The sequence below is a fragment of the Molossus molossus genome, unplaced genomic scaffold (assembly GCF_014108415.1).
Source record: "Molossus molossus isolate mMolMol1 unplaced genomic scaffold, mMolMol1.p scaffold_m16_p_10, whole genome shotgun sequence".
NCBI classification, from domain to species: Eukaryota; Metazoa; Chordata; class Mammalia; order Chiroptera; family Molossidae; genus Molossus; species Molossus molossus.
In genome coordinates, this window is record NW_023425345.1 from 15,244,310 (window position 1) to 15,366,597 (window position 122,288).

Consider the following 122,288-nt stretch of genomic DNA (forward strand, 5'->3'; position numbering starts at 1 on the left):
AAGGGAAATGTTCTATTGCTTAAAATAGACCATAGCTGGAGACTTTTTTAATTTTGCTTTTGGTTTATTAGTTGTTTTGTTCTTCATTTTGTGGTTGCTACTGTTGTTTTTAATGCTTTTACATTAAAAGTGTCAATCTATGGACTATGCCTTGGGTGATATACTAGATGAAATGTAGGGGCAATAGGGATCTTGATTAATTCACAATTAATTAAACTACTCATTCAGGAGATAATCTATTGAGAACCAACTGTATTAAAAATAATACTAAGCTCTGTCAAAGAAATGTTACAAATTTACATTAACAAATATAATATATAAGTAATTCAATGATATAAAATTGTAAAACTATTGTTATTAATACTAAATATTAATAATGTGGTGAATTGAATAGTATCCCCTGCAAAATTCATCTTTGTCTGGAACCTCAGAATGTATCAGGCTAGGATGGACCTATAAGAGTTTCTCTATAAGAAATAAGAATTCTTAGTTATATATGATAGGAAAAAGTTCTCAAATTCACTTATGAAAAAAGGGAATCATTGGCTTATGTAATTGAAACCCTTGGATAGAACTCTCTAACTTTCGGCAAAGCCCAATCTAAGATTTCAAATAATAAAACCAGAATCTCATCTCAAGTGTCTCTGCTGTTTATATTGGCTTCATACTCAGATTTCCTCTGGTTACAAGATGGCTCCCAGCAGTTCAAGTTCCACATCCTCTTAGGTTCAAGTCTAACAAAAAAAAGTGAGTAACTGTATAGTCAGGCTCAAGTCAGAATATATGAACCACTGTGGTTACTTCAAAAAGAGGAAATGTAACACCAAAACTTATTTTCAGAAGAGACAAAAGAACTGAGACAATGAACAGGAGCAGACGAGACAACCCAGAGCTGAGCAACACTAGGAAGCCACTGCACTTCTGGGGCTTGGAAGTTCAAAAGAGGCATCCAGAAGGCAGGGCCACCATCAGGAGGGTAAGGTGTGCCCGAGAGGAGATGCAGTCGCTACCAAAGAGGCCATGGGAGGCAGAGAGAGTGAGGACGCCCTGGATTTTCTCTTTCTATCCTTCAGTCTCCCACTAATACCTTCATTGATCGAACCTGGCCACAGCTAGCTGACAGGGGAGCCTATAAAATGCAGGATTCGCCCTCCTCCTACCCCAACATGAGCAGAAGCAAGGGGAGGAATGATTTGAATACAAATAGGAGATATTATTTAAGTTTTTGCTGTGATGATGCCACTCCCAACTCCCAGTGGTTTACAATAATAAACACTGATTTATCTTGCTCGTGGATCTGCAAGTGAGCTCCTAGTGGAGGGGAAGGGCACAGCTTCAAGCTGTCTGTTGGGTTTAGGTCTATTCCTTCTGACTCTCATTCTGGGCCTTGCAGTCAGTCATCAGGGGCATTCTCTTCTCAGGGAAGACGGCAGGGTGCAAGAGCAGCGAGCAGAAACGTGATGTCCTTGAGGCCTCAGTTCAGAGCTGGCACGCTGGCACTCCACCCACGTTCCATAGCCCAAAGCAAGTCACGTGGACAAGCCCCCTATCCATGGGCTGGGACACATGTTCTGCCTACTCACAGGAGAGGCATCGCAAATTCGCCAGGCACAGGGGCCCGGGGCAGGAAGAGAGTAAAGACTTTGGAACAATAAGACAAGCAAATGACCAGCACTGCCTGCCTCCTAAATACACTCCAAGCAAAATATCTCATGTTCCCTGAATGGGTCACCTGCCTAATCCTAAACCATTCACCATGATCTAAGATGTGTGATGCTCTGATTGGTTATGGCTGAGTAAGATTTCCAATTCTATGCTAGGGTAGAATCAGCTTCATCCAAAAACACAAGGACTAGGAGAAGGAAGGAGGTGGGTCCCCCGAGGAAATCAGAGTACTCTTATCATAAGCAAAGGCAATGGATTCTCAGTGTCCAAAACATAACAGATAGTCCCTACAGTAGGTAATAGTCAAATGCGATACATGATATTTGACAATTTACTGGATGTATTATTTTCCACAGTAAAGACAAACCAATAGAATAAATGGCAGTTTTCTCGCTTAGTAGAATGAAATCACTTGATCATAGCCAGTAGTTGGATTCATTAATAACATTATTGTCCATAATGTTGATAAGCCATCACCATGAGAAAATGATGGTGCAGAGAGATCAAGTCAGAAAAAAGTACAGTGTAGGGGTCATTCTTCTTCGGACAGGAGAGAATAGCAACTTCAGCACTGTTGATATTTTGGCCTAGATAATTGTTATGGGAGGACATCCTGTCCATCGTAGGATGTTTAGCAGCATCCCTGGCCCCTGCGCACATAATGCCAGTAGCATCCCTGCCCCACCAGCATGACAACCCAAACTGCCTCCAGACATTGCCAGGTGTTGTCTGGGAAACCAAAATTCCCTCCAGCTGCAACCTGTTGGGACAGAGAAAGGAAAGGGAGAGAATGAGGAGACTGCTTTGTCTTTTTCTCTGTCTTTTCTCACTCAGTTTAATGGAATACAGCCTTCTGGGAAAGGCGTTTTATCTGGACCTAGAATTTAGGCAGGGCCAGGAGACAAGGCTGGAGTAGGACCAGAGGGTGAAGAGTCTCAGTAGAGTTTTTGCTGAAGCCAAATGGAAACCACGCTGGGACATAACCAGGTCAGCAAGAGGTCGTTCTAATGACCCATAAAAGTGCACATCCAAGAGGGAGGGCGGCGCCCTTCTCTCATAGCACTTATCACAGTGCGCTTATTTCATTCGTATGTACTTCCTGCCTGTCTCCTTTATTAGATTGTAGATTCCATGGGCACAGGTCCCTTTCCTGTTTTGTTCACCACCGTCACGCACTATATCAAAGCTCGAGGTCTATTTAGAACTACAACACCAGTAATATCATCTTCTGACAGTCAGTTGCATTAATAACAATAATAATAAATAGCAGGAGCTACCATTTATTGGGTGCTTAGTACTGCCATGTGTCGCCAAGTAAATTGCTTTTGAAGCATTATCATGCTTAATGTTCACACCAGCCCTATGAGGTAGGAATCAGATATTGTCCACATTTTACACATAAGGAAACTGAGTCCAAGACGGCCTTTAAAAGTTTTCCCCAAGGTCACAAGGCTAATTAGTGGCAGTTCTGCTTCTGTGATATTCTGTATCGATGATATACATTTTCTGACCTTAAAACCAGATTCTGCCGTATTTCTTCATGCATATTACATCTGATCACAAATTCGAACTGCTCTTTTTCTCTTTATTTTTCTTTTTCATTTTTCCTTAAAATCTCAGAAAAATTTTTTTGGATAGAAAACTTCATTAGTGAACTATTTCTGCTCACAGTTTTGGCACCAAATATATGTTTTTTTCCACACTAACAGCCAGTTCTTACACCAACTGGATGTCCTACAAGTCACTTCAGTTCTGACAGTACTACCTAGACTTAGCACAGAGCCCACAGATTAAGGGCCCAGTCGCACGGGACTGCCCCAGCCCCACAAGTGTCCGGTACTTGTCCCCACCTGTACTTCTGATCAACTATCTATAATCCAGGGGTTTCCATGACACCATTCTCAGGTTCAATATTTGCTAGTATGGCTCACAGAACACAGGAAAACAGTCTACTTACTATTGCAGGTATATTATGAAGAATACAATTCAGGCCCTGGCCAGTTTGGCTCAGCGGTTAGAGCGTCGACCTGCGGTCCTGAGAGACCCGGGTTCGGTTCCCGCTAAGGGCGCGTACCTCGGTTGCAGTTTGTCCCCGGCCCTGGTTGGTCGTGCAGGTGGCAGCCACTCGATGTGTCCCTTTCACGTCGATGTCTCTCTCTCTCTCTGTCTTCCTCTCTCTCCCTCCCACTCTACCTGAACAAAAAAATGGGAAAATGTCCTCGGGTGAGGATAAAAAAAAAAAAAAAAGAATACAATTCAGGAACAGCGAAATAGGGGCATAAAGTAAGGTATGGGTTGGGGAGGTTGGGGGTAGGAGGAGAGCATGGCGCTTTCATGCTCTCCCCATAATGTCACCCCCCGCCCCAGCACCTTGATGTGTTCACCAACCCAGAAGCTCTTCAAACCCCATCAGTAAGGGGTTTTATGCAAGTTCCACTCCATGGGCATAATTGATTAAATCACTCATCATTGGTGATTGACTACCACCTGTGGGCTCCTCTCCCCTCCCCAGAGGTCAGGGATGGGGCTGAAAGTTCTAGCCCTCTAATAACAGAGGCGGTTCCTCTGCTAATCAGCCCCGTTCAAAAGCATGTAGAGGTCCACAAACAGTTACCTTATGAGCATGGACACAGGTATAGTTGAAAGGAGCTTGTTATGAATAATGAAAGATGCTCCTATCCGCTCAGGAAATTCCAAGGCTTTTAGAGGCTCTGTGTCAGAAACCGGGGACAAAGACCAAACATGTATTTCTTAGTGTATCACAATTAGCATCAGACTTTTGCTACTGCAAGGTCTTAACCATTTGAATAAACCCGGACGTATAGGATTAACTCCTAGCTCTGCAGACAGTGCCCCTCAGTTCCAGCCCCTTTCCCCCCACTTTCTCCACGGACACCTTGTGGTCTGGAGACCACACTCAGTTCCCCAAATGGGATCTACTCCTTCAGGCATTCAGAAGTTTAATTCTCTGTTTTAAATGTCCTTTCCTCGTTACCTTTCACCCCTGGTGGGCTTGCGCTGTCTCACTTACTCTTCAGCTAAATCCCTTTACACGGCAGGTGCTGATGCCTTCATTTTACAATGGTAAGACGGGGGCTCAGAAAGGGACTGTGCACCCCATCTGTGGTCTGTTAACGTCAGTAATCCCCTTCCCTCTTACTCTGACCCTGCAAGTCCTGGCTATCCTTCCAAGCCCCGGGGAAGTGCTACCTTCTCCATGAGACCTTCCCAGTTGAGTCCATACAACATTCCTCTGTGCTTCTTTGTAAGCCTCTCCAGGTAATTACTGCGTCAGTCATCTTCACATTCCCATGGAGTTTAGCAAAAGAATCTTGTACTTAGTGGGGATTCAAGTCTTTTTTGTTCCAGGGATGGAATCCAACTGATGTAGCCCCAACCCACTCCCTTTCCCACTGAATAGCTATTTTTAGGACTTCAGGGTCGCCCCAGTATTTTAATACCAAAACAAAACAAAACAAAAACAAAAAATTTTTTCTTGCTAAGCAAGCTCCATTTTGGCTGACTTCAGGAGAAAGGGAGATATAAACCCATTATTTATAGAAGGTGTTTTATTGTATTCACCAAAGGATAATGGGGAGAAGAATGCAACAGTATAACAATGAAGGGAGGAAATGACTAATTCCTGCTTTGGGGGAAGTCTAAAACAGCTGTGCACCCAGCTGAAGGAGTGTTTTCCAAAAGCAACACAAAACAAAACAAAATGATTAATTATATGCACTGAAGCCAACAGTGAGCACTTTTAATAGAGAAAAGGGAATGTCCCATCCTGGAGTTATCTGTACCCATGGAATATGTAAATGCTGCCACCAGACCCTGACTGTGGGAAGTGTCCCCCCCTAAAAGCATAACCAATGTGCCTGGGGAATATTTTACGTGACAATCATTAACTTTTCTGTATGCTCTTCTCTTTGAACTTCAAAGAAAATGAAATGATCAGAGGGCTACTACAAATGAGTGACTGTTCACCAGGGCTTCTCCAGGGATGAAGAATGTACCATTTGTGTTGTGAGAGTTTATCTCTTTGTAAATTATTCCCCTCAGAGTCCATAGAATGTCATTCATCATTCACAGAAATAAGAGTTTGTATATCTTTTCAAATTCCATTCCCAAATAAAAGCCTGTTGCCTTTGTGTTCAGTTTATTGCCGAAGGTGCACACAGCTGCTTAATGAAATCTATGCAATAAGGGAAGACGAAGAGCGAAATGAGATTCTCCCTGTTTCAACAGATAGAACTGAAGTAATGATCAATTCAATTAGGCAAACAGGGCATGCCAATTCGAACTGAAGAGTCCCTGAAGCCGTGTAAAATACAAAGTAGAGGAAGTCATTCTACCTAGCCCCGTATTTACAGTTGTGGGAGTTACATAATTACTACATAAATATTCATCGGCATTCTTGTGTGAAACCAGGTACAAATGAAGTAAAGGAAAGGTACACATCAGACTTATACTGGGGGGACGATGGCGGGCCAGCCCTGCGCCTGCGATCTCCTCACTGCACGTCCCAGATCTCGCAGAGGAGCGGGGTGAACTTGTGGTCGTTGACCCGCCAGGACATCAGCATCTCTGCGTGGTGGTGATTGAATGTCCGCAGCTCCGTCAGGCGGCCCAGCAGGCGCGCGAAGTGCTGAGGGTCCTCAGGCCGGTGGGCCCTGCACAGCTTCTGCAGCACTTCAAGCAGCGGCTCCTGCAGCTTCTCCACGGCCTCTCTGTCCTTTATGTACTGTCTGTCTGTTTCGAAGTTTAGCACAGAACAACACAATTACAAAGTGGAAGGTTTGACGTAGAGTAAGGCTAACCTGTTGGAAGTGTAACACACACGTTGTACCGTTGAAATGTACAAGTGGAGCGTTCAATTGATGAATTTTCACACACGCACATCCATGTGCTCAGAATCACAACTAGATCAAGATATAGCAAATGTACAGGCCTCCCTAAATTCCCCTTCCAATTAATGCCCCCAAGAGAACCTACATGGTGAACATAGGTACCATTTTGGTGGGTACAGCCCAAGGACTGGAATTGCTGGGTCATAGGCTTTGTACATGTGTAACGTGAGTAGGTACTGCCAAAATGTTTTTCTTCTTTTTAACTATAATAGTTTCATGATACAGCAAAGTAACAACTAGCTTCTGATTTAATATTATGCATAAAATGGGTTAAGGCCACAAATTATGAATGCGGCATCACTTACTCCCAAATAATTTAAGCAAAAAATATAGAAAAATACATGTATGGAGGTATTCATTGCAATGTTGTTCAGAACAACAAAAAAATTGGAAGAATTCTGAATATCCAAACATATGGTAAAAATCAAGTAAATCATTGGTCATCGATGCAATGGAATATGATGCACGTATTACAATAAACTTTTACCAGTATAATATTTTGATGACACGGGGAAAGACTTTTGAAGCAAAGTACACTTTAGGGCAGGGGTGTGGAGGGGTGAAGGGGGCCTAAGATATGGTGACAGAGGATGATTTGACCTTCGGTGGTAGGCACACTGTACAATACACAGATCTTGTAACAGAAATCCATACCTGAAGCCCATATGATCATATTAACCAAAGTCACCCCAATAAATTTAATTTTCAAAAAAGGAAAAGTACACTTCAAAAAAAAAAAAAGACAGTATGTTTTCTATTATGTTAAAAAGTATGTAATTTAATTTAGGTCCCTGCTTCAAGAACCCCTCAGAAAAGTCTTCCGTGGCCACTAATTAAAATAACATTCTACTGCCACTTTCTTTCTTTATATTCTCATCTTTATATTTTTTGTAGCAGTTACTCCTTCAATAATTACCCCCCATTATTTTTATTTGTTTCTTCATTTACTGTCTTTCTTCCGCTATTAGAATGTAGTGAGCTCCATGGAGCTGTATCCTGCCTGTTTCTTTATGACTATATCCCCCATGTCTAGAATCACGTTTAGTACATAGTAGGTACTAAAAGTGAACTCATTGCCCTGGCCGGTTTGGCTCAGCAGCTGGAGCATCGGACCTCGGACCAAAGAGTCTCAAGTTTGATTTGGTCAAGGGCATGCACCTCAGTTGCAGTTCAGTCCCCCCACCCTGGTTGGGGTCGTGCAGGAGGCAACCAATCAGGGTGTCTCTCTAACATCAATGTTTTCTCTTTCTCTCTCTCTCCCTCCCACTCTGTCTGAAAATAAATGGAAAAGTATCCTTGGGTGAGGATTAAAAAAAAAAAAAAATGCATTCATGAAATGAATGTCAGGTTTGAAAAAAAGGCCAAGAAGAAATACACTGAAGCCCTGGCCAGTTTGGCTCAGCGGTTAGAGCACCAGCCTGCGGTACAGAGAGACCCGAGTTTGGTTCCTGCTAAGGGCAGGAACCTCGGTTGCAGTTTGTCTCCGGCCCTGGTTGGTCGTGCGGGTGGCAGCCACTCGATGTGTCCCTTTCACGTCAATGTTTCTCTCTTTCTCTCTCTTCCTCTCACTCTATCTGGACCAAAAAAGAAAAAATATACTCGGGTGAGGATTTAAAAAAAAAAGAAAAGAAAAGAAATACGCTGAAATGTTAACATGGTTCGAATGGAAGCAGATGGATTATCGGCCATTTCACTTTGCTATGTTTCTGTGTTTCCCAGGTTTTCTTTAATAAACACTGTTATGATTATACTGAAAAAAATGAACAAATAGCATAAAAATCTCACATCAAAATTACCTGGAGAGAGAATAACAATCGCTGTAAGCAGAGCATACTCTTCTTGAGTCATTTTCAGTTCTCCCACGCTTTTATAAAAACTAAACATCGGCGTTATATACTCATCAGAAATACCTGCGGGGAAATTTGGAACATTGCAGAGGCATTGCAAAGTTGTTGAATAACTGAAAGGTGTAAAATTACAAACACATCACATATATACACACGTAAATATTTGCACGCATTTAAATAATGGCTATAAATTATGTGTTCCAGACAAAGGCAGGGCAAAGGTCAGCTAATAAAATCCTCAAAGTATAACTAAATCAATGACTTGTCTGTCTTTAATTCTGGCAGTGCCTTTGTTTTAGTCACTACTGTCTGACAATAAATAATAATGTTCCTGAACTGCCCAAAGAATCTCCCAACTTCACCATTTTCTAGATGGCATGTGTTCAACTTTTTAATATTAAGATCTATAATCAAAGCAGAGAGAGCATCTTAAATACCCCACCCCCAAAAGTATTGTTCTTCAGCCCAGAAGTGTAAACAGCTCCACTTAATGATGGTTAGAGTTCTTATCAGAATTCTGATCGCTCTCTGAAGTAACAAACCTGCTTATCCACTGCCTACTGGTGCTCGGCTGTTCTCTTCGAACCCAACACGTCCAAAATTCAAGACACCGTGAACAGAACTCAGCTCTTCATCTTCCTCCAAATGCACCCCTTGCCTAGTGCTCCCACCCGCGGTGACTGGTATCCTCACCCACCCAACTGCCCTGCCTGACAGATTCAGCCTCCCTCCCCCTGGGTCCGGGGCCGACACCTGTGATTAGCCCTGCCAACCACATGGGGGCTCCCTCTCCTCTCCACTGCACCTGGAATTAACTTGGTTTAAGTCTTTATCCTCTTCATCTGGGAGACTGCAGCTGCTTCCTCACCGGTCCTCCTGCCTTCAGTTTAGTGCCGTTGCACCCTTCCCAGAATTGCCTTTCTAAAATTCAAATCACACCCTGACTCCACCTTCCTACAAACCTTCAAACACTCTCTGGCTTTCGGCATCACTGGTCTTCCTTTCTACGCAGGGAACTCCAGGACCTGTCCCCCACCCCCCACTCACCCACATGATAACCACAGGCGTTCACACCTGCTGAGTGCACTGTTCCAAACACCCCTATGCTTTATCTTGTTTCATCTTTCTAACAGCCCATGAGATAGGCACAGAGAGGTTGTATAACGTGCCCAAAGACACACCGCTGGTGAGAGGCGGAAGCAGGACTCAGACCAAAGCTAGCGGACGCCAGAGTCCTGGCTCAGCTGAGAAGCTGCACGGCCTTCGCCCCACATCACACAGACTTTGCCCGGCCGTGTTCAGTCGCTGCAGTTCCCTAACGATTCACATTGCCCAGCTTTGTTTGATTAGCCCTCACCCGAGGATATGTTTCTATTGAATAATTAGAGAGAGAGAGGGAGAGAGGGAGAGGGAGGGTGAGGCGGAGGGGGGAGGGAGAGAGAGAGAAACATCAATGTGGGAGATACATCATAGGTTGCCTCCCACTCGCACCCTGACCGGGCGGGACCTGCCCCTTTGGTGCACAGGACACACTCCACCCAGCTGAGCCACCAGTCCAGGCAGTTGCCCAATTGCTGTACACACTGTTCTTTCTACTCTGTATATCCTCCTCCTTTTCTCCACCTAGCTTATCCACTTTCTAAATTAAGACTCCTTTGTGTCACTTCCTCCACTTAACAAATATTCCTTCAGTGCCTGTTCTGCACATGGATCCACTCCAGGAGGGCTCTGCCTGTGGAATGTGGAGGCAGAGAGGGAATGAGGTGGCCGATGGGTGACCTGAGATGAACATGAGTTCCCAGGACTGGGCCAGACTACACTGCTCCTTCCCAACCCACACCAGACCTAGAGACAGCGCCCTGGAGAAACAAACCCGGATAAAACTGGATTCCGGATTCTAGGAGGTGTAATTATCATCTAATATTACACTTCACAGACCAGAAGGTCTACATCCTCACCTTTAGAAGAACCTAAAGCATGGTCCCAAACTGAATCCTTGGCCTTTCTCTTTAGTCAAAATGCCACACTTTTCCCCCCTTTGACTTTTGGTGCTTGAAGCATGCTATTGGGCTCTCCTAACAATGGTGTCTTTGTTGAGCACCTTGGGGATTACATCATGTGGAAGGTGGCCCTCTCTCAGCTGTTTAGCTTGAACTGAATATCCAGGCCCAGCTAGCTAGAGCGTAAAGTGCGAGGGTGGGAGTGGGTGAGCCTGGGAATACCAGCCCTGGCTCCTAACAAACAGTAATTAAGAGGCAGTGAGCCAGCTCTGCGTTTGAAAGCTGACCTGTGACTTGGTCTTGGGCACATCATTTAAATTCTTTAAGCCTCAGTTTCCTCATCTGTGAAATGGGAATTATAATAGTAGTACATGAGATAATACATGTAGAGTGCCTGGCTAATAGTAAAACCTCCATAAATATGAGAGCAAATAATTATACTAAGAGCTATTATTATTGTTATTCAGGGGAATTGGGTCAACACATTAGTTCCACCTTAGTCTCAGTTCATCAAAACCTTAGTTAGATTAAGCTCATATACTTTTGTGTTTACAAAGCTATGTAAAAACTATGTTTTGCTTTTGCCATTTGCTGTTTCCTAGGGATGAATACAAATTGGCTGATCGGTGATTTGCCTCAGCGTTTATCTAGGTAGTAAAGCTAACTGGGATCTGTATTGTCTTGGTAAGGTTGCTCTTTTACACCTTCAAACAAGGAGTCTTTGGCATTTAGGGACTATACCAATCAGTTGTGGTTATCTAAAATAATAACTGATGACTATGCCATTATTTTAATAGTATGTGGAGATTTGGATATATTAAAGACAGCTGATTTAAAAATAGTTAATTTTTAGAAATTGTTTCTGACTACCTAATGTTTTATTTTATTCATCTTTCCAAATCCCCACTCATCTTTCAAAGGTGTTACTTCTACTAGTTATCTAATTGCAGGTGATAATTTTGGAAAAGAAATAGATTAAAATATTTATTGAGATTTTTCACCTTTGTGCATGTTTACAGGACAGAAGTAGACATAGAGAAAATGTAGAAAACAGATAACAGATAAAAATAAATAAAACCAGTAATAGAAGGGTTTAAAAAATAATAATTCTACAAGATGGATCAAATATAAATCTGCTTTTGAATTAGAAGCAATAATGAGAGTGAAGCCCTGGCTGGGTAGCTCAGCTGGTTAGAGCATCATCTTGATAAGCCAAGGTTGTGGGTTTGGTCCCCCGTCAGGGCACAGAAAGAATCAACCAATGAATGCATACATGAATGGAACAACAAATCGATCTCTCTCTTTTTTCCTAAAACAAAGAAGCAAGCAAATAAATAAATAAAATCAGAATTAACCACAACAGCATAAACAAAGGGGTGCTTTACGTCTCTACAAACAGCAATTTCTAACATAAGAAATGTAACAATAACATCATCCTGAAGGAGCGGTCTTGCCCCATGTTCCTGCTTCCTCCTTTCTGGAGGCTTGCTTACGGTTGGCTTCAACGGGGCTCTTTATGCCCAATTTGCTGATTTTTGGTCACAAGGGGGGGCTATTTTCTAACTTAATCACAAAGACTACTGTGAAAAAGTCCAAATTTGTGATAAACCATTTATGTCTCTGTTCCTCTGTTTCTTCTTTTCCTTTTCTTTTTTCAAATGTTTTCTTGTTTTGATTTTTATTTTTAAAAAAGAGGTCTGTGATTGATAAATTAATTGTTCAATGATCAGAAATAATATTTGAAAGAATAATCATTTGATAGAATTAGCACTATGCTCTTGTAAGTTGTTATTTTAAATGTAAATGTCTTTTGCCCAGTTGAGCATCGACCCATGCACTAAGAGGTCACCAGTTTGATTCCCAGTCAGGACACATGCCCAGGTTGTGGGCCCGATCCCCAGTGGGGGCATGCAGGAGGCAGCCAATCAATGTTCTCTCTTATCGATGTTTCTCTCTCTCCTTCTCCCTTCCTCTCTCTCTAAAATCAACAAAATAAATTTAAAAATAAGTAAATATAAATGTATTTTATTTCCTAATTAATTTCTAGTTTTAATTGCAGACAAAAATAGATCAGAGATAGGTGTGTGTGTGTGTGTGTGTGTGTGTGTGTGTGTGTGTGATATATAAGTGTGCATTTTATACAGGGGATCCTTGTTAGGCTAGGGAAGCCCATCCATGTTTCAAGGCCAAAGTCAAATTTTGATTCTCTCCGGAGCTTTCCTGTCACAGTAGCAGAATTAGTTGCTCCCTTCTCTATGTTCAGTGCTATTGCACCTGTCACAACTCATTTCTCTCCATCCCATTATAATGTGAAATACCATCTAAATGTTATGCGAGTAGGAACCAACGGCTGTATTCCCAGCCTGGCACGCTGCCTGACCAGGACAGCGTGTTCCCTAGGTGCTTCTTATTCCTCTCCGTATCCTTAGTAATTCAGTAACTAGCATGCTGCTGGAGACGTGGTAGGAGATTCATAAATCAGACAATGTTCCATTTTGCCAGTTCTTGTGACGAAGGTGATGAGATGTGATGGGGGAAAGGATGCCATGAAGACAATGGAAACATTCTCACGGTGCTCAGAGATTGGACCCTGGCCCCTCTCTGTGTTAACTGCCAGGCTGTACTCAGAGTCATTCATGCCCTACTGTTGGCCTTAAGTAAGAAGCTGCCAACAAATTAGCAATTTAAAAAAAAAAAGCTATTTGCAAGAGGAAATATTTAATACAAAATATTTAATAAATAACACACTTCCCGTTAGTCCTAGTGGCTAAAAGTTACCCAGCCAAATTAGACCTCACTGGTGCTTAGGAATTGACAGGGTTTGGATTCATCTCAGTAAGACCCACCAATGTTCGTACATCTAGTATCGCCAGGTGCTGTGATAGTGCTGGGAATAAACCTCAAGCAGCTGACAGATTCATGGAAGAGTCAGACACAGAAATATGTGATGTCCAGAATGGGACAAATATAAAAGGCTTAGGGAACACAGGTGACAGCCAGTGGAAATACTGGCTCTTATATTACTTTAATACTTCCCCTTATTTTGAAAAAAAAAAAAATTTCTTCCTATAATTTGAATCCCAAATTTATCCATGTCAGAATTATTACATTAAATTATTACCACTTTGAAAAGCAAGAGGAGAGGCGTTACGAATTCTAAACTTTATGTAAGCATTTACATTTCTCATAAATATACTCTTATTTATTTATGTCTAACCTTTCTTCCAAAGACAGTATTGGAACCAACAGCTTACATCTGCTTCTTTAGAAAATTTAGTTCTTATCATTGTTTTCATTTGTTTCCAAGTCTAAAGCAGTGAAATTACATATATTTACAGAGCAGAAAAAGAAATATGGTATACTATATACAATGTACTTTACTATGCTACTGTAACCTATGACTATCACCTTAGTAAGAATTCCTCCTTTCACACAGACAATAGTGTGGGGAAGGTAGGAGAGTGTGGGGGTGTGGAGGAAGGGGTCAATGAAGGGAAAAGGGGGGAACATCTGTAATACTTTCAATAATAAGATTTTTTAAAAAGAGAATTTCTTCTTTTTCTGACCTCACTGTCTCTATTTATTTTATCATTTACTTAAAAACCATTTTTAAATTGCTAGCCGTGCTCATACTTTCTCAACCAAAGGGCAGGAACCATATCTTACTGGTCTTTCTTAATATTCCGTACCAGCTGATATTTGGCAAATATTTGATCTTAGTGAGTGACAGGTGCAACAAGAGAGAAAGTGCTGGGCTCTGAGTGGAACAGCTGTGTTCATCCCCTGGCACTCTGCTGATTAACTGTATGACCTTGGGCAGGTCATCTGGCCTCTCTAAGTCTGTTCTCCTATCTATAAAATAGCAGCATAGCACCCACCTTCAGGGGCCATTGGGAATACTAACAAGATGATATATGTGTGAAAGCAAACCATTGCAAAATCACAAGATATACTGTCATCTTGATAAATACTTACTAACTTGAATATTTCATTTCTGTCTGTTATGGGGATCACAAAAGGCCACAAAATACTATGAATTGCAGAGCTTAGTTCTATTTGTAATTAACAGAATACGTTTCTTTGGTTTGTGAGAAGTTATTGCTAATTTCCTCGATGTGAAAATGTAAACTCCATCAGTGTTATTGCAAGCCTATTTCAATTCTATCATATTTTATAGTATTATATTGTTATTCCTATTTTTAATAAAAATCCCCCCTGAAAAATCTAATTTTCATAAAACTACATTACAAATAAAGAAATTGATGCACTGAAATTATGTAGAAACAACTTAACCACAGGCTGTGTCAAATATATGTTCTGATGCCTCAATTCACATAAATAGATACTGTACCCCTCATTAAGTAAATGTATCTCAAGAGACAGTATCTTTGTGCACGTAATTGGAATTTAATAATAGCAAACAAAGGAGTATAAATTTGGAGAACAAGAAAAGAAATCTTACATTATATTCTTTAAAGAGTCGTGTAGACATAAACAGGGTAACTGATATTATGTTACTATGGAATTAAATGTACAATAGAAATAAGAATGTGTTATATTTGCATAAGAATGAAAAGTTATTCTGAAAGGTCATCTCAAAAGATCAGTTTTTTATGTGGTGTGTGGAAGAGGCAATGTTCTGAAAATCCACTGGGAGAAGCAAGTTCATAAATATTAATAAACAGAACCACCATGATAGATAATAAAATACTAATCAGCATGTGAATTGGGATGCTTTTTATTTTCACAATATGTGGTTGATGTTTGGGTAAAGTGTCTTATGAACTAGAGAGATGCATACTGATTTATAGAGGTCGCATGCTGGAAAAGTTCATTTTTGAACTTCTCTGAAACTTGCAGAAGCAAATTCTGAAGTTTATGTTATCAAGCAAGATCCTTTTTTATTGCATATTTTTAACCTGCAAGACCCTCGCCACTGCTCACCTAGTTGCTGCACTGGTGTCACCCCGGGTCTTGCTGCTACTTGTCTCGATCTCTCTAAACCGTCCTTCACATTACTGCTAAATCTTTCTCTAGTACTTCTATGGTCATGTCACATCTGGTCAGAATATTACAAAGGCATCCCGTTACATGAGGACTAAATTAAAATACATTTGTGGCATTCAATGCCCTTAATAATCTCACACTTACTACAATTTCAGCTCCATGAATATTATTTTCTAATATTAAAGTACTTGTGAGTCTTCTACATGGATGCTCTTTTGTTCCTTCACCTTTCTGAACTTTCTACATTATTATATTATAATGCTATATATCTTGGAATGCCTTTCTCAGACTTGTGTGGCTCGACACGTTTCTGATCATTCTCCATGATTTACTTGTCAACTTTGAAAGCCTTTCTGAGTCACCAAATGGACTCACACAGGAAGGCAGGGATTGTCACAAGGAACAAGGCTGAACCAAGTTTCTAAAATTAGATGCAGTTTGGGCTCCCCAGAGTTTGCTGAGCCTGGGGCAGGACTAGACCTGCAGAGATGAGTGGAGTGGTTCTATATTCAAGAGAAGAACCATCTGAAAGAAAATAAATGGCCCAGACTCATAGCTTCAAGATAATAATTCATCCATCTATCCATCCACCCATCCACTTATTCATTTCACAGATGTTTGCTGAACACCCACTTCAAGCCAGGCATGTACTAGGTACCTAGGATAAAATACTAAGTCAAAAAGAGGCAGCCCCTGTCTATGGAGTTTTCATATCAAGTCCAGATTAAAATTAGACATGATTTCAAAGAGATCAAACTAGTTACGGGATTTATTTCAATAGTTTTTAACAACAACAACAAGAAAAATGGGACATACAGCTAGTAGGTAGCAGAGCCTAGATTCAGGCTAGATTCTTAATCACCACTGTCTCTTCATGGAGAAACCAAGAACACATCAACCAGAGTAAGATCCTTGATAGTTAAAGAGACATATCTGTACATTAAAAATATATTGTCACATGAGTCATTTTTTTTTTTTAAGAGAGAGAGAGAGAGGAAGAGAGAAAGACAGAAATATTGATGTGAGAGATGAACATCGATGGGCTGCCTCCTGCATGCTCCCTATTGGGGATCGAGCCCACAACCCAGGCATGTACCCTGACTGGGAATCAAGCCAAGACCTCTCAGTCATTGGACAATGCTCAATCCACTGAGCCACACCAGCCCAGCTCGTCATCCATTTTTATTTGACTCATGAATTTTCTTAAATAGAGCACTGTCACAGTGTATGGAAACCAGGACCAAATAGCTGTTAAGTTAAGCTGGAGAGGATTCATCCATCACAGACCACAGCCACAACAATTTTCTGCATAGAGAGAACCACTAATTTACATCCAATGGCCTGGACTATGAAAATTCAGCAGCTTGCATCCTTAACTCCTTCCAAAGATGAACTGTCTATTACTAACTGTAACTTTAAAATCAAGATACTTGCCCATTTATTGGTAACTACTTATTTCCTCCTCCTAATCAATGGGTATAGAGGTTCGTTCAGTTAAGCAAGATGAATAATTCTAGAGATCTGTTCAACATTGTATGTATCATCAACAATACCACTTAAATGTTTGTTAAGAGGGTAGGTTTCATGTTAAATGTTTTTACCACTATAAAATAAAAATAAAAAAACAAAGATACTTAAGGAGCTGGCTGAGTGACTGGCTAAACCATCAGTCAGAAAAATTTATTGAGAAGAATTAAGAGAAGAAAAGCAATACAAATTGTAGAACTGGATGGTGCCTTGGAGGTTACCTGGTTCAACCCTTCTTCCTTACCCCCAGTCTCCTGGACACACACACACGCATACACACAATAATGAAGACCCAGAACAGGTAAGTGATAAAATCTGTCCAGGACTAGAATCCATATTTCTCAACAACACAATGTCTTTCAAAGGGCAAAAAGCTGCAATAACATTTTTTTCTCAGAACCTTCCCTTCCTCTCTATTTCTCCCAGCAGGAGGGGTCACATCCTTGAAACCTCCTGCCTCCTACCAGGTGTCTCCCATCCTGGCTTATCCTAATATTACTGGAAGATTTGTACAGCATAATTTGATGTTTTCCCTTTCCACTCAAAAATCTTCCACATCTCGCCATTATGTCGGAAATAAAGAATAAAATCTCTAGTCCAGCATTCAAGGTCCTCAACCACTTAGTTCTAACTATATATGTATTTTTATCTCTTTTTAATACAATTCTTAATTCAATCAAGCGCAATGACTCACCCTTCTTTGTGTGCATAACCTACGCTTTCTGCCTCAGTCCTCTGCTCCTGTGGTCCTTACCTCCTGCACCTCCACTCTGAGTGTCACACCAAATGTCATTCAAGGTCCAGCAAAAATGCCAATGAAACCTTTCCCGACCCCTTCCAACTGGAAGTCATCTCTCTCTGTTATTCTCTTCCACATTTTATTTTAACTAGTTCTTTACATATCTCTCTAGTTTATATCCTCGCACTAGACTGTAAGCTTCCAAGGGGAAAGAACATATCTGAGTCCTCTCTTCACTACCACCATAGTACCTTGCTCTTACGGAGTTGTTAAACCAAAAAAAAAAAAAAAAAAAATCAATGAAAGTATAGGAGTAATGTGTCTTTAAAAGTGTTTTTCAAATCTACCAATGATACTAACTATGCTTTCAGTTTTAAACTAAGAGGAGAAAACATAATGACTATGCAAAGCTGCTTTTAAAAATAATTTTAAATTTTTTATTATTTTACTGATATCACAGATGCAGAAATGCCTGAAAACCTTTCTTCCAATTCCTATTCTAGAATATTGGCTTTATGAGTATTTAAACATGTTCCAGTCAATTGTAGGATAATGATACTTTAGGAAACAAAATCTTTACCTGGCCAGTGTGGCTCAGTGGTTGAAAGTCGACCCATGCACTAAGAGGTTGCTGGTTTGATTCCTGGTCAGGGCACATGCCCAAGATGTGGGCCAGATCCCCAGTGAGGGGCATGCAGGAGGTGGCCAATTGATGTTCTCTCTCATCGATGCTTCTATCTCTCTCTCCCTCTCCCTTCCTCTCTCTCTAAAAATCAATAAAGAAAAATTATTTTGAAAAAAAGAAACAAAATCTTCAAAAGTCATCTTATCTCATTCATACTCCCAACCTATATATAAAATCTCTCAGGAAAATAAGAACGTATCCTATTTTAAGTATCTTCTAAGATAAATTGCATAGAATTTCTGGTAATTCATTCTGATGTCTCTCTTTTATTATTATTAATATTAATATTATTATTTATTGCATCACAATTTTTTTCCATCCTCCCACCCTCTCCTCTTTGGCAACCATCATCTTGTTCTCTGTTTCTATGGGTCTGTTTCTGTTTTGTTTTGTTGAACATTTTGCTTTCACTTGACCCTCCGTGTTACAATATTCTTCTATGACAAGTTAAACTGAGTTACTCATACTATTATTTCATTTATCTCTTGACAGACAGTACAGCACAGTGTTTGAGACACGTGGATTTTTTGTCTATAAAACAGGAACAATAATAGTGCTTATTTCATAGGATATTTTCAAAGATTCAATGGAATCATATATGCAAAGTATTTAGAACAGTATCTCTGAAACATAGTAAATGATATCTAATTGTGGCTATTATTATTTCTTCTTATTTTTTGTTGAATAAAGATTGATAATAGTTTGCTACATAGGCATTCAGACTTGGAGGCTTTGAATGAATGAATTTTTTTCTGGACTGAATAACCACAGCTCCTTTATGCTATATTTTTTATCAAACTAATTCCCCCCCCTTTTTTTTGGTATGTACCCCTAGCAGGAACCGAACCCAGGACTCTCTGGTCCACAGGCCAATGCTCCAACCACTGAGCCAAACTGGCCAGGGCATAATTTTCCAATTTTTTAAAAATCCCTCCTGTGGCCCTTCATCTCAGTGCAGTGAAAAGAATATTCTCATATTTTGCTGTTGCAACAAGGATTTTTGTACCAAGACTCTAAAAATCTCATCTATTTAACACATATTTTTATAGAGCCATTCTCCATGTTGGTCATAATGGGCATGTAACATTGCATAAGACAGGCAAGAGGCCTGCCTTCATGGGCTGTACAAATTCTTACCTGCAGAAGCAAACTCTCTTTACCACTAACCAACCACTTACCACTCTTTCGAATTCTCTCTTCCAATAGGTCAGCATGTCCAGCTGGAAGTTTCTTATTGAAAATCTCAGCTGAGCGGAGGAACATTGCTTCAACTGCAGACCCTTTCAACAAAGCAATCTGATCTTCATGGTCCAGTGTCTGAAATCCTGAAGACAATAAGCAAATCAGTATCAAGGAGCTGTGAATGTGGTACCACAGTATTTCATCATCACCACGATCCTCACTGATAAAACATTTTCATAAAATTATTGTGTAGTTGCTTTATGATTGGGTAGACAAGTTGAGTCAATATGTATCTATTGTTCTCTTCCAAATAGAAGCTGACTTTTATCTTCATTGAGTAGGATTTGATAAACAAGTCTGGCAAAAGAGGATGTCAAACTCGCATCAAATATGTATATATTATGGTAGAGACAGGCTGATACAGATGAAGCAACCCTCAAAAATTAGAGGCAAGCAGATTCTCTTTAAGCCATTGTTTAATTACATCTGCTGTCACAGGTCAACACTGCAGAAGGGAAGTATCCACAAGTCAGAAAAATCTGTACATGTATCCAGAGATTTAAAGGAATATGTGAACAACTTATGAATCTTTAGTCAATCTGGAGAATGGGTAGCATTTCCAATTTAAAAAACTAATCAAGGTCATGTTGAGGAAACGTCTCTGAGCTCAGCACTACATCACTCAGGGTGGGGAAATGACTGAGTGAATGGGAACCAAACACAAGCTCGTGTACACGCACACACACACCACGAACAGAGATAAAATAATGCTTGCAGGTCTAAATGGCTTAGCAAAGTATTAAGTAGCAATTGGAGTTTAGAGAAGAGAGTAACGCTAAGGAGAAAGAAGTAATGTCACTGTTTTTAGAGAATCTCGGGAGACGCGCTAGGTCTCTAGCACCCTGGACAGGGCCCAGCACAGGTTATACTCCATGAACTACAGAAGGGAATGACTGTTACTACTATTCGTAACATCATTTCTATAATTATTGTTAAAACATTTTTCTTTTTCAAGGGCTGGTGGCCTTTTCTTCTGTATTTTCATTTTTCCTTTTTGTTTTGCAAATTAAACTCACATTAATTGTACTCTTTCTCTCCCTCAGAAACTAGGCCAGGCACGGATTAAAGAATTGTGTAAGATATTCCCATTGCTTTCGGATAAGCTACCTCATTATGAGTAAGATTTTTTTTTTTTGTCTTCAATTATTTCTTGGTTCAAGACCAACTGACCATTTGACCTAAAAAATCTTTTCCCATAAACAACAAAAGAAAAACCATCATATTTCTCTCTTTCTAATGTCTCCTCCCACAGTTTTTAACTCTTGCGTAATCTCGATTTTGATCAAGATTGCCTTTAGTTTAATTAGCATATAACAAATTAAGTTCCTCTTTCATTGTTAGTAAAGAAATGATAACAAGAATTTTCTTCCCACATTTTATGACTTTTATGTAGGCTTATGCTTATCCATGACACATTTAATAAAATAATACCATGATGCTGGCAAAAGAAGGCAAATTAGCATGTTTAATTAAAATCCTATGTCAGAAGTTACCTCCTATAATTTAATATTACAGTGTTATGTAGCTATACAAGGTATTTATCATATTCTTCTAGACATGAGATTTTAATATACTAATATATATTTAGAACAACTTAAATGTATCAACTTAGATTTCGTTGAAATTGTGTCTAAAAGAATTGGAGCCTGGGAGACAACAATCTTGCATTCTAGTTCCTTGTACGGGCACCATCAGAGTGACTGTGGATAAATCCCTCCTCCTCATCCCACACATGACGAACACTTGTTCAAGTCTTATCATTTTAAAATCTCTCTTGTTTCCTATCCTCTCTTCCACTGCTCTTGCTTTATTTCAAGCCCTCTTGCCTGGACTGGTCCTCCTTACCTCCAGAGCCTCCCTGTTCAAATCCATCTAATGCAAGCCAGATAAAGTTATATCTCTATAACATAAACCTCATCATTTCCTTCTCAAAAAAAATAAAGCCACCAAGAACTCTTTATCACCCAGGGGATGAGAATTAAAACTCTTAGTTCAGGCCTACTAAGCCTGGTACCAATTTACCTTATATCTGGCCAAGGAGCTACAGACGTTATGCTACAACCACACTGGATTCTTTCTCCCATCTCTAATAATTCTACTCTTGCTCACGACTCATATTTTGACAAGCAGATTTCTTGACTTCAAATGCCCCTTCTCCTTCATGCCATCTAAAACTCCTTTTTGTTTTAGACCCAACTCAAATATGACTCTCTCAGAAGCCTTCCTGTCTTTCTCAAATACAGTCAGCAATGACTCCCCCACTGTTCAAACAGCACTTTGTATACACTTTTCAAAAATTATAGTCTTTAATCACTCTCCTTGAAGGTAATAGCTAAGTACTCAGTATAGAGTAGGTATCAACAAACATTTACTATTAAATGAATAAATGGATGAATTACAACTTTGCAAAGTCTCAGTTTCCCAATTTATCACTTGGAAGAGTTACCATAAATGATTTTAAATTCCTATCTGGCTCTAACATGTTACGTCTATAGTAGACACATTAAACCAGAGGTGAGATCATTCTCCTTTTGCAATGAACAGACCTGTTTCTCTAAATGTCACAGAATATTGCACAGTGGAGCAGAGAAGTAACTATATGTAAGGTACCTGGCAGCTTTTTTGTGAATTCTACGAGAATCTGTACATGACTGGTAGCCATTTCAGTTAAAATGAGAAAATTTTCTTCTGCACTGAATTCTTCTTTTAACTGAATTTTAAGAAAAAAGCAAGTGATTAATAAGTAGATAGAAGGATAAAACAATATAAAATCATTAGGCTAAAGAACCAGACTTAGATAACATTTAAAGACCCAGCTCATATTTTTCAGATCCTGGGAGAGCAATTACTGTTACCAAGATAGATATGAGACTTCTTAGTAGTTATTTCATGCAGCTAAAAGTTTAAATGTATAACTTAAATTCTCAGCTCTAATCATTTCAAAGTAACATATTTCTATATTCATTCCACCTCCAGCATAGTAAAAGCCCCATAAAATATTAACTTTAAACCCATGCATTTTCAGATAGTGTACGTACAATTTTATTTGTGATTTCCTGAGGCATCCTCTGTTTGCTATATGAATCCATAATATAATGTAGAAGATTCTGTTGATCCAGGGTGAGTTCAGTTTTCTCCTACACTGGCAAAAAAATAAAAGGTGTTAGGGAGAGTGGCTATGAAGCATATATATATATATGCAGTCATCTGGAGTAAACTAGTATCAGAAATTGTTGGGAAAAGCCCTAAATGTGGCAGGAACTATACACTCTGATATAATGTGTCATCATTTTCTCTGCGTCCTTGGGAAAGCCATGTCATATTTCACTAAATTTGCCCCAAGCTACTCATTCTCCTTTCAGTAAAATAGGGAAAACAAAATATTTCTTTCATGTATTTCTTAGGAATACAGTCAAACCTCGGTTCTCGAACGACTCTCATCTCAAACAATTCGGTTCCATACCAAGTTGTTCATGGAAAACAGTCTCAGTTGTTGAACAAGCTTTGTTTTTCGACCTGACAATTCTTTCAAGCTGATACATCAGCATAAGGAAAAGCATCTCTCAGACCACCTACAAAGGAGAGAATGCACCAGTACGAGTCCGTGTACTGCTGACATCTCAGGAAATTGTGCTGTGACTATTTTTGTTGTTTTTTGTTTTTGTTTTTTGCTTTTGTTGCTGGCAAAATGGACAATTGGCACAATTTTAAAACATAAAGAGGCCATCAAGAGTTCTAATGTTGCTAAGAGTGTGAAAGAAACAATGATCACAGGCAATTCAAGAGGTAGAAAAAGTGTTTCTGTTTTGGAAAAACGACAGTGACAGCCAGCAGTGACGGCAAGCAGAGAAGCCACACGCTGACCCTCAAAGACACCCCAGCTGGAGTGCTGCAAGTGATTCGTCTGAGGGGAGTAGAGGTGGTTCCATACATCTAAGAAAAGATGTGTTTGTTTAGAGATTAAACAGTACATTAGACGTGCACTGTAATTAAGAAAGTTTAAAACGGAATCATTTGGGGATCTGGAACGAATTAATTCAATTTACATTATTTCCAGTGGGAAAAAAATGATGCCGTTTTCGAACAAATGGATTTTCAAACAGCCTTCTGGAACAAATTAAGTTCGAGAACCGAGATTTCACTGTAACTAATAATCTAGATACAAAGCCAATTGAGCCCAGTCAGAGAGAAGTTCAGGGAAAGTTCAAGGTTTAGTCATAACTAAGGAAAATTTCCCACATATAACATGGAGACTCCATTGGAGGATATTTATGTAGACCAGGGGCTGACTCACTGGGGCCCATGGACTAAATCCACCTGGTTTTGTAAAGCTTCTGGAAGACAACCAACTCACTGGTTGGTGTATGACTGGTGCTACTCAACGTTGAGTAGTTGAAATGGAGACCATGTGACCAAAGCCTAAAATATTTACCCTTTACAGAAAAAAATAGCTGACCCCAGAAACAGAAAGTCACCAGTCTGGACAATTCCTGCCCTAAACATCTCTTGCTCCCTTGCCTTTGGAAGAAAGTGAAGAATTTTGTTAATTCTTTGCTTCCTTATACCAAAGTGTTACTACTGACGGAGCACTATGGCAAAATAATACTTTCATGTAAAATAATTTTTCCGAACTAAACCTAAAATAAGACATCTGAGAAACTTAATGTGGATGAAGTTTTCCTTGTCAGCAGTGTAATAAACATTGGGAAGGGTGGGACTTGAATAAAAACAGATTCTTGGTTCTTCAGCTGAGGGCAAATTAAAATTCCTTGAACTGCCCTGGGCATTATCGGTTTGTTTAGCTAATCATATGAGATGCTGTTCCTCTATTTGTCCCTGCTGCTCAAAGGATTCCTGGGAGCATTCTCCGTAGGTACACAGATGGGCATCACCTGTTTTACCCATCGATAGAGACTAACTCGCAAGCCTCTACTGAGTCCACACCCTTCCCAGTCTGAACCCCCTTCTCACTGGCAGGGAAAAAATCATCATCAAAACTAAATTTGAAAAATCCATTAAAAAAAAAGAAAAATCCATTTTATACACCAAGCCATTTTCACTGGCAACCTCTGAATAGTAGGAACGGAACGGAGCCAGGGAGGAGAACTTTCACTTTTTCGCTTGATACACGGCTGGCATTTGAATTTTACGCAGAAGAGTGCATTCCTCTCTTGCTTAGAAAGAAGCCCATTTAATGTCCAACTGAAATGAAATTCCGCTCCTAGCTTTGGCTTGCATGGGAAGGTCTCCCAAGCAGATCACTACATGCCTAGGAGCTCAGTGGCGGCGGCTTTGGCAGACACCGTTGCGTGTTATTACCCTGCATGACTTCGTTGTCGAGGTCACTTGTCGCAAGTCCCGTCCTTCACTGTCTTCATTAATGGTCTGGTCTGCATGCTGCTTCACGTTTTTCCTCAGCCGTTTAGACTTACACTGAATTTCAGTTAACAAGCCTGAAAAAATAAACACAGAGACTTAACCAAGCACAGAAAAGACTGTAGGCTGGGTGGTCACGGGGCAGCTGAGATGCAGTCGGCGCATGAGAGTGCCCATGCAATTGGCATAGAGCCAATTCTAGCCCTTCTGACGGTTTAGGCTTGGCCTTGAACAAAAAATGTGTCCTCCGTGGGTCTCAGTTTCTTCATTTGTAAAATGAGAATAATATCTACCTTGCAGTGTTCTGTGTACATGAGATGTTATGTCATTTTTTCAAAAATGAGCCTTTTATAAAGATGTAATGCCAAAGCATTGTACAAATGTAAGGTATTTGATCAGTAAAATGAAGACTGACACTCCCTATTCCTGTCCCAGGGAACTTTGAAAGTTATTGTTTCAAGACATAGTACTGATATTATTTTTCATGCGTGTTTACATAACTGCACCATAAAACATGTATTCAATTTCACATTAAACACATAAGTAGCCCTGGCTGATTTGGCTCAGTGGTTAGAGTGTCAGTCTGTGGACCAAAGGGCTGTGGGTTTGATCTTGGTCAAGGGCACATACCTGGGTTGCAGGTTCAATCCCCAGCCCTGGTCGGGGTCATGCGGGAGGCAACCAATTGATGTATCTTTCTCACACTGATGTTTCTCTTTCTCTCTCCCTCTCTCCCTGCCTTCCACTCTAAGAATCAATGGAAAAATGTCCTCAGGTGAGGATTAACAAAAACAACAAAAATATTTTAAAAGCAAACAAAACACATAAACATGTTGAATAAAACAAATGTCAAGATCCTTTAGGAAAAATGTCAAATCCTGTCCATTTTCAGGACTGTATAAATTATTGAGAACATACTTAAAGTTGAAAATAACTCAAGGGACTTAGAAATTTTCTTTTGAATAATCATATAATATCATCATTAATTTATACATAAAACGGAGCTATAAAAAAATAATGTAGAATGATCTTCCATATTCCCATTTAACTTCCTCATCCTTTCAATGTTAATGAAACTAAATTCCAGGAATTTCTTTGTCGGGGGAATTCAGTTTCTAGGATCATATGAAAGTTCTGCATCTCTTACTGGACAAATCCATTTTCATGATGTTATAGAAGCTTATAGGTGGTGTCATGAAAAATGTCCTCCGTGCTTCGGCTGGGACAAGTTCATGTTTAAGTGATGAGCCACTTGAACCGCCCCGTATCGCAGTAATTGTTTCCATGGCAAGACTGGATTCCAGTAGCAGCCCCTATTACAGTCTCTGGTTTCATATATGCTAAGAGGAGATTGTGATCGGCCACTATAAAACTTTCATCCTCCCGGAGCTGGATTATTTACACTGACCTATTTTCTGCCTCCTGCACGCATCATTTCTCTGGGTCCATCCCAGCTGCCTGTACAGTTTGGGGACAATAGAACTGGAATCACCTTCCACGGGCTCTCATTTTATATGGCATTCCTTCCCTGACTGTTATCGTCCCCTTGGTGACATTTGTTTGTCTCTTTGTGTTTTGAGGGGGAACAGGACATATCTCAGAATCTGAGTGGTCTGTGGAATTTGCAGAATGAAAAATTAATATGTTATAGACTTGCATGCATTCCAAATGTTGATGAAGATTATGGTTTCTCACAAAGCCAACAGTTAATACAGTGTCTTTTTTTTTTTTTAATCAGATTGAAGGACCAAATGATATTAAAACTCAGGGTAGTTAATTTCCTGTGTAAACCTATACAAATTGGTTCAGAGCTGCAACAATAAAAAAAAAAAAAAAAAGAAGGATTCTTAATAAAACGACTGGGTCTAAAACTCTATTTAGACAATCAGAGGCAGTTGTGCCTTATTGTTAATGTTTCCCTCCACTGTGAATTTTTGTGCTAATTAAACAATAATTAAAAAGGTATTAAATCCAATTTGGGGGAAACATTTAGATTGCCTTTCTTTGTCCTTTATTAAAATAATGTCACTTCACTCCACGTCTAACTCGCTGCAACAATGAACAACAAAACATGGCTGTTTCTTCCCGGTGGATAGAATGCTGTTTAGCTGACAGTGTGAACAACCTTATGGTTCATTATCCTTTTCAAGAACTCAAGACGGCTTAGTAAGTCCTTTCTTTAAAACGTGACACACCATTCTAATGAGATGAGTTACCTGACATCTGACTTCTTAAGAGATATTTAGTGGAATTTAATTGCTTGATGTGAATACCTCTATACATACATTCAGCCAACATTCCCATCTCTTTGCATTTCCTTAGTCGACACTCTTGACACTTTCTTCGCATGTACATGTCCATCACACAGTTGCCTCCGTTTTTACACTTATACACGGCATTTTTGGTAATGCTTCTCCTGAAGAAACCTGGGGAAGGAACACGGAAAGGAGTCAAGAGTCTCCTCACACCTTCTACTCAGAAAAACACGTTCCGATTGAGGTGCCCGAGCGCTTTCTCACCGACCCCTGGGGAGCAGCAGCCAGGCGTCCTTGTGGGTACTGTGGACAAGGGCTTTCAACTGCACTGCATCGTCCAGAAAGCTGCTATTTCTCGTTTCTCTCTCAAAAATAAAGGCATGTTTCAGTGATAACCTTTCTTAGGACAAATCTTAGTTAGTTTTCAAGATAAATTATGTTCATTACATCTTCACGGCAGGTCAATTATGTGCCAGGGTACTTATTCCAGGTGCTATTGGTACAAAGGGAGTAAGTCATCCCTACGCTCTTAGAGTCTACAGGCTCGCTGAGCGCAAAGCCAGGCAAAGACCCGAACACGTAAAACTAAGCGTTTCTGCTCTGAGTTGGGGCAGAGGAGGCAGGGGGAATGGTCAGTTCTGGAGGAAGAGGTCAGACTCGGAAGTGAGCGTTGACCTAAGCCTTGGAGAATGAGTTGCTGTTTACCAGGCAGATGGGGAGAGGTCACATTCAAGATTTCAATTCAGAGCCAATCAGAGAAAGCCAAACACCACATGGTCTCACTTCTTTGTGGAATATAATGAATAAGTGGGCTGATGAATGAAATCGACCCAGAGACATAGAAAGGAGTATGGTTCAGACTGACAAACCTCAGAGTAGGGGGACGGGGTGGGGAGAGGTGGTGGATGAGATGAACCAAAGAACTTATATGCATGCATGCATAACCATTGGACACAGACAACAATGCTGGGGGGTTAGGGGGTGAGATGGGGAGGAGGGTGTCTAGGGGAGGAAAGGAGAAGCATCTGTAACAAAAATAAATTAATAAAAATTAAAATAAATAAATATTTTTAAAACAGCTTTCAATTCAGTACTTAATATGCCCAGCTGGGTATAATAATAAAAACGCCAACCTTGACTTAAAAGCAAACATCTGCCCTGCAAAGGTGTAGCCGCAACTGCCACAGTTCAGCTGTCCAGAGCTGGGGAGGGGAGATGACCAGCTTCCCTTCTGCTTCTCCTTCTCCACACGTCCCACTTCTACTCTTTGTCCCCCTTCCGGCTAAGCACAGTTCCTGATACTCCCAGAGTCAAGGTGGAGTGGCAAGTAAGGAGAGGATGGCAGGGGGCAAGGGGAAAAGTGACAGGAAAGTACCTACAGCACTGGCCTGCGTTGTCAGAAGCAGGCTTCTAAAGCTAGCACGTCTCTGCAATTGACTTTCTTCCTTGGGTGGGGCTCTTTGGAGAACGCCTCCCATCCCTGGGATACGTCCCTCTGCAACTCCCTGATGAGGGCAGGAACACCTCTGTTCTAGCCCACGGCCCTGTCTCCTTCAGCATCCAGGGATCTGGACATTCACCGCCCCCTTCTGCACTCCGATGCCCGCCCGACTTTCTGTGGTCCAGCAGATTCTCCGGGGCAGAGAGACCTCTCCCACTTATCCATAAGCAGTCAGTCACCCTTCCTTTGCCCCTTCAACTTCTCAGGTGAAGTCAGAGGCCAGTTTGCAGTCCCCTAGCTTCAGGGGATCCGTGTCAAGCTCCTAGGTGATCCTGTTGAAAGCACTTTCACTGGGCTCGGGCAGAAGGCCCTCCTTGGTATACAGATTTTATCTGGGAAAGTGGGGGCACCTTTTTCTAATTCTCACAAAAGTGCTATGGATTCCGGTGGTGGACCCCAGCGGGCAACACTCACACCCCGTGTTCACGCCTTCCCAGTGGGGGGGTGGGGTTCACAGCACACTAGTCCCACGCGCCAGATCTTCGAGCGGCCCTGCTCTGCCATGGACGGCTCTGCACTGCCCAGCTCCTGCCCACTTCACACCCGCCACGTAGGTGAGCACTTTCAGTAGTTTTACTGTCCACTGTCAGGGGGGCTCACTTTGGGATGTAGCATCTATTGTCTTCACGTCTCTGCCAAAATCGAGACAATAAGAGTCCTTCCCCTTTCAACAGCCTGTTGGAGTAATCTTTAACATGTATTACGTACTCATTTGCTGTTGTTCTAACTACTTTACCTGCATGTAGTTATTTAGTACTCATATCTACTTTATGATGAAGATAATAATAGGGTTCCCATATTATAGATGAAGGAAAAAAGCCACGGAGAGGTTAAGTAACTTGGCCATGATCAGATGGTTAACAAATGGACTAGGAAGATTCAAACCCAGGTGGGCAAAGCCCACAGTCCTAAGCACTATGTCTATTACCATAGCCTCTGTTGGGTGACAAGAGAGTAGAATAATTTAATAATAAGTATCTACGGTCTGAAATCTGCATTCTCCGACCGGGGAGATACCAAGATGAGTAAGGCATTCTTGTCCTCAATGCTCCCAACTCAGTGGGAAGACAAAGAAGTAAATCCCAGCATAATACAAGAGAGGATGGCAAGATGGCTAGTGGAACAATAAATTATTGGAATGTAGATGAAAAGGGATCACTTCAGGGCCAAACTATATGTTGGTGAAGGCTGTGTCCAAGTTAAGGTGAGGCAGGTGGCAATTGCATCACAGACATGGAGATTTACATATTTGTTAAGACATTCTTTCCAGCAGAAGGCAATACAGATTATTCTAGTAAACTAAGTCCAATAGGACAATTTCCCAATAGGTGGACGTCGAGTGCCTTGAGGAAAAGGCATTATATGGGCTGGAAATAACTCTGACTAATTCTGAGTAGGGGGAATCAGGACAGAAGCAATGAGGGAAGTAGAATTTGAGCTGGATCTTGGAGAATAAGTAGGATTTTGAAACATAGACTGTGAAGAAGGAAGGGCATTCTGGGAAATGAGCAAAGGCAGGGGGTTACAGAAATGCCAAGGAAGTCTGAATAATCTATCTTGATGGGAGGTTAGCGTGAGCAGTGAAATCAGTGGGAAAGGGTCAAGGCAACGTGGTGGGCAGAATGGGGTTAAGTGCTCTTGAATGCCACCCTAAGGAGTTGAGTCTTTATTGTGGAGAAAGAGAAGCCATTAAAGGGTTTTGGGTTCTGGCAGGGGAGGGTATGACCTAACCTGCAATTTGGAAAGAATCCTTGGTACAAGGGGAAGAAAGGGAGAACAGGGAGACTGGAGACAGGAGACTCAACAGCCAAGAGATGATCAAGGCCTGGACTTGATGGGGGGGTCGTGAGAAAAGGGAGGAGGAAAATGAGGAATAATCAGGGCTCAGTAACTAACTATGTAACCAGAGGCTGAAGGAAAAGATCTTACCATTTTCCTAAATGTCAAATTCAACCACAGAAAGCCTAAAAAAGGCTGTGCTTCAGATCAAAGTTGATATTGGGAGTGCAAATACCAAAGTATGCATTTTAAAAGAGACTATAGGCAAAAAATAATTTTTTTCTGGTACCAAATCATTGAGCTCAGTGACCACTTTAGCCTACCTGAGTCAATCTTTCTACTAATCATCAGCCCCTGCCAAAAACAATTTCCTTTGACACTGTCAGGTAGCTCAAGAGTTAACAGAAATAAAACTCCTAGATGAGTCAAGACGAGTCAAAGGAACAATGTGTAGGAAAAATCTGCAGGTTTTTTTTTACTCTGATATTAACTGAGAAAGAAATCATTATCATCTCAATAGCTGAATTAATCAGCTTTCACTCTGAGGTGGCAACATTATATTATCACTATATTATTTAAATATGGGTACATATACTGTATTTATAGTTATGTAAATCTATCCATACACATACCTCTGCCTCAATCTTGTGCATATTCAACAATGCTCATATCAGAGAAGTCATTTGAAAATGAATGAAAAGGAAATTCACTGAGGAACTGAGGCGCCCTGGTAACGAAAGATGAATAGACAGGGCTGGCATTGCACCAGGGGATTCCTGGCTGGCAGGAAAACAGTACTAGGATGGTAAAATGGGTCCCTGAAATAAGCAGAATATTCTGCACTCTGCTTTTCTGCTTCTGTATACATGTGGAACCCACACACCACGCCCTACTCTCAACTCATACACATCCGTAAACCCACATGCACAAGTCAGAGTCCGTAACTGACAGTAGGCTACCCATTTCTTTGAAACTATGGTTGTTTAAAATGTAAGGGTCTCCATATTTTGAAAATAGCAACAAACACAAAGCCAAGCAACTAGTGATCTTTACATCGAATATGGCCCAAATAGAATTAGCCTTTAGATCTGTCTCAGCCCACCAGAGGATAAAAAGTTCTCCCCCACCCATTTACATAGGTCTTATCTTATTTTTTGTGGGATTTTTTCTTCTGGTTTTTTTTTTTTTTTCTTCATTGATTTTTTTTTTTTTTAATCCTCATCCGAGGACATTTTTCCATTTTTTGTACAGACAGAGTGGGAGGGAGAGAGAGGAAGAGAGAGAGAGGGAAACATCGATGTGAAAGGGACACATCGAGTGGCTGCCACCCACACAACCAACCAGGGCCGGGGACAAACTGCAACCGAGGTACATGAGCTTATCGGAAACCGAACCAGGGTCTCTCCGGACCGCAGGTGGACGCTCTAACCGCTGAGCCAAACCGGCCAGGGCTCTTCATTGATTTTTAAGAGAGAGGAAGAGAGATAGAAACATCAATGAGAGAGAGCGATTCGCCGCCTCCTGCATGCCCCCAACTGGGGATTTGGCTCACAACCTGGGCATGTGCCCTGACAGGGAATTGAGCCAGCAACTTCTTGGTGCATGGGTCGACACTCAACCACTGAGCCACACCAGCCGGGCCATAGGATTTATTTTGTATCAGGCACTGTTCTAAACACATTGCAGATGCTGATTCATTTAATATTCATAACAATCCTATGATGTAGAGTTTATTATTATTACCCTCTTACAGATAAGGAGTTTGAGTTACACATAGATGAAATAATTTGCTCAAGACCCTACAGATAGTAACTGGTAGAGCTCAGATCTGAACCCCAATAGGCTAGGTTTCAAACTGTGCTCTTAACCATTATATTAAGCTGTCTTTCTAGTAAGGAGCTTACATTCTTAAAAATTGTCTTTAGTCATGAATCTCCCCCAATCCCACACAGCATATTAAGTGCCCCACAGTTTCTTCCCTATCTCCAAAACTTCTTCAGAGACATCCTGCTCTTCCTCCCGCACCCAGCTGCTTTTCCCACCTGTATCTCACTGTTAGGAAGCTACAAACTACAGATAGGGCTGCCGATATGAAAAAGTAAGCTTTGGTCTCCAACACATACTTTCGGAATCTTTAGGACCTCAGCTCTTCTCCTTGAACTTCTTTCTGAATTTTTTAGAACTTGATAATAGACTCCTGATCATCAGGTAACAGCTTTTTCAGACTATTGTTTCTAAAAGAAAAAACCCTCACATTTTTGAGATGCAAATGATGAAAATTGTTGTTGACTGTTTTGCTCCTGCTGATATCATTGTAATTAGCTAGTTATTAATACTAGGAAAGAAGAAAAAGGGAGGCCATACATTATAAACATGGTCATTCGGATTGCTTTACCAGGAAGCTGCAACTCAGCACTACCCAAGGAACCACTAGTCTGGTCCCTGCAAATCACTGGGGGAAGAGGTCCAACAAAGGGGAGATGGACGCATGTGCAGTAAGGAAGGTACCTGTCAGTCTAATCTGGGAACAAAGATCATTGGCTAGAGGGGTGGGGCCACTGCAAGCCTGTAAAAATTTAGGAATACATAACCCCCCAGACAAAGGAACTCACTCACTCTCTTGTGGCTCTCTTGTTCCTCTAATTTTGTTCCTGCTTTCTTGCATTCACCTATGTTCCCTCCCTAGCCATGTGGCCCTAGAGGCCTCATGGCCCACAACCATATGGAATCTACATGCAATGGACAGATGTACTGCAACAGAGAACACAAACTAAGCCAGCCTGATGCTGGATGGGGCTGTGCTCCAACATGGAATAGACACTGGGCAATGGCTTTAATCCTAGCTCTGCTGAAAGCAAAGTGGGACTTTGTTCTTGGTGGGACGAAGGGAAATGGGACATTGAACACTCAAGGGTCTAATCCCATGCAAATAGATATCACTCATTTTCCTGTGGAAATCTCAGAAAACTCCTTTTCTAATGACATCACAAGAACCTCACTTCCACTGGCAACAGACGGGGACACGGAATGATCCCCAGCAATAACACTGCTAGTCATTGACTTTAACTTTTTTTATTTTTTTATGTCTTAGAGAGCCACAAAAAGCTCTACCAGACTTTTCCAACATTTACTTTTGCCAACTAAATTTCTATTCATTTTTTATTAAATAGTTTTAAAAGAATTAACTTTGAATTATTTTTGGAAGTTGCCTGACATCATTCATAAGTAGACAAATCTATAAACAACTTAGTAGTCAAAGGGCATTCATCAAACTTCTACAGTTCCTTCTGTCAAATGTACCATGGGGGGAAAACAAAAAAAATATATATATACCATGAAATGAGAGAAAGTTCATTAAAACAGCATAGTTTAGCTCTGGCCGGTTTGGCTCAGCGGTTAGAGCGTCAGCCTGCGTTCCGGAGAGACCTGGGTTCGGTTCCCGCTAAGGGCACGTACCTTGATTACAGTTTGTCCCCGGCCCTGGTTGGTCGTGCGGGTGGCAGCCACTTGATGTGTCCCTTTCACGTCGATGTTTCTCTCTCTGTCTCTCTCTTCCTCTCTCTCCCTCCCACTCTATCTGAACAAAAAATGGAAGAATGTCCTCAGGTGAGGATAAAAAAATAAATAAATAAAAATAAAAAACAGCATAGTTTAGAAAAGAGTTAGAATATAGCTTCATCAATATATAAAAAATGTTGCTGAATCTCTAAAAGATAGAAAACGGTAAATTTATGAAGAAACATGGCCCACCTTATGCGGGAGTAGGAGCAATGGGGGGAAGGTCTCAATTCAGATACAAGGAGATTCAGACAGCCCCAAGCATTCACGGGGAGAACTTGCTAAGCCAGGAGCTGGTTAATTATGCAGGGCAAATTCATGCCCACCCCTATCTATTTTGTATAGCCCACAACCTAGGAATGTTTTTACATTTTTAATGATTGAAAACATTTTTTAAGAATATTTTGTGATATTTAAAAATTATATGACATTCAAATTTCAGTATCCATAAATAATGTATATTAGATCACAGACAAATTCATTCATTTACCTGATGTCTGCTTTTGCACTATAATGTAGAGTCAAATAGCTGAGACAGAGACCTTAATACCCACAAAGCCTAAAATTCGGGCCCTTTACAGAAAGTCAGCCAACTCCTGTGCTAAAGCATGGATAGCAGTAGTGTTTGCATGCAGACTCAAGTAATGAATATAAGCCAGAGGGGGAGGCCAGTGCCCAGGAGCAATGGGTAGTCCCCTTGCCCAGAGGACAAGGACCAGAACATTTTATCTAACAGCACATCTTTTCCTTTTTAAAAAATTTTTTTTTCTTTATTGATATTAGAGAGAGAGAGGAAGGGAGAGGGAGAGAAAGATAGAAATATCAATGAGAGAGAACATCGATTGGCTGCCTTCTGCGTGTCCCCCACTGGAGACTTGGCCCATAACCTGGGCATGTGCCCTGACCAGGAATCAAACCGGTGACCTCTTGGTGCATGGGTCAATGCTCAACCACTGAGCCACACTGGCCGGACCCAACAGCACATTTTGTCCTCCATCCTGCTTACTAAAAGCAGGCTGCTCAAACAGAAACAGCATCTTCAGAGAAGTGAGCAGGGAATTTCAGAGGCTATTCAATGAATGACATCGCTCTTCTTCCTAGAGTCATTTAGGAACTGCCTTTGTGGGAGTTTGCCCAGAAGGCAGCTCTGAGTCTGTCTCTCCTTTTGCCTTCACCTATTAATAGAAAGTGCGAGGTCAAAGTCTAAGACATGGAAAGATATCCTATTGATAAGTTGACTGACATAAGCTCGTTTTTCTTTTTCAATAAACCCCAGAACCTACACTCTCCTTTACACTGACCTGACATTTTGTAATAAAAAGGTGTTTTATAATATTTGACAATACGTATCCTAAAATTTTCCAGAATGGTTACAGATACAACGCATCTAAAAGCTGAGCAAAATAAAAGTCAGCATAAGATTGACTTAACAGAATGTACATTTTTCCACCTCCTCTGCCTATCAAAGGTAGGCAGATTTCATCTAATGAATAAAGGTATACTATTTTAGTTCCCCAAAGCAATTTATTTATTTATAGAATAATAAAGTAAAACACAAAATATTTCTTTCTGTTTACTTAAATGCATACTCAAAGTTTTAAAAACATCCTGCCTTTCCTCATATTTTATTAAAATGTGTGATAATGAACAAACAAGGTCCTGTCTATAGAATATATAAATATAAATAAGCATTACTATATTTAACACTGTTTTTTCCTTTTTAAGAGCTGTGACTGGTGACTGATATTTCTATATGTGGGAGGGGCTGACAACCTTACTTATTAAGAGGATGTTTTATTTTGTACACAAGTGAATGTTGTTCACTGATTTATAGTTGTGACTACTTTTGGAAAAAGTATTGGTGGAGAACAACAGACCATTCTATCCAACAGCCAATGGATTTGGATTCACCATAATTTGGGCTTTACTTATTTATTTATTCATTCATTCATTCATTTATTTTTGTTAATGTGTGTTTGTTTTTTCCAAAACACAAAACCAACTTTTAAAATGCTCATAATCCTTGCATACGCTTTAGTGGCGACTATCTTTGGAAAGTTCTTGACAGCAGGATGAAAGGCAGGATGGGAGGGAAAAGGTGTGGTCCAGGAGCCCTGCGGATTCAATACCAACCTACTCCACTCTCTCAAGCTGTGAGACCTGGGCAAGCATCTCGGTGTTGGCAGCTTTATCTGCAAAGGAGGAGATGATAATACTACCTCATGAAGCCACTATAAAGAGAAAATGAAATAAAGAGTCTATGGTGGGAATTGCTCAGCCCATAATGGAGAGTCATTACCTGCCCCAATTTGAGTCCATAAATATATATTTTTCAATAGTTTTAGGAATGGCAATGTGAAAGAATAACTTATTGAGTGACTGATGAGTGCTTTCTTTTTGTTCTATTGCTTTTTTGCTCTTCTTTGCCATCCCAAAAGGGTAGCCATGTTTTTACATTCACTTGTTGAGACAAAAGCTAAAGCTTTCTACCTCTAAGTAAAGATGAGCTCAACACAGGGCTTCTGTTTTCAAACTCTCACGGGAAGGGTGGTGCTGGATCACCTCAAAGATGATGGAGGTGAAGGTCAATGCTTTTATTGTTGGGAGAAGCAGCCCGGCCGGTGTAGCTCACTGGCTAAGCATCGACCCATGCACCAAGAGGTCGCCAGTTCAATTCCCGGTCGGAGCACATGCCCAGGTTATGGGCCCGACACCCAGTGGGGGGCATGCAGGAGGGGGCCATTTGATATTCTCTCTCGTTGATGTTTCGATCTCTCTCTTTCTCCCTCTCTCCCTCCTGCTCTATCTGAAGATAAATGCAAAAATGTCCTCGAGTAAGGATTAAAAAAAAAAAGTCTAACTTAATCCTCAAAATGACCCTGTGAAATAGATACGATCTCTGCTTTGCAGATTAGAGGCTCAGAGAAGTTCAATAGTTTGCAAACTAAGGATTGGCAAGCTGGGTCTCCACGGTATCGCCTTCTCTTCTGGGGTGAGTCTTCCACTGAAAGGCAGTAGAGTTGGACCCATCTCCCCCAGACATCCGTGCACCTAACACGTGGATGTGATTGACCTTCTGCCAAACAGATGCCCGTGGAAAGACACTGGCAAAGTGGCAGTGAAGCAGGCGCTGTGCTTTGCAGCTCCTGTCTCTGCGGGCAGGCAGGAGCCGGCGTTTCGCTGTGTCAGCACCTGGCCTCCCGTGGCTCACGTCGAAGGTGTGGAGAGGCAAGACTCAGGGCATTCGTCGTGTGTCTGCACACACTTAGCAGGCGAGCCATGGCTCTGGAGCCAGTCACTGTGGTGAAGGCAGCTTCCTGATACCCCAGCTTCTTGAACCGCCCTGGCAGGCCCCTGCAGGGTGGCTCTGAGCAGCCTCTCAGCATAGAACCTGCTCCTCCGCCCTTCCAGCTTCTCCTGCATTCATTCCCTTCTGCTTGAAATTTGGGTTTCTGGCTTATTTCACTAAACAATGACTGACACCTTAAGTCCCTTGCTTACCCGGTCAAAAAGCACAGAGCCTGGATCAGTGCATGCCTGCCAAACTCCAAGGTCCGCACTCCCTTTGGTGGGAAGCCGTGGAGTGACGTTCGTTTCGCATCTGTAGGGCAGGTATATATCCGAGGGGTGTGGGTGGGAGGGCCGCGGGCTCAGCTGGTAGGCGGCCTGCCCTGGGGCGCTGGTTCTCCCCGCTCTGAGCCCTGTTCTGAGCGCCTCCTCCCATGCACTAGGCGAGGGCAATTTTCATTTGTTTTCTCAAGAGAACATGCACAAAGCACAAAGGAGCCCACTGCTGGCTGTCAGTCACCAAAGCCTGAGCTGCAAGGTCCCAGACACTAAACGTCCCCAAGTTGGGAGAGGCAAAGAGGAGAGGAAAAGAGCTGGGACGTGCTCAGGACCTGAGGAGGTCCTGCGCCCTATCCCTCCCACGCCCCAGCCCCACACTGAGTGCTGGGGTGGGTGCGATGAAAGATTACAGGAACTCCACGTCGTTCGGGAATCCTAGGGCAGAGGGATTCTTGTGTCCTTTCCTGGGGGGCCTCTGGGAGGTCAGCGGGGTCCCCTGCACCCAGCACGGCACAGGAGCAGGGCAGGGGCTGCAGGGGTTCTCTGGCAGCAGGCATTCCAGTGCCCCACCGGGCTGGGGCAGGGACCCAACACTGAGCTCCCTCCGGGGAAGCAGGAGGCCAGCCAGGACGGAGGGGTGTGCCCAGGGCCCCAGGGTGGAGCCTCGGAGACCTTTCTCACCGGGCACTAAAGAACAGCTAGAACAACCCCAGCAGAGCCAGACTGTGTGTTAACAGCACCGAGAACCAGAGCTCCGCCCACCCCCACCAGCGCCCATTCTCGCCACAGGGCTATTAATCCTGGAACTCAGATAAAACCCCAGAAAAATGATTTTGTTTGTTTGTTTGATGGGCGTGGTGAGTAGAATAATCCTGAGTTAAATAAAATAAAGTTTCCACTAGCGCTTGAAATCCAATTATGCAATTGCACACGGGCCCTCGGCGCTCTGCTGTCTCTTACTGTACAGCTTCTAGTTCATTCTGACACTGGCCCTTGAGAATCACTGGTCTCAAACAGGGTCAGCAAACTACTGCTAGGTCCAGGGGCCAAATTCAGCCCATTGCCTGTTCTCTCTCTCTCTCTCTCTCTCTCTCTCTCTCTCTCTCTCTCTGTGTGTGTGTGTGTGTGTGTGTTTCTTTCCTGCCCATTTTTTGTCAGCTAACTGAAGCCACAGCCATCCCTCCTTTGCATGGCTGCATTTGCAGAGTTGCATAATTGCAACAGAGAGTGCTACGGTGCAAAGCCTAAAGCATTTACTATCTGTCTCTACAGAAAAAGATTGCCAACCCCTGGCTTAGACCATGGCTCTGTCTGGCTCCATCTCATGTCCTCCCTTATACTCTGGTCCTTTTGATGCCACTGTGTGTGTGTGGGGGGGGGGGGGTGTCAATGAAAAAGCCCCGCCTCCTTTCTCTGCTCTTAAAACTGTATTTACTTCCAGATCCAACTTTTCCTTCCCGAACTCCCCCGAGCCTTGGTTCTCTTTTGGCCACTTTTCCATCTCCTGTGACCCTGCCCTTCCCTGGCGACCTCCTACCTCTGACTTCTATTCTATATCCTTTATGAGAGTCTCCGCCCCTGCCTGCCTTTAGAGTCAGGGTTTCTTAGGGTTGTCCTCGGCACACAGGTCACACTCCAGTCACCCTGTCACATCCCCGAATTCTTCCCAGGAGGACCAGGTTTCACTCCAGCCTTCACCTGTAAGGAGGCGAGCTGGCCCAGGTGACTTTAGGGGCTTATGTCCTTGGCTTGGGCAATACCAATCCCTTAACACCTAAATGAGCTCTCGATTTTCCTCCTTAGTCCGCTGAACTAGTCAATATTAGTCTTAAACAAATAGCTCAAAGAGTAGAATGATCATTTAGTGGGCAAGCAATAAAAGGTAGCCTAACCCAGTGGTTAATAATAGAGGCCCTGGAGTTAGATGTATAAGCTGTAGATTAGAAGCTCCACCCCTTATCAGCTGGGAAGCCTTGAGTAAGTTCATTAACCTCTTGTATCCACTTTCTTCATCTATCAAAGGGGGACAAGGTGTGAGACTTAACAAGTTGACTCCTGAAGTATAATAAATACATCGCACAGCTATCAGCACTGGCCTCCAAATCGCAGCTTCTTTTTGAAATGATATGCTTATTCTTCACCTTTAAAATGGGTACAGCAATCCCTACTTTCCCTGGTTGCTGCAAGGACCTGAGAAAATGTTTATAGCATCGGCATGTCATTGGCATTGAAATTTGTAGGTTCACATTTATAATGGGATTTTTCTTTTGAATCAGATATTCAGAGTAAACTATGCATGTTCTTTTCTATTTCTCTCCGAGCAGCAAACATGCCTTGGTCAGGCTGAGTGTTCCCGGCCAGCATTTTCACCCACTGCACTTCACTGTGGACAACTGGAGAGCACCGCGTCACCTTTGAGAATGTCACAATCACAACGCACAGCCACGTTGCTGGGCCAGGTGAGTCAGCGCAGGTGTCTGTTAGGTATGATTTCCTTCAGTAGTTCCCAAGCTTTAGCCAGGAGGGCTTGTTAAATCCCAGATTCTTGGGCCCCATTCTCATAAATTCTGTTTCAGTAAGTCTGGGGCGGGGCCCACAAATTTACATATCCCACAACTTCCCAAGTGGTACTGAACTGACCCTTCTGGACAGGGAACACGCTTTGAGTAGCACTGGTCTACACAGACAGGGTGGACAGGCCTTTGGAATGAGTCAGTATCAAACAGAATAAGTCTTGCCACACAACTGATAATGGGTGGGTCATCAACATGTATCAAGATAAGCAGAAAATAGTCACATTGTCACTGGACTCAATGTTAATGGAGTCTAAGACCATAACGACAATAATGATAGGCATTTATTGAGTTTGGGCTATGTACCAGATTTTTTTTCTCAGTCCTTTGCACACATTGCATTTATTTGTATCCTTTTACTTTAGATGTCTTTAAAAATTAATAACGACATTCCCTGGATCATTTCTAGGACCATCTGATACTGCCTTTCAAACTAAATGTCCTCATGTTTGTTTGCGTCCATGATCTCACTAGCAGTAAGAGGCACGATTTATTTGTCAAGAGCTATGAAAAAGTGGCAAAGGTAAACTTCGTAGGCCTGGATGTCCTCAGCTCAGGGCTGGCCAAACAAAGCCCTGGATGAATCAAGGTTTGGATGAAGCAGTTGTTTGAACAGAGAAAAGCAGCAGGGGACCGAGGCCTCGTATGACCTGTGGCATTCGTGGGCCAACCAGACTCAGAACCACCTCTGCCTCAGTAACATCTTGAGCAACAAAACCACGTAATATGAACTGTCTATTATTTCATTGATTTTATAGTTTTGTTTGTATTTAATTTTGTGCATTTGTGGGGTTTTTTGTTTTGTTTTGTTTTTTGTGGTACGTGCCCCTAGCAGGAACCAAACCCAGGACTCTCCGGTCCGCAGGCCGACGCTCAACCGCTGAGCCAAACTGGCCAGGGCTGTGCATTTGTTTTTATTCTTTTGTTGTTTAAAATCTTTTTGTATTAAAAAAAATAGCCTAAGGAAGTTAATAAGAGCAATTTAAATCAACGTGAGAAACATGGTTCACATGAAGAAAGTGGCCGGGTGGCTGAGCCGTACACCAAAAAGGTTGTGGCCTCGATTCCCGGGCCTGGGCAGGAAGCAACCCATCGATGTTTCTCTCTCACATCCACGTTTCTCTCCCCCTCCCCCTTTACGTCACTCTAAAAATCAATAAAAACATATCCTCAGGTGGAAATTTTTTTTTAAAGAATGTTTCTTTTCTTAAAAAATGAAAATTACTTCTTGGATTATGCCCCAAATATGTCATTTTATGCGCTTCATCTTTTGGCCCTCACTGCGCCCTCCCGAGTAGCAGATCCAGCCGCTTTCTGACTAGGGCCGCGGCGAAGCTCTTTTGCTTTTTAGAGGTCAGTAGTTGATTTCTCAAACCCACGTGTAGAATTTTTAATCCAATTTTCAGGCCGGTCATTTTGAAACTATTTTATTTTTTTCTAACCATTGAGCTATTCCTCCACTTTACTTCAACTCTCTCTCTCTCTCTCTCTCTTTGATTTCAGAATTTTTTGTTTCTTTTTTTCCAGCTTTATGGAGATATAATTGACATGCAATGTGCGCAAGTTTAAGGGGTACAACACGTCGATTTGATGCCCTTACACATGGCAAAACGGTTACCCCCACAGCCTTGGCCAACACCGCCATCAAGTCACATCACTGCCATTTCTTTTTTGTGGTGAGAACATGTAAGATCTACTCTCTTAGCAACTCTCAACTCTCTTTCTTTTAACTGTCTCAAAAGCAGATTTCCATCTCTAATACTCTGCCTGCTCAAGAAAAAAAAAGCCACCAAATATGGAGGTTGAAGGATAATATTTACTCTTATCCTTTGGAGATACAAAAGAATTAAGTAGTATAAAAGAGTTTGAATATAGTTTTACGAAGTAGAGTTTTATATGCGATGGTCATGGATTTTCATACGTCATTCAAATAACATTTATTCCATACTTCCTATGTACCAGGCACTGTGTTGAGTGCGATGGGGCCTAATAAACCTGAAGACATATCTAAGCCTTCAAAGCATTTACGAGTTCTCTTTTCCCCTATTCAAACTTGACTTTCCACAAAGAGAGCAGGGATATGTTGAAGACCATAAATGAGATCTTTTCAATGATCTTTATAGATCTGTTTTAATTTTTAAATGTGCGGCATAAACACTACTTTGTGTTTTAAAAATCTAATGACATCACATCAAGTTTTTAAGAGGTGACTAATGTCGTTTTTGGGGGATTTTTTACACAATCTGATTATTTGAACTTTCAAAGGTTTGACGTGTCCTTGAGCCATTTATATGTGACTGTTTGTTTTTATGGCAATCACTGGCATCTGGGAACCTGAATTTGGCACACCATTCAATAGATTCTGCTCAAGGGCAGTTCTTATTCAGCTTTCAATGTCACTGAAGCTAACAGAGTGTCTACGCGTCGTAGGCATTCCACAAATATTTGTCAAATGAAGAAATGCAAAGCTAAATGGCCTAACCTACTAGTCCACTCTGTCCTTTTCTCTGAAATTTTGGGAACTTACTACCTGTGTCCTTGTCGGAAGAGTAATCACATAGGACTTTACATTGAGTCATTTTTATCTTTCATGTGTTATATTTTATTCATTCTAAATGGATTGCAATTTCATTTAGAAACAGCATCTCACAGATAGTTCCTCCCACATGATATCTCTTGAAATAAGCTATCACTACTTCCTTCTTTCTTAATTTTAAAAGAGATTAAGTTCAAGTCTCTTTTTAAAAATACAACAAAAACAAACGAAAGCCACAATCCTAAAATCCTTCACTATGTGTAAGGTTGTGAATAGAAAAAAGGTGACTGATGCCTAAGCTAAATATTCTAACAGCCTTTCCCACAGATCTGGGGTATCCCAACAAAGGTGAGGAGATAGGAAGAGGTAGGAGAAAATGGGAAGTTATCTGGGAAAAGGGAAGAATCCAGTTTGAGGGGTTTCAACAACCAGTATAGTAAAACCTCAATGCCAACCAAAGGCTTCTTACCTTTGCACCCCTCACAGGTCAGCGCGTTATAATGGTACCCTGACGCTCTGTCGCCGCAGACGACACACAGCTCATCTCCTTTTATTCTCCCCACTGATGCGCCCAGGCGGGCCTTCTTGGTTACAGGAATCTCTGCTACCTCGGTCTCTCCCGGGTAGAGAGTTTCAGCTGGCATCGGCTTGAGTTCATACGTGCCAGGCGAGTACCACTCTTCGGGCTGCTGGGGGTAGAAACCCAGGCTGGAATAGTAGGATGAAGAGGAAATCTGTGGTTGAACTTGAGGAAACTGAATGTTGTTGTATTGTGAGTATGTTTCCACTTCTAGATTCTGCCCCAGAGGACCTGCTGTTGGCTCTGTTAGTACACCTGAGCAAAAGCGATAATAAAAACTGAAATTAACATTGTCATTCTATAAATTAAAGAGGCAATTTAGCATACAGTATGTTTAAAAGTGGGGGCTCTGAGAAAAGACTGAAATATTTATCTATATGAACAGTAAAAACTATTTTTACATTTTTAAAAAAGCCTACATAGAGAATTAAAGAACTAAATTACAAGCTCAGAAAAATATCTACAACATGAAGGACTGACCAAATAGTCATATCATTAATATGTAAAGAGCTCTTGCAAACCAATAAGAAAACACTCCATGTGGGAAAAAAACAACAAAAACAAAACAGGAACGTTGAAAAAAGAAAAGCATTATTCAACATGCAAAACATTTACCATTCCATGGACAAATGATAAAGGACATGAATAGTCAGTTTTTAGAAATAAAAACACAAGAGTGTTATAAAGATACAAAAATGTGCTCGTATTTGCCAATAATTAAATTTAAATTGAAGCTACAATAAAAAATATCCCAGTGTTCACCCTTAAATATATAAAGGTTTAAACCATTTGGCAACACACACTCATAAGAAAGCAAAATTCTTGGAGGGAAATTTGTCAAAATCTTTCAGCATTTAAAACTCAAATACTCTTAACCCAACAATCCACTGCTAGAAACTTCATTTTAAAGATATGCTTGCAGCCCTGGCCAGTTTGGCTCAGCGTTTAGAGCGTCAGACTGTGGTCCAGAGAGACCTTTGTTCAATTCCCGCTAGGGGCGCGTGCTTCAGTTGCAGTTTGTCCCTGGCCTTGGTTGGTCATACGGGTGGCAACCACTCCATGTGTCTCTTTCACGTCAATGTCTCTCTCTCTCTCTCTCTCTCTCTCTCTCTCTCTCTCTCTTTCTCTCTCTTTCTCTCTCTCTTCCTCTCTCCCCCCCCACTCTATCTGAACAAAGAATGGAAAAATGTCCTCAGGTGAGAATAAAAATAGATAGATAGATAGATAGATAGATAGATAGATAGATATGCTTGCATCTGAATAAAAAAAAAGAAAACATGTAAAGTGGTCATCTACAGCAACATTTGTAAGAACCACAAATTGAAAATGATTTAAATATCCAGCAACAGGAGTCTAGTTAAATACATTATATTATGCCCATACACTGAAATACTATGTAGCTGTGAAACCATATGTGCTGATCTATATGTGCTGATATGGAAAGGTTTCTACAATGTGGTGCTTTTTGAAAAAGTTAGGCAATAGAATACTGTGTGTATTTATATGATATTAAAAACACTGTGGCCCTGGCCAGTTTGGCTCAGCGGTTAGAGCGTCGGCCTGCGGTCCGGAGAGACCCGGGTTCGGTTCCCGCTAAGGGCACGTACTTCGGTTGCAGTTTGTCCCCGGCCCTGGTTGGTCGTGCAGGTGGCAGCCACTTGATGTGTCCCTTCACGTCGATGTTTCTCTCTCTCTCTCCCTCCCACTCTATCTGTACAAAAAATGGAAAAATATCCTCGGGTGAGGATAAAAAACAAAACAAAAAAACACTGTGTGTGTGGCAATATTTTTGCACAGTACAAAAGGAACTGGATGCCCAGCCGGTGTAGCTCAGTGGTTGAGTGTCGACCCATGCACCAATAGGTCCCTGGTTTGATTCCTGGTCAGGGCACATGTCCAGGTTGTGAGCCACATCCCCAGTGGGAAGCATACAGGAGGTGGCGAATCGATGTCCTCTCTCATCGATATTTCTATCTCTCTCTCCCTTCCTCTCTCTAAAAAAAATTAATAAAGAATTATAAAAAAAAAAAAAAAAAAGAAAAAGGAACTGGATGATGGTGACTGAGAAATGAGAGTGTTGCATTGTTTTCTGGGGTGGGAGATTGCACACTCTTTTTACCATTTGTAATTTTGCCATTTATATGTTACTTTAATAAATTTTTTTTAAAGGAGAAGCTTTTTAAAAAAGAATGCAGTATCTGAAATTAGTCTACCTGGGTTCAAATCCTAGCTCTATCTTATTACTTATTATCTGTGCATGTTGACAGTTTACTTAACATCTTTAAGTCTCGATTTTCTCTTTATAAGACAGGGTATAATACCTACCTCATTCGGCTGACGTAAGGATTAAATGAGATCATGCATGCAAAATGGAAGCACTCGGCTAACACGTGCACACACAAAATGTCAGATAAATTATAGCTGCCAGCAAAATGGTAATACTAATTATTCCTGCCATCATGAAATGAGCCCTTAGCTACAAAACCTCTAGGCAATAGAAAATGATCAGGTTGTAAAAAGGCTCTATTTTCTAGAAACATAAATTATGGCTCTTTAGAAAACAGCAGCATTTAAATTATACAAAACACTAAAAATTTTCATAGACGTGAATAAGGTATAGGAGAGTGTACAAATGTGTGTGATTCTTCAAAGCATAGTCAGACAACCCTCGACTAAAATTCAAACTCCACCTCTGTGTACAATGAGGCTTTGTGCAAATTATTTAAACTACTGATAATCTCAATGTTTACAGCAGAAGGCTTGGGATGAAAATATCTATTCAAGGGTTGCTGGAGATTGAGATCATGCAGATCCACAATTCCTCATCTGAAACCTTTTGAGTCACCTGTGTTTTCAAATTCAGCGTTGTTTGGACCTTAGAACAGAATACAGTGCTATTTCTCCCAGCATGGCCTGGGGCAGAACCCAGAATCGAACAGCAATATTTCCCACAATGCAATGTATGAATATTCACACTAAGAGGAATAAATCAAGGCCATAAATACCTTCACATTCACTCAGGTCAGGTTCTGCCACTGAAAAAGTAGATGCCACTCCTTGAAAAAAATGCTTAGATTTTAGAGTGTTTAGGATTTGGAATGGTCAGTTAGGGATTGTGGGTCTATGCATCTGGCTATGCCTGTAGAGTGTTCTTTACGATGCTCCAAAGACGGTTGATAATACCATGATTATTACTATTACTGTTAGAAAGTGTATCACAGGGCTCTTCCTCGTGCCAGGCACTTGTATATCCTCACTTCCTTCTCCTAAATCCCACGAGGAAGTAACAATATTACCCAACTTACAAACTAGTAGCTTGTGACATGGAGAATTTAGGCAACTTGACTCCTACCTACCTAAGTAGCTGAGCTTTGAACTTTGGGAGTCCGACTTCAAAGCCCAGTGCAGAACTGTATCTCTCCACGATAATTTCAGATGTGTGAGGCTTAGGGCATGATTGAAAGCCTCCCGTCCTCTCTCGAACTTGAGTTCTTTAGTCCCTCCAATGCTCCTGCTAGTAGGGAACCTCCAGCTCGGGCTGCCGGCACCCCCTCCTCTCTGAGAGCTTCCGCTCACCAGTATCCACTCACCTGCAAATTCCCCTTTAATGTGGTTTCTCTTGGAAGTTTTTCCTGACTCTAAGTCCCTGGGACTCCTGGCTCTGAATCTAGTTCTATGGTACTTACCTTCCCTGCCTGGGCCAACCTTTGCTTATCTGTAAAGACAACTCCATGCTGGATAATCTTACAGTTCTTCTTTATATCTAAAATATCTATAAGTGTATGACGAATGGCCTATGGGCATTAGAACTCAGGGCCTTTAGACAATGGCAAAGTGGAGTATATGCATATTTAATGTTGTTGAAAAGAATGCTTTCTGCATTGACCCAGGAAATGATTGACAGAGTACAAAGTATACAATATGTGTGCAAATATCAATCTCCTCTAATTCATGCTCCACTTCATCATATAAAACCAGCATTGAGTCAGAATATCTGACAGACAGAAACAGTTGTCTGCTGACCACAAAATGGAAGAATATAAAACTATGAAATACAAGAGAAAAAAGAAAAGATAGATATAAAATCCTGATCTATTTAATAATTAAGTGTGACTAAAATTTCTGGAGTGAATAGAATCAAAAAGAACTGAGCATTCAAAACAATTTCACTGGCGCTTATTTCTAGATGTTGTCCTCCAAACCATTTTACCTCTAATCAACTCTGCACCCCTTCCCCCAAGCCCCAGTTTCTCTCCGCCTACACTCCCAGGAAGGTTAAACAGCTTGCCTGAGGTCAAACAATCAATTAAGGACAGAATCTGGGTTCTGTAGACAAATGCCAGTTCCAAGATCTCTGAGCGTTATTTCAACAAAGCAAATCTTAATAATCAAGAGACACGGTGGAGTTCCAGCACAAGCCAGGTCATGGTAACAACATCATAGCAATCTCTGGAAGCATCTCAATTAAAATGGGAAGCTTCCACAAAGACATCAGTTCTATTACACGGAAACAACCAGACATGGTCAGAACAACATTAGCGAACAGTGCCTCTATTCCCAAAGCACATCTGCTACTAGTATTTCCCGGTGTCCCCACCAGATCTCTCCAGAATAGACAATAAATATATAGGCAACTTACAATAAGAAAAACCACCATGGCCAACTTTTTTCAAAATGGGGTACTCCTACTGTGAACTGACTGTGAGACCTTGAACTACTGCCTAGCAATTTTGTCCATTTCTTTTGTAAACGGGGGCTATTAACACCCAGGCTTGCAATCTCATAACGTAGTTCTGAGTATAAAATATAGTCAAAAAATTTTTGATAAGTTGAGTACCATTAAAAGACATGTTTCTTTTTTTTTTTTCTTTATTGAGAGAGGGAGAGAGAGATAGGAACATCAATGAGAGAGAACAGCGATTGGCTGCCTCCTGCATGCCCCCCCGGGGATTTGGCCCACAACCTGGGCATGTGCCCTGACCAGGAATTGAACCGGCGACCTCTTGGTGCATGGGTCAATGCTCAACCATTGAGCCACACCGGCCAGGTGCATGGGTTGATACTCAACCACTGAGCCACATTGGCTGGGCACATGTTTGTTTCTTAAATAATCTAGCAAAATCCTGACTCTAATGACAGTTAATTGATAGTTAATTAGTAATTCTTAACACCTATCGGTCTGTTTTGATGACATAAACTAGGACACTTTTACACATATATATGTATATTGAACACTTACTCTTTGCCTGACGTGGTGCTAGGCTCTGAGGATAAACAATAAGACAGACAACAGACAGACAACAGACAGAAAAGGCCCAGCCTTTCATGTGTGGTGTGTGTGTGTGTGTGTGTGTGTGTGTGTGTGTGGTGAGGGGGAATGTCAAAGACTGGGGAATAAAACCAAGTAACCAAAGACAAATTTTCTGATAAAGCGTAAGATGTGGAGGAGGCAGAGGTAGTAAGTCAACTTTAGAGAGTGCTTCCTGAAAAGGTAAATTTATTTCTACTTTAATATAATTTAAAGGGAAACACTTTAATATAATGTTAAGATATATAAGATATATACACACAGATATATAATTTCGAATTTGTGAGTGATTTTTTGGAATCAGTCTATCAAGGAGTTGGAAAATTTGGATTTCTTATTACAGGAAATTCTACATAAATGAGGGTATGAGAGTTGAGGGAAGAGTTTTTCCAGGGGAGCAGTTGAATGGAGTCAAGGGGGTCTCAGACCCCCTGCAAAGGACAGCAAAATTCTTCTGGGCAGAGAGACGGTAGCACGTGGCAGTTTCCCTAGAGGAGCTCCTTCGAGGGGAACCCTGAGAAGTGTCCACACCCACCAGCCTCTAGGCGCCGGCCGTATGGAACACCGAGCACTCGAGACAGGGCTGGCGCTAATGAAGAAATGAATTTTTCATTTAATTTTAAATAATTAAATTTTTAAATTAAGTACCTGCAGGAGGCCAATGACAGCATATTAGTGCAGCTCTCAGCAGCCTGTGGTCAGAACCACTGTGTACCCGAACGGGAGAGGCAGGTTCAGTAACAACTGCCCTTGCCTGAGATCCCACCACTCCTGGGCCCGACAGAGGGCCAGGTTTTAACGTTTTTCATTGCTGGCGTAATGCCGACCTGAATAAATATATCATGGATGTTTGTTAAAATGTTTCATGAATGGGAAAGTTGCCTTCTCTGCCTGATTTATTTCCTAATTCGTGGCTTCTTAACTGTATGCTACGGCTTCGTGCGCGGACTTGTTTGCTGTTCCCGGTGCCGGGCGTTTGTGATGCTGGCGCCTCTCCTTGAGGTCTGCCCGAGCGCCCCTAGGTAGAGCTGGCCTCTCCTACCCTCTGCACACACCTCTGCTACAGCTGGTTCCGATCCGTTTTGTTCGTCACAGGCTTATCTTCCATGCTAAACTTCAGGGAGAATGACACACTGATAACGAGGGTCCTACTCCATGGACAACTCTGGATTCAGCTCACCCACAATTTGCTAGATGTGTGAGCTGGGGAAAGACATTGAGCATCTTTAACCTTCTGTTCCTTCCCCTGTAACGTTGGAGTAATACAGGACGTAGGTGACAGGCTGTATGAAGACAAACTAAGACCAAGGATGTAAACAGCATAGTGCCTGACAGCATTCATGTTCGATACATAGTCACTGTTGTGCTTGCTCTGTGAACTCTGGAGAATTATACTACATTAACTATATTATTACCTTGTATTATTCCTGGCACCTTCAACAAAGCCTGATACAGTTTAAATGTTTCATAATTGTTACATAGTAATAGAAAATTTGTTTCCCCAGCCTTTTACTAACTTCCATTTTAAATACAGTGTCAGTCCCTTTTAAACACCACACTGAAACAAGCTAATACGCTACCAAGTCAGGGGTCGCAAAATATTCCAAACTGTAATTGTTGTAAAAATGATTAGAGTTTCTCTTTTAGCTGGAAATTTAAAAGGCAAGACTCTTCTTGGAGAAAACTAGTAACACAGGCAAAATACACTGTCTTCATTCTCATCTATGTTTTCATCACAATTCACGTTTTTTTCAGAGAAAACAAATAGTTGAGGCCTAAAGCTGAACCCTCAGGAGAAATGTGCTGTGTAACTAGTTCAGAAATAAGTGTTTCTCCAACTCCTTTTCTCGCTGCAACCCACAGTTTGAAATGTATCTTATGTCTTGACTCCTGTACATACTTATACATATAGGTAAGTAATTGAAACAAAATTTCTATGAAGCAACACCCATCTTTACTCCTTGAGGTGCATGCTGACATTTCTATTCCATTCTGTTCTGTTCTGTTCTGTTTTGTTCTAGTCTAGTTTTTAATGCTGATCACAAGCCACAATATAGCTTTCATGATCCACTGCATTTACAAATAATATTATTTACAATGTTATTTCCAGTGTCCACAGGCATCAGTGTTAGAACTGCCTAGTGTTTCACTTGAAACAATGGTGCTGATTTTACATAATATCCAATGAAGAATTTTAGGGAACACGTACTTGATCTCAATGAAATACTCACCTACCTAGAGCCCTATAAAAATCACTCCACCCCAACTTCTCACTCCAGCCTTCTGGTTCCGACTGAGTCATCTTTGACAGAGATCTGCTACTGTCATCTCAAACAAAAGCCCCCACATTTCCTCTGTCCGGTTGCAGAAGCTGGACCAAGAGCCCCTGTGAACAGTGTCCTACCTTTGGCAGGCTTCACGCTCATCATTTCCATGACAAATCCTGGTGACGTGCAGCTGTGGCAAGGACTAATTGGAACTGGGTTTTCTAACTCCTGAAACTGCATTACCATTCTTACCTTCTTCCCAGCGACTGAAAATGAGACTAGGTAAGAAGTGACAGAGGCCAGAGGTTGTGTGGCTTACTGATTAACTTCATTACTGAGCAGAATATTTGTAAATGTTTATGAGAAAAGTCCTCTATGCCAAATTGCCTAGTAAGCGGGAAACCAGTCTCTTGGATAAACATTTTGGGGAGTACTTTCTACTTTAAGAACTTTTAGAGGGTGGAATTCTGTTCAGTTACTCTAAATGTGGATCGGGCGGGTCAAGCGCCACGTGCTACGTCGTCAACTGTGTTCCTTTCAAAAGGCTACAGAATGGTATAGTTTTGTAACATCAGAAAATGTTAAAGCATAAAGTTTAACAGCATGAGGCCAATTGATCTGGGTTTATATCTGGTGTTAGGGTGGAACTGTGCTCCCTCCCACCAAATTAATATGTTGAAGTTCTAACCCCAGTACCCCAGCCAGGGACATTATTTAGAAACAGGGTGTTTATAGAGGTAATCAAGTTAAAATGAGGTCATCAGATTGGTTTCTAATCCCATAGAACTAGTGTCCTTATACTAAATGGAAATTTGGACAGAGAGACAGACACAGATAGAGGGAAGACGTTGTGAAGAAGACAAGGGTAAAAACAGTCACCCACAAGCCAATGTTCTCCAAGGCTCTCCGTGGTCAGGAACATAGATCCTTCCCTCACAGCCTTCAGAAGGACCCAACCCTGCCAGCACCTTGATTACGGACTTCTTGCCTCTAGGACAGTGACACAATACATCTGTCGTTTAAGCTGCCCAGTCAGTGGCCCTTCCTGGCAGCAGCTTTAGCAAACAAAGACCTTCAGGCTCCCTTGGCAGCCACTAGCTGTGTGTACCATGGACAAATTCCTGAACCATTTCCTGCCTCAATTTCCTGATAATCACACAACCTCATAGAATTATTATGAGGATGAAATAAAATGAAATTTATAAAATGCTCGGCGCAATGGGTGGCTATCCATCATCATCATATTGATGTCATTGATTATTCAGCTTTGGACGCATGTTTTAGGGTGGCTTGCATACTGAGTAGAAATAATTTCTGCAGGAGAACTGGTGATTAAAAGCTTGTAACTGTGTTATTTTTTTGGAAGAGAGGGCTTTCGAACAGGACTCAGTGGGGCCAGGGGTGAGCTCAGGCATAATGCGAGCGGAGGCACTCTGTACCCTTGGGCCAGTCTCTCAGCTCTGTGGGCCGCATCTGTATACATCAACTTCGTAGATCATTCCTGCCCTGCATCCCTCGCAGATCTGTTGTGACATAAAATGATGTAATAAATATGAGAGCAATTTTAAAAGGCAAACGTGATCTCTATAAATGTAATGATCGTTGCTAAGATGTCTCTACAGCCTGTACAAACTTCGAGTGTTTTTTTCTTTTTCTTTTTTTGAACATTGTTGTACTTTTGTTTATTTTTCTAATTTTATTGATTTTTAGAGAGAGAAGAAGGGAGAGGGAGAGAGAGAGAAACATCAATGTGAGAGCATGACGCCGGTGGGCTGCCTCCTGCACACCCCCTACCAGGGATCAAGCCAGCAACCCGGCATGTGCCCTGACGGGAAATCTAACCAGCAACCTTTCCATGCACAGGATAGCACCCAACCAGCTGAGCCACACCAGCCGGGCTAGAGTGTTTTCACATGCATTATCTCATCTGGTCCTTACTTGCACCCTTTGTCGAAGGTATGATACCAACTCTCTTCTACCCTATTACACAGACTCAGAAAGGCAACTCAGTGAAGTTCAGTGATCTGTCGAAAGTCACCCAGTTATTAAGGGATAAACCTAAACATTAACCAAGATCTTCCGACTCAAGACCCCATGGCCGAACAACTAAAGCACATGTGCCCTCATTGCTGAGAAAGAAGAAAGGAGTGACGGGCTGTGGGTATATCCGGTTTGGATTGCTCAATCAATGGTTGCCATTTGCAAAACTGTTCTCCATTCTCGGTTTACTTCCTACCTCATTCTCCTCTCCTCACAACCCAAGAGCTACCCTTGCCTTGAGAAGGCCTTATGTGGAAGAGCTACCCAAAGGATGTGAGCCAGGACAAGCTACCTCTGAAGTTTCTATTTCAAAAATCCTGTGCTGAGTTTTTCACTAGTCAAACAAATGGATATGTCTGTTACCCTCAAAAACTTCTATTGAAAAAAAAAAAAAAAAGAAAGAAAACCCCAAAGACTCCATCAAAAATCTACAAGAGTTAATAAATGAATTTGGCAAAGTAGCAGGATACAAAATTAATGTCAAGAAATCAACGGCATTCTTATACACGAATGATGAACTCACAGAAAGAGAAACTAAAAAAGAAATCCCATTTATCATCACAGCAAAAAAATTAAGATACCTAGGAATAAACTTAACCAAAGAAGTAAAGGACCTGTTCACATTAAACTACAGGTCATTGAAAAAAGAAATAGAAGAAGATATAAAAAAAAGTGGAAGCACATACCTTGTTCATGGATTGGAATAATTAACATCATTAAAATGTCCATACTACCCAAAGCAATCTATAGATTCCATACAATCCCCATCAAAATACCAATGACATATTTCACAGAACTAGAATAAACACTCCAAAAGTTTATGTGGAACCAAAAAAGACTCCGAATAGCCACAGCCACAGCAATCTTTTTTAAAAAAGAACAAAGTAGGAGGGATCACATTACCAGATATCAGCTTATACTACAAAGCCACTGTAATCAAAACAGTCTCACACTGGCAGAAGAACAGACAGATAGATCAATGGAACAGAACAGAGAACCCAGAACTGACCCAAGACAGTAAGCCCAATTAATATTTGACAAAGATGGCAAGAGCATGCAGTGGAGTCAAGACAGCTTCTTCAATAAATGGTGTTGGAAAAATTGAACAGCTACTTGCAAAAAAATTAAGCTAGACCACCAACTTACACCATACATAAGAATAAACTAAAAATGGATAAAAGACTTAAATGTAACTTATGAATCCATAAACATTCTAGAAGAAAATGTAGGCAACAAAATTTCACACATCATACCAGCAGAATTTTCACTGCAACCACACCTAAGGCAAGAGAAACAAAGAAAAAAATGAACATATGGGACTATATCAAACTAAAAAGCTTCTGCACAACAAAAGAAACTCAAAATGGAAAGGGAACCCACCATATGGGAGACCATAATTGCCAATGATGCATCAGATAAGGGGTTAATTTCCAAAATATACAGAGAACTCATACAATTCAACAACAGGAAGACAAAGAACCCAATCAAAAAATGGGCAGAGGACCTAAATAGATACCTCTCCAAAAAGGACATACAAATGGCCAAGAGACATATGAAAAAATGCTCAATGTCAATAATCATCAGAAAGATGCAAATTAAAATAACTATGAGGTATCACTTCACACCTGTCAGAATGGCCGCCATCAACAAATCATCGAACAACAAGTGCTGGCCCTTGCCAAGTGTGGAGAAAAGGGGACTCTAGTACACTGCTGATGGGAATGCAGACTGGTGCAGCCACTGTAGAAAACACTATAGTGTTACCTCAAAACGTTAAAAGTTGAACTGCCATTTGACCCAGTGATCCCACTTCTAGGAATATACCCTAAGAAGCTTGAAACACCAATCAGAAAGAATATATGTACCCCTATGTTCATAGCAGCACTATTTACAATAGCTAAGATCTGGAAACAACCCAAGTGTCCATCAGTAGATGAGTGGATAAAAAAGCGGTGGTACATATACACAATGGAGTACTATGCAGCTGTAAGAAAAAAATGTCTCTATCCTTTGAGATGACATGGAGGGACCTGGAGAGCATTATGCTAATGAAATATGCCAATCAGAGAAAGACATATACCACATGATCTCACTTATTTGTGGAATATGATGAACGAAACAAACTGATGAACAAAACTGACCCAGAGACATAGAGGTAGGGTACAGACTGACAAACCCCAGAAGAGGGGAGTTTTGGGAGGAAGAGATAAACCACAGAACTTATATGCATGTATGCATAACCAATGGACAGAGACAACAAAGCTTGGGAAGGGGTGGGGGAATGGGGAGGAGGGTGTCAACGGGGGGGAAAGGAGAAACATCTGTAACAAAAACTAATTAAAATAATTAATATATGAGCAGGATAACTAAGAAACCCTCATTACTGAGTGAATCCACACAAGATGGTCTCATAATAAAACGGATTAAATCTCTTTGCTTCTCTCTGTGATAAACAACTACCTTATGTTATTTTTTTTCTAAAAATACATTTTTTCCTCTGCAGTCTGAAAGAGTACCCACTAATTATATATGGCTACTTAAATTAACTTTAATTTAAATTAAATACATACAAATCAATTCCTCAGTTACACTAGTCACATTTTATTTTTATTTTCTTTACTGATTTGAGAGAGAGAGGAAGGGAGAGGGAGTGAGAGAAAGAAACATCGATGAGAGAGAACATCAATTGGCTGCCTCCTGCATGTCCCCCACCAGGGATTGGGCCCACAACCTGGGCATGTGTCCTGACCGGGAATTGAACCAGCGACCTCTTGGTACATTGGTCAATGCTCAACCATTGAGCCACACCGGCCGGGTGCACTAGTCACATTTTAAGTGTCCAATAGCCACATGTGGATAGTGGCTTCTTCATTGAACAAAATAGATCTGGAGCGTTTCATCAGCATAGAAAGTTCTGTCAGACAGCACTGTTGTAGATGGTCCTTGGGAGCATCAGGAAGCTACACCAATCATGATGGCAAGTGGGGACATCAGCCATGAACCTATAAAAGGGGAGGGGGCTTCAGGGGTCAATGCTGGCAATGCTTTTCTGAGAACTACCCTTGAGACAAGACTTGGTCAGCAGACTTAGAGTGATACAATCTTATTGGAAAGAGTTTCTCCACCGGGGTGAACTGGCGTACTCTCCTAGCTTGGATCCTTGATCATTCCATTCGGATTCCTTGTCCTAATTATATTTTGGTTGCCCACTTATTATCTATGGATCCTTAAACAGATTATTTAACACCTTTACATCTCTATTTTCTCACCAGTAAAAGGGGAATAGTAATGGTATCTACCCTAGAGGAGTGGCGTGGTAATTAATATTAATGGCAAATAGTTCTACAGAATACTTAAGATGGGCCAGGCATTCTTCTGAGAACTTGAATAAATAAGGCAAGTATGTCACACAAAATTAAGGGATTTGCCTAAAACCACATACTAGTAAGTGGCAGAGATGGGACTGAATGTGGGAAGTCTGCCTGCGATGAAATCTAAAAGGTCCTTAGCATGAACGCACTCAAGAACTGGTAGCTGTTATCAGTATCACAATTCCTGTTATCACTGTAAATGTGTGAATTTGCAATCTGACTTTATAGTCAACATTTCTTGGCTTGGTTATCCCGAGTGCCCCTGAGATATATCTTAACCTGCAAGGTTGAGAGCCAGGCCCTGGGTGATAATGAATTCACCCACCAGCTGGCTGACTCGTCCATCATTCTTTGTCTCGTTGCATGCCTTCAATAAGCTATGCACGCCCTATCTTAAAAAGGCAGTAATATATTTTATAATAAGGAAAGGCTCTTTAAATTGTTCTTCTGTATTGTTATTAGAGAAAGAGAGAGAAAGGGAAAGGAAGAGAGAGAGAGAGAGAAATATCAATGAGAGAGAACATCGAGCGACTGCCTCCTGCACGCCCCCCACTGGGGATCAGGCCCACAACTTGACCGTGTGCCCTGACTGGGAATTGAACTGGCAACCTCTTAGTTCAAGGGTCGATGCTCAACCACTGAGCCACACTGGCTAGGCAAGGAAAGGCTCATTTTTTTTTTATCCTCACCCGAGGATATTTTTCCATTTTTTGCACAGATAGAATGGGAGGGAGAGAGAGGAAGGGAGAGAGTGAGAGAAACATCGACGTGAAGGGACACATCGAGTGGCTGCCACCGGCACGACCAACCAGGGCTGGGGACAAACTGCAACCGAAGTATGTGCCCTTAGCGGGAACTGAACCCACGTCTCTCCGGACCGCAGGCCGACGCTCTAACCGCTGAGCCAAACTGGCCAGGGCAGGAAAGGCTCTTTAAATATGTATTTACTTTAACCATTTCTAAACTTCACTAAGAAGAATGCCAGATCTGAGATTCCTGGGAGAGCAAAAGCCAAAGTCATGGTGAATTAAAAATCTTAGAGACTGCTTAAATTGGCGGAAGAGATGTGGATAAGAAATATTTAAATTATGCTCAAACGAAACTCCATTTTGTAAGATATCTTTCCACCTTCTGGAAACTTTCAGCTGTGATTCACCCATTAAGTCAGGACTGCATTCGCTTGAGTTAAACTCAGTGAATTGAATGCCTGAATTCAAATGTCAGAATTATTCCACAAAACTGCATCTCAAGACCTTTCATTGTGTTTTAAAACATCTGGCTGATGCTATAACACCTGAAAGATTCTTTCAAGTTAAGCAAAAGACAGACAAAAACATATTCCAATAAAAATAAAGGTACCCAGTGCCCTGGACAGTTTTGCTCAGCGGTTGCAGCGTTGGCCCGCAGACCAGAGAGACCCGGATTCAGGTCCTGTTAAGGGCACGTAACTCGGTTGAGGTTTGTCCCCAGCCCTGGTTGGGGTCATGTGGTTGGCAACCACTCAATGTGTCTCTCTCACATCGAGGTTTCTCTTTCTCTCTTCCTCTCTCTCTCCCTCCCACTCTATCTGAAGATAGCTGCAAAAATGTCCTCGGGTGAGGACTAAATAAAAAATAAATAAATAAATAATTAAATATAAACCTACCAGAGAAAATAGGCACAAAGAGCTAACAAAAGTATCAAGTGATGAAAAATAGCTCAGGGAATGGATCTGAGTGAACAAGATTACATGGGGTACGCTTCCCGACATGTGCTGGGTCTCCTTTGGAATGCGCTCTACAAAGACTGTTAAACACAATAATAAACTAATATAAAACCGGGGGTTGCATAGCTGTGGTTAGCAAGGCTGTCGTGCCGACATGAGAACGTGTGTTTCCTTCCTTGGGGCACCCAGAAATTCATTTCCATTCTGTTAGTTTCTGTTGGCCCCTTGAAAATTCTTTGCACTCCACAATGCTAAGATAAACAGAACTTCCTCCCTTTAATGAGGAGAGTGGTGTTTATCATTTCAACAATTTAAATAATAACAACTACATATCAAGCCCTGGACTAACTAATTATACTGTTTTATGATGCCTTGAGAAGTTTACAGAACACTACCCCCCCACAGCCATTCAGTCCTCCTAGAAAGCTGGGGAGTAAATGTCAGTAATTATACCCATTTTATAAGGGAAAAAAATGAAGTTCAGAGAGTCTCAATCACCTCTGAAACTTTATTTCTTTCCATTTCATTGCCTATTTCCACTCACATCCTGTGAACTTCTCCCAGTATCAGTAAGCTAAGTGAACTAGACTCATCCCACTGAGAGCATTTGGTGAGAGACTGTACCTTCTCTTGTGTACTCCGTGCTATTGTTAGAATGCCTTTCTACTTACTTCAGCTGAAATTCTGTGATTTTTCAAGTTCCTAAACCACAATTTGCTAAAAGAACACATAGATGTTAAGTAGCCTGCCACCTCCTGCCCTACTCACTATGTGGAACCATGGGAAGCTGTGGACTTTGTCATTATTACCTTTTATTATGCACTAATTACATAAAGACCCTGCCTTCTTCACTCACCAGAAAAGCCTTTCTTAATCCACTGAATTAATCTTTGACCAAGTTTCCTAGCTGGCAGGATTTCCCAAAGGAAAGGAGACGTAACTCTGTTAGGTCACCACGTCCTTCCTTTCTAAGGCCAGTGTGGATTGAGTTACGGATGAGCTCAGTTCTCATCTGCGTTTGTCAGGGCTGCGTGGCAGCAGGCAAAGGACATCACGAGGTTATTTATTCCAGCCCCGTTTTTATCATTTTATTCGGTCCAAGCATCTTTCCTTTTTTCCTACAAGGACCAGACTAGGAAAACAGAACTATAAGGCAAATCCGTACCCCACCCCCCAATCTTAGCTTTGCTTTGAGCGAGGGGGGGACCCCATTACACCATGTGAAAGCCCCCCCCTATCACATGCTCTGCCTCACCTCTTATTTCACTGGACATGCAGCCGATGATCATGTTGACAATTCACCTCATGCTGACAGCTTATCATCTCAAGAACACGCCACACGTCTCTTTGCTTTCTGTCTCAAAGTTCTTTAACACCTCCAGAGACTGCTTGGCCTTGTTCCAACGGGAGTGGCAAAAGCCCAGCCCAGAAGTGCGGTGAGCTCATGCCCCCAGGGGGAACCTTCCACCAGCTGGAGCCAGAGGTCAGTGAGCAAGTCCCCAGTCCCTCAGTGGACAATGCTCTGCACACGCCCCGTGGAGTCAAGCTCCCCTGCCCACAGCAGTGATCTTCATAACTTATCTCATGCCTTCCCCTCCTTCCCTGCTCGTAGCCCCAGTCCCTCGCTTCTGCTCCCTGGAACTCCTCTCCGTAAACTGCCTCTGCTTTCAGGGTAACCATTTATAGACAAGGTCCTAGAATTCCAAGTCTGATAGTCTCCTCTTACAAGTTCTGGTAAATGAAAATGCAGGGTCCAGAGTCAGTTCTCTAGACTCTTCCAACTGCCCTAAATAAAAATGAGAAGACAAGGCCCTTCCTAGTGCATTCTAGACCGTGGGCCTTTGTGTTGGCTATTTCCTCCACCTAGAATGTTCTCCTTGGCTTGCTTTTCATCCTCTGCTCAGCTTGTTTAACCACCCAGAACCCTTCTCTGACCACACCATTGAGAGCAGCCCCATCCTTCGAGTTACTATGACATCACCCTGGTTTTTTGTTTTCATAGCTCTTACCACTACCTGATACAATCTTGTTTATTTATTTGCATGTTTCCTGTGAGTCTACCCTCCACTAGGAGCTTGGCTGTCTTATTTCCTGCTTTATTTCAACGTCCCGTGTATAGGGAGTGTTCAATGTTTGGATGGAAAAGAGTTTAGTTCTCTGGCTAGTGGAACCCATGAGTTAACCCTTCTGAATCTCTGGTATAGCTCAAGATCCAAGAATGGTGAGTTAGGCACTGTGAGTTACTCATCCACAGGCCACAGTCTTTTCCCTGGTGCTCGGCACCCTAAGCTCAGGGTGGAAGGTCCATAGAATCCATCAGCGTCATCAGGACAGACAAGAAGATGAGCAGGAGGAAAAGGGCATCAAGATGGAAGTCTTCAGCCTTTACTTTGGCATACCTTCACTCAGGTATGTCGTGCAGAATGAGCCTGAGGCCCTGGGGGAAAGGCAGGTGAAAAAACAGATGCTTAGACCTGGCTCTAAGGTCTAACTTCACAGGGAAAAGGACAGGGAGCTCCAGTGGTCACACATGGTTCAGATTAGTTTGCCAGGAGGGGAGATCAGACGAAGGTATGAGGGCGCTGCTCCAGCCGGGACTAACAGCTGCGCATTGTAGCTTGTGCATCTTGTGCTATCTAGTCTTAGAAACGTTAAAAGAAGTGTTAGGAAACTGGACGAGAGTGTGGCCCAGCAAAGGAGACACAGGGAAGAACAACCCTGAGGGCAAGGGTCACCATGCTTCCTCAGCAGTCACTTTCAGATGCTCCAACTCAACAGCACTGTCACCAGATTCTCTGTGTGCTCACATCCTCCCCCGTCGTGGCTGCCGGGATCGACTTTCAACCTGAAGTGCCTGCTTGGAGACCTTAACATGCAATCATAATTCAGAGCAGAAAATGGAGATTTTATGTGGGGAAAAAAATACCGTAAGTGGAATTTTCCTTAGTCTGTGATATGGACCTACAGTCTTAATTATCCTGTGCATTCTGACTGGTAGAGCAAAAATGATAAAGATGTCTGAGTGCTTTGGGTAGGATAGGCCAGAAGCAAACGGTCAAGCAGCTACACACGGAAGTGGGGCCCACTGGCCTCGAAGGCACCCACAGGATGAAGAAAAGACAAATGGAAGAAATAAGATGCAGATAGTATGTCTAAGAACTGGCATTTCATAAATATTGCTGCCTTTGATTCCTGAGCTACCAATAAACATCACTTGTTTTCCTTAACCTCTTTTCTCCTTCCCTTCTATTATTTATGACTTGATTCTTATTTATCAAGTGCATACTAGGATTAATAAAATAGCATCACTCTCCGAAATGCTCTTATACTGTATGGGGGCAGGTAGGCATGTAATTGGGGACTACAAATAATGACCTCTCCTTGGAAAGGACCTGATAAACCAGTTTACACTAAGGTGCTAATGGCGGGTACATAATAGCATAAGCTGTTAACATCTCCCAGGGCTGTCTGCAAACACTGACTTCTGGGAATTTCAAGTGTTTGCATTTTCACTACCTTATCTGCCATGGTCCATATATTAATGTAGAGTGAATAACTCTACAAGCTCCCTTAGCAGGGCTATTATGCCAAAGGGAATTATTTTAAAAGTGGCACAAAGCTTCCCAGCCCCACCCAAAACTTACCCCTGCTGACTCTTTGCTGATATTCCCAATTAAAACTCTTTATAATGAGTTTTTTTTTCATAAATGCATAAAGTGGAGCAATATATCATTTTATGGTGCCATCTAGTTACGGATCTACAGGAAACAACTTAGTACAATTTGTCCTTGAGCCAGTTTAAATGACTAATCCTGGCATGATGCCATATGTCCCCCAACACCAGAAGGACGGTGGGTAGAAAACCTCGCTCAGAGCTATAACCTAAGTAACCTCAGCCTTTGATAGGTATAATATTAAGCCATAAGAATCATGACTTCATACTTTAATACATGCTGCAATAAGATCACACTCAGCCCTAGACCAGGAATTCACTTCTACTCCCAGCTCTGTTAATTATCTAGCCTTGTGGCCTTGGACACAGCCTAGCTGTTCTCAGCTATAAAAGAGAAGACCATTAGGTTCAATGAATCCAAGGTTCTATCTACCTCTAACCTCGATTGGCAGCTAACATTTACTGAGTCCTTAGAAGGAACAAAACATTTTCTGGACTCTCTGTGACACTCATCATCTAAGCTTTTTTCTTATGCATTTCCAAATAGTAGTTTGTTTTATATGGATTTAAGTGGACTTGACAACTTACCAAATAAATTGTCAGAAAGAGAAAAGTCATCCACGGCAGGTAAGTGGGAGTGTTGGATGAGATTCATTTTTGATCCCATCCAAAGTTTTCTACTTGAGAACGCTCCTTTGTTATCGTGGTCTTCAAAACAACACCCTGAATGGCAAATAAATAGATAGAGAATTTGGGAAAGAGGGGAGAGACATTAAGAGGGAGGGGCAGGAAGAGTACAAGCTAATTTACAAAACAGCAAATGGCTCCCTTTTGACATTTTGCCAAGACCTTTCTGTATGTACTTATCAGTATTTATCATTTTTATACTTAATTTGGACTTACAAGTGTCCAGGGTATGTGCTTTCCACAGAGATACTCTCTAATCTATCTGGGAAGACACCATATGTTTTCATTTAAGTTTTAACTCTTAAGAGGTTTGGGCAAAGCATGATGACATTTTGGTTGTCTTTATTTCTTCTACATAATGGAAAAACAGAAACAAATACAAAGGCTTTGATTTAAAATGGGATGAATCAATGATATATTATCTTAAATTTTATTCTAAAGTTGAACAGACACAAAAGTAAGTCCACTTTCCACTGGAATTTTCTTGAGTAGGCACTATGTCAGCAAATCCAAAATTGAGAAAGATTCCTTCGAGATCTTTATCTTGGCCTTTCAGAGAAAATTTAAGGGATTTGCATTTTTACTGTCATGGTCTATCTTGGCCATATATTTATCCAGCATTAACAAGAAGTTATGATAAGCAGAAAAATAACAGTAAATCTCACCACAATGTCTGAAGTTTCATCCTGAGATGTCCAGAATTAATGCCAGAACCCAAGAGAAGCAGTGTTCACCTTTAGTTATATCTCCAGGTCTTCCTTCCTCCCGATATATCCTGTACCTCCCTGGAGAAATCATATGAAAGGTCAAATAATGACAAGGTGTGCTATCAGAACCTCTTTTCCAAGACTGTTTCCTGAGGGTGATTTTCAAACCTTTGTATCGTGTCTCCGCAAAGAAATCACTTTGTTTACAAATAAGTAACTATTTATATTTTCTACTCAGGAAGAGAACATAGGGTTATTTTATTTGGTCTAATGTTTATTTCATCAGAACTCTCCTACTTTTCGTGTCTCTATTTTCTTCCCTCTCATTTAGCAAGAGAGTCCATTCCCGCAGAAGTGGGCACGCATCTGCCGTGAGGTGGCCCGACGTTTGCAGCACTCGCTCCCTTCTCTGTGCTTCCTTTTTGTTTTGATTGACAATGACGTTTAGTTTCATTTTTTGTCACGTTTGCTAACCAGCATTGTTTTTCATTCATTTATTTTTGTTACAGATGTTTCTCCTTTTTCCCCCATCAACACCCTCGCCTGATCCATGCCCTCATGTCCCGTCCCCAGCATTGTTGTCTATGTCCATGGTTACATATACATGCTTGTACATTCTTTGGTTTATCTCTTCGCTCCCCCTTGCCCCCCTCCTTTGAGGTTTGTCAGTCTGTACCCTACTTCTATGTCTCTGGGTCTATTTTGTTCATCAGCTTATTTTGTTCATTATATTCAAAAATAAGTGAGATCATGCGGTATTTGTCTTTCTCTGACTGGCTTATTTTGCTTAGCATAGTACTCCAGGTCCCTCCATCATCTCAAAGGATAAGAGATCTCTCTTTCTCACAGCTACCTAGTGTTCCGCTGTGTATATGTATCTCAGCTTGTGCTTTCAAAATACATGTGTTGATGACTTATTCTGCACTAAGCTCTGTGCTGGATCTTTGGCAACAAAATGGTAAAAGGGAAAAAGCATCCCTGATCTATCACATCAGGCTTAATGAAGAATAGAGACATTAAAAAATAATCACACAAATATACAGACAATTCTGTTACATTGAAAGCTGATGGTGAAGACAAAGGGTAGGATGCTCTTGTAGAGAGGTCAAGTGTGAAAAGGAGTCAAGATAGGGGAGCAGCTGAGGGGGGTGTGGTTTCAAGGGCAGTTTGTATTTTATTCAAAAAAATTTTTAATCACAGCTTACAGTCAATATTATTTTGCATTAGTTTCTGCTGTACAGCATAGTCACATATCCTCAGACAATCACATACTTTACATATTATCCCCCCTGGTATTCCCAGTACCCACCTGGCACCATTCATAGTGATTACAATATCATTGACTATATTCCTTATGCTATACTTTACATCCCTACGACTACTCTGTAGCTACCAATCTGTACTTCTCAATCCCTTCATCTTTTTCACCCAGCCCCCGAGCCCCTTCCCTTCTGGCTACCATCAGTCTGTTTTCTGTATCTATGAGTCTGTTTCTGTGTTGTTTGTTTGTTCAAGTTGAAGAACCCGTTATTTTAATATCAACATTGAACTGCCTAAGTAATCAACGCTAAGATCTCCTCTACCTGCAGACATTCCCTTATGATAGGCAATACTAGGGCACAGCTGATGAGAAGACACCAGAGAGGCTGAAGAATTTAGTGAGAGAGAGAGCCTCCCGCGAAGGCTATGAACTGTGTCCACTGTGCGAATGCAGGCATATCCGGGTCCATCTGGTGAACCCATGGCATGGCATGGACCCACCAAATTCTCCTGTCCAGTAAGCCGAAGGACCTGTTGGGAGAAAACTCATCCTCAAGTCAGAGGGAGCCAGGAACCATGACTTTCACCCCAAAGCAAAGCCACAGTCATTAGGGGAATGTGTAATTCTCAGTGTAGCACAGTGTCTGACCAACCTGTACTAGATTCAAGAGGCCTTCCTACCACCCTGATGTGAAAAGGGAGAGAGTTACAAATAAAAATGAAGCTTGGAAACATTGAAGTATAAGGTAGACCTTTCTAACAAAACACAGTAAGTAGGAGAGAGCTCCTGTCAACTCCACCCTCACCCTCAAACAGCTCTGCTGCATATCACAGTGGAACTTTGACCCCCCCAGGACTCAGGGCCGTTCCGGGGCAATTGGGAAAGAGCAGAAGCAGCTGAGGTGTCACCATAACCCATGGGGAATGCCCAGCAGAGGGGCTGTGACCACTGGTCAGGTACTGGTCTCTCAATGGACACAAAAAGTAGTAGCAGATGGCCGGAGAGGACTTGATTCTGAACAAACATGCAGAGGTCCCCAAGGCACTCCTTAAATACTTGCGGGGAGGACTCTGGTCGGGAGCTGAAGGTCCTCAGGAATAAGCCAGTGAAAGTTGAGTTGTTGCTGTAAATGGGACCTCATTCATACTCACAAGCTTTGAGGGCTTGGGAAATTCTCATTTTAATATATGTATATGAATTGTTATGGACATAGTCAATGTGTATATATTTATATACATGAATTATGTATAACAATTGTATATATGTGTCGGCATATTATATAGTAAATGAGTTGAAAAGTCCCTCACAATTCATCCAACTGTTGTTCTAGATTGAGTCTCTCTTATTTTTACAATAGGAAATTCCAGTTTTCCATAATAATTTCCAGGAAACTACAATGTGCAGAGTCAGAAATGTCCCCTAATATTAATCTAAACTTATACTCTGTAATGTAAGGCCTAGTTGCTCTGGTCTTTAAAAAAATACAGAAGATGTCTGCCCAGTTGGAGTGGCTCAGTTTGTTGAGCATTGTCCTGTGCACCGGGAGGTCGCTGGTTCGATTCCCGGTCAGGGCTCATTCGGAAGGCAACTGATTGATGCTTCTCTCCCTCTCTCCTTCTTCCTTTCTCTAAGCATGTCCTCAGGTGAGGATAAACAAGCAACAGGAGGTTTCAGCTCTCCGACTCTCACGTTAGTTTTCCCTCCATGCTAGCTTTTTCTCACATTGGCCTCTTTAACCTTCGGTCGTATTCGGCAAGCTCCCCATTACAGCTCTCTGATAGTTCCCAGGTCCGATCCCTGCATTTTGGATTATTATATTTTCCTCCAGACCTTCATATCAACTTGACACTTTCAATTCAAGTGCCTGGCACACCACTGGCCCTCAAGAAATGTTGGCTCAATTAAATGTTGTATTAATTGTTTTTCCTGCTTAGTTCCAGCAACTCCCCTGACATTTGGCATGCTCCTCCTGAAGAAATGGTACAAGATAAGTTTCATTCTCCTACCACCACAAAGGACAGAATTTATCACTCTTACCCAAATGAAAGTCCCACTCCACCAATTTCCGTGTTGGTTGAGGTATTAGCCCTGGCTGGAGACCCACTCTGTGGGTGCCCCTGAACAGTTAACAACAGAGCCCTCCAGAATCCAGGCAGTTGGCAGAGTCTGCTCAAATCAGGTTTGTTGGGTTTATGATTCCTGAAGGGGCTTACAGAAAAGGAAACTCATATCGGACGCTCTCCCTCTAAGCTTGGAGGGGAGGCAGCTCGAGGGGCACCAGAGAAATACAGGGAAGAACTGAGCTGTTTGGCACTGGAGCGAGGGCTGGAGAGGGGGCTTCCTTGGGGACAAATGTGCTGTAAGAGGCCTTTGTTCCTTTGGTGAGCCCTTCCCTGGGGCGGCAGACAGTCCCCATATCTGGGACTCCAGCAACCTGGCTCACACTGGTAGCCCCGCCCTGCTGACTCCCTGAGGCCCCGCCCCACCCCACCCAACTTTCAGGCCCACCCAAGCTGTTGCCACTTGCTTAACCACAGGATTGGCCTGTCTTGGATCCTGCTTCAGGTTTTTCCTAAATTCTTTCAAACGAGCAGCATTGGGTCTCAGCGAGCCCTATACCTCTCATTAAGTAATACACAGAAACAAACACAGGGAGGCAGCCAAAATGAGGATACAAAGAAACAGGTCCCAAATGAAAGAACAGAACAAAACCCCAAGAAAAGAACTAAGCGAAATGGAGATAAGCAACCTAACAGATGCTGAGTTCAAAATACTGCTTATAAGGATGCTCAATGAACTCAGTGAGGGCCTCAAGAGCATAAAAAAGGACCAGTCAGAAATGATCGCTGCACAGTTAGAAACGATGGAGGCTTTAACTGAAATAAAGAATAATTTACATAGCTTCAATAATAGAGTACGTAAATCCAAGGAGCAAACCATCGATTTGGAATATAAGGAAGCAAAAAACGCCCAATCAGAACAGCAAAAAGAAAAAAAAATCCAAAAAAATGAGGATAGTGTAAGGAGCCTCTGGGACAACTTCAAGCGTGCCAACATTCGCATCTTGGGGGTGCCCGAAGGAGAAGAGAGAGAACAAGAAATCGAAAACCTGTTTGAAACAATAATGGCAGAAAAATTCCCTAACTTGGTGAAGGAAACAGACATACAAGTCCAGGAAGCACAGAGAGTCCCAAACAAGATGAACCCCAAGAGGCCCACACCAAGACACATCATCATCAAAATACAAAAGATTCAAGACAAAGAGAGAATCTTAAAAGCAGCAAGAGAAAGGCAGTTAGTTACCTACAAGGGAGTTCCCATTAGGCTGTCAGCTGATTTCTCAAAAGAAACTTTGCAGGCCAGAAGGGAGTGGCAAAAAATATTCAGAGTGATGAAAACCAAGAACCTACAACCAAAATTACTCTATCCTGCAAAGCTGTCATTTAGAATCGATGGACATATAAAAACTTTCCCAGACAAGAAAAAGTTAAAGGAGTTCATCACTACCAAACCATTATTATATGAAATGATGAAGGGTCTTTTTAAAGAAAAAGATAAAATGTATGAACAAACAAAATGGCAATGAATACATATCTATCAACAATGGAATCTACAAACAAAATGAACAGGAAGAACAGAAACATTCTCATAGATACAGAGAACATTTTGTTGGTTGCCAGTTGGGAAGGGGGTTGGGGGAATGGGTGAAAAAGGTGAAGGGATTAAGAAGCACAAATTCATTGCTAGACTGACAAACCTCAAAGGGAAAGGGGTTGGGGGGGTGGGAAGAGATAAACCAAAGAAGTTATATGCATAACCAATGGACACGGACAATAGTTTGGGAAAAGGTGGGAGGGGGGCGGGAGGGGGGAGGAGGGGGTAAATGGGGGAAAAATGTGGAACATCTGTAATACATTTTACAGCCAACAATAAAGATGTGGAAAAAAAAGAAAAGAAAAGGAAACTCAAATTTTTTAAATAACAACATAGGCACCTAGTAGGCAATTCAAATAGTACATTGAAAAATAAGTCTTGCTTCCAGCTCTGTCCCTCATTTCCCTCACAAAACACAACCACAATGGCCAGTTTCTTGTGCAACCTTCCAGATACTATGCCCACTCATAGCATGAAGGGCCCTTAAACACTGTACCTTAAACTGGGGTTTGGCAAACTATTGCCCGCAGGTCAAAGCTGGGCTGCCGCCTGTACTTGTATAGCCTGTGAGCTAAGAATGGTTTGATATTTTCAGATGATTGAAAAAATTAAAAGAAGGATATTTCACAACACATAAAAATTCCATAAAAGTCATATTTAAGTGTTCACAAATAAAGTTTTATTGGCACCCAGCCACAGCCATTTGTCTATGGGTTATCTAGGCTTCTTCCTCCCTACCGTGGGAGAGGGGAGTAGTTGCAACCCACACTCTCCAGCCCACAGAGCCAAGAACATTTACTGTCTAGCCCTTTGCCAGAAAAGTTTGTTAATCTCTGCCTTAAACAAATCACAAGAGAATTTTTTAATCTGGTCATATTACAGGTAAACTGTGGATAAACATAATGAATATCTTGGGGTGTAAACCCACTTACTTATGTACATCTCAGAATGGTAGGGTCTTCTTTGCCTCTTAGCAGCTCCTTCTTGGGATTGCAGCTTTAGCCACAATTGGCATGTCATTTAATGAGCACCTAGTGTGTCCCAAGCACTTGGCAAGTGTTTCTGCATACACCGTTTCTTTAATTAGGGCTACTTCCATGTCTTCTTTACTCTAATACTCTTTACCCTTTTGTTGGGAGAACTACTGTAGGATGATTAACTCCCAGGAGACCCCAGCTCTTAGCTCTGAGATATATTTTTTTTCCTTCAAACATTCCCTTCCATATAAAGAACCATTTTATAGGCTGAGAATAAACAATAGGAATTCTCTTCATTAGTGGCCTTTGAATAGTTTTGCTCATTTACCCCCTATAAGAAGTTTGAAAAACAATATGCTCCCTCGATACACTTTTGGGTTGGCATTTAAAGTTTTTTCTTACTAAAAGTAATTATAAAAAATGTAATTTTGACATATTATAAAAATTGACATTTATACATATTGTTATGTTACTCTTAAATCTAACTACCGTAGCAACTTAATATCCTCTCTCATCCTTCTAAGAAATACAAGATGTTCTTTAACATTTGGAATTTTTTGTAATTTATTGATTTTAGAGAGAGAGGAAGGGAGAAGGAGGGAGCGGGGAGAGAGAGAGAGAGAAACATGTATTTGTTGTTCCACTTATCTATGTGCTCATTGGGTGATTCTTGTATGTGCCCTGACTGGAGATCGAACCCACAACCTTGGTGTATCAAGGACGATGCTCTAGCCAACTTAGCAACCCGGCCAGAGCCCTGAACATTTTTTAATCATCCCTGTTTGTCCTTGAGCTCACATTTTATCCTAGGTAGCACATGTTTATGCTGCATTGTCTACTATTGATCATCCTATCATACTTTTTTGCAACTGAAATATGTATATAAACTTGGATTTTAAAATAATTTCTAGTGACTTCAAAATTTTAAACGTTTAAGTGAATTATTTTCTGGATTGAGTTTATCACTACCTATAATTAGTGCCTATTAGACTTTCTTGACAAACAGGGTGGCTCGTTCTCCGAGGGCGAAAGAGCACGCGTGGAGGACGGGGTCTGCGTGGAGGAGAGCGAGCTGGGAGGAAGGCAGGAACCACTGCCACGTAACAGCCACAGTGAACACGGTCAGAGCACATGCATTCGTGGAAGAACCCCTCCTTGGAGACACAGCTAAAGCTTCTGTTGAAATAATGAACTTGGAGAAACTGCAGACAGAGAGCCTAAGAAGTCTCTAATCACTAATCAAAGCCCGGACAGCAGGAAGCCACCATTTCCAGTCAGAGGGATTCGGGGACAGTGAGTGTTAATACATGATGGATTCAGTTTGGACTCAGAGCAGATAATAAAAAAATACCTGAATTTGCACACAGACTTTCCTGCCTTCATGCACTCTTTCCCTGAAAAGTTCTTAAAATTTATTTTTAAATGAAAGTATTTTTGAAATAAAACGACCATTGCAGAAAAGGTAGACAGTACAGAAAGTTATTTTTTAAATGCCAAGTTGCATTCTATAACTTTTTTTTCAATCTACATGCCCACCAGCAGTGATAGGGCCTCTTTCTCACCACATCTTCACGGGCATCACCTACTCTCATTTTCAAGCATCTTCTCTAATTTGCTAGGTGACAAATCCTATCTTTCTGTATTAAATTGCATTTCTTTCATTATTAGTGACATTGAAAAAATTGTACATCTTTACTGTCTATATATGGTCATTTCTTTCCATTTTCTGTTATATCCTTGGCCACTTTTTCTAGGAAATATTCATCTCTTTTATTGACTTACGAGTTCCTTGTATCTTGAATGTAATAGCATTCTGGTATGTTCGCTACAAGCATTTTTATTTGCTTTTACCTATCTCTACCTGAAAAGTTTTGCATTGTATATAGTTAAATATATTAACTTTTTTTTTTTTTTTTTTGGTACATGCCCCTAGTGGGAACCATACTCGGGACTCTCTGGTCCACAGGCCGACACTCCAACCGCTGAGCCAAACTGGCAGGGGTTATTAACTTTTTTTAAAAGAGAAGATATTTCTAAGACATTTATTTGAGACTGGACTCTTCCCCTCCCCCACTCCACCCCCAGATGGTATTTATTTATTGATTTATTTGGGGGGTGGTGTTTTGGAGTTATTATTGAAATTTTTATTAATTTATTTTTGTTACAGATGTTTCTCCTCCCCCCCCCCCCCAGACAGCCTCCTCCCGATCCCGTCCCACCCCTTAGCACTGTTGTTTATGTCCATTGGCTATGCACACGAGCATGTAAGTTCTTTGGTTTATCTCATCCCGCCCCCAGCCCTCCTCCTCTGAGGTTTGTCAGTCTGCACCATACTTCTTTCTATGTTTCTGGGCCTATTTTGTTCATCAGCTTATTTTGTTCATTATATTCCACAAATAAGTGAGATCATGTGGTATTTATCTTTCTCCGATTGGTTTATTTCGCTAAGCATAATGCTCTCCAGATCCCTCTATGTCATCTCAAAGCATAAGAGATCTTTCTTACAGCTGCATAGTGTTCCATTGTGTATATGTACCATGGCTTTTTAATCCAGTCATCTATTGATGGACACTTGGGCTGTTTCCAGATCTTAGCCATTGTAAATAGTGCTGCTATGAACATAGGGGTACATATATCCTTTTTGATTGGTGTAGTGGGCTCCTTAGGATATATTCCTAGAAGCAGGATCACTGGGTCAAATGGCAGTTCCATTTTTAATTTTTTGAAGTAACACCATATTGTTTTCCATAGTGGCTACACCAGTCTGCATTCCCACCAGCATGTTAACTATTTTTAAAGCTTACTTTTATTGCTTTTTTATTTTTAGTTTATGGTACAAGGTACATTTTTTTCTTGAATTGCCTGTTAAATACTTTTTTTTAATTTCACATTGATTTATGAGGCTTCTTTGATTGAAACTCAATTTGGTTTTCCTTTGATCATGTAGTTACATCTTACACCAATATCACCCTTTCCTGTTATTGTTTATCCTTTTTCAACATTTCTTAAGATATTCTCACCTTCTTGTTCTCCATGATAAACTATCACATCTTCTGTCTCATTCTTTGAAAACAACAACAACCAAAAAAAAAGTACCTTTGGGAGTTTGGGATGATATCAAACTTACATATTTAGGTAGGAAGACATACATCTTTATAAATTTCATTTTTTCCCTGTAGGGGCAAGGTATATCTCAATTTACTCAAATGTGCTCATATCTCTTAGTTTTGCAGATTTTTTCCATGTGTGTCTCAACTTCTCCATGGGCGCCTTCCCTATCATTTATCCTCCTCCTCCACCCACCACCACGTGATAATTAATTATTTGACTTCATCTGTCTTGTTTTTACTTTATCACCAGATTGTAAACTCCTAGAAGGCAGAAAGCTTAGGTTATATTTCTTTTGCATTCCCCTTTCACAGCGAGTAGTGTTGTGCACACACATAAATAACAGCTGTGGTCTAGTAGAAATGTCACGGGCAGGGGAGGCATGAGGAGGTCAGGATGGAAAACCTGTTCCAACCTGTCACTGCTTCATGTACGACCTGCAACTACTCATTTAACTCCGCTCCCCACACGACACCCTGGGCTTCAGCTGCATGAGGGTTTAAACATTTAAATAATAGCTGCTATAAAGATTAAAAGGTGAACTGTTCATGAGTTTTCATACATATTTATAGGGTAACATGTACACAAATGTTCACTGAATTGCTTCTAACAGTAAAAAAGTTGGAAACAGTGTAAATGTCCACCTCAAGAGACTGGATACAATAAATAAATAATATATTCACCAGCAAACTCTACAACACTTAAAGTGAAAAACCTAGAGCTGTATGTATTCATATAGATAAGCTAAAAAACATCATATTGAGCAAAAGAATCAGGTTGCTGAATAATACATGCAGTTTGATAAAAATTTATATATGTTTACAACATTATCTGTGGCTGAGTTCACGCAACAGTGACAGAGTTGCAGTAGCTGCAACACAGTCCACATGGTCTGCAAAGCCTAAAATACTCACTATCTGGCCTTCACAGAAACATCTTGAGTCCCTGCTGTAACCTAGAGACATGCAAGGAAATGTCACACATACATTCCAAATAGTGGTGCAGAGAGACTGGGCAGGTACATAGGAAATTTCCGTAATATCTGTAATGCGCTCCTTCTTAAGCTTGGAGGTAAATACAAGGGAGTTGCTTATGTTACTTAATTTCTGGCATATTGGAAATATTTCATCATAAAAAAGATTGAATGAAAGTACATACACTGAGGAGCAAAGGTAGGTTTACAGTTCTGAGTACCCGAAACACAAAGTTTATTCTTGGATTGTTACTTGTTAATTATTGTATCATTTGCCATACAAACAACTGTAAGTCTACTTTGCCCCACCCTGTATATGAAAAGCTTCCTCATCTATAAAGACATTCAAGTGGATAAAGGGATTCTTTGTTGTACACTCTTATACACACACATGCAAACATACATTTTTAAGACTTTGAAGAGAGCCCTGGCTGGTTTGGCTCAGTGGTTAGAGCATCTGCCCACGGACCAAAGAGTCTCGGGTTTGGTTCCCATTAAGGGCACGTACCTTGGTTGCAGTTTGTCCCCGCTCATGTGGGTGGCAAGCAGTCGATGTGTCTCTCTCACATCGATGTTTCTCTTTCTCTCTTCCTCCCACTCTCCCTCCCGCTCTAAAATGTCCTCGGGTGAGGATAAAAAAAAAAAAAATTTTTTTTTAAAGTAATTTCTTCTCATAAGATATTAGGGGACCTTAACCGTGTACAATGAGGTGCTACTAGAAATTCTGAGTGGCATAATCTGTCTGCAAGAAGATTCTCTATGCTAAGCAAAATAAGCTAGTCAGAAAGGCAAGTATCACATGATCTCACTTATATGTAGAATCTAATGAACAAAATAAACTGAAGAACGAAATAGATCCAGAGACATGGAAGTAGGGAACAGACTGCGGAGCGTCAGAGGGAGGGGGGAGGGGGCAGAAAGAGATAACCAAAGAACTTATATGCTCATATGCATAACCCACGGTCACAGACAACAGTGCGGTGAAGTGGGGGGACAGGGAGGAGGGGTCAATGAGGGAAAAAAGGAGGCACATCTGTATTACTCTCAACAATAAAAATAATATTTTTAAAAAGATAATAAAATATATAGTAATTAAAAGAAAATATATTGTTTTGGCATAGATGATAATTTTTCTGGTTGAATAATTCAGTGTCTTAGAAATAACTTCTGACTTCCGGTCAAGATGGCGGGTAGGTAAACTAGGTAAACGCGGTATCGCGTCCTCCCACAACCACATCAAAGTTACAACTAAACTACAGAACAACCATCATTCAAAACCGCCTGAAACCAAGCTGAATGGAAGTCCTACAACTACGGAATTAAAGCAGCAGCCACATCCAGACTGGTGGGAGGGGCGTCGGCACGACGGGCTGGTCCCACACCCACGTGTGGCGGATAAAAATCAGGAGGACACCTCGGCTGGGAAGGTCCTTCCTGAGGACTGAGGGGTCCCCGTCCCACACCAGGTGCCCCGCTCAGGGTTCCAGTGCCAGGAAGAGAATCCCCATAACTTCTGGCTGGAAAAACCAGCAGGAACTGAGGCTCAGGGAGGCTGAGGAGGCTGGAGCCCCAGGCAGCTCCCTAAAGGGCCCGCGCACGGACTTAGCGGACTCTCTCCCTCTAAGCTTGGAGGGGAGGCAGCTCGAGGGGCGCCAGAGACACACAGGGAAGAACTGAGCTGTTTGGCACTGGAGCGAGGGCTGGAGAGGGGGCTTTCTCGGGGACAGACGTGCTGTCAGAGGCCTTTGTTCCTTTGGTGAGCCCTTCCCTGGGGCGGCAGACAGAAGCCATATCTGGGACTCCAGCAACCTGGCTCACACTCGTAGCCCCGCCCTAGTAACTCCCTGAGGCCCCGCCCCATCCAACTTTCAAGCCCACCCAAGCTGTTGCCAGTTGCTTAACCGTTGGATTGGCCTGTCTTGGATCCTGCTTCAGGTTTTCCTAAATTCTTTCAAACAAGCAGCATCTGGTCTCAGCGAGCCCCATACTGCTCGTTAAATAATACAGAGAAACAAACACAGGGAGGCAGCCAAAATGAGGATACAAAGAAACAGGTCCCAAATGAAAGAACAGAACAAAACCCCAAGACAAGAACTAAGCGAAATGGAGATAAGCAACCTAACAGATACTGAGTTCAAAATACTGCTTATCAGGATGCTCAATGAACTTAGTGAGAACCTCAGTGAACTTAGTGAGGGCCTCAAGAGCATAAAAAAGGACCACTCAGAAATGATGGATGCACAGTCAGAAATGAAGGAGGCATTAACTGAAATAAAGAATAATTTACACAGATTCAACAGTAGAGTACGTAAATCCAAAAAGCAAACCATTAATTTGAAATATAAGGAAGCAAAAAATGCCCAATCAGAATAGCAAAAAAGAAAAAAGAATCCAAAAAAATGAGGATAGTGTAAGGAGCCTCTGGGACAACTTCAAACATGCCAACATTTGCATCTTGGGGGTGCCAGAATGGTTGAAAAGGTGAAGGGATTAAGAAGTACAAATTCAGCCCTGGCCGGTTTGGCTCAGTGGTTAGAGCGCCGGCCTGCGATCCTGAGAGACCCGGGTTCGGTTCCCGCTAAGGGCATGTACCTCGGTTGCAGTTTGTCCCCGGCCCTGGTTGGTCGTGCGGGTGGCAGCCACTCGATGTGTTCCTTTCACATCGATGTTTCTCTCTCTCTCTCTGTTCCTCTCTCTCCCTCCCACTCTACCTGAACAAAAAATGGAAAAATGTCCTCGGGTGAGGATAAAAAAAAAAAAAAAAAGAAGTACAAGTTCATTGTTACACTGACAAACCTCAAAGGGAAAGGGGTTGGGGGGTGGGAAGAAATAAACCAAAGAACTTATATGCATAACCAATGGACATAGACAATAGTGTGGGAAAAGGCGGGAGGGGGGCGGGAGTGGGGAGGAGGGAGTCAATGGGGGAAAAATGAGGAACGTCTGTAATACATTCTACATTCAACAATAAAGATTTTTTTTAAAAGAAAGAAATAACTTCTGATGTTAATATTTAGTGCCCCTGATATTCCTACTAGATAAAGGGATTAATGGTAGATCTGGTAGTGTGATATTTAGAATCAAAGACCTGCCCTGGCCCGTTTGGCTCAACGGTTAGAGCGTCACTCTGCGGTCTGGAGAGACCCGGGTTCGGTTCCCGCTAAGGGCACGTACTTCGGTTGCAGTTTGTCCCCGGCCCTGGTTGGTCGTGCGGGTGGCAGCCACTCGATGTGTCCCTTCACGTTGATGTTTCTCTCTCTCTCTGCCTTCCTCTCTCTCCCTCCCACTCTATCTGTACAAAAAATGGAAAAATATCCTCGAGTGAGGATAAAAAAAAAAAAAAAAAAAAATAGAATCAAAGACCTTAATTGATCAATCAGTCAACACATATTTAGTGATTGCTATATGCCCAGTAACGGGACAAGCCCTACAGAAAATGTAAAATAAAGATAAAACATTTTTTCTACCTTGAAAATAAAAAAAAAAGATTACTCTAATGAGGATGAGCAGTAAAAGGAGGAGAATTCAGGAAATTCATTGCCGAGGTGAGATGCTCAGATGCATACCATGGTGGTACCTGTAGGATGGGAAGGGCAGGACTCGAATCCAGCTCACAGAAAGGAGAAAGGACATGAAGAAGCCTGGTGAAACCAAGTTTAAGCCTTAAGTATTGGTGGAAACAGGGACAAAATGTTTATTTTACTTTATGTTTATTTGTATAATCTGTAACTTAAGTCTTCATTTAAGGACTCAGCAGTAATTTCAGAAATGGTATGTGCTGTTTGTTTTTAATGTGATAAGACACTCAGGGACTGGTAGCTTAGACTCCCACTTTCTGGTTATCAATTTTTACTTGTTTAGACACTGTGTGTCACAGGAAGTTCATAGTGTATGGAGCTCCTCTGATTTATCATAAACCATTTGCAAAAGAGACCTCGGAAACACCCCATTGCAATTAAATAGCTCTGACTCTGACTTAGAAGAATCTCAGTTTGGAGGAGATAAAGTTAAAACCCAGTTACATGTGCTGATTACCTACGAACCCGACATACTCAGAGGTACCATTCTCAGTGGCATTTTTTTTCAACGAAACCAGTTGTTGATGGCAAAGCATACATTTTGTTGAATATGCAATCCATTCCCAAAGGGCAGGGGATAAGTGAACTTTTTCTAGCCATCAACATTTCATATCCAGGGAAAGCACTGGATTCAGCCCAAAGGCAAGAAGAATGTTCTTAAGGGAAAAGAAAAAGCATGATCCTTCAAGAAGCTTAGTGAAAAAGTCAGGCAAGGAAAACCCCATTAGAGTACATAGTGTGCAGGTTAACAGAGGTAGCACAAATCCCTTCAGGATCACAGCAAGGACAGTCGTTCATTTAACATCTGTTCACTCTCCCTATGGATCAGGCTTTGATGGAAGTCTTGAAAATAGAGGGGTGGATGAGGCAGAAAAAAATTCCTGTCTTCATGGGGCCTACATTCTAGCAGGAAAGATGGCTACTCTGCAAGTAAACATATAAGATGTCCAATGATGATCATAAGAAAATACAGAAGATACAGAATACAGTGATGTGGTTGGAAATGGTGATCCCAGAAGAGCTCTCTGAAGAGCGAACTTTTGGACTGAGATGTGACGGATAAGAAGGAGTGCCCAGCTGGTGTGGCTCAGTGGTTGAGCATCACCCCCTGCACCAGGAGGTTGCCAGTTCGATTCCCGGTCAGGGCACATGCCCAGGTTGTGAGCCCGATCCCCAGTGGGGGTCATGCAGGAGGCGGCCAGTCAATGTTTTCTCTCATAGATATTTCAATCTCTGGCTCCCTCTCCCTTCCTCTCTCTCTAAAATCAATAAAGAAAAAAAATTCTTTTTAAAAAGGAGTAAGCCATTTCAAGGAAAAATAAGTCCAGGCAGAGTGGTCAGCAAGTGCTCAGGGCCAGGGCTTGGAGAATTGGAGGAGCAGCAAAAGCCCAGGGCGGCTGGAGATGAGGGAGCAAAGGGGGTGCAGGAGATCAGGTCTAAGAGCAGATGGCTCTTGTATGGCCTGTGGACCATGGTGAAGAGTTTGGATTTATTCTAAATAGAATTCATCGGGGGTTTTAAGCAGGGGTATGGCTAGGAGGATGAGGAAAGTCTTCCTGAGGTTGAAAGGCTGATTCTTGATTTCGTCTTGAAGGAGCAGGCATTAGACTAGGCAAAGTCATGTAATGGGGAAGGCACAGGAAGGGAATATAGCGTAATGTGTTCTGATCAACCATAAATCATTCTCTACACTGTAGCTAGTGAATTCAGCTCCAATCAGGGGAAGAAGAATGGCCTGTTCAAGAAATAGTGTCAGGAAAATTAGCTATTCTTTTGGTGGGGTGGGGCAGAATAAAGATTTCTATTTTGCATCATTCTTGAAAATAAGTCTCAGATGAATTAAAGACTTAAAATTATGAAATTATTGGGAGAAATTTAGGGAAATACATTGATGATTATAACTAGGGATTAAGAAGGACTTACTAAACAAGAAATAAATAGAAAAAGAACAAATTTGACTACATTAAAGTCAAGAACACAGAAATTGAGACACCATAAACAAAGCTAAATATATGAAACAAACTAGGAGGAAATGTTTACAACATAAATAACAGCAAAGAAAAAAAACAGTACAAGCAATACATAAATAACTTTTATAAATAAAAATAGAAAGGATAAACAATCTAGGGTAGAAATTGGCAAAGGATATAAAGAGGAAATTTACCAAAAGGGTAATACAAGTGGCCAATAAACATGCAAAGCATCTGAAACTAATAATTAGAAAAATGCAAATTAATATAACTAGATACCATTTTCACCTATTAGACTATCAAATCTTTTAAAATCTGATAATATTAACAGTTAGAATAAGCCCTGGCCGGTGTTGCTCAGTGGGTAGAGCGTCAGCCTACACACTAGAAGGTCACGGGTTTGATTATGAGTCAAGAACACATACCTAGGTTGCAGGTTCAATCCCCAGCCCTGGTGGGGGCACGTGCAGAGTCAACCAATCAATGTGCATCTCTCTCACATCAATATTTATTTCTCTCTTTTTCTCCTCTTTCTCTCTTTTACCCTTCCTTCCACTCGCTCTAAAAATCAATGGAAAAAATATCCTCCAGTGAGGAAGTGAGGATTACCAAAAAAAAAAAGTTGGAGTAAGTGTATAGAAATACATATTTTCAGCCCTGGCCAGTTTGGCTCAGTGGTTAGAGTGTCAGCCTGTGTTCCAGAGAAACCCGGGTTCGGTTCCCACTAAGGGCATGTACCTCGGTTGCAGTTTGTCCCCGGCCCTGGTTGGGTCGTGTGGGTGGCAACCACTCGATGTGTCCCTTTCACGTCAATGTTTCTCTCTTTCTCTCTCCCTCCCACTCTATCTGAACAAAAAATGAAAAAATGTCCTCGGGTGAGGATAAAAAAAAAATACATATTTTCAGACACTGCTAGTGGGGGCCTAGTTTTTAATCCTTTGCAGGGTTTTTAGCAGTGTATATTAAAATAAAATGCAAATCTAGTTCTTAAGTATCTTCCCTGGAAAACCTCTGGACATGTGCACAAGGCTGTCCTTTACAGCATTGCTTCCTATGGTGAGAAGGTGGAAACCACCTAAATGACCATCAACTGTGAAATGATGACACTGTGTTCAATCTACAGTGCCAGCCAATAGGCTGCAGTTGAAAACACTGAGATGGTTTTATATGTCTTAAAATTGAAAGTGGAAAGAGGAGAATAGCTTTGAGGAAGGTAGAGAGAGACTTTAGACTTAGTTATAAGGTTGTAATTTTTTTATGAGATACACTCACTGCGGATATCATTCCCCATTCTCCATTTGACCAATTATACAGTTGGATTTCATAAGGACATTTAAATTCTGTTTATGTCCCCTGTCCCCACAAATGTGCAACCTCTGCCACCATCCACATCCACCGGACTGTGCATTTGTTACACCCGATGAACCTACGTGGACACATCATATCACCCAAAGCCCATAGTTTACATCAATCAGGGTTCACTCCTGGTGTTGTGTAGTCTCACATTTTCCACGATGTAGAATAGTTTCACTGTCCTCAAAATCCTCTACAAAATGCATGTATTTTTTAATACAGTATCAGAGGGTCGCTGACCCCTCAAAACCAATCATGGCCTCAGATTCAGAGTCTGGACTGCAAAAGAATAAGAATTCCCCACACGACCCCATCGGGATGATGTTACTCTATCCTGCCCTCTTAACACGGGGCCACGACCAGCTGTTTCTCCTCAGGTGACAGGCTGGCGCAGACTCGCTGTCAATCTTGAGAACTGCGGCTCTCTAGGAAGTGAGAGCGGGCAGTTCTGTTCGGCCAGGGACCATCTGAGCCCAGAACAGCAAGCTTTTCCCTGCTCAGCAACACCCTCAGCAGACTGTCCTCTCCACGGACAAGTGTCCTCCAGAGAACCACGTGAAACAGTTCTGCCAGGACTTGAACCTGCAAAGCGCTCCTATTTCTCTCTTCCTTTGAACTAATGACATTAACTAAAGTATAAAGGATCCAAGTTGTCCCAGGATCACCAGGACCAGGCAAAGGCCTTCTAAATCTGTTTAAAATAGGAACCAAAATCTCAAAGTTCCATTAGTATTTTTATCACAAAAAAAAACAAAAAACAAAAACGAAGGTTAATAAAAGTTTGTTTTTTATTCCTATGCATTAACTTCAGACACCAAAATGCTATTATAATTCTTAGACCTACGACTATGCTGCCCATGCTCTCTTGTCCTGGGCAAGTATTTTTTCCTGGGTACTATTTTATTTCCCGTGCCATATTTCCCTTCCCAATCACGTCACCCTACGTTAGCCTCATGCTGACACAAATGTACAAAGAGGAGAGAAAGAATAGCAGGAGTTCTTTTTTTGCCCAAACCGGAAAGAGGCAAACTGACGGAGGGAAGAACCCACAGCGGACGGCACAGGGGTTAGGAGATTACAGAGAGGAGGGAGGTGGGAGAGAAGAGAGGAGGGTGGATGTTTTTATACAAGGTGGCTTTTGCCTCCCCGTGCAGCTGGTGACCAAGGACCCTCACACAGTGTTGCCTTGTCGCTGCATCTCTGATGATAGAAAATACAGGAGCAATAAAAATACCTGAGAAGAAGAAAAGAGTTTCTATGTCTTTGTGCCCCTTCCTGATCTATGAGGCCAGGATTGGAGAGAAAAATGAGACTGTGAGCAAAGTGAAGGGAAAACACTGTCCATCCAGAAAAGAACATACTCGTTATTCTCGCCTTTATCTCCCCATCTAATGACAAAGTGAGCTCTTCGCCTTCTCATGGCATTCGTCACCGTAGCTTTACCAAAGCTCTGCATTCTGAGCTCCTCTCGGAGGTCCCTAATCACAGCACCCCGTGAGCTCTCGCAGTCTTTAATTAAGATGCTGATAACTGAAGTCTCCAATCAGCTGTCCTAGACCGACCTCTGAGTTCCAGCAAACAGAGCTGAAAACTTTCCCTTCCCTGCTCCTGGTGCAGTCGTTAGAAAATATCCTAGGGGTATTCAAAATTGCGGTGGGGCTGAAAACTCACCCCTGTCACACCGAAGGGTTTGCAAGCTGCGTCATTCCAGAATCCAGATGCTCCCAGCCTCCAACAACATCTGGGTAGCAACGAAGACTCTGGAGCCAGACAGACCTGCCCTCATAGTCAGGTCCTGCTTGTCCTAACTGTGTGACCCGGGACAGATTATTTGTCCTCTTTGAGCCTCCGCTTCCTCATCTGTAAAATGAGTATAAGAAGAACTTCCATGCAGGGTGGTTGTGAGCAGGAAACAGGCAATTTTGGTAAAGCTTGTGACTTGTCCGTAAACACTGAACCTGAGTGGGCTCCGCCGCACACACTCATGCGCACACTCGTTTCTTTCGTTCTCCTTCCAAGTTCTCAGGGGCTCACAGCTCGTGGGTGTCCCTTTACAACTGGCCAGATTTGGGAGAAGTGGAAATAAGAGAAAGAACAAGGGTGACATCACTTTCCCTCTCCAACTGGGGGGCAAGGGCGAGGGGCACAGTGGGAAACAGCGCAGCCAGACCTGAGGAAGGGTCTCGGGACAAGAGAGTGTCGTCCCTGGCCTGCTCTTTATCAGCTGACTCGGAATTGCATCAGACATATTGCAACATTCTCAGCAAAACAGAAAAGTACACAGTGCACACGGCACAGGCCCATAATTCGGAGGATTGTGGGGGCGCAACTCAAAGATGAAGGTGTCCATGACAGCTAGAAGCCCAGCGATGGCTCCCCAACATCTATCTCTATCCCTCTTGGAGATACTCACGAGTTGGCTGTAAGGCTAGACCAGATTTCTTTAAAGCTAGGTGTGTTTCTCAGAGCAAGAATCCAAAGTGAGTTATGTACAGACCCCCATTCCCCTCGCTTCTAAAGAAAAACTCAATTGAGAGACATGACCGTGGCTCACCTCACTGTTGCTAATTCCCTACGGCAGTAAGCAGCCCAGGAGATGCCTTATTGGTAGATTCAGATCTTGGACAATTTTAATAATAAAGCTCTCTCTGACATTTTCCATCTTCTTAAAATATCTCCATCTGCTATTAATATGAGAAATGAAGAGCAATAGAAGAGTGTGTGATGGAAGTCAAAAGAAAGCTTTTTAAACCCGCTCGTCTAGGAAAACACTTTTATGCCAATTGAGCGTCGCTTAAACACTGTCCTATGCCTAGTTTTCAAGTCAGCTAACCTAAGCAATAGTCCCAAACACACCAGGATTTGATAAATCAACAAAATGTAGCACACTATACAAATCACATTATCTGTGAAATCAGAACAGAGGCATTTCCAAAATGTACTGTCCCCAGTGATTCTGCCGGGTGGCCACAATGTTAAAGAGATATTTCTAAATACTTGTTCAATAAGGTCAACAACTTATTTTTCAGTCAGTTCAGGTTAGACCCATTAACTTTTGCTTCTTTCGGTTTAGTTTTAAGAGTTTCTTTTTTCTTTTTTCTTTTTTTTAACTTTCAGGATGTTATATCAAATTCTACTAACCTAGAATTTTTGTCGACCAAACTTCCTGATGTTAAAGAGAAACGTTTGCCTTGAGCTAGAGTTAGGTACTCACTCGGATTGTCCTGGGTCGGAGATGAACTTCCCAGGCCCTGGGAGGATTCTGGGTCCAGTCTTCCTCTCCAGATCCCAGCAATGTGTCTACCAAAGCTCAGAACCTGAGCTTGCGTTGGGGTGAATCCAGGAGACGGCGGAGCGAGGAGGAGGAGGAGGGAGGTCTAGCAGAAGCTGTGGATGACCACGGGCGGCCTTCCAGCCCAGCAGCAGCATCTCTTCCTTGGCTCCGTGCCTCGTGGACACAGATTAGTCATTAACAGTCCTTTCCCTGCTAAATGATATAAACATAGAAAGGGAGAGCCTGGAGGTTCCCAGGACCAACTCCAGAGCCCCGGAGCAGGGGATGCGGCAAAGCCGAGGAGGCTGAAGCTAGCCTTTTAAAATACTTCTCCTGAGGCTGCTTTTGGGGTTGCTGAGCACCCAGACTTAAGTACAGTTTGTCTGAAGGTGAACTGTCATCTCCCCTCTCTCTCCAATATTGTTTAATCGTGTCACCAGCTCCCAGGGACTGAAGTTAGAGTTGCTGAACCTCCTCAACCCTTCCCTCTCCCGGGTGTCCCATGTCAAGTAATAACAGATTCCCGAGCACTCTATCTTTGGAATGTTTCTTACTTCCAGCCCACCCTTTTCCTCTGCTAATTTGGGCCCATCACAGCTTCCTTGCCTAAGAAAAACACTGAGCCCTGCTCTGGCCGGTTTAGCAAAATCATGGTCAGAGCGTCGGCCCATGACTGAAGGGTCACAGGTTCGATTTCTGGTCAAGGGCACGTACCTGGGTTGCAGGGTTGATCTCTGGCCCAGGTCGGGGTCATGCGGGAGGCACCCAATCAATGTGTTTCTCTCACATCAATGTTTCTCTCTCTCTCCCCCCCATACCTCCCTCCTACTCTATCAAAAACCAATGGAAAAATATCCTGGGGTGATGATTAACAAAAGAAAAGAAAAATACTGGCTGCATAACTCTTTTCTTTCCTTTCTTTTTTCTCCTTTCCAAATTGCATAGCAGCATGAAGTATGAGCTCTGGTTAGATGCCTACTCATTTGTCACCACCTTCGGCAAGACCCTTAGCCCCTGGGAGCCCCAGTTTCCCCATCTGCAAGGCGGGAGCCGAGTAACTATCTCATGGCTGCAGTGCAAACCACATGCACACCTAAAAGTGTGCAAAATGTCTAGAAAACTGGCCTGGCATAGAGCAAGCACTCAGTACATTTTAGCTAATATTTAGATACAAATATTATTTATCTTTCCTTGAACAAATATGGATTGATTTTCTGCACGCTATGTACCCAGCACCTTGCTAGAGGTCCTGCTAATCAAAGATCCCCAAGGGGTGCCCAGAGCCTAAAAAGTAAGTATAAAGTGCAATGTATGGCGTGGCATTTAGAACCCCCCCCCCCCCCGACAATCGAGCCGTAACCTATCTTCCTGGCATTTTCTCACATCCCGTCTCTTCAGAAGCCCAAGCCTCTTGCCCACTGATGCCAAGCTCCTCCTTTTACCCGAAGGCCCTTCCTTGCGTAGCCGCACAGGCTCGTCACAATGCTCAGTTCTCCCTGCGGCCAACCCGGCCTCCCGTCTGCACGCTCTTCCCACCAGACCTCCTCACCCTTCATTTCTCCCATCGTCCCTTAATTCCTCTGACCTTGTGGACTACAGTTGCCCACCTCTCTTATCTGTTACGAGAACAACATTTCTAGAGGACAAACAAAGGAAAGCAGCAGACTTTCCTTCGTACCCAGCCCTGGGCTCAGCATAGTGCCTCTCATGGAAGAAGTATTGCATCACTATTGCCTAACTGAGTCAACACAGGATGTTGTAACTCATGTTTTACAAGTAATAATACACACAATTTTTGTAAATCCCATGTAGACAATGGATCCTCACAGAATTCTTTTATTGAGTTTTGCTGAAGTCTTGTATTGATAGCCAACTTATGGCTGCAGTACAACCACCTTTGACACGGAGAATTGTACCTCAGTTCCCGAAGTCTTTTCTCAATGTATTTATTACCATGAAGTCACACATGTGACCTACTGTTAAACTGCCACTCACATACAGAGTATGTGCACTACATCTGAGCCCTCCTTCAGCTCCGACACTACATATGTTGGAAATTTACTTGTTCATCAGTGACATGAGCTGTTTCTTTGCTGAATTACATAATGTTTTTGAATACTGGAAAAACATTTCTTCAATCTTTTTTTGTGTGTGTGACCTTCACAATGGAACAGCTATGAACATGACATGCTTTTAAGCTTAATAAGCATTATTACCATTTTCTCCATCACTTAGATGGAGGTCAGCAAATGATTTCTCTAAAGAGCCCAAAAGTAAATATTTAAGGTGTTGAGGGTCACATGTGGTCTCTGTCGTACTTTACCTTTTAAAAATCTAAAACCTCTTCTCACCCTACAGGCTGAGAAGTTTTTAGCTGACCCTAGTTTACCCACCCGTAGACTAGTGGCTCTTAATGGAGAGAAGGGGGCAATTTTGCCTCCCAATGAATATTTGATAATATCTGGAAACTCCTGTGATTGTCACAACTTTGGAGGGAGCATTACTGACATCCTGTAGGCGGAGGCCAGGGATGCTGCTAAACATCCCACAATGCACAGCACATCCCTCCACAGCAAGAGTTATCCAGCCCCAAATGTAAGAGCACTAAGGCTGAGAGTCCCTGCCTTAGACAATCGACAAAGCAACACATCAAGTCCTGATTTATAGATTTTGCTAATTTCCCAGGTGTAAAAATTCTCACAGCCAAAGTCAAACTATAAAGTGATGTCACTTAACACAGAGTTGGGGAGAGAGGGACAGGGGCACATCACTACCTGAGCATTTCCACCACACAGGTGTGACAGACAGAAGCGACCACGTGAGCATCGGTAATTGCTAACCGTAGTGAAATAATCACGGTGTGATGAATTTTGAGTATTCGTTACCTTTTTTAAAAAATGTGTTTCCTTGTAAGTTTATATGATTTAACTTCTAACAGTGGCTCAAAAATTCATGAAAATTTAACAATTGACTATCATGGCTGAGGGCAAGTCAGCTCAGCACAGCCCTGGGGGGATGAGGGCTTCTGACATTCACTCTTTACACGTTAGGAACGAGGAAGTGTTATCTATTCTTTATAAATAAGAAATCTAAGATGATGAGATTCAGTGACTCATCAAAGCAACAAAGTTGGGCTTTAAACTTCAGTTTGTTTTCTCCAAAGTTTATATACTTTCCCTTTTACTTTATTCCACTATCAACCCAGTCAAAGGGGTATTAAAACAGGGTGGGGAAAATGTAGGTTTACAGTTCTGAGTACGCAAAACACAGTTTATACTTGTATTATTACTTATTTATTATTGTGTGATTTTCCATCGGAACAACTGCAAACTTACTTTTGCCCTACCCTGTATTTGATCTATTAAATACTTATCATTCCTGGGATATTTTAATTAATTGCCAAATAGCATAGAGATGGACGAGGAAGTCATTAACATATTTCTAGGGATCACCTCTGGTGTAGTATTTGGTAGGTAGCAGGGAAGCCAATCTGCCAAAAACAGATCTCCAATCACAGGGATTATTTTTTGATGAATGCTTTGGCTTCTTTACCTCCTCCAGGCTCCTTCTTTTTTTTAAATTAAAACGGGGTCTACATTGGAAAGATAACCCTCCTATAAATGGTGAAGAACATGGCTAAACCTTCATCTGAACCTGTACAGTCCTAGTGATCAGACCCTTTAAAAAAAAATTCACAACCCGTTTTATTGAGTATGTAACCCATAAGATAAAACATTAGCCTCTATTAGTTAGGAAGTCTCCAAGGAGTTTCTCCACTGATCCCAGCTCAATTGCACTTTGCTTCTGTCTCTTCCCTACCCCACTCCTTTTTGGAGGAGTCTGTTGTTGTTGTTGTTGTTGTTGTTGTTAATTACACAAATAGTCATGTCATTGTAGAAAAATGAGAAAATACAAATAATCTTAAAGAAGGAAATAAAATTCTCTCACCTGCCTACAACTCCTAGAGTCACAGAATACACTATTCACACTTTGATATATTTTCTTCCAAACTTTTTAATGTTAAATGGACTCATCCATGTCTTCTCTTTCCATAAAGAAAAAAAAAAAATTATTTCACATGGTGAATCCTATTCTGAATCTTTTTCTCATTTAATGTATCATAAATATTTTGATAGTACTAAATATTTCATGACGTACATAACATAATTTAATGGTGGTATCCTATTCCAATCCAGAAATATGTCTTCATTTGACCAATACCCTACCGTTGAACCTTTGAATTATTTTTATTTTTATTCCGTTATAAAGGATTTTGCAATGATCATCCTTTGTAGACAAATCTTTGGCTACATCTATGATTACTTCCTTCGCCTGGTTTTCTAGAGATGGAATTATTGGGTCAGAGGGAACACATTTTTAAGACTCTATAGTAAACTTAGAAAACTGTTTTTGGAAAGACTGTGCCAAAGTATTTTCCCCCAGGAGATCCAAGTGTGTCTATTTCTTGCCCCTTGGGTTCTCTTCCCAGAGGAGCTGTCCCGTGAAATGCTCGCCTACCCCTCCCACGACGTAGAGAAGCAGCATAGACATTCAGGCAATGTTTTCTGAATTGTGTGATATGACCCATTCGTGGTTCACAAAATCGATTTCGTGGGTCATGACCATTATTTGTTTGTTGTCAATTAAATAATATATTAAAAAATAACATAGCTGCCCTGGCCAGTTTGGTTCAGCAGTTAGAGCGTCGGCCCGTGGACCAATGAGTCATGGGTTCGATTCTGGTCAAGGGCATGTACCTTGGTTGCAGTTTGTCCCCGGCCCTGGTTGAGGTCGTGTGGGAGGCAGCCACTCGATGTGTCCCTTTTACGTCGATGCTTCTCTCTCTCTCTCTCTTCCTCTCTCTCCCTCCTACTCTATCTGAACAGAAATGGAAAAAATGTCCTCAGATGAGGATAAAAAAACAAAAAATATAGCATAGCAAATATTTGCATTGCAAGTAGAAAGGCAAGTACTTATTCACGTATATATGTGTGTTGATGAGACCTAGATTTCAGTATAACACAGTTTAGAAAGGCCACAGTTTGGAAGGTCTGAAAAGCACTGGTCAGTCAAAAGATCACTGAATTGGGGCCCATGAGACTTGGATTCTGGACATAACTTGGTGGAGAAGGAAACCAAAGGAGAAGAGAGAGGACACACAGCCCATCTAGTGGGAAAATGTGGGTAGAAATGTGAAAAAAATTCTCCAAGGTACAAAATTAGCTACTAAAAAAAAATGAATAACATGTCCTAGTTTTATAAAATGGGAAATTATACATTTCTGGGTGTGAGAAGAAATCCACACCTTTCCCCCACATCTTTCTTCTCCACATTACGTCTGTGGTGATGGATCTGGCTTCGCCTTGCCCCAGCTGTGTTTGGAACTTAACCAACTCCTTTAATCTCTCTAAGCCTCGGTTTCCTCACCTGTAAGATGGGGACGTTCACCAGAGGGCAGCCTGGGTCCCCTCCACACCTCCATCTCAGAGTCCGATGCAGGAGCGGGCTGCTCTGTGCTGGCCCAGCGGACTTCCCAGCTGTCCGTTCCCAGGGCTCCTTCGTGGGCACGGAACCTGGTCGGTCACACAGGCCCCTGCCTTGGAAGGCCCTGCGTTTGATTTCACATTCTGCTGTCATTCTTTCGAAACTCTTAATTTTTCAACAAAGGTCTTCATATTTTCATTTCCCACTGAGCTCCACAAACTATATAGCTGGTGCAGTCTATTAATTCAGACGATATGAAGTCTCCCTAAGAGGAAAGTGGAAATTTTTTCGGCACTGCTGAGAGCTGAGCAGTGACTCTCAGGCTCGGTGGATCAAGTACAAGAGGCTCCGAGGGTTTATGATACACACGGTTTCCCAAGTCTGCTGTGCACGAGAACACGTGGCGGGGGGCCGGGCGGGGGAGGCTCTGCGGAGTTTTTGTTCTGCTGAAGGCTTGTGCGCAATTGTTCCGGCCCAGCTGGAGTGGATTGTCCAAACTGCATTCAACTCTTGTCAAAACAGTCTTAAAATAGGATGACCCATTTAATGTCATGTGCTGCTACTTGGGTTAATTGGACGTGAAACATTTGCAGCAGGTTCTCGATAAAAGATATAATGGAAAGATGAAGGTCAGTGTTGGACCTGAGAGCTATATTATGACCAACCTGCATATAAAACCAAGAGGTTGCCAAAAAAAACTATTAATAGGTAAAACGAAGGACCACATTTGGGGACATGACCCAATTTATATTTGGAAAGGTTCCTACCTGTTTGAGAAATGTATCTGCTAGCTCAGTGGTAAGCTACCTCTTTATTGGAGACACATATACTTATCATCGGGAAAGGATATTTTTAGAGGTTGGGATGATGTATCTACACTGTTCCTTTTGTATTTCAAGGACTGGATATAGGTTATGACCATGGAGCAGAATCAGAAATGATGAAAATCATGATCCTGTTCTTCTAGGAAATGTGTCTGAGACAATGATGTCAACTAGGTACTTACAAAATCAGTCTTGATACATAGAACATTATTAAGCATCATTACTCAAAGGCTTGTACACCCTTTGTAGAATCACCTAATTAGACATGGTCCACATGAATGCTGTCTCCCCTCTGTGCCCTCAAAGCACCCCATGCTCACCCCTCTTAAAGCATTTGCTATTCTTCATTGCAATTATTTATTTCCTTATCTTTACTTGTCTGTGAGCTCCTTGAACATAAGTACTGTGGTGTTGCTTTAATTTCTGTATCCCTAATTGCAGCACAACACCAAGCCTGCTTTAGGTGATCAGTAAATCTCTACAGTTAAGTAAATGAATGGATGGCATATTATATATAAAGAGCTCCTACAAATCAATAAGAAAAGGATCAATGACACAAAATAAAAAATGGGTAAAGCATATGGAAAGATGGTACACAGAACAGGAAATATAAATGACTATTAAACATAAAGATATTCAAACTCAATTATAATAAGAGAAATGCAAATTAAACCACACTTAGATATCATTTTTCACTTGTCAGGTGGGCAAAGATAAAAAGAAGTTCACTAATATGTTGTGCCAATGAGGGTGAAGAAGCAAGCACCTTTGTGTATTGCTGGTGGGCATGTAAATTGGTGCACCCTCTAAGGAGAACAAATTACAAGCGTGTACAACCTTTTACCTAGCAATTCCACTTCCAGAAACTTATCCCAAAAGATATATGCACAGATGTATTAAAATATTGAAATTCTTTTTTTTTTTTTTCATCCTCACCCGAGGTCATTTTTCCATTTTTTGTACAGATAGAGTGGGAGGGAGAGAGAGAAAGAGAGAGAGAGGGAAACATCGATGTGAAAGGGACACATCGAGTGGCTGCCACCCACACGACCAACCAGGGCCGGGGACAAACTGCAACCGAGGTACATGCCCTTAGCGGGAACCGAACCTGGGTCTCTCCGGACCGCAGGTGGACGCTCTAACCGCTGAGCCAAATCGGCCAGGGCAAAATATTGAAATTCTTATTTATTGGTAAGTACTGCTGTCCTGAGCCCACCCAGTACCCTACTGCTGCCTTGCCATCCAGTCCCTTCCCCCAAGTCCCCAGACCTTGCTGCAACCCAGCAATTCAAGAGGTAAGGCCTGATACTGCAGGACCATGCTTCAGCACTATGGGCAGCATCATTCTGACTGGTCAGGGCTTGTGCTGTAAGGGTTGTTAAATATTTGGACATCATTCCTATGTTCGAGGTTATTCACTGCAGCATCAAATGCCATAGCAAAACTTTGGGAAACAACCTAATCAAAAACTAACATTTGTTGAGACCTTCCTATGTTCCATACACTGTTTCAAATATTTCACATTGATTAACTTATTTACTCTTCACAATACCCCCAGGAAGGAGGTACTGTTGTAGTTCCCATTTTTCAGATGAGAAAACTGAGGCACAAAGTTAAGTAAGTTGCCCAAGGTCATATAGCTAATAAACAGTAAGCCAAAATTCTATCAAAGTTGTCTGATTCTAAAGCCTCTGCTCTTCAAATCAAATGTCCTTCAATAGGAATTGGTGAAATCAGTTAGGGTATCTCCATGGAATGGAATATTATACAGCCACAAAGAAAAGATGAGGAAGCTCTTTACAAACTCATACTGGAATGGTATCCAAACCATTCTATCAAGTAAAAAGAAAGTACAGAAAAATGTGTGTAGTTAGCCAATTCATGGATACACACATATGTGTGTGGTGTGTGTGCATCTATGTATGTGTATGTGTGTATACTATGTGCACATACTGCCTATTTTAAAAATTAACTTCAAATTAAATGTTTAATGAGTGATGTACACAAGGATTCTGAGGCAGAACGTCAACAGAGCTTACAGAGGAACAGAAAAAGTGTGCATGTGGCCAGAGATGGATGAGAGTCCATCCTTTTGGTCACCAAGGAGAGTTGAGACTTCGAGCAGAGCCTTTAAAGGTGGGAAACTTGTGAGGATATCCGGAGAGTGGGGGAAGGGCATTTTAAGGGGAGGGGAAAAGGTAAGAAGTCCAGGACAAATTTTGACACCAAATGAGGTGAAGGTCACTGGGGGCCCTGTGCCCTCTACAGTTGTGGGTAGAAGCACAGGAGGCTAAGATCTGGGTGTGGGAGGCTCTGGGAGGAGCTACAGGGGGCCCGTGAGGCTGCGTGCAGATTAGAAGCCAGCCCAGTGGTGCCCATTTTAGGGAAATTCAGAAGAATATAAACCGGAAGTGCCTCAGTTACATCCTGTCCCGTATCCAGGGCCAGTAAGGAGTTACACTGTGGGGCCACTCTATAAGGAATGGACAAGACACAAAAAATGTAATCAAAGGGTTACAGGAAACAGGGCCAAAGGGAGATGGGTCAAGGAGCTGAGGTTGTTAGTTCTGAAGGAGGACAATTACTGTCCCCGACTTGACCACGCAGCACTGTCAATGGGATGGTGACCAGCTGTTCTCTGCTCCACAAAGGAGACAGAGGGAAAGGACTTCAACTGCAGCATGAGCAATTTCTACGAGATTCACAGGAAATCTGTCCCTCAGAAAAACAATCAAGTTGCTCATCACTGAGGGAAAAGACTGTGGGAAGATAGGGTGTTGCTGTCCCTCCCTCTAAATTAGACCTGATGATGCAGAAGAAGCTGGGTCCAATCGGTCATCTCTTCTGTATCCCCATGTCTTCGTCTTGAACTGTGGGAAATAAGACCAACCTCATAAAGTTGTCAGAAGGGTTGAAGATATCCTGCGTGTAAAGCATTTTGGACAGGGCCCAATAAATAGTAAATTCTGGATCGATAGCAGTGATTGAGCTTTAAGGTAAAATAGACAGTATCCAGTACCTATTAAGGTCTTAAGTGATTTAGATGATGACTTGGAAGGTCCCAAACGGTCTCTTTGATTCAAGCAAATATCCCAAATCCTTTACCCATAGTTTCATGTCCACAGTTTTATAATGAAATTCTAAGTTTTCTAGAATAAAATTAGACCATGTGTCTCATCTGCTTTGTTTGTGAAGAGTGTCAGCCACTAAAGTTCCGTTTTTAACCAACTCATCCTCTGGGGGAATGCAGTGCAGAGCAGTTTTTCAAACCTTTGGTCTGTGAGCCACAGTAATAAATAAATTTCCTACACTCACGTCCATATACCTGTAACTGAAGTGAAAGTTGGCAAGAAAATGCTAAGGCTTTCTACTTGGCACCTACATGGATGTTTTCTGTTTTAGTTTACTTCTGACTCTTTTTACAGAGAGAGAGAGGAAGGGAGAGGGGGAGAGAGAGAGATAGAAACATCGATGAGAGAGAACGACTGGCCGCCTCCTGCACGCCCCCCACTGGGATCGGGCCCACAACCTGGGCATGTGCCCTGACCGGGAATCGAACCAGCGACCTCTCGGTGTTTGGGTTGATGCTCAACCACTGAGCCACACTGGCTGAGCAGTTTGATCTGATTTTAAAAACACTGGTGAGGACCCACTTGGTTGATTTCAAGGCCCACCGATATATTGTGACCCATAGTTTGAAAAATATGTGTAAAGTCTAAGAGCTATGACTCCTGACAACATTGGGCAAGTTTCTGAACTGCTCTTGGATCTGCATGCTCACCAGTAAAAGGGGATTAAATTACCTATATTTTAGTGTCTCAGGAAGTTTAATTTCAGACACCAAGTACACTGTGCCTAATATTTATTGAGTAGCCCATCCTCAATAAAAACCAATTATACCATTCAACCGGCGGCAACGAAGTCTCTGCGCTGGAGCCGGGGCAGCCACAGCGGAGCCTCCTCGCTGTGATTCTCCGGGGTCCTCTCCGGTCCTGGCCCTGGGTTTCCCCACTACAGCCTATGCTCATGGGCAAACCAGGGAGGAACTTCCGGGCAAAGGGAGAGGGGGGAGCCAGGCAAGAGGCCAAGGCACTCCCCCAAATACAAGGAGACGGTACTTAGTGTTCGAGTCCAGATGAGAATGAGGGTCTGAGAGCCGTGCAGAGGGGAGGCATGTCCTGCATCTGCCATCTAAAAGGCAGGACAGAAAACAGTTTAGGAAAAATATTTCATTCCAAGTGCCAAAAGGACAAAAAAATAGCTACACATCTTGTTCCTCAAAGGACTACATTCTGCGTGTTGAAAACATCATTGTGAAAGATGAAGGACAGCTAGCACCGTGGTTTGAAATCAATCGGCAGAAAAAGCAGTTGGGCATTTTATCCATAAGCACACCTCCCACAGGCTCCCTTTAACCTGGCGGTTATCACTCCGGCCTGGTCCCGAAAGAACTAAACACGGGTTTCCGATGTTGCTTCTATCACTTCTGTGACTGGTGCGGCAGGATGTTAATGGCACGATCATGCGTATGCCGCCCTTCAGCTCTCCAAACTCCCTCCCTCCCAAGAAGCCACCACTGTGAGCAGGCAGGTAGCCCTTGTGTATTTCCTTTTCTTTGCACCTCACCCAAGCACGCACGCACGCACACACACACACACACACACACATTCAACGAAGAAAAAGCCGAAGCTTTCTACCAGGAGAGAGGGCTCTTCAAAGAGATGTTGCTGGTGACCTGAGAGTCAAGGAGAAGAGACCCAAACTGGGAGGAATTTAGTGCCAACACAGTTGTCCTCCAAACAATACCGTCCAACACATCACTAGAGAGAAATCCAACTTAATATAGACTTTTTTCCTTTGGGTCAATAACACAATTTTTTTGTAATACCCACTCATTTCAGTTTCTGTGTGTGTGTGTGTCCTGCATTGCTAATGTCCCAACTGAGTGTTTATTCTGCCTTTGAGCTCATCTAGCCCCTTAGTGTTTGAGAAGGACAATATTCCCAAGAAATAGAAAGCTTGGGCTCCAGACCCAGGGGTTCCTTGTCAAAGATGCGGGTACTCTGAGTGTGGAGGGAAGGTCCCTGCAGCTGGGACAACGGGCAGCCCAGTGGTGAACATGTCGTTGTCCCGCGGTTGGCTCTTCTACTATGTGTGAGAGACACGGCACAGAGCATTCCCAACATTGACCAAGATTTAATTTCTTGACAGCATGGCAGAATGGAATATAAAATTACATTTTATGCACTTGAGTTCCTGGCCTAGTATTTAAGCCTGCCCCCTCCTGGACCCATCACCTCGGGGCACCTCTGCAGTTGTGGCTGAAATCTTCCTTCCTAGGCTATGCAGCCTGTGGACTTTGGAGGCAATTTTCTCCACAGCCCAGCTGGGCTATAAGCTGTCGGTTGGTGTCTTACAAGCAGGCCTGGAAAACAGGCTAAAGATGAGCTGAATATCTATACCAATCTCTGAGGCCTTACGTTTCAGAAGTAAACTAATACTTCTACCACAATGATTCATCATCAGGCACTCTATTGGGAGGATATAAGACAAGGTGACACTTTGGGGAGACATATGTCACTGGAGAATGATGAATCATTTCAGACAGATGCCAGCCCACCTCGTCTTTCCGGGCTCCAGGCAAAGGAAGGAGTGTGTCTCTATCAGACTTGGGGATCAGATACCATGGAGGAGGTTAAAAGAAAGAATGCTTTGTTATTTTAATAAAGCCCGTTTTCAAAGCACTGTCCCTCTCTGCTACTGGACTTATCAAAGAGAATCAGATTATCATCAGGACAGGCCCAGCATCATTTTATGAAGAAAGCCAGATCATTACTCATTGGGTTTTAATTACCAGGTTTAATTTTGTCCATGTCATCTCTTTTCATTTTCTTCCTCTGAAGAAAATTCTTGGAAAATTTTCCCATCCTTTCTGATTTTATTATTCCTTATCTATGAATACTAAATGCCTAGTTTATTAACATTTTTTTCATAATTGATTTTAAAAATTCAGTTCTAGACACCAGTATCTATGAATCACTTCGGTAATGTCTTCCCTGTGAGTCCATAGCCAATGACTAATACAACTAATCATGGGCTTTTTCATTAATGGATAGTTTATTAAAGTATTGCTCTTATAGCATAATATTAAGCCATATTTCTGCAAATGTGGGCCTCCCTGAGCTTAATTGCTGAATGTACTATGTTGAGAAAACAAAGTTATTAGCTACTTGATAAAATAAGCAAAATGCGTCTATAGAAACCACATATGAAGTCTAAAGTTATAATCAGACCTGGAGTTCATCTCTCTCCTGAAATGTAAAAGGAAGTAAGAGGGAAAGGGATTTGCAAAAATCAAACAATAGCAGAAAAAAGAGCCCGTGAATATCGACCAGATCAGTGAGGGAGGGGGGAGGGCCTATACCCCTCCGCCCCTTTTAAAATAGACCACCTCATTCTCAGGTACAATGTAACAGCAGAAAAATATATTACTATATAATACGATATTGTATCTCAGGTACAATGTAATCATTTTAATATTTCTAAATCCGAAGCCTTAATGTATGGTGTGATGAGGAAGAATATAGTTATGGGAACAAGCCCTCCCCACTTCTCATTCATTCATGCATTTAATCGTTCATTCAGTACATATTTATTGAGATCCTGTTCTGAGCCAGTTGCTGGGTATAGAACAGTGCACAAGACTGATGCATTTCCTATTTTCATGAAGCATATTATCTAGAAAACTCTAAAACTACTCCACATTTTTAAAAATGGGGAAAAAAAATTTATAAAAGCAAAAGCAACTGAAGAGAATTGAAATAAATCTTAACTTAGACCTCCATGGCTACAAATAGAGGAATCAAAGAAAATCAGATAATCATTGTCATATTTGTTATGTACTGACCTGCCATTTGCATATAACTACTCTAATACCTACAGAGTTTCCAAAGTAGATTCTGTTCCCGTCTTTTCAGCTGAGGAAACTAAGAGGATGTCTACAGCCAAGAAGTGGGTTTGAACCAAGAGCCCTCAGCCCTTCTAGCACTACACCCTTTCTCAGTACTGTGGGCAGAGGGCTTTCCCCAGCTAACAACCAGAATCATCGTATTAGCATAACAGAAAAAGGCCTACCGAGAGCATTTGAGCCTAGCTCCTCAAGGACATGGTTCATAAAGATGTCTCATCTCTTTCTTAAAGCCATTTGAAAAATAACTTTTACATAGAGAGATCTGTTCTGTTTCTTCTGAAATACTACTGTAGATGATATCACCTGTTACCCGTTATTCAAGTCCCCACAATAACTGGTTTGCTAAGCTTATGTGCTTTCTTATGCTAGATAGGGAACTCATCATGTGTCTCTTTTGCCCTAACTTCTAGGAACCTCCAAGCTTAAAAGCTCTGATCTCAGTTTAATTCCTTCACTTGTTCATTCAACAGACATTTATGGAAATGATTGCTTTAGTGTGATTATCTTATCCCTGCCTCAAAGGCCTTCTGATTTCTTTTTAACTTTATTGTAACTGCCTTTCCATTATATGTTTACTATAATGTGTTTCAGTAAATGTGTATTTCGGTAGTAGTCAGGGGAGTATAAAATGTAAATGATGAACAGACGAATAAAATAGTTTAACTGTAAATACGGCAGAATCTTGGACATACTGTAGTAAAGGGGCTCAGAGCACAGGGCTTAGCATCTTAGACTCTGGGTTCATGTCTCAGTTATGCCCCACTCACAGTGTGAACCGAGACAAATTATACTTTCTGCGCCTCAGTTTTCCCATCTGTAAAACGGGACTAAGAATCCCCACACAAGATGTTTATAAATATTAAATAAGAAAACTATATATAAAGCATCTAGCACTGCCTGGCACATAGTAAGTGTTTAATAGTCACTACCTGTGATCCAAGCAGGTAAACATACAACAAATAATTCCATCACAAATACCCAGACTTTAAGGTAGGTTGAGCTTGATCTCCATGGTGGGTGGGTGGGGTAATGGACATTTTATAAATCTCACATTTTTAATTAACTTTAAACCATTTCCCTTTGGTCCTCTCCAAGATTCTCGGCCATGTTCCATCACCCCTGGTTGCTGAGCCCTCTTGTCTAATTATAAACTAAATTCTGGCTTGTTAGCAGTAAGATTTTTCTCAGGCTCTGTTCTATAAACAATACTAGAGAAATCACAGATGCTTTGAAAACTAGGAGGGCTCTCCCATCTGCATTTTTTTAATCTTAAGGACTCCACAAATGACACTGGCTTCAAACGTCATTGGCTAATGACAAGTATAGTACCTTAAGCTTTCCTCTTTAATAGCATCCAGCACGTTGCCTTGTCTTTGGTTTTTTTCCATGTCTGCCTCACTTACAGTAAGAAAACTTCTTGAGGGCTGGCACTCCCCATTCATCCCCTGTTCCTAGTCCAGTAGCAGGCACATAGTAGGTGCTCGATAAACATTTGCTGAATCAATGAATGAACCAATCCACTAACGAGGGCAAGGGCAGTATTTAACGCAGTGTTCTCTTCCTGTGGCACCCATCACAGTGAATGAACGAATGAGTGTCATTTAGCTGAGTTCACTTGAGATAAAAAGAAGTTTTTCAATAATAACAATTTCAACATAATTCTTTTAGCTTAAGCCACAAAATAACAACTTTTTGGAAATCCCAAAGTCAGTGTTTAGAGGACTTTCAAAGCCAAGCCCAGCATTGAAAAGTTTGGATGTCTTTGTCTATTTTCACCAAAATTCTCAACGAACAAAAACCTCTCCCCAAGCTCTCGCCGTGTTCGGGCCATGGCGTTGCCCTTTCTCTCAGGCCGGGAGGAGCTTGGGCAGAGAGGTAGGAGTGGACCCCTCCAAGATAAGGTCGAGTTTGGCAAGGCCTGCAGCTGGAGGCTGGCTTGTGTTTTTCTTACAACTCAGGCTTATTTCATGTCTGGAAAATGTGGATGAGGCCCAGGAAACTCTTGGGAAATAACTCTTCCAAAATTGGGTCCGAGAGCAACAAGCCGGTGGAATGCCGAGGGTGATTCCGAGTACTTTCATTCGTGAGCTGTTCACTCTCTCAAGTGCTCTGCCTCCCTGGCGTGCACGATAATGTCTCACACGAGAAGGAAGCCCTTCTGGGTTTCCACACACACCCAGCCACAAGCCCAGCCTCGCAGAGCCTTGGAGTGGTAGGCTTGACGGAAGTTTGGGGGGTTCGGACGTCCATCAAGTAACTTGGTACCCCTCTGTTGTTCCTCCTAGTAGGAAAAGAAATCCAAATACTTTTATGTACCTTCTCTCTCGAGTGTTCGCTCTGCTGTGTATGTTTTTATACCTAAATGACTCATAAAGATATTTTCCTAAACAAGATACTTCCTAAGAAGAGTCTCGTACCTACTGTTCAAGAATGACTTTTGTCCCTTGAGTAGATTCCCAATACCCACTCTCCCTTTCTGCATCAGAGCGCCTGAGCTTTAGCTGTGCACACAGACACCTCGGATAAAGACTATCTTTTGTTTCTTTCTTTATTAATTTTAGAGGGAGAGGAAGAGAGAGATAGAAACATTAATGAGAGAGAACATCAACTGGCCGCTTCCTGCATGCCCCCTATTGGGGATCGGGCCCGCAACCTGGACATGTGCCCTGACCAGGAATCGAACGCGCGACCTCTTGATGCACGGGTCGACACTCAACCACTGAGCCACACCAGCCGGGCTGAAGACTATCTTTTGGAGCCTCCTTGCAGCCAGGTGGAACATGAGCAGAAGTGCTGTGAACAACTCACCAGGCACATCCTCACAAGGAGGGCGCACGAGCTCCACTTTCTTTGTACCTCCTTCCTATTGGATGGACATGATGCTGAAAACTGGGGCAGCCGCTGGGACCATAAGAGGAGGTACGTTGAGAAACACAGAGCAACGAGATAGAAGGAGTCAGGGTCCTGGCCACTGTGGAGCTGCTGTTTCAGTCCTGGACTGTTTACACTCAGATTATCATGTGAGAGAAACAGACTTTTCCCTTGTTTAAGCTACTTTTATTTTGGTTCTTGGTGACAGCCGTTAAAATGGCACCCTGCCTAATACACCTCTTTACACAGATATTGGCAAACAACAGCAGCATTGATAAATACTGTGACAGGCATTCTAATCAGATTATCCATTAGAGTAAGGCTTATTCATTTCCTTTCTATTGCTTTTTTTGTTTTCCTTTTTTATGTAGCATCATTCTGCAGACTCTTATCAAGTCGGCAGATCTCTATTTGGTTTTGGTGATAAATAAAAATTTTAGTATTTTATATGCAATGGGATTTTCCTCCAAACATTTCCAATGAATACTGCGTTTTTCAGAATTTAACTTTATTTATGGGTTAGCTATTCTTCCCTTTGAACTGTGCTCTTGTCTTCTGATTAAGAAATCTTTTCCCACCTGAAATCATAAAAATGCTCTTCAATATTTTGTTCTAATCATTTTTAAAGTTTTGTTTTTCACATAGAGGTCTTTAACCATAGAGAAGTAAATATAACTGCAAATGTTTCCATTCTGGGGTTACCAAATGATGGCTTTTATGACATTGAGGACTTGGGGAAAGAAAAAAAAAATGTGATCACATTTTGAGAAAGGACAGTGTCCAGAAAAATATCAGCAGTAGTAGAAAGAATTCTGTTGTATATCAGCAGTAGTAGAAAGAATTCTGTTGTATTCTGTATGAAAAATATCAGCAGTAGTAGAAAGAATTCTTTTTTTCTGTTTTGTCCCCTTTTAAGAACTCTTAGGATCCGTTCCTCCATCTCTCGTGCAGCATACGCTCCTTAGTTGATGCACTGAGCTCAGTGTGCACCCTCCAGACCTTCCCACCCTCGTGTACTCTCCAGCACTGGCCACTGGCCCTTCTTCCCTGGCTGGAGCATCCCGGACATGGCTGGCATCTCAGCGGCTGCCACCACTGCCTCATACTCTACCATCTCCAGTTCTCTCCGCCTTCCCAGGACCAGGACTGGGCTTAGGCATGGGCTCCTCTGTCCCAGCTGTGTGGGAGCTGCAGCCTGTCTGGTGTGCAGGCCCAACCTGACTGAACCCCATGGAGATTGCGGTTTTCCCAGCCAGGGGTTGCCCAGAAGGATTGGCTAATACAAGAGGCAACTGCGGGAGACTCAATGCCCTGTAGGGCAGACTTTCACTAATGAGTCAGAAGATGGAAACGAGCTTACAGTGGACTGTTCGGAGAAGCACTCAGGAACTGCCTCATCAGCTATACTGTTTTCTCGAGAAGGTGTGCCTAAGCTTGGCAACACACGGATCTGTATTGCTGTCCCTCCTTCCCTGCTCTATCCCCCCTTTTCTCTCCCTCTTGCACTCTCAGGATTGCACCCTCTTCTCCGGTAAGCTTTGGCATGGACGTTCTGCTTCATGTTCTCTTTTCCAAGGACCCTACGCTGAGAGAGTTTGCTTACAATGTAAAAACAGATGTTATCCATCAATAACTAAAAATCAACATTTTAATGAAAACTGGTAAACATTTATATTACAGCTGTTACGACTGTGATATGTAAACTTTGTAAATACTAAGTGATGATCTGGTGCATTGACAGATCCATCATTTGATGACTTGGCTTGTTTCTATTAAAGGGACGCTAAGGAGAAGGACGAAGGTCTGAGCCAAATCTAGAAGATACATTGGATAGGAATTTATAATTGACTAAATGTGAGAGTTAAGGGACAGGTGGTATTAAGAAACATTGGTTTGCCTGGCCGGTGTGGCTCAGTGGTTGAGTGTCGACTCGTGTACCAAGAGATCACCGGTTCGATTCCCGGTCAGGGCACATGCCCAGGTTGTGGGCCCGATCCCCAGTGGGGGGCATGCACGAGGTGGCCAATCCATGTTCTCTCTCACTGATGTTTCTATCTCTCTCTCCACTCCCTTCCTCTCTCTAAAATCAATAAAGAAAAAAATCTTTTTAATTGGTTCATTCAACCATGACAACCCCATTTCCCTTTGTCACTGATTGGCTGAAGTTAAATAGATGACCCATTTCTAAGGCAAGTGACTGTACTGGGAACTTCTAGGAAAGACTTTACTCCCTGATAAAACAGACACAACACAAGAAGAAAGCTCTCCTATGCCTCTGAAACCCACTTTTTCCTACTTTACATGTGCTGTGTGAGAACCTGAGGTTTGGAGACTCGGCTCCCTTTGAGAAACGGGCAAGATGGCTCTGCGGAAGGCAGAGCTGAGAGGTGGGTGGAGTCAGGGTACCTAGTGACCTCTCTGAGCCCCGGAACCAACCCTGGAGCACACTGCCCCAGACTTCTTGTCTGTCAAGTACTTAGACATCATCACTGTTGAGCCATTAGTGGGTACACTGATGTCTGCAGCCAAAACCTCCCTAAATACAGATAACACCTGCACACCCCTGATCTTTGGAGCCATAGGAGTGGATGAGACCAGCAGAAAAAGACTCAGATTGAAGTTTGGAAAAATACCTATGTTGAAAGGACAGAGAAGAGAGTCATCTTCCAGATGTTAATAACTCCATATAACAAATGTAATCGTAGTCATAGCCTAGCAGCACCATAAAAAAAAATAGATTAAGAGAAATGTCACTGAAAATGGTGGATGTAGCTCTTTAATTGCAAAACTGTTCAAATATTTGGCCAAAGATAAGGTGGAAAACAGGAGACAGGTTTTTATCTAAATAAAGGTTTTTATCTAAAAAAAAAAAATTCAGGGAGCTTCATTCTTTTTTTTTCACCTCATTATCCCAATCAAGAATTCGTTGGGAGTCATTTATTGATAGACAAAGTGAGCATCTTCAAATTCCATGCTGAAGAGTTTCCTGTGGGTATGCATCATGCAGCTCTCGCCCTGAGAAATTATTGCCTGTCAGCATGAAACTAGGCTGCTGAATAATTCTGACAACACTGCACACCAAATTAGTGAACTGGCCGACTTCACATTTCTCCTCCAGCTACTGTTTTGCCAAGTTTTTAATTGTGAATGGATGTGATAAGGTTACCCCTCTCCCTCCACTTAGAATAAATATTTGTAGGCTCGCTGACATTACACTATCCATAGAATGCATTTATTCTCTCCTCGTGCTACTGGAGATTTAAGAGGATAATAGTCTCTTGGACCAGAGCATAAAGAGGAGGTCAGGGAATACTCCATGTGAGATAAGAGTGCAATTCTAGAAATGTTCAAGGTAAACTAACTTAGCACGGGGAAAAGACAGGGTGTGGGAAAGAGTTCTGAGGTCAGACAGAGCCGGTACTGAATTTCGGCCCCACCACTTAGGAACTGAGAAATTAAGCATGTTGCTTATACTTTCTGAATCTCCGTTTTTCCTCTGCCAGATAAGGATAATAATATCAATGCCACAGGGCTGTTCTAAGACTAAATCATGTCTGCACAGTGCTTGCCTTATCGTGCAGTTTTAATGACTGAAAGTTCTTTTTTTTTGGTACGTGCCCTTAGTGGGAACCGAACCCGGGACTCTCTGGTCTGCAGGCCAACACTCCAACTGCTGAGCCAAACTGGGCAGGGCATAAACAACTAAACGTTTTAAATCGGTACTTTTATACATTGTTTTTAATATTAAAAAGGTTATTGAGGCTAAATATCTGTTAACTGTGTTGCAAAAAACACTCCCCTAAGTAGTCATACATTTGTTAACTTAGTATAAAGTTTCTTTCTCTGGGCAAAAAGAAAATTTCATTTAATGTAGTCGGGTCTGTCCAACTTTTTTCTTTATGGATTCTGTATTTATTTCTTGTTTAGGGAAGTTTTTGGCATTTTCAAGATTTAAATATTGTCCTGCTTTTTTTCCTAATACTTTCTCAGTTAAGTATAAGCAGTTAATTTGAGACTTAGTGTTAGATTGTGATCAAAATTCATTTTTCCCAAATCAATATCCAATATTCTCGTCTAACACATTATTGGAATGACAACTTTACCATCCCATGTGTGTATGACTCTTTTTCTAAACTTAGTCCTGTTTCATTGGTCAATTTATTTATTTCCTCATAACTATCACATTGTTGGAATTAATATTAATATAGTATTTCTTTGCTGTCTAGTAAGGCAAGATCCTCATTGCTTATCTTTTTTAAAACAGTTTTTTATTGCAGCCCAGTTTTTTAAATCAGCTGAACTTTAGAATCAATTTACTAGGTTTCCTTTTAAAAACCCAGCTGTAATCATTTCTGGAATTAGATGGAATTGATTGTTTTGAATTGATTTTGAGAGAGAGAGAGAGAGGCATGGATGTGAGAGAGAAAACACCAATCAGTTGCCTCCCACATGTGCCCCAACCAGGGACCAAACCCGAAACCTGGGTGTGTGCCACACTGACCAGGGCTGAATGGATGTTTTTATGAAATTCCGTCTTCCCATCCAGATCTAGTTCTTAAAAATGTCTTTTGTGTCCTTTAAAAGAGCTTCCTATTCATTTCTTGTTAGCTTTCTTAATACATGTATTTTATAGTTTTTTTATTGGTCTGTGCAATTCTTGTGATATTCTAAAAATATAACTCTTATAGTTTTATTGCTAAGACAAAATAAGTGGGAGTTTTATTTTACATTTTCTAATTGCTCATCACTGATATACAGAAAGGTGTGGTTTCTTGTTTCTTGTATGATCGTGTATACGATCTTATGAATTTTCATTTTAGTCTTACTAGTTTCTCCATTGTTTTCCTTGGATTTTTTTTTAATAGAAAATCAGGTTTTTACCAAAGTGACACTCAGAAACGTATACTTACTGTCTTGTTAGATTGTATTTTTAAGCTCTCCAGTATAACGTTGAATAGTAGCAGACACAGCAGGCTTCCTTGTCTTGTTTTCTGACACTAGTAGAAGTTTTTCTGACGTTTCACTATTAAGTACAATGATTTTTTTTCTAACTCTAGATTTACTAAGAGATTTTATCAGAAACAGGCCCTGAATTTCATCAGATGTCTTCTCAGTATCTCTCTACTTCTACCTGTTAATAAATAACTTTCTGAATATTGAGGCACCCTTGTAATCCTGGGATAAACCCGACTATGTAATGATTTCTTTCTCCACATTGCCGATTGAATATGCTAATGTGTTAGGATTTTTTTCATCCACTTGTAAATGGGGTGGGCATAAATTTCCCTTCATGGGTATGCTCTCTGTGCCAGTTCTTGGGTTACTGTCTCAGCTCCAAGTCCTCCCTTCTATCCTGTGATTTGTGCTGCTGGGGCTGGAACCCCGCAAACCACATGTCTGCTTTGCCAGCTGGCTTCTCCTCAGTCTGGCTAACAAAGGAGACTGCAAGGCTAGAGGAGGAAGAAGGGATTCACTTCTTCCTGACAGCTTGCTATGATCTTCCTGTCTGCTTCCTGTTCCTGTGTGTGGTATCCTGGCAACGCTTCTTCACCCAGGCCGCAGCAGCTCTTTCCATAGCAACAGCTGCATCCAGTCTGGGGTTTTTCCAGCACTGGGAGAACCAGCCTCAGCCTGGTCCATCCCCTGCCCCACACACCCCCTCCTTCCAGGTACCAGCACCAGTGAGACAGCAGCCTCTCCTCAGACATGTTTCAGTTCATGGGGACCCTCCTCCAGACTTCTATATTTTAATGACTTCAACTTCTTCCTTCCCTTTATTTCTTCATGCCCTTGGGTAGAAGCTTCCCTCTGCCACTACTACAATTGTGATACCTTAAAGCCCTCTTTTGGGTTACCTAGGTAACAACTTTATACCTAGTTATCAATTCTTTCCATTATTTTCTCTTTTTCAATATCTGGTAAGGTTTCAATCTCCTAACTAGACCTTCACTGGTTCACTACCCTTGTCTGGCTCTGTGAGAGGGTCTGGTAGCCTCTTGGCCTGAGTTAGAAAGCTTGCCATATTTTTTCATCGGTTCCTTGAAGTTCAGTAAAACTCTCCTATAGGTACTTATGGGCCTGGTGCCTTTTAATAGGTATATAGAGAAATTAATTTTCAATTTCTTCTATAAATATAGGTCCATTCAATTCTTCTATACCTTCCTGAGTCAATTTTGGTAACTTACTATCTTTTCCAAGAAAATCATCCATTCCAACTTTATTTTCAAATTTGCTCCTATTAAGCTGTTCACAGTAGTCTCTTAAAATTCTGCTATTACTCATATTCTAATTTGCCTGGTTATAGAATTTTAGAATCGAAACCAAGTTCTCTCAGGCCCCTGAAAGTCTGGTCTAGTCTTTTAGCATTCTGCCAGGGAGAGGCTGCTAACATCTCGGCTTTTCTCACGTGTGTAGAGAAAGCTTCCCGTTCCTTTTCCCTGTTTCTCCTGCTGCAGAAGTTTCCTACTTTTTAAAAATTCTTTTAGAGTGAAGAATTTTCACAGGGTGGATTTTGTTCTGTTCACTCTGCTCTGGGCCCGTTCGATGTGAGAGCAAGTGTCTATTCGGTTCCAGAATGTTTTTCTGCTGCCTCGATGATCTGAAAATGTCCTCTCTGTGTCTGGAAACCTGATCAGGTGAATACGGGACCAGCTTCTACATCCACTCCATGATGGAGTAACAGGGACTGAATGTATGCTCTTGCCTTAAACAACTAGAAAATGGGACTAAATATATAAAACAATGGTGTGCAGTTATTGGATAATATAATTTAGAACTGTCATCCCTGAGAAAAATGAAACAAATGAGTTGAACCTTATGATGGCCCAGTTGGCCTGCTGCAAGACAGTTCCCAGACCACAGTGCAGGGAGGATGTAGTCAAACAAATACCTTGGCAGTCTTGCTGAGTTGAAGAGACAGAAGTCAGGGTTCTGGAAGGTACCACTGCTCAGCTATCAAAATGGCAAAAATTAAAAATGATGACCACAGCCCAGCCAGTGTGGCTCAGTGGGTTGAGCATCATCCCATGGACTGAGAAGTCGCAGTTCGATTCCCGGTCAGGGCACATGCCTGGGTTGTGGGCTCAGTCCCTAGTGGGGGGTGTGCAAGAGGCAGTCAATCAATGTATCTCTCTCACATCGATGCTTATATCTCTCTCTTCCTTCCTCTTTCTCTAGAAAATATCAATAAAAAGATATTTTAAAAAAATGATGACCACACTTTCCATGGATAAGACTATGGGGAAGCAGGGACCGCATGCATGCTGATGGGAATGCAAACTGGTAAAACTCTTCAAGGAAGAAAATCTGGCAATACATTGCAGATTTACCGATGTACGTACTTAACTTCTGAACCAGCAATCCCACTTCTAGAACTCTACCTTGAAGATGTACCTTCAACAATAAGAAATATACATAAATATACCCATAGAGTTATTCACTGCGTCATCGTTTACAACTGCAAAATAATAAACAACCTAAATACTCAATATAGGAGACTGGCTGGATAAACTACAATACATCCACCCAATGGAGTATTATGCTGCTGCAAAAATAAAAATAAGGAAAATTTCTATGAGCTGATGTAGGGAGTAGTCTCCAAGATATATTTCCAACCTAAAAAGAAGCAAAGTTCAAGGGTATACATATATATATAATGCTATCCTTCCTGAAAGAAAGAAGAGTATATAAGAAAATATATGGCTTTGGCTCAGCGGTTAAAGCATCAGCCCGCCGACCAATGAGTCATGGGTTTGATTCCGGTCAAGGGCACATACCTTGGTTGCAGTTCGTCCCTGGCCTTGGTCAAGTCGTGCAGGAGGCAACCAATCACTGTGTCCCTCTCACATTGGTGTTTCTCTCTCTCTCTCCCTCCCACTCCATCTGATGATAAAAAAAATATCCTCGAATGAGGATTAAAAATAAATAAATAAATAAAATATCAAAAAAAGAAAAGAAGAGAAAATATATGTTCCTGCTCATTTTTGGAAAAGAAATGCAAGAAAGAGAAACCAGAAACTAATGAGATTATTTCCTGCAAATATTGAGTGCAAATGAGGTAGAAAGGGGGAAAGAGGAATGGGGTAGTCGGGATGAGGTTGGTAGTAACTCTTCTCTGAATACGTCTTTTGGCTAGCCTTGACTCTTAGAATCCTGGTGATGTTTCTTATGCCAAAAAATAATCAAGCAGTGTCAACTAAGATGAATGCATGCATGGGGCAGGGAAGGGAGGACCCAAAATGGAACACAAACAGTAAGACGTGAACCTAACTCTATTACAGAGAAATAATATAGCCACACTTGCTGCACCCCTGCGAAGCGGCATCACAGTCCCAACCACACAGCGAGAACCCTGTGCCAGCCCACAGCTGCCGACAGCCAGACACCCAACTTTGTTCTCATGCTTCTCCGTGTCGGCACATCTGGAGCTCGCCAATGTCTTACTGGTTCCAGTAATTTGTCATCATCCTAAGTGATGTCCTTAGTGAGCAGCTGGATACGTCATAAGTTTAGGGAAAAAGTATAATTTTTAGATTTGATTCTTAGTTTTAGAAACATCTCCTCTTGAGCTAAGGACCATGCCCTGCCGAACAGGGGCAAAGAATGAAGAGACTGGCCTAGGGTTGGTGGAAAAGGAAGTTCTCCTATGAAATAAAGGGCACAACGATGGATGAAAAGATTTCATAATTATCCGTTTCTACATGACTTTTAAATGCTCTTCATGCTCATTAGCACAGATTAATTATAGTTAGCCTTTTAAGTTTAATCAAGGTCGGAGAAGTAGGCACTGATTTAAAAGCCTGGTGAGAAGGCAAGTAAGTGAGCGTTCAAATGACTCACTGTTGGAAACCGTAATCTCTCAGAGTATGCTCTGATGTGTTAGGTATAATGTTGAGAAAAGATCAATCATCAAGAAGTTTTTTTTAACCTTTAGAAATATTAACTATTTCACATTTAGCAATTTCTCATGAGCAAATCATCAGAGACGCACACAAATGTTTACGTACAAAGATTGCAGCATCGCCCTGGCCAGTTTGGCTCAGCAGTTAGAGCGTTGGCCTGCGGTCCGGAGAGACCCGGGTTCGGTTCCTGCTAAGGGCACGTACTTCGGTTGCAGTTTGTCCCCGGCCCTGGTTGGTCGTGCGGGTGGCAGCCACTCGATGTGTCCCTTCACATCGATGTTTCTCTCTCTCTCTCCCTTCCTCTCTCTCCCTCCCACTCTGTACAAAAAATGGAAAAATATCCTCGGGTGAGGATAAAAAAAACAAAAACAAAGATTGCAGCATCATTTTTCATAGCACAAAAATGGAAAGTACCTAGATGTCCACAATAGAGAGATGGCTAGAGGCATTATGTCACAGCTACACTGTGGATCTATCAAAAATGTTTTCCAGCCCTGGCCAGTCTGGCTCAGCGGTTAGAGCATTGGCCTGCGGTCCAGAAAGACCCGGGTTTGGTTCCTGCTAGGGGCATGTACCTTGGTTGCAGTTTGTCCCCAGCCCTGGTTGGGTCATGCGGGTGACAACCACTCGATGTGACCCTCTCTCTCTCTCTTTCTCTCTCTCCCTCCCACTCTATCTGAACAAAAAATGAAAAAATGTCCTCGGGTGAGAATTAAAAATAAAACAGTTAATGATGTAGGGAAATACTCAGAATATTAGAAAATAATACTACAAAATGTTTGCCTGTATTATGCTACCTGATAACAGAAAAATGTTGGGTAGCATAGCTCCGAGGTATTTTCATTTTGTTAAGTATTTTTTAAATGGGATAAATATGTGTTCTGTACAGCTAAGGCAATATGTGTGTGTGTGTACATATATGGCAATATATGTGCATTTATATACTTGTGTATATGTATACACACACAAACACAGAGAGAGAGAGAGTGAGAGAGAGAGAGAGAGAGAGAGAGCAAGCCTAGAATAATTAACAAGCATAGAATAATTAACAAGATTTAAAAATGACTAGATTGCCCTGCCAGTGTGGCTCAATTTGGGCATCGTCCCTTGCACCATGAGGTCACCAGTTCAATTCCCAGTCAGGGCACATGCCCAGGTTTCAGGCTTGATACCCAGAAGGAGGCATGCAGGAGGCAGCCAATTGATGTTTCTATCTCCTTCTCCTTTACTGTGTCTCTAAAAAAAAAAAAAAATTAATGAAAACATACTTTACAAAAACGACTAGATAGAAACACACCAAAATGTGTTTTCTTATGTTTTAAATATTTTCCAAATATTCTGCATTAAATGAGTTACTTTCACTAATGCTATTGTTCTTGTTGCTCAAGCCAATAATCTTGGAGCCATCTTGACATTTTTTGTCTAAAATCCTGTATCCAATCCATCAGCAAACCTGTCAACTCCACCTTCACAAAGAATCTATTCACTCACTCACCACCTCCTCTCTCTATGGTCCAAATCGTTAGCGGTTGCCTGGATTCTGCCACGGCTTTCATTCCAGTGTTTCTGTTCCACACTTACACTCCCAGGGATTCTACGAGAAACTCGTGGGGAGTAAAACAGAGTCCCATTTAGAGAGCAGTAACTCGGGGTCTAAAGAGGAGCATTTCCAATGGGGGAATTGAAGGAAATGGCTGATACATTTCAAGAAACCCCAAATCTGACGTTGCATATGAAGTTGTGTTCCTACTCTGTGCTTAAATTGCACACCTCATCTCCCATTATCCACCCAAAACACAATGACAATATTTTATGTGTAATCTTGAGTTCATGGCGCTTTGGGTTGCTGTGGTAAAGCCATTCAGATCTAGCACAGAGCAAGGGGACAAGACGACAAGGCGAAGAACAGGAAAGAAACCGGAGCGTGAAGTGACCAACAGGAACCCTCAGCGACCTTAGGGTGGGCGCCGAATTTCCCACAGCACATGTGATGGTTTGAGCCTTTTTGTCTCCATATGAAGAGAAAAGGGGACCTCAAAATTCTGGGGAATGTAAGGACATCCACTCAGGCATTGCATCACATTAATATTATGTCAGGAAAAAAGATGGGTTTGACAGGTGCCATTTCTACATTGTTTTCTGCTTGGCTTCACGTGAATATCTCATGAGCAGAGGAACAAAACAGGTGTCAGCAAACAGTCATAAAATGAATTACTTGGTGAATTAGGAAGGAAGAAGGGAGGGTGAAGAATGAATGAATGAATGAATGAATGAATGAATGAATGAATGAATTCACAGATAACAGTGAGAATGACTAAAGCTTCTGGAGCATTTACTATGCCAGGCACTGTTTTAAGTGCTTTCATGTATTAACTCATTGACTAGAGACTAGAATTCAATTCTTCCTGGCTCCATATGCTTCACCAGTGATCACATTTATGGTGAAAAGAAACTCTCTAATGAGACTAATAAAAGAAGCAAATGTCCTTAATTAAAAAGAGGATGCTCATCAAAGGCATTCTTATGTAAGTTGTCCAGGTGCTGCTGGCTTATGAAAATGCATAGGAGCACCAGAGGCTAGAAACTCCGAGGGGATGTCCTCAATATTCCATTATATGAACAACTAGAAATGACAGGCTGTTAAGTAATCATCCTGTTAATTCAGGCTTCCCAAAAAGCTGCCTGTCTTGGCAGTTATCTGAGTTCACTAACAATAAACATAAAATAAAAATAATACACTTAACATAAGAATATATAGATTTCTATATTTTTTTCCCTAAGGTCTCTGAGTACCTTCCCTTTCATTCAGTCATTTGACAAGTGTTTACTGAGCACCTACTATGTGCCAGGCACCATTTTAAGTGCCCAGAGACAGCACTAATCCAAAGTAACTGCTCCACAGAGTCCACACTGCCTCAGAACCACGACAGCAGAACTGCAATCCCATTTTATCGAAAAGGAAGTTGGGGCTCACAGAGGTTAAGTGACTGGTTTGTGTCAAACAGAGAGAGAAGAGCACTAGACCCCAATTCTCGGGGTTTAGAATTTAAAGCACTGGAACTAGTAGAGCGTGATTGTTTTGACGAAATAGTTTTTACTCTTTTGGCTTCTCCTCAGACTGAAGTATTTTGCCATGTGTCACACACACATTGTGAAGCCTCCATTCTCTCCGTGGCCGTTGCTTAGAGGATTCAGTGGGGAGATCCCTGGCAGGAAGTCTGTCAGTGTTGATTTCTCTCTTTCTCTCAAATCCCTCAGCAAATCGTTTCCAGAGCCCAGTACCTTCCTGTGCCTCCCCTGCTACCTCCAGTGTGGTCTCTGTCATCGTCTCTCGTCGAGATTACTGCACTAGACTCCCACCTGGTGTCACCAAGTTCTCCCCTTCACTTTCCTCAACACAAAAGCTGGAGGGATCCTTTTAACAAGTAAGTCAGATTTTGTCACTCCTCTGTCCAAAACCCTACAAAGTCTCCCCCATTTCACTGAGAGTAAAAGCCAACCAACATCTTTACGATGGCCTAGAAGGTCCTGCGGAATCCGGGCCCCATTCCACCTGACCTCATCTCCTCCATTCGCATCTTTCACTTTTGTCATTCTAGTCACATTGACTTTCTCCCACGTCTCAAACCCACAGGGCGTGTTTCTACCTCAGGGCCTTTGCACTAGCTCTTCTCTCTGCTTTAAACATATCATCCCAGATATCTTTATCTTCAACTTCTTCAAGTCTTTGCTCAAGTATTACCTTTTTAGTGAAGGCCCTGACCACTCTCTTTGAGCTTGGCATACTCTCAGATACTCCCAATCCTCCTAACCCTACTCTATTTATTTTTCTCATCACACTAAGACCTAAAAAAACTATACAAATTTTTTCTATATTATGTTGTCTTTCTTCCCCTACAAGGGCAGAAATTTCTCTTCCTTTTATTGACTTATATGTTCCTGAAGGCTAGAATAATGCCTGGTCTATTGTAGGAACCTGGTAAATATGTATTATCAATATTATTAATGAATGTCAAGGGGCAGAAACTATAGGCCTTTAGAGAAAGAGATTTTCTCACTTAGAGACATCAGACTTCAGAGAAAGAGATCAAAAATTTTCATAGTCCAAGATAACCAGATTTGAATCCTTGCTCTGCCATTTACTTGGGAGCTTTGGCAAGTAACTTCGCCTCTGCAAGGTTCAAGACTCTTGGATGTAAAAATGGGGAAAATACTACCTAGCTCGCGAGGTTGCAGCACTGATGAGGCGATGCAATACAGAGAAAGAATCTGGTAAATCAGAGGACAATTAGAATGAACTCTCTCAAATTAGTTTTGTTTTACTTTGGCCAGATTCTAAGTTAACAGTATCGCTTTGAACACATGACCTCCCCTTTTGGAGGCTCGGTCGCACAGCTAACTCACGAAGAGTTTGTTGAGATGTTCTCTCTCATACATGTCCATGACCCCCATGGCTTGAAGAGTTCCGGGGGGGCGGGGTGCTGGGCCTCACAGTGCGTTGCTTCACCCGCTCCGATGGGTTAGCTAATCTGCTGCCGTGCAGTTCGTTACTGAGCCCTTTAAAAGTCAACAGATAATAACAGGAGATAAATAAAACCTTTGTCACTTACTGCTGCCTCAGTTTTACACAAGGGCTGCCAAAATCAGTTGCAACAGGAACCTTTGAACAGAAGACCAGTCAAATGGTATGTGCTGATAAACGTTTGTTTGGAGCCCAGCGTTCCTTTTCCTGGAATTCCTCGGTAATTAACCAACAGCACTACACAAGACCCTTTCACACAGCCGTCCAGGGCAGTTATCCCCAAGCTGCTTCCTACACCCACCTCCCCCAACAAGTCCTCGCAAATAAACCCAGATGTCCAAACTTTTTTCTACCGAACTGCCTGCACCAAGTGATAATTCTGTATTCTTTTACATTAGTCCAACTAATGAGTACAGTCAGAGACATGTGCTCATTAGAACTTCCAATCGGCGTGAGCTGACGTACTTTCAGACTGTGCGGCAACCCTTCCAGCCACAAAGAACTGTGATGTTTTATTTAAAAAAATTTTTTTCTTCATTGATTTCAGAGGGAGAGGAGGTTGAGAGGGAGAGAGAGATAGAAACATTGATGGGAGAGAACATCGATTGGCCACTTCCTGCAAGCCCCCCACTAGGGATCTGGCCCACAACCTGGGCATGTGCCCTGACTGGGAATCGAACCAGCGACCTCTTGGTACACGGGTCAATGCTCAACCACTGAGCCACACTGGCCAGGCAAAAATTTGATGTTTTAGATGATAACCTGAGCAGCCTAATTTGAACTATACTCATTTATTCGTTCAACACATATTTAATGAACATCTAGTATCTGCGAGACACAAATCTAGATGCTAGAGATACAGCAGTGAACAAAACACACAGAAATCCCGATCCTCACGGAGTCTGCATTCTAATGAAGATAGACAATAAGCAAGACAACTAAATAAAATAGATTAGATAGAATCTGTTCTAAGGGGAACATAGCAGGAAGTGAGACAGGACGTATGAGACAGTGCGGGTGCGCGGATGTTCTTTTCAACAGCAAGGGCAGAAAAGGTCAAACTGAGAAGGTGATATTTGAGCAAAGACCTGGAGGAGGTGATAGAGGGACCCACTGCGATCCCTGGGAGAAGGGGGAGAGAAGATAGGAACAGGCCCTGCGGAAGAAGCATGCGCGTGGTTGAGGGTCAACCAGAAGGCCAGGGCCGCTGAGACAGAGAACCAAAACAAGACACTCAGTTAGCAGAACAGGCTGAGCAAAGTCTTGGAGTTGGTCCTCAGGGTCAGCTGTTACTATGAGTGAGAAGGAGCCATGGGATGGTTTTGAGAAGAGACATGGCATGGTCTCTCATTGTGATGGCGTCATTCCAACAGTTCTGCGAGCCAATCAAGGGTTTCCAGGGGTATCCTTGAAATATTGAAAGAGCTCATGAAAGTAGCCAAGATCACCTCGAAAATTCAGGGCTTAAGCATTACTCAGAATAACCAAAAAGTGGAAACACCCCACATGTCCATCAACTGATGAAAGACAAACAAAATATGGCTCTTGCACACAGTGGCATTTATTCAGCCATAAAAAGAGATGAAGTGCAAATAGGTTGCTACAACATGGATGAGCCTGGAAAACATTACGCTAAATGAACAAAGCCAGTGACAAATGGACATATATTATATGACCCCGTTTCTATGCAGTGTTCACAATCGGCAAACCCATAGAGACAGAAAGTCGATTCGTGGTTGCCAAGCAATGGGCAAGAAGGAATGCGGAGTGACTGCTGATGGGCACAGGGTTCCTTCAGGTGATAAAAATGTTCCAGGTTAGATGATGATTTTGGTTGGGTTTATAGTTGTGAGTACACAAAATATAGAGTTTATTCTTATAGTCTTATTAATTATTGTATTATTTGTATTACAACTGTAAACCTACTTTTGCCCCACCCTGCACTAAAAACCACTACATTGCGCACTTCGAAGAGTGTATTTTATGGCATATAAATTTTATCTCAATTTTAAAAATCAAGGATTTAGGCTTTTAGAAACTGGTGCCAGGAAAACGGCTTTTTCTCTCTGCTATTTGCCTTGTCAGCCTCCTGCCCTCAGGAAACACACACACAACAGTCAGTGAAGTTAATTCTGTGACATTGATCAATATAAATTCCCACCCAGAATAATTTTTTTTTAATACTCAACCGAACATACTTTCCCATTGAATTTTAGATAAAGGTGGGGCTGGGAGAGAAACGTCTATGTGAGAGAGACACATCGATTGGGTGCCTCCTGCATGACCCCAACCAGGGACAGGGATTAAGCCGCAACAGAGGCACATGCTCCTGACTGGAATCGAATCCACAACTTTTTGGTCCAAGGGCCAATGCTCTATACACTGAGCCAAACTGACCAGGCCCACCCAGAATAATTTAACCAGGAGAGTAAGACCACCCTTCTCTTTTATATGTGACACACTGACCCATCATCATGAGTTGTGACTTGCTTCTTCCTTCCCAATGCCTCTCACATCTTGATTTCATGTCCCCATCACCATGACCCTGGTCCATTTCACATGGATAAGTGCGACAGCTGATGGGGTACCTACTTCTTTCCCTTTCCTGCCTGTCATCTCCAATCTGCTCTAACAAAACAATCATAAGACACAACTCAATGAAAGGAAGACAAACAATCCAACTTAAAAATGGGCAGATGACCTGAATAGACACTTCTCCAAATAGAACATACAAATGGCCAAGAGGTGTGAAAAAATGCTCAGTGCCACTTATCATCAAAGAGATGCAAATTAAAACCACTATGAGGTATCACCTCACACCTGTAAGAATGGCTGCATCAAAAAATCATCACACAGATGCTGGGGAGGGTGTGGAGAAAAGGGGACTCCAGTACACTGCTGGTGGGAATGCAGACTGGTGCAGCCACAAAGGAAAACTATATGGAGTTACCTCGAAATATTAAAAATGGAACTTCCATTTGACCCAGTGATCCCACTTTGAGGAATATATCCTAAGAAGCCTGAAACACAAATCAGAAAGAATATATGTACCCCTATGTTCATAGCAGCACTCCTCATAATTGCTGAGATCTGGAAACAGCCCAAGTGTCCATCAGTAGATGAGTGGATAAAAGAGCTGTGGTACATGTACACAATGGAGTACTATGCAGCTGTAAGAAAGAAAGATCTCTTACCCTTTGAGACAACATGGAGGGACCTGGAGAGTATTATGCTAAGTGAAATATGCCAATCAGAGAGAGATAAAACATAGAACTTATGTGCATATAGACACAACCAATGGACACAAACAACAATGTGGTGAAGGTTGGGGGGAGCAGGAAGGGGAACATCAATGGGGGGAAAAGGGAGGAACATCTGTAATACTTTCTTTGGTTGTCAAATGATCTTTAATTGAAACATTTTCCTTTGTAGTTCTTAACTAGCTGGGCATTCCACAGCACCACTGTTAATGTTATCTATGATGTCATGAGGGTGGCGGCCAACAACATTGCAGCCCACAGACTTGGCAGTCCCCAGGATCTCCTTAATGGTTCCAGAGAGTTCTCTAGCTAAAGATTGGTGCCGCATCTGATGGGCAATGTTGACAATCTCATCAAAAGTGATGTTTCCATTGTGCTTAATGTTTTTTTGCTTCTTTCTGTCTCATGGCAGTTCTTTGAGGGCTTTGATGACCAGAGTTGAGGCAGAAGTCACTACCTCAATCTGGGGCCTCTGTTCTGAACGGTCAGTTTCACTGTAATCCTCAGACCCTTCCAATCACCGGTTGCTTTGGCGATGTCATCACCAACCTTTTTAGGAGACAGGCCCAGGGGGCCAATCTTGGGGGCCAGGGCAGACGTGGCACCGACTTCCCCACTGGTGCACCTCAGGTATACGACTTTGATCTCGTTGGGGTCGAACTTCAGCGGAATGGTGGAGGCGGCTGGTGTCGGATGAACCCGGATTTAGGACGACAGAAGAAAGTTGCACCCAAACCTCCTCCGAGCCAAAAGTTGTAATACTTTCAACAATAAAGATTTATTTATTTATTTATTTATTTATTTATTTATTTATTCATCACTCCTGTGCCCCCGCTGAAGAACCTAATCTGTCTTCCTCAAGGCATTTTCCAGAGAATATATTTTCTGGAGAAAAAAAGATCCATCCTTTAACTATGATTTTGTGTTGCTTCTGCCTTAGAAATGGAGTTTGGATGCTGAAATATTAAAAGATGTTGGTTTATATGGGGAAACAAAACAAAATATTTCAGATCAGAACTAGCTTGGAAAATTCCGGAAAAATGATCAATGTGCCAACTGCTTATTGGATCAAGGTTCCAAGTCAATTCTTAGCACTACTCATTCTGTAACACCCATTTCCTTCCCCGTGCTCACTCTCTGTCCACTCCGACCGGAGGGGGGCTCTTCTTTCCTCCGCTTCTCTAACTCCTGCCCTCTCTTCAAACCCAGCTGTGGTTCCAGGTCTTCCGTGGCGTTGTCCAGAGTGCAGCCTGGGCCCTCCACACCCTCCAGGCGGCCCTACGGTACAGCCGAGGTTGAGCACATTGTAGCCGGCAGAGTTTCCTCCCTGCACACACAGGATAAATAAGGAAAAGGCCCAGATCTCATAGAACTATATTCCAGTGGAAAAATAAGCAATGACCATATTTTTAAAATTAAGGAAATTTCAGAGAGTGATAAAATAGATGAAGCATATACATTAACAAAGAACAGCTAAGAAAGTGGAAAAGACAACTTGAAACATTCTGAGGGTACTCACTTATATGTGGAATGTAAAATACGCAAACTCATAGAAGCAAAGAGTGGGATGGTGGTTCTCAAAGGCGGGTGGGAGAGGGGGGAATGAGCAGGTGATGGCCAAAGGCACAAAGTTTCAGCTACACAAAATAAATAAGTTCTGGAGAGATACACAGCATCATGCCTGTAGTTAACTATATGGCATTTTATAATGAAAATGTGCTTAAAAGGTAGATCTTATTAAGTGCTCTTACCACACACTAATTCTGCTAATAATAGAGGTGGGAGGAAACTGGGAGGTGACAGACATGCCCATGGTCTTGAGGGTGATGACGGCTTATCCCCAAACTCATCACGTTGTAAACATGAAATATATACAGCTTTTTCCGTGTCAATCACACCTTAGTAAAGTGGTGTTTTTAAAAATCTCAGTGACATTTAACCGAGACCCCAGTGACGAGAAGCAGCGAAGATACGAGGAAGGAGCAGTTCAGACAGACAAGGTGGGAAGTCTGAGTGGCAGCACGGAGGGGAATGAACAACACTAGACTGAAAAGGTAGGCAGATGTAAGGACTTGCAGACCCTGGTAAAAGTTTGGCTTTTACCCTAATTAAGACGAGAAGCCATGGTAAACTGTTTCCAGAGATGACCACCACTGTCTTCCCATCTCTACCCACCGTCCCTTTGCGATGTGACTTTGAGGCGTCTCCCACCAATGGGTGAAGTCTGTTTTCCCTCTTCTTCCTCCGGGGCTGGCCCAGAACCAAGAGCATGTGGAAGAAGTGGGACAGCTGAGACCTGACCTCGAGAGCCCCCATGGCTCCCGCTCTCTCCCCCTTAGAATGCTTCCCTGAGTCCCCCAGGTAAAGACACCCTCCAACCCACTGGAGGATGAGACGTGGAAGAGAGCCAGGACCCATCAACAGCTCGCACCCACTGCCGGGGAGGCCATCTGACCATCCCCACCAGGCAAGCACAAAGTGACTGAGTCACCAGAGTGACTCCAGGGGAGGCCAGCAGAAGGACCCCTGTAAGCCCGTCCAAATTGCCAGCCCATAGAACTGTGAGCCAATTTTTGTGTTTAAAAAACATAAAAATGCGGTTGGTGGCTTGTTATGCAGTGATAGACAAGTAATAAGAAATCTGGAGTTTTAAATAAAGAGTGGAATAACATTTGTATTTTTTTTAAAGACCAGCTTCATCCCAAGTACGGTGATGGAATTCAACCATAAAATCCATGGTCTATAGTCTTTCTAAAGAAGATTAAAAATATGGTGGCCGTCGTCAGAGAGAGCAGATCCCAGGGCTACAGGGGCCTTAAATTCTTCTCTTCAAAAGGAAATCTTATCCTCAAGCATATTGAAACTGTGAAACCACAACACTAGACGATAAAAGAGAGCTGAAAGTCATTTCATTCTTTACCACATCTCTGCCAAGAACAGAATGAGAAAAATTCTGATGAAAGCCAAGATCACATCCTAGATCACAACTCATTTTAAAATGTGTTCCTAAAAAAGAGTAAAAAGGAAACGTCTGTGAATTCTGAACTGTGCAGTCTCGAATCTATGTTATGCTGAAATAATCAAGGAAGTATTACATCATTCTTAAAAATGGGAAAGATTGAGCCCTGGCCGGCGTTGCTCAGTGGTTAGATCGTTGGCCCGTGCACCCGAGAGTCATGGATTTGATTCCCCGTCAAGGGCACGCACCTGAGTTGCAGGTTTGATCCTGGCCACAGTAGGGGAGAGTGCGGGGAGGCACCAATCGATGTGTCTCTCACACTCATCCATTTCTCTCTCTCTCTCTCCCTCCCTCCCTTCCACTCGCTCTTAAAAATCCATGGAAAAAATATCCTCAGGTGAGGATTAACAAAACAAAAGTGGGGAGAGGGATCGAAAGATGATCTCTGAACAACAACCTTGAAAACAACCAGCACCCTTAAAATACAGAAAGCGATTTTGTGAAAAAATTCTGTGACTAGTAAAAGCCAAGCTGCTGGCTCTTGCTGTGCACAATTATGTGATCTGCAGAGGAACGGGGTCCACCTGGTTATAAAAACAGCACTGTTTGCACATGGCTCTTTAAGTGATACTATCTAACCAGTCTTTATGGCTATTCAATCTTTTTTTTTTTTTTCTTTATTGATTTTTAGAGAGAGAGAGGAAGGGAGAGGGAGAGGGAGATAGAAACATCGATGAGAGAGAACATCGACCGGCCGCCTCCTGCACACCCCCACTGGGGATCAGGCCCACAACCTGGGCATGTGCCCTGACCCGGAATCGAACTGGCGACCTCTTGGTGCAGGGGTCAATGCTCAGCCACTGAGCCCCACCCCAGGCTCCAATCATTTCTCAAGGATGCTAACATTATCTTCCCAGGGTGTTGATCAGCGTGCTCTATGATATATGATGCTCAGATGTTATATGCCTTGAAAGGAAACTGGGAAAGTACTCGCGAAACAGGTTTATCTGTTTCGTTCTTGCAGTCACTACTAGCGGTGGTGGGAAAAGACAGTTGAGAAATAAATTGGGGACATTCTCGCCTACCTGACCACACCACCACTCCAAGCCGAGGTCCCCCGTCAGTCTGTCACCGTACAGAAGAAAGTGGGCGGGAAGGCCAAGAAAGAAAAGAGAAGCATCCCAGTGAAGGCAAGAGGGGGAACATGGCAGAGAAACAGAGGAAGTCCAATGAGGAAGAAACAGGGGAGATGAGAAGCCGGACGCCTGAGACGGACTGGGCTTCCACGCAGGGCATCTCGGGCAGGGACTAGAAAGCCACCGCGCAATTATTAGGTGTCCTTCCATTCAGCACACTCTCTGTAGCTCATTCTGACCAATCTTCATGGATCCTGGGCCACTTTGAGCATATGACACAAACAACACAGACGACCCCCATCTCCAGGTAAAAGTCAACACATACGCTGACCAATTAGCTCCTATGTTCTGGGGTGCTCCATGGACCCTAAATCGAGGCACTTGGATGGCTCCTCCCGCGCCAGCACTGTCCAGTGCGCTTACCCGCTTCAGGGCCGGACGCTTGCCCTCCTCCTGCCCTTGACGTCCTCTCCAGAGCTAGAGCTTCATGCAGAGGAGCTGGCCCCTCTCCCGGTTAGCTCGGGAAGCTGGTTCCGCCCACGCCCACGGGGAGCCGCGCGGGGAGGGGCCCGCGCGCCCGCAGCCTGACCCGGATCCAGCACGCGCGGCCGTGTGCACGTGGAGGGCGAGCGCCAGCGCCCTCGGCCCGCGTGTCGCTGCCCGGTGCCCGGCTCCCGTGACAAAGCCAGAGGGAATTGGCCGGGCTTACTGGACACCTGTCCAGGACCTACCGTACACCAAGCACAAGCCGACGGGTCAGCCTCAGGAAGGCCACCTCACCCTAGAGGACAAGGACTCCCGGCCTACGTCCCGGGTGCCCCTTCTAATACCCCATCAACTGGCTCTGGCTGGAAGCCCGCGGCGGGAGCGCCCCCTGCCAGGGGTGCTGTGCTCCCCCGACCACGGGTCGCTTTCCTTTAAATCAAGGACATCAACCTCGTAGCTAACTGGTTCAGTTTTTGTCATTTGACAAAAGAGGGAGAGAGAGACAGGCAGAGAGAGACACTTTTGCTCTGCCTGTGTTTCAAGTACAGTTGACCTTTGACCTGTGCAGGTCCACTTATGTTCGGATCTTTTTCAGTTAAGTCAGGTCAGCTCTTTCTACCCCCAGCTGCGCATCCGCAGATTCAACCGAGCATGGATTGAAAACAGTATTTTCATATTCTCAACCCAGATGGAAAATACATCTGTGGTTGGTTGAATCCAAGGAGGAAGGGCCGAATATAGTTCTGTTTTGGGGAGTCAGAAGTGATACTTCCGCTTAATGAGTGGTCAGCACCCCTAATCTGTGTGTTGTTCAAGGGCCAACTGTACTTTCAAGCCCCGGAATTGTAGTCACCTGTCTACTTCAAATGTAACTTTAAAGAAGTGCATTTCAAAGCCACCTTGAAACTGTTCTTCTGACAGACACATTTCTGCATTATCTGTTCTGTTATTGTTGTTCATAAATGTAGCTAACCAGTTACATATTGAAAGATAAATACTACAGAAATGGAAAGTAAGGTTAATTTTCCCTTTTTCAAGACAAGAATGCTTGTACAGCTTTACTCATAACAGCCCTTCCTCCTCCAAACTGGAAACAATCCAAAGGACCATGGGTAGGAGAATGTATAACCAACAGTACCACATAATATTACACACCAATTAAAAAGGAACTACTGATAAACACAGTAACATAGATCAACTTTTAAAATATTATACTTGAGGGGAAAAAAATTCAAAAGAGGCGATTCTGTCTGATTCCATTCATGTAAAGCTCAAATATAGACAAAATTAATGCACAATAATAGAAATCAAAACAGCGGTTACACTAGGGAGCAGTATGCAGGTATACATTTACCTAAGTTGCGAAAATAAATTGATCTATAAATCTAAGATGTGTGCTTTTTACTGGATGTAAATCATATCTCAGTCATTCTCTTAAAATCACACATTTAAAGACCTAGGAATTTATTATATAGGTTAAGTGCAAGAAACAAGATATAAAACTATATGTTACCGCCTTATCCCAAATTGTTCAAAAATAGATGTGTGTAGAAAAAAGACTGAAGGCCCATGTGCCTGAATGTTATGATCAATTAAATCTTCTGTCATATTCAAGGGATTTTT

At 42.1% G+C, this 122,288-nt stretch overlaps 1 protein-coding gene and 1 pseudogene across 5 annotated transcripts; both read right to left on the reverse strand.

The window, feature by feature from the left end:
• Nucleotides 1–5,807: 5,807 nt before the first annotated feature.
• On the reverse strand, nt 5,808–62,378 carry NR1H4 (nuclear receptor subfamily 1 group H member 4). Of its 5 annotated transcripts, none has more exons than XM_036252025.1 (9): nt 51,060–51,190; nt 43,237–43,602; nt 27,284–27,424; nt 24,942–25,075; nt 22,661–22,759; nt 22,233–22,332; nt 19,559–19,705; nt 8,372–8,485; nt 5,808–6,417 (listed from the first exon to the last, which is right to left on the reverse strand). In XM_036252025.1, the coding sequence occupies exons 1-9, from the start codon at nt 51,166–51,168 to the stop codon at nt 6,179–6,181; spliced, it is 1,449 nt and encodes a 482-aa protein (XP_036107918.1). In that variant the 5' UTR covers nt 51,169–51,190; the 3' UTR covers nt 5,808–6,178. The 5 variants fall into 5 exon arrangements, with proteins under 5 accessions (XP_036107918.1, XP_036107917.1, XP_036107921.1 ...); XM_036252024.1 differs by having other exon boundaries at nt 6,114–6,417; nt 27,272–27,424; XM_036252028.1 differs by lacking the exon at nt 51,060–51,190 and adding an exon at nt 62,300–62,378 and having other exon boundaries at nt 6,179–6,417.
• Nucleotides 62,379–116,259: 53,881 nt separating this feature from the next.
• Nucleotides 116,260–118,400, reverse strand: LOC118623307 (annotated as a pseudogene).
• Nucleotides 118,401–122,288: the final 3,888 nt, after the last annotated feature.

What these genes read in the sequence shown, in the direction of transcription:
- NR1H4 (XM_036252024.1), bottom strand. Translation starts at nt 51,168, where the DNA reads ATGGTAATGCAGTTTCAGGAGTTAGAAAACCCAGTTCCAATTAGTCCT. An exon ending in GAGCGTGAAGCCTGCCAAAG is followed by an intron (nt 43,603 to 51,059) that starts GTAGGACACTGT and finishes GCTTTTGCTCAG; the next exon opens with GTGTACTAACAGAGCCAACA. An exon ending in GGCTGAATGTATGTATAGAG is followed by an intron (nt 25,076 to 27,271) that starts GTATTCACATCA and finishes TTATTTTTTCAG; the next exon opens with GCTTGTTAACTGAAATTCAG.